General features: G+C 45.3%; 6 protein-coding genes and 1 long non-coding RNA gene across 9 annotated transcripts; 4 read left to right on the top strand and 3 right to left on the bottom strand.

The window, feature by feature from the left end:
* Positions 1 to 18,398: 18,398 nt before the first annotated feature.
* Positions 18,399 to 19,494, bottom strand: LOC135386316 (protein NCBP2AS2 homolog). Its single transcript, XM_064616157.1, has 5 exons — positions 19,354 to 19,494; positions 19,167 to 19,200; positions 18,983 to 19,055; positions 18,793 to 18,911; positions 18,399 to 18,497 (listed from the first exon to the last, which is right to left on the bottom strand). Exons 1-5 carry the CDS (start codon positions 19,374 to 19,376, stop codon positions 18,459 to 18,461), a joined length of 288 nt encoding a protein of 95 aa, XP_064472227.1. The 5' UTR covers positions 19,377 to 19,494; the 3' UTR covers positions 18,399 to 18,458.
* LOC135386315 (transmembrane and ubiquitin-like domain-containing protein 1) lies at positions 19,480 to 24,244 on the top strand. 2 transcript variants are annotated; one of them, XM_064616156.1, is made up of 4 exons: positions 19,480 to 19,570; positions 19,822 to 19,996; positions 21,048 to 21,550; positions 23,408 to 24,244. In XM_064616156.1, the coding sequence occupies exons 2-4, from the start codon at positions 19,835 to 19,837 to the stop codon at positions 23,781 to 23,783; spliced, it is 1,041 nt and encodes a 346-aa protein (XP_064472226.1). In that variant the 5' UTR covers positions 19,480 to 19,570; positions 19,822 to 19,834; the 3' UTR covers positions 23,784 to 24,244. The 2 variants fall into 2 exon arrangements, with proteins under 2 accessions (XP_064472226.1, XP_064472225.1); XM_064616155.1 differs by having other exon boundaries at positions 19,505 to 19,660.
* A 3,757-nt stretch (positions 24,245 to 28,001) lies between these two features.
* LOC135386314 (3-hydroxyisobutyryl-CoA hydrolase, mitochondrial-like) lies at positions 28,002 to 50,729 on the bottom strand. The gene is made up of 11 exons (XM_064616154.1): positions 50,454 to 50,729; positions 49,799 to 49,838; positions 46,791 to 46,934; positions 45,680 to 45,848; positions 44,426 to 44,478; positions 44,200 to 44,278; positions 43,696 to 43,841; positions 42,085 to 42,171; positions 33,727 to 33,882; positions 31,834 to 31,972; positions 28,002 to 29,339 (listed from the first exon to the last, which is right to left on the bottom strand). Exons 1-11 carry the CDS (start codon positions 50,501 to 50,503, stop codon positions 29,221 to 29,223), a joined length of 1,182 nt encoding a protein of 393 aa, XP_064472224.1. The 5' UTR covers positions 50,504 to 50,729; the 3' UTR covers positions 28,002 to 29,220.
* Positions 34,599 to 39,113, top strand: LOC135386317 (uncharacterized). Its single transcript, XR_010420662.1, has 2 exons — positions 34,599 to 35,431; positions 37,196 to 39,113. It is a non-coding gene; the product is annotated as an uncharacterized LOC135386317 (long non-coding RNA).
* Positions 50,730 to 50,985: 256 nt separating the features above from the next.
* On the top strand, positions 50,986 to 68,322 carry LOC135386319 (F-box/WD repeat-containing protein 8-like). Its single transcript, XM_064616158.1, has 11 exons — positions 50,986 to 51,599; positions 51,688 to 51,792; positions 53,121 to 53,288; positions 54,595 to 54,683; positions 56,361 to 56,518; positions 58,397 to 58,581; positions 60,642 to 60,863; positions 63,712 to 63,839; positions 65,417 to 65,590; positions 66,499 to 66,606; positions 68,156 to 68,322. Exons 1-11 carry the CDS (start codon positions 51,237 to 51,239, stop codon positions 68,298 to 68,300), a joined length of 1,845 nt encoding a protein of 614 aa, XP_064472228.1. The 5' UTR covers positions 50,986 to 51,236; the 3' UTR covers positions 68,301 to 68,322.
* Positions 68,323 to 74,993: 6,671 nt separating this feature from the next.
* LOC135384217 (uncharacterized) lies at positions 74,994 to 82,052 on the bottom strand. The gene is made up of 4 exons (XM_064613427.1): positions 81,876 to 82,052; positions 80,142 to 80,249; positions 77,819 to 78,015; positions 74,994 to 75,180 (listed from the first exon to the last, which is right to left on the bottom strand). Exons 1-4 carry the CDS (start codon positions 81,970 to 81,972, stop codon positions 75,082 to 75,084), a joined length of 501 nt encoding a protein of 166 aa, XP_064469497.1. The 5' UTR covers positions 81,973 to 82,052; the 3' UTR covers positions 74,994 to 75,081.
* Positions 82,053 to 101,044: 18,992 nt separating this feature from the next.
* On the top strand, positions 101,045 to 108,425 carry LOC135386320 (putative ferric-chelate reductase 1 homolog). 2 transcript variants are annotated; one of them, XM_064616159.1, is made up of 4 exons: positions 101,045 to 101,133; positions 103,605 to 103,798; positions 105,650 to 105,860; positions 108,279 to 108,425. In XM_064616159.1, the coding sequence occupies exons 2-4, from the start codon at positions 103,609 to 103,611 to the stop codon at positions 108,331 to 108,333; spliced, it is 456 nt and encodes a 151-aa protein (XP_064472229.1). In that variant the 5' UTR covers positions 101,045 to 101,133; positions 103,605 to 103,608; the 3' UTR covers positions 108,334 to 108,425. The 2 variants fall into 2 exon arrangements, with proteins under 2 accessions (XP_064472229.1, XP_064472230.1); XM_064616160.1 differs by having other exon boundaries at positions 101,051 to 101,128.
* The last annotated feature ends 1,775 nt before the right edge of the window (positions 108,426 to 110,200 follow it).

The following is a 110,200-nucleotide window of genomic DNA, read 5'->3' on the forward strand; positions in this document are numbered from 1 at the left end:
AACCAGTGATGGGCAAAGTACCCGATATTGTACCCAAGCAGCACAATGTACTGAAAGTCGAGTGCAATAGGGGTGGACGGTATGTGTTTCATCAATGTTCTTTAGTGTCACGAGTCTGTTCAAGGCCTTCCACTTACCCGTCTACCCCTATAGCACTCGGCTTTCAGTACATTGTGCTGCTTGAGAACTTAAAATAAAGTGCAAAGTACCTGATGTCAATGGTACTTGAAGTGGATCGAGTAAAAAGTACCACATTGTAAACGTACTTAAAGCAACGTACAGGACAACTGAGTTAAGGCATATGGTAATCTAGACAAGTTGGTACATCTTGGAGAAGAGAAAATTGCAATGTATATGCATGCAAAAATGAGACTAAGATGGGCGTATGCTGCGAATTGTGCTTGCAAATGTGTTGCTTACATTATAGCCAACGCTCGATTTTTTTTTTTTTTTTTTGCAAAAGCTATTTCTGAAGCCCAGCTAGTTAGTGCTTGTCCATGGGTATATGAACTGTAACAGATGGCATAATTTCCGTTTACACCTGCTCGGGCAACCATTTGTGCTAGTGGAAAATATTTTTATTTCCCGATTTATTACTCTTTGCATCTCTCGGTATATTACGAAAAAGAATCACTGCACTCGACTTTCTTGTACCATTACCGGAATACAATACCAGCCCATAATTTTCGTTCCCGTTCCTGTTTCCGGTATAGGAGGAGCGTGGTATGCGTTTCCGTTTTCGTTACCGTTAGCGGCTCCAATTTCGTTAGTATACGTATAGCGTTTCCGTTACCAGTACGCGTCGTCACCGTTCCATTGAGGTAACGCTTGCAACCAGTTGCGGAAGCTGGAGCACGCGATAAAGTTCCCAAGAGGGAGGCAATATGACAGATAAGCGAAGTATAAAGTCTGGCACGGATTTATCTTCGGAGCTTTATCGTCCGTCTAGCATAATACAGGTAGAGAGGTCTCGGCAGACACGTGTGCCAATGGCCGGTAGATGACCGCAGCGTTCGTGCTGGTTTTGCTATCAGCGTCGCCGACGGTACGATCATTATATCTACCTACGCGACGATACGCCAATCTGAAAATTAATGCGTTGTCAAGATTTATTATGTTGAATGTAAAGACACTAAATAGGCTTCGCTTCAGAGTAGCGACACTGATGTCTCCAAGGAAGAGCAGGAGCGCCATTTTGTTTCCGCACCACACCGGTATCATCCCCATTTGAGGATTAAAGACGACTAACAGAATGCTCCCTGTGGGATAGAGAACCGCGTATGATTGTTGTGCGATTGTTCATGTATTGCCCACCAGAGCACAGGGGTGGCATCCAATGTATTGCTCCGTAGACGAAAGCGTGCCGGGCGAACGCAATGCATCCTGGACAGGTCCTGGTCGTACGTCACAGCAAATGTCAAGGCACACGTAACCTTAAAGATGGCGGCGCCCGTGATCGGCGGCCAAACCGTTTGTCAACAATGCGGTTGTTGTTTCTGGACGACGTTTTGGATGTTTTTCGATCACGGTAATTATTTTTATCCGATAATCTTGCAGTAAAACGCGCAGTTTTACACATAAAGCCTCGTATTGTTGACAACTTCCAAAGATGTGATGACGACCGCGCGTTAAGACTTACCGAGCCGATGCGATGTACTTAAACTAAGCTGAAATGAGCTACCATGTTGCGGAAGAAGCACCGCATAGTTTACGCTGGCAAAATACGGCCATCTCTTGGTGTTAAGACGGCGAAAATATGTCGGTAAACGGCAAAACGACATGTAAACAAAGTCACATGACCTCAAAATGACGCTTTCTATGACGTGCGACCAAGACAAGATGGCAGTTTTGCCAAAAGCACCCGCTTGAGGGTAGTTACAACAATGGCGGGTTTGTGTCACCCCTGTGCACCAGAGCGTCACACGATACGTCACCAAAACCACCACAAACGTCACCACATTTCACCCGCGCACGATAGATGGCATCGTGCGCTGAAGTGCGGACTGCGCGCGTGGGTAGCGTGGCACGGAAACAAGATGGCGCATGCTCGCTCTTGGAACTCAGTGTCGATACTCTGAAGCGTGGCTTATTTAGTGACTCTAGTTGAGTGACAACTATATAGACCCAACGGTGTTTCTGAAACCCGGAGAGAAGGGCTCCTTTCTGCTGCTCTCCCATCCTCGTGGAGCGGACGGTATCAGATACTCGTACAATTTTTCTATAGGATGTAATTCGCATGACGTCACCCGCAGGGGGACGCCACAGTCGATAGAGGATTTGCCGCCATCATGTAGGTCCTGAAGTACGGAATCCTTCACTCTAATCGTACTCACCATTGATTTGGTGTTTCCATGTTCTTGTACTGCGTGAATATTGTATGTACCATATCCCAGAAATTTTCATGTCATTTAGCAGCGAACGAAAACCGAAACCAAACAACATTATGGCGGCGGTCTCGCATTTTCGGAGCGAATGCCCCCTAGCGGGGTGACGTCAGTGAATAGACGATACCTGCATGTCGACTTTCAATGTCGCTGCTGACAAATCTGGGGTCGGCAGTGATATGCTTCCATCAAATTGAAAGACGGAAGAGAAGCCGTGAGCCAGTAGTGGGATTCGAACCCGCTGATCTTGGTTCGCCGGTCATGTACGTTGTCAGTACGTTAGTACACGCATTTATTTTTTATTCCCGTGGTGATTAGCACCGCGAAGCAACTTTGGCTATAAGCGGTGTAATGCACCGGCTTGCAGGAACGTTGAGAAGAAACCTGTTTGGTGCCCTCGGTAGGTTTGGCAGTGCTTATATACGCACGAGCCGCGTTTAGGACTGTAGCGTGCGCGCGCGCGAAGGACTACCGAAGCTACTGAGGAATCTTCCCAACTACCTTGACATACGGAGAGAGGACAGCAGGAAAGACTGGAAGGCTGGAGGGTTACTATGTGTCTAAGCCAATCCAAGCCAATCCAGTGTGTCTAATCCAATCCGACATCAGTGGGAAAGTTTGCTGGAAAACCCAGTTTTCACGTCAGACAGCACGCCGCTGGCGGGTTTCAAACTCACGACCTGAGCTGACCGAAGTCGCAACCATCCCCTGACCAGCCACTGAAACCGAAACTAGAAACAGCCCAAGACAAGACAAGACAAGCCTACACTGGTGCGGCAAGACTGGCAGCGCCCCACCAACCTCATACGTTTTTGTACCTGTGTGTGGGCGCTGCGGGAGCCACTAGTTATCAGCACGTGCCGTCGATTCCCAGTCGTGCTAAGTGATAACGTGCTATTAAAAGCAGCGCTAAACGGCAATGCGCTATCACGACACACGGTGACGCTGATAACACTGTGGTACTGATAGTGTAGCTAGAAAATGCGCCGCTCTACACATTCAAAAAGAAATTAGCCGAGACAGGTTTGCCATAAAGGGAGAAATACAGTGAACCCTCGTTAATATGACCCCCGATAATCTGACATACGCGCATTACGACCATACTCTTGGGGAACAATGCAGTGAGACGTCTGCAAATCCCTCCCGTTAATATGACAATTCCGCATTATGACCAAACTTTTCGGGAACAACCGTGGTCATAATAACGAGGGTTCACTGTAAGCGCAATATCATCAAATTATTTCAAAAGATCGCCAACAAGGGGATCCCTCCCTCACGATTTTGCTATACAGGGTGTTTGCTCTAACGTGTCCAGAAATTTTATTTAAAGCGAGCGATAAAAGTGAAACAAAGCGCTACTTTTCAGCTACTTGACTAAGAAACAGGTGCTACTAGTGAAGCAGTACCTGTTTCTTACGCAAGTAGCAGAAAAGTACCACTTGCTTTTCTTTTATCGCTCGCTTTAAATATAATTTCTGGACACGTTAGAGCAAACACCCTGTATATATGATGCAGATATGGCACTCCAGCAAAATGGTTCGCCTGTATGCTCTGCATGCAACGGGCATCAATGTCAAGTGTATGTCATTCAAATCACGACTGATCGCTTGACGTTATAGCGTATTCAGCATTACATTACGCAGCAGGTAAGGGTACAAAGTACGAGCACATACACGAAAATCACGCTCGTAAGAAAACTAGTTTTCTTCGGGTAAGAACCGTAATCTGCATCGTTGGACAACGGTAAGGCATAGGAAGATCGATAGCACAATAAACGAAATCGCTCAAAAACGATTCTGGCAGTGCTGGCGTATATTAGTCTAATTTGATCGGACGTAGCGCAATGACGATTTCTCTCCGGCTGACTTTTTGATGGAGGCTTGTCGACCATTCGCGCAGGGAGGTTTCTTAACGGCACAATACTTTCGTTTCAGAAAACGACGTTTCGGACCTGACCCCAAGAGCAGCATATATCATTGCAGTGTTCTGTCCGCCAAGTAGTAACTTACTCTTGAATTTAATTCCGAAGTACGCTTCTGCGAACTGCTCCGAACATGCCTTATAATTAGAGAGTGACTTCAGAAATTCAGGGGCTAAAGATCGGGCGCTATTTTTAAATCTGTAATTCGGGGAGAAATCGGGCGATAATTGTGCCTTCGGGTGTTATCGGGCGTTTTTGTTTCTCCTCTTGTCTATTAAGTCATTTCCTAATCTCTCTTGTTCTTTTTTTTTCTTTTGCTGGATCGTGACCTTCAAGCGGTAATCCCCGAAGGCATAGACAGTGTTGACACACATGGGTGTATTGCTGGGAACGTATAAGTGAACCATTCTTACATGTGTTACACGTGGCGACCTTTGTTCGTCTTCGGTGGAAACGTCACTTGAGGATTTCATAGTGACTGGAATTCGGGGAGAAATCGGGTTTAACCCGAAACAGTCACTCCCTACTCATAATGCGCCCATGCAGTTTTCTGGCGCTTGCTTTCTGTTGCGCAACTTGATTATCAAAATATGATGAAATTAATGTGGCGAGTCCAGCGCAGGTCCGGGTCGAGTCGAGTACCACGCCAAGGAAGCGATGGAAGCGTACAGCATCATAAGAGTAGCAAGCCAACATCAGCCAGCAAGCAGCATCATAAGAGCAGCAAGCCTTCTTATTGGCTGGCCTCTCTTTCCTCCTACTACAACAACAGCGTCATCGCCTCTTGCAATGAAACTCCTCATTCATCATCTTGAAATAAAGTTGTTGTTGTTGTTGATGGTGATGATGAAACTTTTCGTTTCGTGGCTAGTTGTGGAAGCTGATTTCAGTTCAGTTAAAATTTCAGTTAAAATCAGCGCAATACCACATAATCACGTCCAATGACGCAGACAGGCATCCCGGTGTTTCCAAACTACCGGAGGACCACGCGCAGAGCCCTTGAGTGCGCACCCTGTAGGTCGTGATGCACACGCCGTTACCGGGTGTTCTAGTTGTTGGGACAACCAAAACAACCAGTATTGTCTCTCTCTGTCCCCTATCCGTTTCCAGCAGTAGCGGCTTTGCGAAAGAATAAGCTCCAAAGCCGCTTACTGGTGCAAATCGTCCGACGCCAGCGCCACGTCGCGTCAATTCCGCTGGACGTTCAAATAGAAAACGAGATGTCTTTTCTTCCCGGTAAATAATATATAATAGAGGCGTCGGCAAAGGGAGGACGTGAAATAAGCCTGCTGCGAAAACTGACAAGCGGTGTGCGGTGCTATCGGAACGGAACAAGGTGGATTCCTGTGAAATATGGATAAACGGAAGTGGTACTCTTCTTTTTTCTCAGACGCCTCTCAAACCAGGATTCGGTGCCACTTCGTATTGAGAATGTATGAGTCACCGATTTCTCAACCCTGCCTTTTCCTTTCGACTGTATTTCTATTTTTTTATTTTTTATTTTATTTCACTTCAGCACTGTTCGAGTGATTTCCGTTTTAAGAAAGGCACAAGGCTTGAAACGCGCGCGTTCATGTGTCGTTTATGAACAGATGTCGATGTTGAAAAACTGTTGAAAAAAAATAAAAAATTCTCGCGGGCACTGGGGATTTTGTGTCCTTTTATGTCTTCTATGCGCTCCAGTGCAGTACAGTATCTTCGTACATCAGAATAGTAATAATGATATAATCGTAATGCGTGTACTGCGATAAATCACGCCACCAAAAAAATAAAAATGATAATACCATTTCACCGATTATTATTATTATTATTATTATTATTATGTTTTATACAGGATTCGTCTAGCAAACGTTGCACATTTCGATCGCGCTGTAAAAAAATAGAAGACGGGGTTTTGACCCACCCCAAACTTGCAGACTGGTAGCCATTTGTATGAAGTTTTATTGGAATTTGCTGTAAGCGCTACGTAGAAAGAAAATTAAAAATCAAGCAAAATCTCGCCCCCATCCCAGACAAGCACCGCCTTTTTTTTTTTCTTGTGTCCGCTTGACATTCACATCACTGCGTACAAGAATGTGACATGCCCATTCTGACGTTATGCATCAATCCTCTTGTTCTGCATGTGGGCGCCACCTGTGTGTGGTGAAAAGAAAATGAAGCGCACACAGGAGAAAATGGCAGCCTTGCAGTTAGATGGGCCATAGAAAATGTATAGAGCGCGATTTTGCTTGAGTTTTAATTTTTCTTCTACAGGACCACAGCGCTCACAAAAAAAAAAAAAAAAAGAAATCCAACAAAAACTTCAGACAAATGGCTACCAGTGTGCAAAGTCTGGGATCAGCCTAAACCTTGTCTTCTACTTTTACGATGAGATCGGAATGTGTAACGTTTACCACAGGTTTTCCCGGCGATTTTAATCCACGTTCCAGCTAAACTAATCCATGCCCCATAACGTTTGCATGGCACGTGGATTAATTATCGATGGCGCTTGGATTAAAATCACCAGGTAAACCTGTAGACTAACCCCGTATTTAGTATCGTGTTATTTATTTTCGAACGTGTATACGTTCCACCTAACTAAGCACGCTCTTTTCCGGCTTCAGTAAGCAACGTATATACGCTTGTAATCCCAAGGTTGCGCTTTCGAACCACGCCGATTTCAAGAGCACACGTTGCTTAAACGTGCTCCGATTTCAGCAGACGTTAAGCCATCCTCAGGCTGGAAAAACTAATCAACGGATCAATCGTGCGTTGTTGTTATTGTCTTTTTTTCTTTCTCTCTCTCTCTTTAATTTACCGCGCGCCGCGAAGCAACAGTGGCTATGAGCCGCGCAGAGACGTGGACAGAAGGAAAGAGCACAGAGTTTGAGGACATAAGGTTAGGTTAGAGGAGGTTCGTATGCGTCCTGGGCCGACTTCGGGGAGAACCTTGTGCCACCATTCGTCTGGAAAGTCTCCGGAAAACCTAGGGAAAATCTCAGGCAGCACAGCCGGGGACAGGATTTGAAGCCGTGTCATCTCTCATGCAGTTTCGCCGTGGATTTTAGGTAATTAAGCATTAAGTCATTAATTAATTAAGCATATTAATTATGCAACATAGTTAACATAATTAAGCAACATAATTAAGCATAGTCATTAATTAAGCATAATTAGGTCATTAAGATTAGGACATTTAGCGAATTGGTTAACATGCGTCCTTCACCGATCTTAAGGAAAACTATGCTGTCGAGAAAATCGCGGGAAAACCCGCGACAAGACTGTCGGTAGTATAGGATTCGAACACACAACCTCCAACTCTTCAGCATGAGGAGGCTGATTCCGTATCCACCTGGCCATTCCACCCATAGTCCCGACCACGTGGCGTTGCTCGTGGCCGTAATAGACGAGTTCAGAAAATCCCAGAGTGCTTCGCGACGCTTTGAACTCTGGGAGTTTACTATAATACGAAAGAAACGGGTGGCCTCCCAACGGTTTCGATTTCTCGCATACAGGCGCGTCCATTTTCCACGACGTGTTAAGGTCAGTAAAAGCGAAATGTGAAGGATTATTCTTCGTTCCTCCCGCTCAGCAAGCGCCCAGGATGCAGTGCGTGCGCAAAGAGCACTGGGAATTTACTGAGCTCGTCTATAAACCTCTACCCGAGACACGTCATCATGACGTTGGTAGACAGACTGAAACCGAAACTAATCGGAAGTGGAGAGCTGGGTTCCACGAATCCATGGGCAATTGTTCGCTGCCTCCTACTGAAAGAAAAGTATGACCCAAGGTCGTGTCCCTTTCAGGCACCATCGTAATCCCCTCAAGACCGTGGCTTTCGGGCGCGACCTCGTTGGCCTCTATAGCTTCGAGCGTAGTTAGTTCAACTCTACCAAATTGGTGGCGCTGTCGAACGCAAATGACGTCATTCGTCTAGAAACAGGGAGAGGTCTATTGTCTCGCGGCGTTAAACTTCGAACAATTATGCTCAAACAACTTCTTTTTAAACCTTACTTAAGACATAAACCGCTTTTTGCTTCGGCAGTAAAAATTAGTACCACTTACTGCAATGCATTCGAGGAATACATTAGCAACCTTCACTCCGTAAGAAAAACCCGCATCTCATCATACTTCCTCTCTCTCCCCCCCCCCCCTCCCTTCACAATGAAATTCCCCTGAAATTAGTTGCCCGGTGGCATAACACACTTCTTGCTGATGGGAAACGGAAGGAGACTCTAATGCATGAAAAGAATGCATTGTCTACTTTCCCCCTCTCTCTGCAGACGCGTGCAACAGTGGTCGTCGGTTTTGTATGGCGGGCGGGGAGGGGAGGGGGGGAAAGAGCGGTGTCGTTCATGATGGCAAAATGGGCAATTTGACGCCTCTCCACTCTCTTCAGAATGCGATATAGAAGGAGGCGTGGCGGAAAGACGATCATGGTTACGTTTCCCCCCGAGTCTAATACCCCGGCCCTGTCGCACGGATGGGCAGTCTTCTATGATGATTGAAACCAACGGGCATTGAACTTGTGTGTGTGTACAGCGCCGTCAAGCGTGTAGCGTGTCAACTTCTCAAAGAGCATTGCATGCAATGGTCCCTCGCTGGTTGACACGTTACACGTAAGGTGGCGCTATACGTGCATGCTCAATGGGCATTGATTTCAATCGTCATTGAAGACTACCCGCGTGACAGGAAATTTCGAGTATAAGTGCAATCGAATGACTCTCAAGTAGTAGAAACGGTTCGAGGACAACCATAATTCGTGGCTGAAATATCAGCACACCGTCGTGGAAGCTAGCGTTAGCGTCCCCCGGCCGGATTCGAACTCGCAACCTTGAGATAAACGGGTGGACACGTCACCACGTAATCCAGCTAAATGATCTTCGCGAACCTCTCTATACAGCGTGCCCCAACTGACATGTTCCAAGATTTAAAAAAGGGAACTCGTGAACGAAACCAGCTGAATGTTTTTTTCTAGCGGAGTCGTTTATCGTACAGTCGCCAGTATTCTTCTCTGTTGTGCCTAATTATAATTCGTACGATAACACCGATTAATCAGATAAAAACACCGCGTGACAAAGCGCTGATGTTGCGGCGCGCGCCGTCACATTTTCGTTTTCTCGCGCAAGCGCTTTCGTTTTAGGCAAGGACAACGAGGTCAAAGCAAAATGTTACCGGTATGATATTGTTATTATACGCTTCGTAGTTATATTCACAAGTTCTTGTTCAATACTTCGTCTTTGCACCCAATCAGACGCCAACGCGGAGGTACACATAACGTCGTCTGCTCTAGGTCGGTGAGCAGCAGTTTAGAAGCACAAAAAGTGACGAACTTACGCGAGTTTGTATAGGATATGGTCTAAAATGTTGAAAAAAAAAAAAAAAAGCGAGACCGTGCAATATACTTCTGCTCGTCATTCGTTCGACACGCCTTGTCCTCTACGATGTGGTGTTTAGTGCTTGCTCGAAGTGTCAGTGCAATTCGCTTTCTTTCTGACTCCGACGATGACGTTGACTCTACGCACATTTAGTCTATAGGCATTCCGTCTACAAAGCACGCTTTCTGCGATGAAGCCTAAAATACGAAGATAAGAAAAAATGCGTGTGCACGTTGAAAAACAGTGGCGGAAGTACCGACCGCGGAACCGTTCAGTACGTGGCCGAGGTAACCGTGATCACACTGGTTGGATACGGACCTATAGGATTCATCTATATTCAAAAGGTGTCACAACCAACACATTATAAACTCGTCGTTTGGTGCCGACACAGTCGGCGGGCCAGTTGGTATAGAGTTCATAGGCCATTTCCCACTTTCTTTCGTCACTTTTATACCAACTATACCGCGCCTCGTTTGGATTCGCGAGAAAAAACGATCTACGATAAACGGCTGCACTAACCACATTCAGCCCGTTTCGTTCACGAGATCGCTTTTTTAAATCTTGGAACACGTTAGTTGGGACACGCTGTATAGAGAGGTTCGCAAATGGATTCGCATTTAGTTAGATCACGTGATTGGATCACGTGGTGACGGGTCCGCCCTTCCCACTCTGTGTCAATATTTTAACGTCAGTCCTTAAAACAATGTTTTAAGCGTTCGCTAATTAGTCTTATCACCGTCTTATCTAATGAACTAATTACAGGCACTAGGCATGATGTAAACATATGGGCGAGAACAATACACGACTCCAAAGGACACACTATCCGTGTATTCAAACGAGCGACATTCCGACATTCGTGTATTCACACGAGCGACACAGACATTCCGTAGCAGACGACAGGAAAACACGCTGACGGTGTCGTCTGCTACGTCTGCTAAATGCGCAGTACGACACGCCTGATACTCTCCACCGTGTGAATGCTCACATAACACGGGACGGAACTCCGTCTCTGTAAGCAGTGTTTTCGCTTTTTCTTCCACTTGAATATTCCTGTCGTTTGTGTGAATACACGGTATGGATTTTATTCCGGCAAAGCGTCCAGCTTCTTCTTCTTCTTTTTTTTAAATGTTGGTCTAAATCTTTTTTTCTAAATCACAGCCATGGTAGCACGTAGAAGAGCAATGCGCAAGTATCCGGCGACAGAGATTCACAACGGGAAGACGACGGCTGAGAGCATCTTAATTTTAATGAGACGAGACTTTCGTGCAGAAGGCTGTGCACGAAAGTCTCGTGTCATTAAAATTTAAATGCTCTGAGCCGTCTTCTTTTTGTTGCATAAACCGCAGCCCGCATATTATTATTGTTTTTACTTATTTATTTATTTTTTATCCGAACGAGGCGATGTGTATAGTTGGTATAAAAGTGGCGAAAGAAAGTGGGAAAGGGGGGTACACGTCACGATACGGAGCTATAAAACGCGACTTGTACGGAACAGCGACATCGAGGCACATGGTATATGACCAGTTGCTCGTTCGCATTTTCAGGTTCATCCGTCTGTGTGTTCCTGCGTCAGGGAAGTTACTTTTGTTTCATCATGTTCATCAGATGAGCCTCGTCTTGTATCGCATGTATGTGTGTGTGCGTGTGTGTGAGAGAGAGGGAGAGAACATGTGGAGAGGGTGAATATGTGTCCAATTCGCTTAAATGAGGTTTCCTTAGAGAGTCGTCGGAAAGCAGTCGTCAGCGTATAGCGTAATTGGTTAGCGTACGCGAACAGGTAACCGAGATGTGATGTGATGTGATCGAGATGTGATTCGATACCTTACTCCGTCTTTTTCGACGACTGCCATGGAGCAGACCGAAAGATAAAGGTCTGTCCCATGAGAAGCGTATGGACTGTTGGGCTAGTTGGTACATGATTACATGATTAGAAATGATGACTACATGATTTCTCTCCTCCGTCGCTCGTCCATTCGCGCCATTTTCTAGTCGGTCCCATCTTCCTGTCTTCCGTACGAGATAAAAATTATGTCCGCTAAAAGACGGCTCGCAAAAAAAAAAAAAAATCCGGTACGAATAATTGGCCGGAATAATTTTATTAAAATCTATCGCGCTCTATAAACAGATAAGGAATCGCGCGATGGCATGTTCTTTATATTGTCCTGGCGTCTGGCGCCCGTTACTTGAAGAGATTTTGGCAGAATGGGAAACATATTCGGTCGTAATGAGATCTTGTCCGTAACGAGACACTTGGATTTTCGGTCGTAATGACAATTCGGTCGTAATGAGATGTTACCGAATGGGAAGAGACGAGGCCGAACAAAAAGCGATTCAAATGCAAACATTTGGTGGAAGAGGCGGAAGACTGAGAGCAAAGAACAATGATAATTTTCTTTTTAAATTCCGTTTTAGAGCCGCGAAGCAAATGTGGCTATGAGGGAGCGCATACATGGACAGATTGCAGAGAGGACAACGGGAGGTTACTATGCGTCCAGGGCCGACTTCTGGGGAATTTTTGTCGCCTTTATGACTTTATGTTCGCGTTGCAACGGTGCACGCATAATGTTGTAAATAAAAAAATAAAACGTACGCTAAATAAAAATGTACAGTGTATGAGAGTAAAGAAAATATAATTATACTTAATATAAATGGGCAAAAAAAAATCCGCAATAACAAATATAAACACACGCGTCAAGAATGCATCATCTACGAAACGAATGTAAATAAATTAAGTAAGAAAAGCGGAACGTAAAATAAAAATTTTACACTGTATAATGGTAACAACAACAACAAAAAAAGTTATTCTTTATGTCTTAGTTGTATATGACTCGACCACGTCGTACGGAACCTCTTGTTGTCCCACTGAGAACGATCAATTCTTTTTGTCTTTTTTTTTTTTGTTCAGTGAATGCGCGTTTTAACTGAACACGAACGCATTCCAATCAAAGAAGCTTGGTAAGTTCCCCCCCTTCCCTACCCGCAAGCAGATCACTACTTCACCCCAACCCCTACAAAAACTCCTAAAGAATACAGAAAGTGAGATCAACAAGATATAGAACATCACCTCTCCATATGCGTGTCTTTCTGCGTTCCAAGCCAAATGCTGGCTTTTCGATTTGAATGGCTGCCAATTTACGGGAAAGGCTTGAAATATGCCTTCTGATATACATAGTTCCTCTCACCGTGTTTTCACATGAGCCGACATACTCACGGAAGATTCTAGCGGAAGAAAAAGCGAAAACACTGCTTACAGAGCAGAAGTTCCGCCCGTGTTTATGTTCAGCATTCACACGGTGCGGAATACCGGGAGTGGCGTACTGAGCACTTAGCAGACGACACTTAGCAGACGACGCCGTCAGCGTCTTTTTCTGTCGTCTGCTACGGAATGTCTTGTAGCTGTGGCGCAGGATATGCCCCATGGTTAGCAGCGTACGTGAAGACACGACGCCGAGCGCTCGTGCTCACGTGATAGCAGAAAGCTATGACGTTTTTCGCATCTTCCGCTTCTGGGAAAATGTCGCTTGTGTGAATACACGATTATAGCGCAGAAATCAATGTTGAATAAGCAAAAAGAACAAAAAAAAATCTGTACCTTACCCTAGTTTTCTAAGTACTTTCTCTCAAATAATGTTCCCCAATTAACCGCTGGTGCCTCGAAACGCACGTCATATACTTCCTCTCACTTTTATTCGCTCGCACTAAAACTTCTGAAACTTCCTTCTTTTTATCCCACCATTCCAAAGTGGAATATCATTGCCTTTTGAGTTCATGGCTAGGAGTGTGACGTCAAGTCGTTTTGCTGATTCCGTCAAATTAGCATTCCATAAAAAGCTTAGAATTGTGTGTATTTTGAGCGTTTCGTATAATCACAATTAAACAGTTAATAGTTACGTAGCGTGCTAGTACTTGACATGGTATAGTACAGCGCTTAGGAATTACTTAGCATATAGTGGCTCTTAACAACAGACCTCTACCCGAGAGACGTCATCATGACGTTGGTAGACAGACCGAAACCGAAACAAATCGGAAAGGCAGGGCTGGGTTCCACGAATGGACACTTGTTCCCTGCCTGCTACTGAAAGAAAAGTAGGACCGAAGGTCGCGTCCCTTTCAGGGACCATCGTAATCCCCTCAAGACCGTGGCTTTCGTGCGCGACCTTGTTCGCCCCTAGCTTCGAGCGTAGTTCCACTCTACCAAATTGGTGGCGCCATCTAACACTGTGACGTCATTTGTTTACAAACAGGGAGATGTCTTTTGCTCTGCATATGTATAGTCTTGATGTTAACATTGCCTTGAGTTTGAGGGAAAACACAGGACGAACAAGGGACGAGACGATGACACAGACTCACGAATGTTGTCTGTCATAATTTTCGGACTGCCTTGGGTATAATACTGCGTCAATACAATATACATACATATAAACATACAACAATGAGTTGAACTTGAACTGTTTTCGCTGAAAGCAACTCTAATAAAGTTACTGGCCATATTTTTGCCACGTGTTTCCATGCTCTGAAGGATTTTCTCATCCTGAAGAGGACTACACGGAAGGATGGACGGGACACAAGGATGCAGCACTCACCATTTACTAGTAAGTACGGTTAAGGCGATGTGTACGCTTGCACTGAACACAGAATCGCGATTGGACAGCACAAGAGCAAAAATAAAGCTCGTGACAGGTATTTCGTCTCCCAAAAAGTAACTGTAACCAGTTACTATTTTCACAAGCTAACAATAACTAAGTTACCGTTTTAATATAGCTTACCCATGGCTGATGCCAAGTAAGTGTAAAGTAACGCTATAAGGCTAGCTAGATCGAAGCAAGCCCCGATATTTCGAACAGAGGCTGTCGCCAAACCGTCGCCGTTCGAAATACCGGTGACGCTCCGTACTTTGACTGCAGCCTACAGTCTACAAGCAGAACTTGCCGCATAGCACTTTGTGCGCGAACCATTGCCACGAATGATAAGATTATCGCTTCCAGTGGCCGCAGCCAGACGAATATTTCCGCAGCGGTACTTACATGGGGAGGAGGATTTAATCCTAATTTCCCTCTAATCAATGTACTACCAAAGGTACCATTGATAAGTACCACGGAAAGGTACCGCCGCTGATCGCTCCATTTTGAGAGTTCATCTGAGTTTTAGTTCGGTTCATTCAGCTTTATTTCATATATGTATTCATCTAAGTGATGCCGTAAAGGACTGTAATAATTATTGCCGTAAATTATTTTCGTTTCCGTCTCACGTATTCTAAGTGCGCGATATCCATTTCCGTTACCGTTACACGTTATATTTTCCGTACCGTTTGCGTTACCTTTCCCTAGTCACATGCGCTACATTTGTTACAGTCATCGTTAAGACCCTCAATAACAGACAGCTACGACTTCTGCAATCTGGGCTACTATTATTAAACCCGTGAAATGAAACGATAATTGAGATCAAAATACCCCCCCCCCCCCAGCATCATGGCATCTCAATGAACAGCAGGTGGCAGGATTGCTTTGCATGCAAAAGCATGCGTACGAAATTCAAGGATGCTTCAGCGAGACCTTCCAGGATAAACGGATTTTAAGGCATCGTGCAAAAACGCGCATTATTAAATGAGTTTGAATTATTCTCAAACACAGAAAACGGTGATTCTAGAAACGGAAGAAGAGAGAAAAAAAGCAGAAATTCAGCTGCTTGACGCTTCAAACAGTACGGTGTGTTTCAGCAATGGCAGTAGTTTATCCGGAATCGCAAAAACATGGGGGGGGGGGGGGGGGGGGGCAAAAAATGGGGGTCATCATTACAGCTATGTCGTAAAGAAAAAAAAGTCAGGGGGTGTCGCCAAAAATTTGGGGGGTTCGGGGGGCCTGGATAAATCACTGAACAATGGCCTTCTAAATCACAGCATCAGCACCCTTTTTACGATTTCCGCAACATGCTTACGTATTTATTTATTGATACTGTCAACACTTCATTAGGTGCGTTACGGGGGGCTGGGGGGAACACACCTGGAAGCGTGATACAGTATGCATCACACTGTACATCTTTAAAAAAAAGATAAGAAAAAGCGTTTAAAAATGCCATTTCTTTTGCGAAACGGCACGATTTTGTTTGCTGTGTGTAGTACTTAGATTCCTGACGCTACGTGGTCTAATATAAGTATATGTGTCTATTTTGTAGTAACCATTATATGAAGGCAGAAAAAATAGGCGATGTCAAGTTGCCGGTGGTGAGTAAATCAAAGAGTGATATTAAACGGTAGGAACAACTTATTTATTTACACATGGTAAACAAGACTTTCGTGCACGAGACTGCACTTCTTCAGGTTACAAAAATATATATTTTTGTAACCTGAAGAAGTGCAGTCTCGTGCACGAAAGTCTTGTTTACCATGTGTAAATAAATAAGTTGTTCCTACCGTTTAATATAACCATTATATGGCAAATAATAAGTTTATAAAGGCGAATAATTTTTCCACAAATTTGCAATGTCTTTGCCCGATGAGTAGCACCTTCCGATGTTAATTATGTTAATACTTCGGCGCCAAAAAAACGGTACCACAAAATTGAGGCGCCAACCACGGTTTATTGTTGTCATGATGTTGAGCCGATTCTTCGAATGTCACGAATTCGAAACGAAGAGTGCGTGCCGACAATGCGCATCCGCGCATCCACGGATACGCAGTTCTAAAACGTCCGAGGGGTTAATTTGCGCAAGGTCTATAAAAATACCTGCGATGGAGGTAGTGTTTTATTTGTTCTAACAGCAGAGGAGTCGAAGCAACGTATTCCGTACAACGCTCGGTACTTGAGCAACGTTCCGACGGACCCACAACTGGGCCGAGCGAACGAACCACATATATGCTCCGGTAAGATCTTGCACGCACATTATACGGTGCGAATTCTATGATTCGGACGGCAGAATAACAACCGGTTCGCGAGGTACGGCGAGAAGGGTAGTAATTACGGGACTCGAGACGTAAGCCCGCGCGTCATCGACTCCCCGTCGCCATCACACATGTCATAACACTGGGCTCCCGGTCTAAAAATCGACGACGACAACAACAACCCGTCCGTGCTGATTAGTCCCGAAAATCATTCAAAAGCCGGTCAAAGCTAGGCCTAACCGCGTTTTTTTTTTTTGCAAAGCCGCTGTGGGCGTCTACCTGTCACCGGGAAAGACGACTGTGCGCTGAAATAAGCTGCCCATACGCGGCCTTTTACGGCGGCTACCGACGCACACGAGCACGGGTGCTATCTCGCGCTATCTTTACACACTACTACACACACGCTCAAAGACAACGCAGACGAACTTACCTTCAATGCAGACGACGTGCTCGCGTATCTGTTGTGCCAACAGGGGATCTGGGATGACTTCGAGAAGATCGTAGATGGCATAGATGCTCGGATGAACACTTTCAAAGCGCTGGATTTCCTGACGGATAGCCAGCGAGTTGTTGTAATATGGTTGCGTCCGGCTGTTCATACTGCAGGCATCATAACGCACAAAACACAAACAGGACCATTTCTGTGTGCACAGTAACACAAAACACCAACAAAGAATTCTCGGAAGATCTCTCGGCGGAGACCTCAAACTCCCGGTCGCCTCCTCGGAGCAGTGCAGTACACAACTGACGTTCGCGCATGCCCCGCTAGAGAGCGGGAGGAGCGATTTAAGATGGGGGGGTGCGGAATCCGAAACCGAAACCAAGTATGGGTGTTCTCTGAGACATGTCAATAAGGCGTCCTTCAAAGTTTTACGAAACACACTTGCACACAGTGCATGTTACGTATAACATTGTGCAAGATGACCACAAGTTCTTGGAGCGGTACTATTTATTAGTGTTTGTATACTATTTATCTGTACCTCAACGTACCGCAAGTACCTGGGATCATTGATACTTAGGTATAGCACACATAATAAATTAAAGTACACTGTACGTCTGTACCAGGCAAAGTACTTTAAAGTACTGAAGTACATTGCAAATTTAGTTTGTTTCACATCGCGGTTCACCATTAACCATTTAATTGCTTTAAAAAGTAAGAAAGTAATTATGTTTATATTTTTCGCAGCAAGCATTTTTGGCAAGTGCTATATCAAACACTGCACACTGCTAGCTAATTGCTTTACTCGTGAATATGAGCTGAACCAGATGCCAGAAATCTCATATATATATATATACATATATATAAAGTGAATAGTAAGCGTAATGCAGAACTTCGTTTTCTATGTAGCTTTGTTCCCTGCATCAAAATAACCCATGTTGTGTAAAAAGAGGTTCCTTTTTTACCGTATAATAATTAAAAATGGATCAGATATTGTGGAATACGATGACTGAATGATCGAAAGAAGCACTTATTTCATGCCTTGGGTGAACAGAAGAGACACAGGTCATTGTACTGCCTGTTTGGGACAACATAAAAATACTGATATAGTTCAAATTAACTTGTCAACAATTCGAGCCTATCAACAATGAATCCTCTTCTTCAAAAATGCCCATTCCAAAGAGAGAGAAAGAAAATCAATTGATAGTTTCCAATTTTTGTTGCAGTCCCATTTGTGTGCTTGATGGGAAAGAACTAGGAAAAAGTACAAAGCACACAAGTTGAAAGGTACTTCAAGTAAAGTACAAGTACTCAGAAAGTAGTACTTGAGTGCTTGCCATCACTGCTATTTATGCTTTAGATGTTCCACATTAATGATACTAGCTGACTTGCTAACTGCTAACATTGATACGTGCAAAACTCCACCGTTGTACAACCATTTATTTGAGAAATGAAACAAAGAAGAAAATGTAGACATGAAATGTCACAGTCCTCGTCTCTTCTTTATGTCCTTGATAGCCTCCTAGAAACAAACAATAATCTTTGCATGTGACATAATTTTTTGCCAGTATTACACCTATATACACAAAACACTCCATATTGTTCATGATAGATCCATATTTTTTTAAGATTTACTTATCCACTTATCATGATAGAAGGTAGAATACTAAGAAGTTATAAATCAAGAAGAAAGAAAATCTCGTTTGTTTCTGCTGAGTCCCTGCTTGCCGTGAAAGAGTGCAGAGATATCACTATTGCATCATATTTCGCGTCACACACAATGCACGAGCTCAGGAGCAACGAAAACAATAGCTTACTTCGAGTTTCTCAATTTTCTCAGACGAGAACTGCTTCACTTTCCCACTAGCCTGATTTACTTGGATAATAAATTTTTTAAACAGCTCGGATGTTGACATCATCTCCATGCTTTCCTGGCCTGAAAGAAAACGTGACATTGGTTTATGATTGAACGTGATTTTCCATCTGACCATAATGACCGTAACATACTAAGTGATTTCCCCCTGATCATAAAATGTGCTGTCAGCTGAGCTGCCCGCCTAAATGGATAGGAATCTGCGAGCTGTAATGCAAATTATGTTATGTTTAGCAAATAGCATGTGTAAATAGCACACACACACACAACCTTTCGACAGCGCTATAAAAGTTATATGGAAAATAGAAGGGCTCTTACCCGTTGTATAAGCTGTTCATTGTTTACAAGATATCTGAAACGGAATACCAATAGATAATTCAAAGCACCACATATCACATGAGGGGAGGGTCAAATGCGAACTGGATGTTAGTGACATTGATAACGTGTTTACAACCTTTTACCGCATAATCGAGGATCTCCATATATGATTAACTACACGCCTTACCTTAGTAAAATCCTGAAAACCATTCTGCACACCAGTGGATGTTAGATTTTTGTCACATATTTCCATGCATATTTCTCATCAGTGGAAGTAGCCATATTTTATTGCAGACGACCTCCCGCGCCTGGTTTTGAGAGTAGCCGGTCCGCTACTCTCTCGTCCCCAGATGCGCCGTTGCGCCCTGAAACGTCACCTCAAACTCGGATCATCTGTTAGCGCTGTTAGTTTTGGTGTTTCGATTTGTTTGTGTTATTATCTTGTAATGTAGTGTCACGGGTACAGGAACCCGTTATCCGAAAGGTGCCACAAGGTAGACTACCCTGTTGACGTTCATGCCGGCATGCTAACGTTTGTTGAATTTTACTGCGTGCTGATGCGGTGATGCCTGATAGCGGGCTCGTTATCGCTCAACGAGTGTTTAACAAAGTGTGCATTTCTTAAGTCTTCTCAGGTAGCGCATTTATACCGTAGATTTATCTGCACAATGCCTGAAACATGGATCGAAGAAGGTGGCTCTATCGTCGAAGGAATCGGTGACGAAGTCCTGCTGTTTGGGTCCGGTTTCGTGGCTCTGTTGGTTATACTGCTAACCTGGCTTTATTTATCACATTTCAACTCCGCAGTAAGGAGTACCCAACACAGTGAGGTGAGCGACAACTAACCGTTTGCTTTGTGGCAAGTTGAAAACGATGTTCTTCCAACGTAAGCTGCTCAGCGTTGTAGAAAGCAGGTTTTATGCGATGATGGGATGTGATAGCTGCAAAGATTGCCCACGCGATACTCTAACTAGAAGTAGCGGAAGAAGAGAAACATGGTGGGGCGGGGTTGCAAGCCGTCAATTTAATCCTCCAACAGGATCTGAGAGGGTGCTGGCATGAATCGTTTTCTGTGATTAGACAGTTTGTTTCAGAATGTGCCTGAGGCCTGCTGCTATTGATCACTGCAGGAGGAGTTGTCACGTAAATTCTTGGGGGGTGCAGTCTTTTTGTGACACAAAATTTCACCTCACACTGCTAGAGCACGTACCTCCATGAGAGGACCTAGAGTTGCCTTTAATCTTCAGCAGCACTTCAAACATGGTCTAAATGTTGCAAAGAATTCACTGTAGAAAGGGCGGCAAGGCAGACAGGGGTGACACCAGTCGAGCAAACCTATTGGTCGAGACAGAACAAGCAAAACGGTGTTTCTTGGGAACATAATAGAAAGTGACGAAGTTGAGACTGGAACAGAAACAGACACAAAGCCTTCAATGCTGAGGCACGCTGAAATAATGCCGTCATCAAAAATGCCAGTCAATGGCAGGAGTCCGAGCCGTATGCTTCTTGATTGCCAGTCATGTGCATTGAGCATTATGCTGCCCTGACTACATTCCCAGTGACTTGACAAGAGACCTATTTTCACCCTCTACAATTTTCACCCTCTACACACTCTCTCCTACATGTTTCTTGAACACACATACATGCACAGAGCTCTGTACATAGAATGAGGCAGGCGACATCTGGTGAACATGATCGAAGATAACTCAGCAGCACACAAATGAACAAATGTGCATTTTAGCTTCCAATGGTTAAAAACATTGGAAAGCTGAATTAAGGGTTCTCGGATGACTTCCTTATTTTTTGCGATTGTTTTTCCTGGTCTTCGCAACAGATCTGGCCTAATGTTATTCGCCTCAGAACACTGCTGCGTCGTTTCAGATATTGCACCCGTCCCAATCAAACGAGACAAACTCGGAACGATCGCCTTCAACCATCAGTCCCGCAAGCGAAGTTCAAAATGAAAACGTCGTCGACGGTCACATACCCAGTCGACAGGAAGACGACCTACGCCCAACAACAGAGCCTCCCCACGATGAAGAGTCCGATCGCGCTGAAGAAAACTTGACCAGCGTTGAGGAAGTTCAGCCGGAGGAACAACAAGAGGACGATTGCACTCCCGAAGCACTGAGAGAGCGCAGGCTGGAGTTTTACAGCCGGAACAACGTTAGGATTGCGGATGCAGAAAGTGATAGCGTTGCAGATACGAGACACCACCCTACTGCAGCGACATCTGCGGACACAGCTGAAAGACGTGCGGCTGAAGACGTACTAGGCAGCTCTAGGGAAACGCGAGGGCAGATAATGGTTCGACTCAAGTACCTGAACGACACGGAGCGGTGTGTTACTGGGAGACAGGACGAAAGTTTGGGAGAGTTTCGAAGGCAAGTTGTACGCTACACTTCGTGTGCACTTCACACTTCCTGGGTGTTCAAGGATATACCCGTGGATATACAGGGTGTGTGCAGAAAAACATGACCCGCATTTTTACACGCAACTCGTTGTCTACTTAGCCGAGGAACTTCCGGTGGCGCACGACGGCGCATTTATGCGTGCGAAAGCTACAAAAAAATCCCGGAAGCCATACTCAGTGTAAAAAAATAAACAGAGCGCGAAAACATGGGCTTCCATGCATTAGAATAGGGGGGGTCATGACAGTGCATGGTAGTGCATTTCGGTCTCAGGAGAGTTATGTGCAGGCACCGCTAGGGGTACTGCCGATGAGCATCCATGTGGGACATCGTTTCGATTTATGCACCGATAGCTCCCCTAGCGGTACTTGAACACAACTCTCCTACGTCCACCGTGTTGCCCTTTCACGTACACCCTGTTGTCCACCATGTTGCCCTATTCTGATGCACGGAAGCCGAAGTTTTCGTTGTTCCGTTTATTTTTTAAGCTGAGTATGGCTTCCACAATTTTTCTGCAGATTTCGCACGCATAAATGCGCCATCGTGCGCCACCGGAAGTTCGTTAGTTAGGTAGGCAACGAGCTATGTGCCTAAATGCGGGTCATGTTTTTCTGCACACACCCTGTACTTATGGTTGTTGCTGCGTTTCCTGCACAGCTTACTTAGCTTTCAATAGCTTGTAACTAAAGACAGTCTTCTTTGTGCTTTAGTTGGAATTGCAGAAAATGACTGGAAATCAGTGTGGAACTGTGGAAAATGATGGAAACGAAATCAATTGTGCATGTTGAAAGCCATTGGCCAAGGCAGGCAGAGAATTAATCGCCATCTGCTCACCTGAGCGGGGGCATAAGTTACACATATTTACGCGGTGGAAGTTTCTCCACCAAAATTCTCTCTCCACCAAAATTCTTTTATAAGACATATTTTTACATGATTTGCACGTTCATCAGCACAAATTCTGCAGACTTCCGTTAATACGACTACCAATAATTAGATCAAATTCGAAGGTCCTGTCAAATGCCCTTCTGTTTCTATTGATAAAAAAGTTCGTTATTTCGAATTTGAGAGCAGTCCACATCGTGTAATTTTACCGATGCGTCCCGACGCTTACGACCGGGACGTCAGTATTTGACAAAAATATTTACGACACATTTTTATTAATACTTCGAATATTTTAGATGTTTTATATATAATATTTCTATATAATATTTGTAAATATTTATTGCACAGTACCCAGAACACACGGGGACTGTGCAATAGTGATCCGTTCACAAACGTGACCGAGGACTCCTAAATGTTAAAGATCATAGGACAGAAAATAAGGATGATGAAGGGCACTTGATCGTCGCACTTCTGGCTTGCTCTTGGCGTGCTAGCTCAGGTGGTTTCTAAACTACAGTTCTAAACTTTGGATAAGCGGACTTTGCGTTGCAGCCCAGCGAGAATAAGACGTGGGACTTCGAGGACTGTGAAAAATTCCGGTGTTTTTTTTACCGACCTTGAAAACACTATTTTCAAAGTCCCATGGCATTTGGGGGTTTCAAGGACCAGTGGAAGCCGTGCAGACTCCACTGCTTGCAGTGCTTGGAAGATCTGGAACTATGAAGCTTTATAGGTTCTTTCAAAAATTTGTGGAAGTGCGTAAAGTTCAATGACAAAATTTATACTTTGTTTGCAAATTCCTTGAGCAAAGTTGATTTGTAGTACAAGAATTAAATAAATTTTGAGCCTCTCCGTAGCCACATCATAAGGGAATGCCAGAATTTAACCTCTCAAAACTAAAGCAAAATACACTTTGAATCTCGCACTTTTCTTCCTCCCGTTTTGCAGACGCCACTTTGCGGAAGAACTTGCGAGCCAACGTGTTGTCCGCCTTATATTCAACGGCGCGCAGCTGAGGAACGATACTGCGACCCTGTCTTCGTGCGGCATACAGCACGGTTGCGTCGTCCACGTGCACGTCTCGACGATGCCGGCGACTTCCAGTCCCGCTGCACAGTCTCCCGCGGAGGTCGACCTCAACTTGGGCGCCCTCATGTGGGCTCTGTTCGCTACCGTGTTGGGAATGTTGTGGTTTGCGTTTTTACAAATCAAGGAACTGTTCAACTGGACGTCCATCACAATTCTGGTCATACTTTCCGGATTCTTCTGCATCGGACTTTACGGACAGTACCATCCGTCGCGGCAGGTGCCGTCATCGAGATAGTTTGTTTCGCCTTTTTCTTTTTTCTCTGTGCGTCTGCCTTCTAGGAAGGAATTGTGAGAGGAAGCAACCTGCTCAAGAGGGCATTGTTCTTGTTGAGGAAGTTTGAGGGCCGATGATCATGGCTTTTCCATCCAAACCGCGGATGGTGATGCGCGCAGTGCTACTACTACTACGTGAACTTTTTTTGAGCGGATGTGTTTCTGCAATGTGGATGGCAAAGAGGCAAGAAAGGTCAATATAAAGTGAAGCACCCGCTTGATATTAATGCAAATAGTGTAACATAGCGCCGGGACGTAGTTTAGGCACAACATATACTGTAAAAACTGTATATTTACATCCACATTTAAGTACTTTTTTTTTTTTTTGCTGTATAATAAGGACTATCCCACTTCACAATTTTATCTGTAATATAACCGATTAGAAAGTGAATGTTGCACAGAATAAACAAGCTATGCACTGGCCTCTATAGCGGAAGCAACATATTTACAAATGCTGCAGCCTTTATCTCGGTTACTAAGATCACGGATTATTTAACGCGCGTAATTTTGTTGTTACCAAAATTGAGCGTCTAGTCAGAGTGAAACTCTCAATACAAAAGCACACGTCGCATGCTGCAACATGGCTCAAATCCTGAAAGTGTAATCGGAACGCGGTCCCTACAAAACGCTGGGAGCTCCAGCTTCCAGTGCAACCCAGGTTTTCTGGAATAGCCCCCCCAGCAGCTTTAACTAAAGTGGTGACAGTGATTCAGGTCTTCTAGAAGGCCACTGACCCATCAACCCATGAAAAACGCCCAACAATGGCACAATCCGATCTTGGTAGAACACTAGAACTGACCTGCTTTGATGTACACCATGCCGACCCTGGAGTTAGAGCCCTGCGCGGATGAAATTTTTGGCATCCGCATCCGACCCGCATCCGCGCACACGTTATCCGCATCCGATCCGCATCCGCACCATACACAACAGTTTACATCCGCATCCGATCCCCTGAGCAAAACGCACCATCCGCATCCGATCCGCAAAATCCGCACGTTTCGAAAGACGTGTAAAGACAGGCCGGAAGCATGTTGGTATAATTTCGGATGCCTCCATGCTGTCACGGAAGGACTCAGCCATGACGACAAGCAAAGGTAAACCTTTCAACAAACGTGATATGGAGAGACTTCTGGAACGCGTGGAACGCTACTACCCCGTCGGTGCTCGCGCGGTTCGAGACGCCAGAATGCCTTCTCTCCCGTCTTGCCGCCGTGCATGGTCAAAGGTGAACCCGAACATGCGCTCGCTGTCGGCGCGCAATACGAATAAATTGCGGGTGGAAAAATGACAGCACGCGGTATATCCGCATCCGATCCGCTACCGATCCGCTGCCTTCGTATCCGCATCCGATCCGCATCCGCCCTCGCGCCATCCGCATCCGACCCGCACACCGCCGAACGTGCTAAATTTTCATCCGAATCCGCAAGTATCTTGCGGATATCCGCTTCCATCCGCGGATGGTGCAAGGCTCTACCTGGAGTATATGGACCACAGTGTTTGTGGCCTTCTCTATGGCCTCCTTTGTGGCACAAATCGGTCTCGTCGTATTGCCCGCGGCTTATCTGCCCGAAAATAATTTTCAAAACGTTCCTAGAAACGGGGTCCCTGCGGCTTATACGTGTGAAATTACGGTAAACAGTATCACGGAGAGTGTCATTAATTTGTTGCTGCTCATTCCTATTGTAATGAGTGCCAACACCTGTGGTTTCTAAGCTATGGTTCAGACTCTGGACAGGCGGAATTTGCGCTGGCTGCCCCGTGAGAACGAGAAAAAGATGCAAAATCGAGGGTTTTGAAGGACTGAAAAATTGCAGGGTCTTCCTGACCTTGAAAATGGAATTTTCAAATTCCAAGGTATTCACGGGTACCAAGGACAAGTCAGAACCTTGGGTTTGTGTCTTCTGTGCTTGATGACTTCAGCTGCTGGTTCGAGCTTGTCCGGTGTTGCTTATCGTGTCCCCACTCTTCGTCCAAAACAAACCGACTAACTTTCTACACTGACGTCAGTGACCCCACTTGGAAAGCCAATGTCAGACGGTTTCTGTCGGCTGAGCCCTACCCCACCCTACCCTTGTCATTCCCTCCCTTCAAGGGTGCACTGGACCACCTTCGAGCTGCCCTTTAATCTCATATCGGATGACTGTGACAATATTGTTGTTGAGTTCGTGGGATACATCGTTAGGTTAAGAGAAGACCGACTGCACGACGGAGGCAGCTGTGTGACGGAAATAATAAGAGGGGGCCCTAGGAGCCAGGGGCAGATCCAGAATCTGTTTTGTTTTTTTTTTTGTTTTTTTTTGTTTTTTGGGGGGGGGGGGCGTTACTTTGTCGGAGCGCGTAGTGGGGGGGCAATCGTCCAACTGCCCCTCTTGCATCTGCCACTACTACAGGTTTTCCCGCCGATTTTAATCCAAGCACCATCGAAATTAATCCATGTGCCATGCAAACTTTATGGGTAGGGCCTGACTTTTTCGGGTTTTATTTTTGGCCAAATTTGGGGGGGTAAATATCGGGCGATATTTTTCATTTGAAAATTCTGGTTAAATCCCGTTACGGCATATTCTGTCGTCAGGAATTCGGGTGATTTTTTTTTGTTTAATAAAAATTTGTCTTAACATGGAACTAATGTTTAGCAATGTTATCAAACTTTATTTTAATGCACGCTTATGAGTGTGCCACGCTACCGGGATGTTTTCGGGTAGATTTGGGTTAAACCCAAATTTTACAGATTTCGTTCGGGGGGTAAATATCGGGCGGATACGGGTTTAACCCTAAAAAGCCAGGCCCTATTTATGGGGCATGGATTAATTTAGCTGGCACTTGGATTAAAATCGCCGGGAAGACCTGTAGAAGCACACTCTCTGCTTGTAGAAGCACTGTCTCTAAGGAGATGTAAGGGTGGAGCGAGAATATGGTGGTTGAACTCGTGAGCCTCCGAAAAAGGAAAAAGAGCACCATGAAGCTACTCTGACAGAGCAGCAGCCGCGCCTACGAGAGGACAGCAGGAATAGACGGAAGATGGTGTGGTTAGCATACACTGCAGCCAGACATCCAGGGAAAGTTAGCTGTATTGCCTTTGCAACCGTGGTAGTTCAACAATGTTGGTGTCTTGGATAGCCATCTTTTGAAAAACTTTTACAGTCTCAAACTAGTCATCATAGGACATAAGCGATTCAAGAAAATCTTTGAAAGACATCACCAACAGTTGTATTTTGATTGCCATAATGCATTCTCTCTACAGCACTTGGTAGCTTCAATGTTGCCTGCACACATGATGCATTGATTCACCTGCAATTATGGGCTTGAAGAGATCTGCACAACAGTTAAGCAAACTCAAGCTTGTTTCTTCTGTTTATAAGCTGACAATTCTGCACAGTAAAAAGAAGTCTTTGTAGTCAAAGGTTGTGCTACCAGACTCTATACTCTACAGTGAAACATCATCACTTGGTTCGAAGAACACTTTTAATTTCGTGTTTGTTAATTGATAACCCTGTTAATATGACCTTGTTTAATAGAAGATTTTCTTCCTTTGACCTTCACTAGCTGGAATATCTGGCCAATTTAACCTCATTCCTTTGGAAAACACTTAATTTGACAGTGGTTAATTGGAAATCGCTGTTAATTTCACATTGGTTATACAAAAAAAAAAAAAAAAAAGCCGCATAGGATTGCTGCAGTCCAATTACATCCAAATCCTGGTTAATACGGCTGAAATAATGAGGTTTCACTGCTTATGCCTAGGGCCTGACTTTTTAGGGTTAAACCCGTATCCGCCCGATATTTACCCCCCGAACAAAATCTGTAAAATTTGGGTCTCACCCGAATCTACCCAAAAACATCCGGGTCGCGTGGCACACTCATACGCGTGCATTAAAATAAAGTTTGATAACATTGCTAGACATTAGTTCCATGTTGGGGCAAATTTTTATTTAAAAAAAAAAAAAAAAAAATCACCCGAATACACCCGAATTCCTGACGACAGAATATGCCGTAACGGGATTTAAACCGAATACACCCGAATTTTCAAATGAAAAATATCACCCGATATTTACCCCCCGAATTTGGCCAAAAATAAAACCCGAAAAAGTCAGGCCCTACTTATTCCAAATGAGGGCTCTTGTCCTTTTTTTTAAGTGCCTACTAAAGATGTAGGGACTGCAATATATGAACGTTACATTGATAAAGTTTTCCTTTGCACAGTTTAATTGATACAGTGACGGCATTTTGTATTGCTAGGAGGCATTCACATAACAATAAAAATTCCCGAATGCATAATGCTCGACAATCTTCAGCAGTAAAAAAATCGTGTCGACTTCCTTGTTGGCCGTTTATGCTGGTGCTTGTCTAGTAACATATACAGATGTGCCGTGCAAGCAATATACAAAGCACAACTTAGAACGTCTTCCAGCAAATTTACACCGGATGGTGTTACCATGACAACCTTGACTCCACGGATTTTTGGGAGCGAACAACTGTTGACAGAAGCATCTTTCTTTTCTTATAATGTTACAGCTGCCCGTGGCAACCTGCAGCAAAGCTTGAAAATAACCTGTCCTTGACAAGTCGGGAGTCTAGCTGTGCGAACCCATGAAATTTTAGGTGTGGTACGTCTAAACTTTCCGGTACACCGGTATGTTTCCCTTGTGGAGGTGCAAAGTTCGGGGAAGCCCTGGTGACAAAAATCTGAGATTGAAAAAAATTATACTACCACTGTCATATGGGAAAGTGAATTCAGTGTGAATGGCATTTGCTGGAAATGGCATTAAATTTTCTTTGTGACAGGGGCACTATAATAAGTGGGAAAGTGTGTGGGACAGCAAAGCATGGCTAACTGGATATACAAAGAAAACATCTGACAAGAAAGAAACTTTTCTTTCCGTTGGCGAATCTCCGTGTTTAAACCCCAAGCTGCGGGTAATAGTGGGAAAATTTAATATTTTCCCATATTTATACAACCGCACATCACTCTCACTCCTTAAAAAATATGGTTTTATAACGACAGAAGAAGTTTTGCTGCTTGCAAATACCTCCCGTGCTTGCGTGCCCCAAACCAGTCGTCGGCACGCAACACGACGAGTTTCGTTATCTCTCCCACGTGATTCCTCCTCAGACATGACTGCACCAATCAGTCAATCTACTGCATAGTTACCGTCCGCGTAGGATCATGACAAAATGAAACGCCTTTAAAATTTCATTATTCGCACAGCCCGAGCTCAGGAGACGTTTCCGACCCGTCGACTTATCTGTCGGGCATTGATGGAAGGAGCTTCTAGAGAAAAAGTCTAAAACTGTATTGGGAGTCTCTGAACAACAAAATGAAGAAACTTAAAAAAAAAGAAGAAAAAAAGAAGTCGTCAACGGGAGTCAGCAGCTACGAAGAGCGACGAGGCCTGCGCCCTCTACAGCTTCAGTTCCTTTTCCACGGGCAGCGGAGCAAAGTAGGCGTCGACCATTTCGTCGGTGCACTGTTCCAAGGTAGGCGGGTCCCACTTTGGCGTTGCGCTGCGGTCGATAAGGACTGAAAGAAGCAATGCGCGCAGTTATGAGATCGCCGATCCCATGCTTGCTTCGGGACAGGGTGAAAGATGATGAAAGTCGCTGAAAAGGTTAGCCAGCTGTAGGTACTCGAACCCACATCTTCTGGATTGCCGGTCCAGGGCTCTATACCAATTGAGCTAAGCTAACACGCCTTCTCAGCGACTTTCAGCGTGCGTCATCTGAAGGGACAAACCAGCCACTCTCTCTCACTCATCCTCCTTTCACTCTTACATTTTTGCACACTCATACACACATTCGTACGACGGGGATCGACGCAAGCGGCAATTGTTGAACATGAGATAACTGATGTTCTGAGGCTGGAACAACATAGAAGGGACAATCACATACAGGGCCTCAAGTTGCCTAAGAAATTAACGACGAAAGATGAAAGTCACTGAAAAGGTTAGCCAGCTGTAGGATTCGAACCCACATCTTGAAGCCCTGTATGTGATTGTCCCTTCTATGTTGTTCCAGCCTCAGAACATCAGTTATCTCATGTTCAGGTCAACGGGTGTCTACCAAACTGCAGTCTTCAAATTCCCTGACTTTTCCAGGTTTCCCCCCGACTATTTCAAGCAAATTCCCTTACAAAAAGGAAAGGGAACTTGGTGCCTCGTGCTACATTTTGATACAGGACACTCATAAAATGGACCATTTATTGAGTATTAGTGAAGCTATCCCACTTTTCTTCCTCAGAACTTGTCGTACTGGTGAACTGCTACTCGTGGTAACGTTGCTGCGGCATCGCCACTCAATCACCGGTCGGCACTCGCGATTCGCCATGCACCATCGCGGCACTTGTCTGCGATTTTCCCTGACTTCAGCTGCTTTTTGGCCAAATTCCCTGACAATCCCCTGACTTTCCCAGTTACTTCAGAATTCCCTGACAATTCCCTGTTTTCCAGGTTGGTAGACACCCTGCAGGACTGGCACTCGATTGACGTTTGTGTTCCCGTTAATCGGCGAATGCTTGCCCCCCCCAAATTTGGGGAAGAATCGAGTTAAATTAACCCTAAAACTTCACGCTCTCTGTATAACGCACATTGATAATGCACATAATGTGCACCATGTGGGTGAAGGTGCCGACGCTAACAGTGCGTAGGGATTGTAAACTCTGTGTCATCATTAGTGCCCACCATAATCTTTTTATACATCTTACACATATACATGTATATATATATATATATATATATATATACATAGTTGAAATAAATGGGAGACAGAAGACGAAAGTAGTTGAAGTAACAAAAAAGGTGTTTATTAAAACTTAATAATTATAAAAGTTAGGGAGGATGTCTACGTTACGGCGGAAGCTCCGCCTTCTTCGGGACGAAAGAGCTAAAATGCTTTAGCTCTTTCGTCCCGAAGAAGGCGGAGCTTCCGCCGTAACGTAGACATCCTCCCTAACTTTTATAATTATTAAGTTTTAATAAACACCTTTTTTGTTACTTCCCCTACTTTCGTCTTCTGTCTCCCATTTATTTCAACTATAATTACGTAGCCGTCCGATCCAACTCCAACTTTTCAAGATATATATATACATATATATATTTATACATATATATACATAAGTGCTTTTTATACATCTACGTATCTGCATGGCACCTAAATGAAAGATTCGTGCCAATATCAAGCAGCTGAACAAGGCCCGAGACCAGAGGTTGCACAGGGGCATCTCCTTGGGAGCGACTCTTCCAGAAAAAAAGCTCAGATTTACAGGGTTAGTCTAGCAAACGTTACACATTTTGATTGCATCGTACAAATAGAAGACAGGTTTTTATCCAACACCAAACCTTGCAGACTGGTAGCCATTTGTCTGAAGTTTTGTTGGAATTTTTTGTGAGCATTATGGTCCTGTAGAGGAAAAATAAAAAATCGAGCAAAATTTCACTCTATGCATTTTCTATGGCCTATCTCACTCAAAGGTCGCCATTTTCTGCTGCGTGCGCTTCATTTTCGTTTCACCACACACACAGGTGGCACCAGCATACAGAACAAGACTAGAACAAGAGGATTGGTGCATAACGTCAGAATTGGCATGTCACATCGCTGTAGGCAGCGCTACCTGTGTGAAGTGATGTGAATGTGAAGCAGACACAAGAGAAAATGGCGGTGTTTGTGTGGGATAGGCCATCGAAAATGCATGGGGCGAGATTTTGCTTTATTTTTAATTTTCTTTCTGCATGACTATAGTGCTTACAAAAAAAATTCGAATGAAACTTAAGATAAATGGCTATCAGTCTGCAAAGTTTGGGATGGGCCAGACCTAGTCTTATATTTTTACAATGCGGTCGAAATGTGTAACGTTTGCTAGAGCAACCCTGTATAACACCTCCTCAGGTCACGTTTTACAGTAACGCACGAAAAACAGGTAAAATTCCTCTATTTTACAACCACGGTGCGTTGGAGCAGGACACTTCACGCCGTCGCACGACTGTCCCTTGAGTACATCAGTCAGAAGCCCTTGAACTTACCTGAACTGACACCCTCGTAGAAATTGTTGGCCTCCATAAACCTCTGTGAGATCCTAAACTCCATCTTGAGGGCATCTTGCAAAGTGAGTGCTGCTCCCTCTTTTAGTTCTTTGAAAGCAACTTTCATTGAAAGGGGACACTGAAACATCAGTACAGTTGTATTACTTTCGCTTCCGTTCCAAGCTTTCCTACTAGAGGCAAAACGCGCCCAATATGCAAGTACAGTATACTAGAGCCAGGTCCCCCAAACTCACCTCGGAAAAGCGTGCAACGAAGAAGGCCGCCACTAGATACCCCACTGTTGCCGTTCCGGATCACTTCGGCGCGCTAAGTTTAGCGGCAAAATGTTTTTGTTGTTTCTGCGAATGAATCTAGTCTTTATATGTCCAAATAAAACGCGTATAACAACTTTATGTGTCGTGTTTCACTTTTTGGTCCCGTTTTTAAACGTGTTGAGCGATCGGAAGGATCTAGTGCACGGCTGCGTGCATCACATAGCGCACCTGTCGTACCAGGCGCCGCAGGCGCAGTCGTCCCTTTCTCCTTCGGTGACTTGGCCTGGCTTGGATTGTGCTTCAACTGGATCTTTAGCGCGCTACAATCAAACGCAAGCCAACGTCTGGTAACAATGGGGTATCTAAGGGCGGCCTCCGGCATTGCACGCATCGGGATAGGAACAAATACATGGGAAAATGGCGACCTTGGGCGACCTGACTAGAGCCCTGCGCGGATGAGATTTTTTTGCGTCCGCGTCCGACCCGCATCTGCGCACACGTTATCCACGTCCGATCCGCATCCGCAGCGTACACAACGGTTTACATCCGCGTCCGATCCGCAAAATCCGCACGTTTTGTAGGGCGCGTAAAAGACCGCAGGAAGCATATGTTGGTATAATTTCGGATGCCTCCATGCTGCCACGGAAGGACTCACGACGACAAGCAAAGGTAAACCTTTCAACAAGCGCGATATGGAGAGACTTCAGGAACGCGTGGAACGCTACCTCGCCGGTGCTAGCGTGGTTCAAGATGCCAGAATGCCTCCTCTCCCGTCTGGGCCGTGCATGGTCAAAGGTGAACCCGAGCATGCGCTCGCTGTCGGCGCGCAACACAAATAAATTGCTGGTCGAAAAATTACAGCACGCGGTATATCCGCATCCGATCCGGTACCAATCTGCTGCTTCTTTGGGAAAGAGAAGTTTTCGTTTTTTTTCCTCATCTCGGGAAAAATAGCTCAAAATTTCCAGGCACTAACATTAAAAAAATGTAAATTTTCGTGCCTTTCATGTGTTCCAACCTGCCAACAGTGCCTTAGGTGCCTCTAATCCGCCAACAACCACCAACTTAGAGCTCAGCCTGGCTGCTCCAAGCGATCGCCAACGCGTTCACATAATGTCAGAGTTCTGGTCGGAGTGCACGGGTTGTTCTAATTACCTATACCTGAGTAGACAGCAGTCTCATGGGATACCCTGCTCTGCATTTATGCCTAGAGGATGAACACTACAAAAGCTTCTAGCTCATTGTATGCTGTGGTTTGGTCGGCAATGCTTCGACTCAGCAGTAACCGTATTTGTTTCCATTTTTTCAAATTTTTTAGAAAAAACCCTAAAAGAAACGTTTTTTTTTTTTCGAGCGATTCGAAATTTCCCGAAATTCTGCATCTCTAGATAAGCCCCATGCTGCCCGTGCCACACTGCAATAAAAGCAGCATTGCACATACCTCTCCATAGTAGCAACCTGTACAACCAAGTATTACAAAAAAAAGTTGGCAATTACTGCACAGTTTTTGGAGTGTAAATACTTGCTCAAAATTTTTGTGAGCCCCGAAAATTCTGACTCCTGGACATTACGGCTTTTACATTACGCCAACTGTTCTGTCTCCTGTCAACAGACTCACCGCTTTCTCCAGAATGGCAACCTGGTCCTTTGCCCACTCCGAGGTGTCCTTCCTGAGATTTTCAAGGATTTTTTCCACGCTGGGTGCGTCAAAGGCAGAGTTGATACGACCCATGTGTTTTTTTAGTGTGAATTCCTTTCTGAAGTCAGCCTCGCACTGCGTATAAACAAGATGTACAGAGGTGTCAGAATGTTTCTGAAAGAGAGAGCTTATCTTGCTACAGAGAACGATACACGTAGGAATTACAGATGACAGAAAGAAAATATTGTTAAGATGCACACAGACACTTCTAATATTAGTCATTCATCATGTTTCATCTTGATCAAAGAGGCAATTTTAAACAAAATGTAAATGGGCACTGATAAGATATAATCCTAAGAAATAATATTTGCGACTGCAATGTGGTAACGCAAGAAAATATCAAGACCGTTTTCAACACCGTGGTTCACATAAATGCAATATCAGTACCGTTCCACACTTAGGTGATCTATTTTAGGAATGACCTTCAAATACCAGTGAAAGGTTAAGCAGAAAGTTAATAATACAACTTTTCATCTTTTTAAATGGTTTCTGGAGTGATCAGATACTAAACATGTCGTTCCTAGGTTCAACGTGATAGGGTTATTTTTTATATAGGCTGAAATGAAGCAAAAAAAAACAAGTTTCCTATTTCTTGCAAGCACAAAAAATGATGTTTTGTTTTCTCCTATCTTTCAAAGAGCAGCAAGAAAACATAATTATCGAAAATCATCGATAATATTTAGACTTCTCTTTTTCTTGCCAACTCGCACACGAAACCCAAACCGAAATCCAATCTGGGCGCCTATCGGCCGAAAACTACACGCATGCGCTGTGCCGTAACGTGCCGTCGCCCGTTTTCAGCGGCACAGGATATCTGATGTCCGCTCCACGTTTTGGAGGCATTTCTGACCTAACATGGCGGCGCCCACTAGAAAAAGCGCACAAGTGCTCAGACGATGTGATATTTCTCACTGACGGACGTTTGGACGCCAAATATCTGTGCACTGAGGCTGCCGCTATTTATGCACGACGTTGTCAATTGTCAACATAACACGGTGTTGTCTTATCGGTGTTGGCAGCGTGACTACAGCATGTTTAGAGTTGTCCTTTGCCACAGTCGCTTTTGTCCGATATTTTATATCCTCATAGCATTTCGGGACACTATCTGACAGATTCCTTCTTTTGTAGGAAGCCGAGATGCAGAACGAAAACTGTGCAGAGGACGTGAACTTCTTGCGCCTGCCATCGGTTAGATGGCAGCCGTCCTTCAAAGCTATTGTTGATGTTGTACTACTACAGAACCTGTGTCAGCAAAAGCATTGTAATCGTTCGCAGATTTTGTCAGTGGATTATGTGTGCATACGTTTTGAATGCTAGCGTTAGGTCAACACTTTTGAAAACAATGCCAATGACACGGTTTGGGTTTGTTTAGATAATCGCGTAATTCTGAGCATTTTCATAGTTTTTTTTTTTTTTAATCTCCTCTTGCCTTTCGGAAGTGTTATCGTTGATACAACCTCGTGACGAATCTATGTATTACCCGTCTTTTATCACCCATTTATTCAACTACTGGAAGTGACCCACTTATATGTTTGGCCATTATAGCTTTGTTGCTTTTGTGTGCCAGTCCCATCATAAGTTTGTGCTGGTTCGTCAGGATGGCTGCTTTCAGCAATTTTTTCAGGTATTCTAGAGAACCGGGAAATAATTACAGGGAGTAGCGTGTGTTACAAGTGCTATATGCAATCAAACATGTAAGTTTCTAGTGTTAGCTACAAGTGGAGAACAAATACTCAGACAAAAGGCACTACAAAAAAAAAGAAAGAAAATAAAAGAAAATGAAGATTTCTATGCAAATTAAGTCAAATATTGCACACTGTATTACATTTTTGGCAAATTTTTTTGTTTCAACCTCTTCAGGCATGGTCATTATTTTTGGAAAATGTAGTCCATTGATCTCTGGCGATGCACTGCAAAGCTTTATAAAGATTGTGAACACTCATGTTCATTATGCATCAACGTGGGCTAATAATTCACGGCACAAGGTTATCCCCAGCCAGGGGAAAGCTAACAGAATCTCTCTCGTTTCCGTTACCAGCCCGTATTTGTTTCAGTTTCAGCTGCGTTTCTGTTTGCGTTACCGACCCCCTTGTTTTTCCTTTGTTACTAACCTTTGAGACTGTGACAAAACTTAATATCCTTACATATGTGTATATCCTGAAATCTACTTTGAGGACTTTAGTGATAGTGCACACAACGGACAACATTTTCTTAAAAATATATACATATGTCGTTTCTTTGAACAGCTAGCATGAACATGGTTTTCACATGCTCATGGGGTTCACAATACTACTCATGCTTGCAACTTGCAAGGCACCATAGCTAACAGCTTGAACTATGCAGCTGAACTATTTACTATATACTTATATGCTTCAGGTCCTGCAGTACCCGAATTATTACCGTAAATTATTTTCGTTTCTGTTTCTGTTATTCTGAGTTGAGTTTGTAATATCTGTTTGTTTCCTGCTGTATTTACAGTTTATATACAGTTTCTGTTACCTTTCCCTGTCCCCAGCACCTAGCTCACAGTTACACTACCTCCCAGGGAGTAGTGCGTACAGCCTCGTTTCTCTGCCACCTTTCAGCCGCCTACTCGGGCTTTTTGAGTGTGCAATATCTGTTTCTGTTTCCTGCTGTATTTACCATTTATACACAGTTTCTGTTACCTTTCCCCGTCCCCAGCGTAGTGCTCACAGCCTCGTTTCTCTGCCGCTTTTCAGCCGCCTACTCGGGCTTTTTGAGTGTGCAATATCTGTTTCTGTTTCCTGCTGTATTTACCGTTCATGTACAGTTTCTGTTACCTTTCCCCGTCCCCAGCATAGTGCTCACAGCCTCGTTTCTCTGCCACTTTTCAGCCGCCTACTCGGGCTTTTTGAGTGTGCAATATCTGTTTCTGTTTCCTGCTGTATTTACCGTTCATATACAGTTTCTGTTACCTTTCCCCATCCCCAGCATAGTGCTCACAGCCTCGTTTCTCTGCCACTTTTCAGCCGCCTACTCGAGCTTTTTGAGTGTGCAATATCTGTTTCTGTTTCCTGCTGTATTTACCGTTCATGTACAGTTTCTGTTACCTTTCCCCGTCCCCAGCGTAGTGCTTACAGCCTCGTTTCTCTGCCACTTTTCAGCCGCCTACTCGAGCTTTTTGAGTGTGCAATATCTGTTTCTGTTTCCTATTGTATTTACCATTTATACGCAGTTTCTGTTACCTTTCCCCGTCCCCAGCATAGTGCTCACAGCCTCGTTTCTCTACCACTTTTCAGCCGCCCACTCGGGCTTTTTGAGTGTGCAATATCTGTTTCTGTTGTATTTACCATTTATATACAGTTTCTGTTACCTTTCCCCGTCCCCAGCGTAATGCTCACAGCCTCGTTTCTCTGCCACTTTTCAGCCGCCTACTCGGGCTTCGACGGCGGTTTCAACGCGACGGACTTTCCCTTCGGCGGCTCTCTGCTCGAAAGTCCCGATGCGACCCCCTTCCCGCAGCGGCCTTCGACGCAGTATTCCGTGCCCACCCACCGCCGCCGCACCCCATGGGGCCTGCCGTGCAAATGTAACCTCTGTCCGGCGTCTTTCAAGATCAAGGCCGACCTCACCCGGCACCTGAGGACGCACTCGAGCGAGCGGCCGTTTGTGTGCAACGTGTGCGGAAAGTCCTTCAAGCGCAAAGACAACATGAAGGTGCACGTGCGTACGCACAGTGCAATGAGACCGTACGTGTGCGACGTCTGCGGCAGGACCTTTGCGCACAGTACCAGCCTCAACAATCACGTACGGATTCACGAAGTGAGCGCAGGTTCCGTGAGCGCCGGCATCCAGTGATGGCGTTGCCCGCGTCGACTTTTTTGGGTACGACTGCGATGAAACATTGCGTGCACTGCCTTTTCAACTCTTGACTACCGTAATCTCGCGCGTATTAGCCGCGGCTTGTGCGCGATTTTTTTTTTGTCTCACGGGCGCCCCGCATCTTATCCATAGGGTTCTTCGTTTTCGAGTTTTAAGATTTTTTTTTGGAAATTGGGGGAGGAAAAATCGGGTGCTATTTATGCACGAGAATTCGGGGAGAAATCAGGCGCTACGATCTCCGTTTGATATGTCATCGAGGAATTTTCGGGTGAAACGAGAAGGCATACGAAACGAGCCACTGCTGTGACATTGGGACGAGAAACAAGGATCTTTATATATTTCCGCTCGGAACTGGGGGCAGTTAATGACGACGGCTGTATTCAAACACTTGCCCGAGCTCCACAAAAGCTCTTCTTTGACCCCTGCAGGAGGGGATTATAAAAGAAAGGACAAATAGGTTGCCACAAATAGCACTCTTTGCTGATATTATGGTCCATTTTTCCGACGATTTACCTAGAACGACAAGTTGAAGGACCGCGAGGAATTCGGGTAGATATCGGGTTTTTACCCGAATTCTGGAAAACTTGTTCGAGGGGGGGGGGGGGGGAACTATAGTGAAAAATCGGATTTAACCGGAAAACGAAGAACCCTACTTATCCACCGGCTTAGCTGATGACTGTTTTTTTTATTGTATTTTCCCCATATGCCGGTATTAACGATGGGGCCGACAGTGTCTCTGGAACAGCACTGCCCTGCTGATGCACAAACACTGCGTAACAGGGACCAGTCCACATTCGAGTAGATTGATCTTCCCGGTGCATAATTCCCCCAAGCAGCTTTAACGAAAGCGGTGACAGTGATTCGCGTCTTCTGGAAGATCACTGATCCGTCAATCCACGAATAACGCCCGGCAAGGGCACGATCCGATCTCGGTAGAACTCTACAGAGCCGATCTCCTTTAAACGTGCGCTATGCTGACCCCGAAGTATGGACCACAGGGTTTATGGCCTTCTCTACGGTCTCCCTTGTCGTACAAACCAGTCAGCTCGTATTGCCCGCGGCTTATCTGCCAGAAAATTTTCAAAACGTTCCTAAAAACGCGTCCTGCGGCTTATCTGCCAGAACATTTTCAAAACGTTCCTAAAATCGCGTCCTGCAGCTTATCTGCCAGAAAATTTTCAAAAACGTTCCTAAAAACGCGTCCTGCGGCTCATCTGCGGTGCGGCTTGTACGCGTGAAATTACGGTATTCAGAACATTTTTGGAAAAATGCCCCTTGTTTACAGAGAGCAGGGTTTTCGAACTTCCTTTTTTTCTTTTTATCAAGTAAAGGGGATGTGGATAAAAGTACGCAGATACTACTTTTTACAGGAACTGTAGTGTGAAAAGACAACCACTTTGCAGAGCTTGGTTTTGTGACAACACACATGAGCCATTAAATCTCAGTTCTTCATACTTTGCATATTAATGAATTTCAAAGATTGATTGATTGATTGAATTTCGTGACATTTGAAACTCCGAGCCAGTGAACTGGACCCAACGAGATAAGCTGCAGCGTGTCAACGTTGTGAGAACACTGTAGTGAACTTGCAAAGACTTACATGGTACAGTTTAGCCTGTTTATTGTGTTATCGACCGAAACGCAAAATCTGATCGGAGTACCGTTACACGTGAACTTCCCTGAAAATAGTCTGAGTGCCAGGAATTGACATCTTTAATGGGATATGCAACGGCAAAGAACCATACAACAAACGAGAAATGTTTGACGTTTCGAAACTCGCTCGAGTTTAATCATCAGAATGAGGTACCACAAGATGCAGGTCCCTTTTTTATGTATCAAGATGATGATGATTATGATTATGATTGGAGTCTCAACGGCGCATCGACAACAGGGTCATCACCCACAGAGACTGTGATTAAAGTGTGACTAGTTAAAAATAAGTGCGACGTTTAAAAAGAAGAGAAACAATAAATAAAATGCAAGCCTAAAACTACAGAAGATTCAAAAGTCTCTTAAAAAACTGAAAACGCTGCTAAAAGGGATGATAGCCTCATCACCGAGCAGTAGCGCTGGGTGAAGAGGTAAGAAATGTGTATAAAACTCTTTAAAAATAATGTACATACACACATAAACGTTTTATTTTCGTCAGTAGATGGGAGGAGTCGAGGCTAAAAGCCGAAGGGTTTGTATAAAAAAAAAATGATATAAAACTCTTTAAAGGGTGTGTAGCATTCCAGTAGGGGGCTTGGATGCCTATTGATAGCTTCTGTAGTTTTCTTTATGTGCCAGGATTCTAATTGTTTCCTCGCCCCTCGAAGACCCCCGTGATCTAAAGTTTCCGGATTCTCGAGACCTAATCCGTGTCCAGTTTTTACCGCGGGTTCACAGAGTTCATTGTGCTTTTCTGCGGCCTTTTCAACATCTCTTTTGCGCTCCTTCATTCTTCACAAAACTTGTGCACCTTCATTCACAAAAAGCAGAATGAAAGAGCACAAAAGTGATGTTGACAGGGCCGCAGATAAGCAAGCTGAGCTCTTTCGAAACGTCAAACATTTTTTGTTTGTTGTTTGTATTGTTGTTTGCCAGTGCATGTGGCCATTAAAGACACGAACTTTCGTGGAATTACCAAAATGGATCGTGGACCCAAGTAGAATGCCACTGAACATGCCCGTTTGTTCCGAAGACACATAACGTTGTTTATTTGTTGTTTGTTTTGCAGAGTGTTTTACGTAGCTGCAAATTCCTTCACTGCTTTTCCAACACTGACATAACCAGTGATACCACTCGAGGCTCTGCGCTTATTGAGGTCGATGACCCCACCCATAGCTCGTAATCACAGTGTTGTAGCCACATAAGTCATCATCTGTTTCTATCAGAACTGTGTTGTCCATTAGAATGCACCTCATCCATACATTGTTTTAAGTGGTGACGCACAACTGCATGCCAACTCAGATTTTGGAATGCACCATACTTTGCAAGACTTGAAAGTGCCTATTTCTTTTGTTTTTAATAAAAATATGGAATCTCGCTTCTTGATTTTCATGCACTTTACTGGTAGCCGGAAAGGAAATTTGATCATAATGTTGGAGTTATTCTTTCATTTAAAATCACTATAAACAGGCTCAACTTTACATGCTACGGTACCTCCAGACCCGCTTATATTAGGTACGGGCGAGCACTAAATAGTTTGTGTTCCACGCTGCCTCTTGTCATATTATGTGTCCTCACTTTGTTTTTTTTTTACACCAAAAAAATTGCTCTTGCATTAAATGTCACCGGATTTCACTGTTTTACAACCTCTACCACGAGGCCAAATTTATTTTGAAAACATAAAGGCCTTATTATACAAATAAATACAAATATCGTACAAATAAATAAATAAATAAATTATACAGCTGCGTCAAAATGGACCTCGCGAAGTAGCAGTTAGTATTCTAGAGCAGTGGTTCTCAACTGGGGTTCCTCGAACCTTGTCCTGAGGTTCCGCAAACACAATGTTTTTGGGCTCTCGTGAATGAAATGTGTGCGCATGCCTTGCCTTCGACCCGCCTTGTCATCTCACCGTGGTCGACACCTCATCAAGGCCGCCGGATGTCATGGCTGACGATTATCGTAGAGAATGCGTGCAACATTGTGACAGAGCAGTGTTTCTAAAGCTGCAGGTCATGGGTCATGAGCCTTTTTCTGGGGGTACATGGAGGGTCCAAGTAGACGTGAGAGATGTCTCGAGTCACACAGAACAACGTGTCCGTTTGCTTGTATCAAGAAAGCAAATTATATCCTACTCATTAAAATACGCGATTAAATCGATCCTCGTTAAAAACGTTAAGAAGCATTCTTGGTAGCTCTCTCTGTGTTTTAAATCAATTACAACGTAAATGTATCTGAGTCATTGAAAAAAGTAAATTTTCTGAAGGCTTATAAAGGTGGTGGTGGGGGTTCATGGTAGGTTTGGTATACTACTCAAAGCGGTCATGTACTGGAAGAGTTTGAGAGACACTGATATAGAGAGAAACGGTGCTGTCTGCTTCAGCAAATTATCGCGGATGAGTGCAAACACAGAAAGCCTCTGGCTGCCCACGCGGATCATGGCCGATAGTCTGTGAAATAATATTTTTAATAATATTAATTTTTAATTAATTAAATAAATTTTTAATTATCTAATTAATTAATTTTTAATTAATTAATTATCAGGCGGAGATGAATGACTGCTCATCAAGAAAGCATCAACAACTTTTTTCGGTCTACTTGCGCTTAATAAAGTGACTTTTTTGAAGCAAAATTGTTTTTTTTTTTCTTTTTTTTCTGCTCGATTATTCGGATTCTTGCGCGATTCCCGCAGAGTCTGAAAAATCTGACGGTGACTGTACTTACCGCTTCCGTTACTAGCTTTCCCGAATTATTCGACGTTTGCATAATTATGTCGGCACTCACCTGATCCTGATGTTTCAGAAGCACCTTGTCGATGTCGGAAACATTTGGCGTGTTCAGTCGCATCAAGTCTTCTTCGACGTATTGCAACTGCAGAGGAAAAAAAAAAAAAAAAGGCCCCTTAGAGTAAACCTTTCAAGAGCTATGAACTGGTTATAATTGCAACATTTTTGGTTGAAACAAGAAAACAAAAAGCAGAGAAAAAAACACATCAAATAATTAACATTTTGATTTAAGGCGGAATCACTTCTTCAGAAATCTGTGGACGATTTTCGTTCGTACAAGACACGTGAAGGCTCTAAACTATCATCATAAGATTGGTACTGGCATGTTCTCCTAGCTTTTCTCCAGTCAATGACTTATTTTTTAGAGGACAAGGTTGACCTGTTGATTTTTAATAAATTAAAGTTTGGTGCGTCTCGAACATGTGCTGCCATCTCGATAGAGTGTCGCACACCAAAATATTTGCGAATTCGGGCTCAACACAAATCAACGGATAGTCCTGGAATTCTACAAAACGTGTCATTGACAAGGGCAAAGCAAGGAGAACACGCCAGTATACTTTTGTTTTGACAATATTTTACGCCGTTTCTGAGTGCCGTGCGAACCAACTTTCTCTACTGTCTTGCGAAGAAGTGATTCCCCCTTTCCTAAACAGAAGAACTGCAAGGTTAACCCTGGCAAGGCAACAGTTAATCGAAGTGTATTTGTGATATTTAAAAAAAATCCACGTTAGAACCGCGCAAATACGGTACGTACGTTACTACAGTAAAATCTCGATGATACGAACCTCACGGGGTCGCGGAAAAAATTTGTATCATCCGAAATTCGTATTAAACGAATTAAACCAAAATAAAAATTGAGGCAAGAAAATAGACAGTTACTGTTCATTTTCCCGTTACTGACAATGAAAGAGGTCGGTTGTAACGCTTTTGTGTCTCCGTTTTTGGCCAATGCTGCCCAAATACGCGAGATAAAGACGTAGCACGTGCTTTCCACCCGCGAGTCGCGCGATAGTGTCGTAAAGCGAGCTTCTCCTAAAGCACGCAGGCGTTAGGTGAAGCCGACTTGCGGAATGGTGACGCGTAATGTTGCCACAAGTTGTCCTGATATGTTCCCTCCACGTGTTCTGGGGTTCTGGTCGCTGCTTTCCGCCAGAGCGATGTCACGCAGCTTTGCGGTTTATTGTTGCGAGGGGGGTAAAAAGGTCAAAACAGAGATAAGGTTCCGGGCCGTTCAATCCCTTTGATCTTATCTCCACCACTATCACCAAAAGGAAAGTCATTGCTTGCATTGCGCTACATGATATAAGAGAGTTCGTGGTGAGGATCGCCCTCCCTTTTCGAAAGACGCAGCAGCTTGACTTGCGCGCTCTCGCGCCACGGGGGAACGACCTCTGTCGCGTCCTCGGCTCATTCGTATCATCCGTAAAGGCAAGATAACGCGTTCGTATCATCCGAACTCTAATACATGGGAAGAATAGGCATTCCGGCCGGGACCAGAAAGGAATTCGTACCATCCCGAAATTCGTATCATCCCGAAATTTGTATCATCCCTGATCGTATCATCGAGATTCTACTGTACATGCAGGAGAACCGAGACAGACTCACTGACCCTCTGCGACGATGCAAAGTGTGTGGCCACTCGTCCCTTGATCACGTCCCATCCCACCATGCGGTACCCGGTGAGTCCCAGGTAGAGACCCAGCTTCCCGGGAAGTCTGGGGAGGAAGTAACTGCCGCCGACATCTGGGAAGAAACCTGGCAGAAAGTTTTCGAAAACGTTAACGAGGGGCTTTCGAGTCCTACGCGCTGACCACTCAATAAAGCACCGAAGCGAGCCTAAGACACACCGCGGAAGAAGGTGAGTCAGCACACAACGAAACAAGCAAAAAGAGGACGATTTCGTACCCTACAAAAATTTTTATTCTCAAGATTTTGTTATTGCTGAGCATTCCGTGAGCAGGAAATCCGAACTGATCCTCAACGTCCTGAACCCACGTGCTCCCGTGGGTTCAAGTGCAATGTGCAACGTCAGCTTCCAGAACCCATGCACTCCAAAGGTGTATGCATAACTGCGGTAAGACAGTACTCCAAAATTGTGTAATGTGCAACCCACCAATAGCTGTCTCCGGCATTGCAAACACAGTCCGTTCTGTGGCGACTCTGAAAGTTCCGTGGATTGAAAGTCCAACACCCTGAAAACAATAATTCAAATTACTACTGTTAGGTTTATTTATAAGAATTGAAATCTATTTGACTTTTTGCGCTGCATTTCAGGTGTGAAGCGCAGATTACACCATGCCATGTGAAGACCAGTTACAAGATACTGATATTGAACTTACCCCTCCCATTGTGACACCATCCAAAAGAGCAACATAAGGAATAGTCAGGCTGGCTGTAAAAGTGAAGAAATAGTGCCCTTTAAATGTGCAGCACAACTGCGACGTCACGGAATGCAAGTAGCAATGCTGAAATTTTCTGCACAAAAATTCAAATAGTAAACAGAAAATCGTGGCTAGGCAACTGTTACATTATCCATGACTGAATAATAGAATGGTACGTGTTCTGGGTCATCACTTACTACGAAAACATTCCTTGAATTAATTAATGAATTAAATTAAATTAATTTGAATTGAAATGAAATTAAAATGAAATGCAATGAAAATGAATGTGTCCACATAACGCGGGAAGGAAGAGTCTATATGCAGATACTGAAGTTTTTGGGAAATATTTGTTTCTATATTCGGGGGGTGAAAATCGGGTAAATTAATATGTGCTCTAAGTCATGTAAATTCCGGTGGGGAAAAGTTTCAGTATGCTAAATTCGGGGAGAAATCGGGCTCATTGACTCAAAAACTAATTGTACTGTTTGGGTACAAATGGTGATGTAACTGTATCTGCTGCCAAACAAGTTATTGAGCATTCCTACAGACATCTCAGTGAGGGCAATTTTACGGGTAAAAATCGGGTTTCACCCTAAAGAGGCAACCCTCAATTCGGGGTGCAAATTAGGGGAAGAACCGGGTTTCACCCTAAAGAGGAAAACCTTCAATTTGGGGTGCAAATTAGGGGAAGAACTGGGTTTCACCCTAAAGAGGAAAACCTTCAATTTGGGGTGCAAATTAGGGGAAGAATCGGGTTTCACCCTAAAGAGGCAACCTTCAATTCGGGGTGCAAATCAGGGGAAGGATCGGGTTTCACCCTAAAGAGGCAACCTTCAATTCGGGGTGCAAATTAGGGGAAGAATCGGGTTTCACCCTAAAGAGGCAACCTGCAATTTGGGGTGCAAATTAGGGGAAGAATCGGGTTTCACCCTAAAGAGGCAACCTTCAATGCGGGGTGCAAATTAGGGGAAGAATAGGGTTAAACCCTAAAGAGGCAACCTTCAATTCGGGGTAGAAATTAGGGGAAGAATCGGGTTTCACCCTAACGAGGCAACCTTCAATTCGGGGTGCGAATTAGGGGAAGAATCGGTTTTCACCCTAAAGAGGCAACCTTCAATTCGGGGTGCAAATTAGGGGAAGAATAGGGTTAAACCCTAAAACTTCAGGCTCTATCTATATGGCACTGTCAGTGCTTGTTGAGCTGCTGCTCACCAATAAGATTGTTGAGACGGTATTCTTCACGGAAGAACTTATCTCGGAGCTCCGACGGCTGGCCACGGGTGAGCGCGATCGTCTTCACGTCGCCTCCCGAGCAGAAAGCTTTGGATCCTGACTTTGCCTTAATGATCACCATCTTCATGTCAGGGTCTGTGTCCCACTTCTAAATTACGAGAAGACACGGAACAATGTACAGTTATTAGAACACCCTCCATACGCAGCGTTCACACCAGCCTGTCGTGGATAGAGATGCAAAATTTCCGGAAATTTTGAATCGCTCAAAAAAAAAAAAGAAAACGGTTTCTTTCGAGTTTTTTGTCCGCAAAAAAAATGGAAACAAACGTGGTTGCTGCTGAGTTGAAGCATTGCCGGCCAAGCCACAGCATCCAATGAGCTAGAAACTTTAGTAGTGTTCACCCTCTAGGCGTAAATGCAGAGCAGAGCATCCCATGAGACTGCTGTCTACTCAGCGATAGGTAATTGGAACAACCCGTCCAATCCGACCAGAACTCCGACATTATGTGAACGCGACGGCGATCGCTTGGAGCGGCCGGACGGAGCTCTAAGTTGGTGGTTGTTGGCGGATTAGAGGCACTTAAGGCACTGTTGGCGGGTTGGAACGCATCGAAGGCACGAAAATTTGCATTTTTGAATTTTATCGCCCGGAAATTTTGGGCAATTTTTCCGGAGACGAGGAAAAAAAATGAAAGAATATGTTTTTTCCCAAAAAATTTCCGTTTTTTTTTTCGGGGCTTTGCATCTCTAGTCGTGGAGCACTGAATACACACAGATTTACTGCCGCGTTTACACGTAGCTTCTGCCTGGTTTACCAGTCACTGGCTGCTCCAACTTTTAATGTGGTTCGTCCAACTGGTCTGATTAAGTGGTAGCAAATGACTGGCAAAAAAAAAAAAGGAACTAAACAATAGGTGATTGACAGGCCCCCCCAAAAAATCTCGAACTTGACTCAAGCACAACCTGAGTCAGGAGTTAAAGCAAGGGTGATGCCCAGACTTGGTGCATGGGCTGGGCCGTCGTAAAATTCTCGGGCCAACACCGGTTCGTGCTGCCGGGTAAATGGAGGACCATCCATGCAGCCGCTTACCCTGAGCTGTGGGTAGATTTTGCGGATCATGGTGAGGTCGAGGGCGTTGAGCGCCTTGGGTCGATCCAAGGTGATGACACCCTTGTTGCCTACTTTCTCCAAGACAACATCGGTGGTGTCGACACTTTCGGTGCTCATTGCCCTCTGAAATCATCAACAACACAATGTCCGTAGAAGGCACTGGTAAATCATCTTTAGTGGGGCTTTGCGAATGTTCATTTTAAAATTGAAGCAACTACGAAGTAAGGAGTTACATAATGAAGTCAATAGCTTATATAACTATTGGCTTCATTATGTAAGTCTGCTATACACAGGAGCAAAAATGAAACAGAGAGTCACGTAACTGAAGCAAATAGCAAAGCGAAGAGTTATAGAACCGAACACATGCAGGGTGTTTCATCTAACTTTATAAAAATATCGTATTAAAAAATCGACGCGCGTCAACATTATGTGGTCAACGCTGTTTATCTCCGGGGGTTTTATTTCACGCAAATTAAATTTCGTAAAAGTGCTCGGTAGTAAAGGCAAAATTTCCCCCGAAGATCAATATACAGTTGACCCCATAATGTTTGTTCAGAGAAGCACATTTTTAATACCATTTTTTTATCGTGTTAGGCAAAAAAATGCCCTGTATACAGCGCATGTGCATGATGTGCACGTTCATGTATTACAGCACATTCCTCGACATGATGGCACAACGTGAGAGTGACCAGCACGCTGGAGAAACCGGTACTCTGTCGGCATGCTGCATGTCGGATGTGGGGTGTTAAGGAACTGCTGTACAAGCAACAGCTGGGGTCCTGCATGAGCTACCAGTTTTCGGTTCAGTGCTCATAATTAGGGAGCGACTTTTTCGGGTTAAATGACTTTCTCAGGTTCGGTGGGTAAAAATCGGGCGTAAATCGGGGAGAAATGGGCTGATAATTGTGCCTTCAGGTGTTATCGGGTGTTTTTGTTTCTCATCTTGTCTATTAAGTTCTTTCCTAATCTTTCTTTTTTGTTTTCTTGTTTTTTTTTTTATGGGATCGTGACCTTCCAGCAGTAATCCCCGAAGGTATAGGCAGTGTTGACACACATTATTGTATTGCCGGGAACGTAAGTGACCCATTCTTACACGTGTTACACGTGGCGACCTTTCTTCGTCTTCGGTGGAAACGTCACTCGAGGATTTCGTAGTGACCGAAAATTCGTGGAGAAATCGGGTTTAAACCGAATTGGTCGGAGGTCAGTTCGGGATGGGGAATAACCGGGCGGAATCGGGTTTAACCCGAAAAAGTCACTCCCTAAGTATATTTCGAGGACTCCTTAGTTTGAGAGCTCATTACTGGCTGCGTGAAGGCCATTATATCGCTTTAGTTGACATTTTAGTGAGTGCGATGTTTTATTCTACTTCAAAAACCACTTCGATATAACCAATTTTCGCCATATTGCGTTTCTTGTCCTTTTTTTTTTTCTTTTATTGATAAAACTTCTACGGCTGAGTCAAGCGTGCCTGCATGGCCTAAAGGCCTGCACGGCCTAGAATCGGGTTAAACCCGAAAGAGCCACTCCCTACTCGTAACGTACGGTGAATCTCGAAGCATACTTTAAAAGCGATAAAACCCCCGTGCCGGGGAACAAGTCAAAAGACGACACAACACACAGCCACAGTGCTGCACCGAACAGCCCAATTTTTAACCATTTTCGAATCTCGAAGGCCCAGCTCAATCGAGCATTAGGCAGCACTACTGCACGTTCATTGTTCTCGGGTCTCATCGCAGTCATCGCTCTCATCTCTGGCCCACAGACGTAATGCGGAACTAAACTTTCAAGAGCAGTATGAAAGTAGCAGACAACTGGTGGACCCAAGGACACGAGAGACAGCAAAACTGCTCTTGTGCTTTTTTGCGTTTTAAAAATCGCTTCAGATTTTCAAGATATCAAGGCCCGGCAGGGCAAGGACTTTTTTTTTTTTTTTTTCAAAATATCTGAGTTTTTTTTTCCGGGGCTTCGCACCTCTAGAACAGGGCAGGCGTCTAAGGGGGAGGGGGGTGGGGCAAATCTTCCACTCGTCCCCGCGGAGGCGAGCACCAATCGCCAGTACTGCATATGAGTGCAGACTCCATTATTTGCACGTATCGCTTTATCATGACTGAAGTACAAGTATGTACGTAAGAGTATGCAGCTTGTTGACAGCTTAAAGGAGTACAGCGGGCCATCCAAAAAAATTTCAGATTAAGACATCTGATGAAAGTGTGTGTGCCATTATATCGAATAGCGCGAAAGGTTTTGATGTGTGCAATTTGTTTCCCAGAAAAAAACTCGCATAAACGTGGCTCGGCGCGTTCATCCTTAACTCGCCACTCCGGCTATAACGAGGATGAGGAGGTATGATGCCACGTCACCGATGACGGTATAAGTAAAACTCGTTCTGGTTCGCCGGTCCGTGGGGGTCAGCGCCTTGTCCCTTTGCCGCCGTAAACCAGTTTTGCCAGTTCTTCCGGAGAATTGGGGATAGAAGGAGCGGCCGAGGCATTACCGAGCCAGGAGAAAGGCTTTTTCGGAACCCCGAACAGCCGAGTAGCAGACGACAGAGGAGTTCAAAATTTCTCTAGGCCAATCAGCGAGCGTTCTCCTTATAGCGTCCGCACGAGGTTCCAGGCAGATTGCAGGCTGGTACCGCTCTTCACCGCCGTTGCGCACGGTCGCTTTTTCGCGGCGTATTTTAAATTCAATTTCCGCGATAATTACGACTCTGTGGTGCGAATTACTTTGCACGGTGCATCTTACTGGCCTACATAACAGTTTTATAAGAAGAAAACAGGGTTAAAAATGACTTCTGTGCTACTTTAAAGTTTGCAACCCAGACACACTTCACACCGCTCGCTGAAGCAAAGTTTACCGTTAAACCACCGGCAGTAGGAACGCAGCACTTGTACCTTTTCTAACTAGGCTGGCATTACTGCGACTAACAGATGTTTGCAGCTGTTTTCTAGTTTGGAAGTAATAAGAAAAATAAAACTGCATACCAGCGTGTGGACATGTAGCCGTGATGGATTCCTGAGGAACCTAGAAGAGCAAAGAGAAAAAATAAAAATTCAACATTTTCGAGCTCATTACTTCACGAATTATCCACTGCTTTGGTACAAAAGGCTACTAAGTACAACGTCTCCGTTACAGAAAAAAGAAAATAAAGCTGCAACAACAGTCACGTACGTATGTATTCATCTTCAGCAAACTGCCCCGTCCATCATCTCACAATAAAGTTGTTGTTGTTGTTCAGCAAACTGAACCACCACAAAACATATTTTTGAGTCGTGTACATTTCCTTCGCGTAGTTAGCAATTTTTCGGAATGCTCGTGGTTTAAATAAGGCAAGGTCAGATCTTGGAGGACGATAAGCTTCAATATCAAAGATAACCGAGACTCTCGGCGAAGAAACGGATAATTGCGCAATGAATGGGCTGTATCGCACGTCGACATTATCGTCCTTACGAAATAAGGCGGTACGCGGAACTTTCTCAGAGTGGGAGAGATATATTTGCATATTTTAGAGGACGCGTGCAGCTGCGTGCTTATGCTTGAAACCAGGAGCAGCGAAGAAAGCGAACCGCGGAAATTTCATATCTGCTCGCATAAACGGCAAAGCAGCGTTGACAGCGACGACATTAGAGCTCCTGTTACCTTTTCGCTATCCCGTAGCTGGCCTTCCGTATGACTTCGGGCATCGTCATCTTTACGTCGTCGTGCAGCCCGCCGAAGTTCTTGAAGTGCACTTGTGTGGTGTGGGCTCCACTTGTGGTTTAGATACTAGAAAACAGTCCCCGCGCGAGCGTTTCCAGCCTACGTTTTTTTTACGCTGTACTTGGACAACCTATATTCATTCCCGTGTGAGTTTATTTACAAATAGCCGCATATAGCCCTTCCTAACACACACACCCTTTCATTCCCAAATGCTGGGAACGAGAATACACGCGCCACCGCCGCCTTGCGGTCATTAAGAGTAGTTTCGGTTTCGTATTAAACCCCCCATTAAACGGTATCGAACGATAAGACTACACAATATCGTACAATGCGGCTGTATATGCTGTAGTTAAACAATTAGTAACTGTCTAAATGTTACGTTTTTGTAACGTTTGAGCGCAGCCTGTTTCATAATTGGCTGAGTGAGTCTGAGCGCTGCATATGAAATGCTAAGGCGTCTGTGCATGAGATTATGAGAACCGCAGCAATGGCAGTAGATGTTGTTGTTTTGGTTTCTCATGGTTGGAACGGGACTTTTCATGGTTTTACAACATCTTCAAATGTGTTACGCCTGTCTCTGATATGCGAGGAAAAGTACAATGACAGTGTCCCGTCTTATTGTAACAACAAACTCAAAAAGAGCCCATTGTCATCGAGCTACATCATCAACTTTCTATGAGCGAGATATCAAGTTCATTTATCGGGAGTCTGCATTGAAGCGCCATGACCGACTTGGAGCAATTTCGAAGCGCGTGGCTAAGCGAACTGAGTCACAAAGCTGGACCTAATAAGCCAAAACGCGAACTCTGTGAAAACGAAAATGCAACATCGCCTCCTCCGAAGACAAGCCGTTACGTGTTCCACTTGGAATCAAACACCGCATTTCAAGGGAATCCACGAGCTTTCGAAATCGCCGATCGTCTATTGCAGGGCGAAGTGCTCACAGACGACGATCTATTCAAGAAATCTATCAAACGAACTGTGACAAGTTCGTCTTCTGCGAGTGACAAACTGCCGAGCAAGTTGACAAGAAGCGAAAGACGGAATAATCGCAAAAGTTTCCTAGATACGCTCATCGATGATCTGGTATTAAAGGCGAACTTTTTTTAGTGTTTGTTGGTAGAAGCTGCTTCAGTCAGTCCGTCATGAGCTCGAACTTTTCTCGCCATTTCAGAATGAAACGACGGATATTCCATTCTTTGACGTCTGCTTACCTCGCGAAGTTGCAGTCAAGATATTCAGGCACCTCGACGTTGTCGATCTGTGCCGATGTGCTCAGGTTTGTGTCTTGACAAATTCAATTGTTTAAGTCCCTCTTTTGTGTCTCTCAATTTTTTATTTCTTTTTCGGAGTGCATAACGCTGGCCCTTAGGAGCGTAAGAGGGAGAGGGGAGATCGAGTCACGTGACTACAGCGCAGCAGCGCCACCTATAGATACATAAGGCCTGCTTATTGCCTTCTCTCCCTCCTTATCTATGTGGATATATAAAGTCAGAATTCGTCTGCTACTGCTGCGATTCTCCGTGCTGCGAATTCAAGAACTCTCAAACGATTGCACCTAAACTTCGAACCTGCAGACTTATGCCTGCAGACAAAACGTGCAACACGCTTTTGAGAAAGATATGGGACTGTTTTGAGCTTTATTTTAAAGTTTTCCCCGTTTAGTACACGGGGACGTTAAATCACTACTCACAGACGACGGCGGTTCGTCTCCATGGCTACGACTGCTGAAAGCACGTTCGTGATTGGCTACGGCTGTTGAAAACATGATTCTCATTGGCTGACTCCTAGTTGTTACGTCATGTCGACGAGCGAGCAGGCTTTTCTCTATCTAGGTGGCGCTGGCAGCGCCCACTGCTAACCGTGGGGAATTTCCCGCTACACAGCCACAAGATATTCTGTACCAGACGACGGGAAAACACGCTGACTTCTGCTGAGCGTCGTCTGCTAAATGCGCAGTTCGCCACTCCCGATATTCCGCACCGTGTGAATGCTCAACGTAACGCGGGTCGGAACTTCGGCTCTGTGGGCAGTATTTTCGCTCTTTCTTCCACTAGAATATTCCGTGAGGATGTCGCAAGTCGTGTAGAGAGGACCAAGGCTCGAAGATCCCATGCACGACGTGTAAAGTAGAAGTCAGGGCAAAAAAAGAAAAGGAAAGTATAAATAAACGATCAACACTACAAATCACTAAGAATCACTAAAAAATCACTAAAGTCACTGAAAAATGTATATTTAGGGTAAAAGTATGCAGGGTATCGTTCCACCTTGACACACTTAGCAGTGCCCTGTGAAACCGAACGCTAGAGCTACTCTCTCCTTTCCGCACATTCGCCACCGCTCTAATTACTCTGGCACCTCGGCAAATCGTCGGTAAGCCGTGTGCCAGTGTAGCGTAGTGGTCAGCTCGCTTGACCGGCCGTCAAGAGCTGTGTGGATTGACATCCGCCTCTGTCTAGATTTTTTTTCGATGACCGCCGTATTTCGATCATTGCTTGCTCATCGTTTCTCATGTTAAAACATTATTACATAATGACGGGAATTACGACGTGTTTAGGATTTATAGGCCATTTCGTTTTGAGTAAAATTCGTCGTCAAATTCTGCAGGTCAGCCGCAGCTGGCGCTGCATAGCAGAAGACGACCTGCTGTGGCACAAGCATTGTTGCCAGATGGGTCTTGCAAAAGAGACAAGCAGCAGCATGGAGAAAGCTGACTGGAAAAACTTCTTTCGAGAGCAGCTTCAAAAGGAAAGCATTCTTAGGCGCAACTGGAAGGTACTGTATTCTAGCATCAGTACTGCATGTCGAATGCGTCACTTTTTGCCACTGCCTTATCGAAAGCATGTGCTCGAGTTTAATTACGGATAATGGGTTTAACTTTTAATAATTCGCAAATTCGGACGGAGGCACGTTTGTGGAATATTTCGGAGAACCTTCATTTCGTGTTATGTTGTACGTGCGCCACAATTTTTTTAGGCGTGTCGTTGATTTTGCGGGACTTTAAATTTACAAAAAAATACGCTTTCGTGAAAGTAGCGATAAATACCACGTGGACCCTCGTTAATTCAAGTCCCGATAATTCAAACTGCCCGTGAATTCAAACAAATTTGGAATTTTTGTTTGGCCTGCTATGGTTGCAGTGTGTTGAAAAGCTGCCTAATTCAAACAGTGCCTTCGCTTAATTCAAACTTTTTACTCCATTTTAGAACATTCTCGCCAGAGGAAAACATCCAATGCAGTATTTCTTTCACTAAGTGGCACTGCGTTGGCACTAAGCTCACCAAAAGGAGTCTTTAAAATGTTGAAAAGGCACTCATTTTGTGGCTAGAGTGGTACAAAGTTAAAACAGGCTTTACAGTTTAGGGTAAAAACTAAAACGTCTTCACACACAGTGATAGTCTGATAATCTGGTTTGAGGAACAGTATGGTTTACCACTAAAGGTGATCAGCAGTACCCATAAGCAATGTCACAATCCTGCAGCATACAAGACTGCGGTCCGTACCTCAAAATTAGGCCACCACGACACAATACTCTCTTGTGGCATACATTTAGATGCATGTCTGATAATTCAAACTTGCGATAATTCGAACAAAAATCACTGGTCCCCTGGAGTTTGAATTAATGAGAGCATGTCAATTTGTCAAGCTGCTTCGTGCAGTTTTTTGCACTGGGCCTCCCACATTGTACTTGCTGCAGTGTGAAATAAAGTTTCAGTTCAATTCAATTCATTATGAAGGCAGTTTACCAATAAGCAGGTGGCAACAACAACAACAACAAAAAAAGCAACCACTACCGTTTGCCCTTTGCCCTATTCTTACCAGACACTAGACCCGTAGACGCTACTCGTTAAAGAAAAAAAAATCCTTGTCTTGAGTTTTAATTATCCGCACTTTCTCCTGTAAACAACACGAGCTTTGTGACAGTGACGTGTAGGCATGTGAAGATATATAACCATATTGCTTTACATGTGTCTGTATCTAATAGTGTTTCTCATCATGTTATGCAGATTTAAAAGTGTTTCTCTCCCCCTAATGCAGATATTTTTGCAAGTTTGCAATGTTCTAAAATATTTTCTTGCAGAATCGAATTGGCAGACTTTACGAAATGGTGTATTCTCAAGGTGGTGTCCTGTGTGCTGTGAATTCCAACGAAAATTGTGTTGCAGCAGGGTAGGCACCTAGCCTCTTTTTTTATGGAGTTAGTGAAGGATGTTTATAGTCAGTCTCAGAGAAGTAGCAGAAAAATTAATTAGTACTATGATGTACTGCAATAAAATGCATCTTATTACTGTGTCTACGATGACAGTGATTTTGATTCGATGAGATGTAATTTGGGCTCGATTGGGTTAGTTAGGTAAAAGTATGTTAGGTGACTTTAAATGTACATCGTTACATTGTCTAAATAATTCATTTTAGGTTTTAGAGGTCAAGCTTGGTCTCAAGGGGTTATGACGATTTGATATTTGTAGTTCATTGCTTCATGCATACATTGTGCTACAAAGCAGTGTGCAGAGGAAAGAAGAACTATTTTCTACATGTCATAGTTAGCAAGACCCTCTGACAAAGTTCCACGTGAAGCTCTCACATCAGAGGAGTGTGACCTGCCCTTACATCGCAGTCGAATGGATTTTGGTGGTTGTGGTGCTGATTATTCACATCGCTGCGAATAACAGTCTCTTACATTTATCATATGATATCACATTGTACGATTGATCGGGCACAAAGCTCCTGGCTTTCTGCAGTGGAAAATTTACTCTTCCACGAAGTATATGGATTTACAAATCCATGGGATTCTGCGGGTAAGAGAGAACAAGCAAAACAGCTGTGCAGCATTCTCCCAAAATGGCGTACTGACTCATCCCGCACGCTTTTTTCCAGCTTTTCGCAACTTTTCGGTGCGCAATGAAAACTAGACTCGACTTTGTCAATCTCTCTCTGGGCGTTGCTGTCTTTAAATTTCCTCTTGTTGCTGTACATTCAGCCATGTAAGTGCCAGCATTGTGAGTGGCGTCAAGCATTGCATTTGTGACGGGTCGGGCTTAACCCTAGAAAACAGTTAGTTTTAGTGCATTGTACACTGTCGCCTTTGCATACGTAAGGGATGGCGTGGTAGTTGTGCGCACTGCGCGAAGCTCTCCTTATGGTTTGTGCGTGTGCAGAACCACCAATGCTATCCCATATGTATGCAAAGGCGGTATGTAGTGTATGGTTTGCGTGTGCACAGAGCCACATGCTATTCCTTACATATGCAAAGGCGGTATGTAGCGTATGGTTGGCACGTGCACAGAACCATGCGCTATCCATTATGTACGCAGAGGCGGTATTTAGCGTATGGTTGGCACGTACACATAACCATATGCTATCCCTTACGTACGCACAGGTGGTATGTAGCGTATGGTTTGCATGTGCTCAGAACCACATGCTATCCCTTACATACGCAAAGGTGGTACGTAGCGAATGGTTTGCACGTGCACAGAACCATACGCTATCCCTTACGTACGCACAGGTGGTAGCGTATGGCACGCTAAGACTCTCTAATGTCACACATTGATTAAAATCCTTACAGAATTCTGTAAGGCATCGAATATTCCGCAAAAAAATTGATGATTCTGAGGGAAACAGCAGGTTCCGTGAGACATGGCCAGTTTCGTGGAATCGCTGAACACTAGGCATAAGTTGGGGTCGGGTTTCACAGCCCCATAAGTACTGGCGTGCTGGTCCTGATAGAAAAATTTAGTGCATCACATATGTTACTACATAAAAGGTGATTATAAACAACCTCCACTTTACATTAACATATGTTTTCGTTACCTTATAGTACGCAGTGACCGTTTCTTCTGAATGCAGGTATTCAAATGGAGAAATCAGGCTCTGGAAAAAAACACCTGATGGAGTCGAGATTCACGACATGGAATGGGGCACTGATGTAATTTCTGAACGAAGCGCGAATCATGTGACTAGTATTGCACTGAGCAAGGACCACGTTATTGTTGGCTACGCTGATGGTGAGTTGTTTTGTGATTTACATTCGGCTACACTACATTGTGCTTGGCAGAATCACATTATTCCTAGACACGTTGAACTACTTTAATGTCTAACAGTGAAACCACACTTTGGTAGTATCCTTCAGTATTGGAGGGCTCACAAAGTAACTTTTGGTGAACTTTTTGGATCCCTCGAAGAGATTCTTGTGTTCCGAAAACATAGAGGGAATTGATTTTAGTGCACTTATTAATGAATGTTTTTACTGCGTTACTGAAGATTTAAGATTTGGAAGTGAAAGAGATTAGTAACGTGAAGGGTATTGACCAATAACAGTTTGCCAGTGCTACCATGATGTGCAGAGAAATTACTCAGTGAGAGAGAAGACAAGAGAAATTACACACTGGTAGATCTTTGTGTCGTATACCTGTAATACCCTGAAGTTGATTAAATCCTGGTGAACTCAGGTAGGTAGTGAGCATCGCAGCACAAAGGTGCAAAGTCGATTCAATTCAGCTGCACTTACTGCACCTGTTGAAAGCAGTGCAACGCTTACATATTCATTCTTCCGGTGCTGCATACACCCTGTTAACTTTCCCGTTAGTTTTATAAGACCGCACTCCTAGTTCTGGAGGAGTTCCGGACTGGTCTGCACTTGCAGGATAAGATCAGATAAGTTTGTACCAAACCAGTATAGTTAGTTTGAGTAACTGAGCCCAATTTCTCCCCGGAATTAACACACTGAAAGCTTTTCCACCGGAATTCGCATGAATTTATAGCACACGTTTATATACCCGATTTTTACACCCCCCCCCCCCCCCCCCCCCTCCGAATTTAGAAGAAAAAAAATGTCCCGAAAACTTCAGGCTCTAGTTAGGCAGTGCGGCCACACCGTGCCACATCGAGTTTTTGAAGGGGAAAAAAAGGAAACTTGAGGTAAAATTGGTATTCCTGAATCCCGCTTGCAAAAAGTATTCCCCGTAGTTTGGTGCCCGATGGTTAAGGCCCTCTGTTTTCTGATGCGGCAAATTCAAAATTCCGCGGCACTGACTCGTAAATTCCGTGATTTTCCGCGGCGAGCAGTCAACAGCTGCATGAAATGGGAGACACTTTATTTTCTTGGATAGTGTGGGAACCAAAAAATATGTTATAAAGCATTGTTCTGGCTCAGCATTACATACATGATATCTTGTGCTCTCATCTGATGCGGTCTGTCGCCTGAAATCATTTTATACCTGCTGAAAGATCTTTGAGCATCTACAGAGTTCATAGGAACTTTATAGGAATGAGTTTACAATACATGCCCTGGGGAAGTTAGACTTTTAGTACACCCCTTTTTGTTCTTGGGCTGTAGCCATTATTTAAAAAACTTAACTTCTTGAAGGAAACTTCCCAGATATCAAATCAAAATTCCCCACTGCTACCGCTAAACTGCATAAGGGAGGGACGCCGCCCCTTCCTCAGGTGAAGTATACACAATAAACCTAAACCTTATCCTAAGCTAAACTACAATCTGTCTGTTTTGTCCTGCAGCATAAACAATTTGTAAAGCAGGCTTCAATTTTGTAGGGGCGGCTTCACCTCATGCAGGGAAGCGTCAGGTGAAGCCCACTTTCAGGAGGTGTCGTTCGTATTCGGCGAATAGTCAAATCATCCGGGAACCCGAATATTGGGTATTTCGATTCGCGAATCGGATACTTCGAGTGATTGATATTCGATTCGAATTTGAGAACTCTAATATCCACACACCTTTAAAAATAAAGGACTCCGTGAAACTCTGTGCCAAACGAAGGATTCCGCGATTAATTCCGAATTCCGCGAAATTTCGCGGAATCACGGAATCGCGGAAAACGAAGGGCCTTACCGATGGTGTTATTCATTCTTCATGTGCACATTCTCAGGTTCAGTGTGGCGTGTTGAGGACCTATCTAGTGAGTGTAGCAGAGGGAACCTGATCCTCCAAACTCCCAGCCCTGCCCGCGTGATAGCCTCAGCGACCAACAATTCTTTCCTGGCCTCCGGAGGAACGGAGATGGCGTTCGTGGACGATGCAGGGACTGTCCAGCAGGTGCGACTCCCCACAAAAGTAAGATTCATTATTGCCAAAGACCAGAGCTGTTCTCTCTTTCAGACAACGAGTGCACATGTAGGCTGCATTATGTTATAGAGCCTGAAGTTTTCGGGAAATATTTTTTCCCAAATTCGGGGGGTCAAAAATTGGGGAAATAAACACGTGCTCTTACTTCATGCAAATTCGGGTGGAAAAATTTCCAGTATGCAAAATTTGGGGAGAAATCGGGCTCTATTACTCTATTACTATTGTATTGGTTTGGTACAAATGATGATGTAATTGCGTTCATTGCCAAACAAAGTAGCGTTCGTTCTTATGGATGTTTCAGTGATGGCAATTGGCCGGGTAAAAATCGGGTTTCACCCTAAAGAGGAAACCTTCAATTCGGGGTAGAAATTAGGGGAAGAATCGGGTTTCACCCTAAAGAGGAAACCTTCAATTCAGGGTAGGAATTAGGGGAAGAATCGGGTTTTACCCTAAAAAGGCAACCTTCAATTTGGGGTGCAAATTAGGGGAAGAATCGGATTTCACCCTAAAGAGGCAACCTTCAATTTGGGGTGCAAATTAGGGGAAGAATCGGATTTCACCCTAAAGAGGCAAGCTTAAATTCGGGGTGCAAATTAGGGGAAGAATCGGGTTTCACCCTAAAGAGGCAACCTTCAATTTGGGGTGCAAATTAGGGGAAGAATCGGATTACACCCTAAAGAGGAAACCTTCAATTTGGGGCGCAAATTCGGGGAAGAATGGGGTTAAACCCTAAAACTTCAGGCTCTAATTATGTACTGTGATTGAAATATACGTGTGCACAACACATGCTCACACAGACAAGCAGGAGTAGATAAGAAAAAGTTTAACGAATTCTCTATCGGTTCCTACTTCAGTCCTTTCCGTAGTTCTCTGTTCCACCGATGCTGTGCAACGTAGTCATTTATTATGTCATATAATATTCAATTCTTGAAACGTGTATGTTGGATCTTGTGGTTCTTGTGTCAGAGCCCCTTCAAAAGGTCTGAGATGAAGTCCACTGCTACTGGAATGTAGAAAATTGTAGAATAGAAAGATAATTGTTATGTTGTACGGAGCTGTTGTGTTGCTATAGTGTTTCTGTGCTCTTATTGTGCGCCAGAGTTCCCGACTTGGAAATTAATTCGGGAAGAAACACAAGCCCTTTGTGTTACAGTTTTTACCCCACTCCCCTCCGCATTCGACGAAGTCTGTGTTAGTCCTGCAGCATGGACAATTTTGTAAAGCAGGCTTCACCGCATGCAGGGAAGCGTCAGGTGAAGCCCACTTTCGGGAGGTGCCGTTCCATATTATGCGAAGAGTCGGATATTCGGAAATCCGAATATTTATGGTATTCGATTCCAGAATGAAATACTTCGAGTGATCGATTTTTTATTCGAATTCGAACTCGAACATGAATTTGCCGCAGCAGAAAACCAGGGGGCCTTCAGAGGACCGGGCAGGAGACATCTGGTGAACGCAGTGTCGGATTTAAGGGTCTGTGACGGGGGTGGGGGGCGGTCTTAAGGACATTTCGTGCTTTGCGGCACAGCATCATCCAGGAGATAGGGTTTTTACATTGGGAACACAGCTGTATGGGGGGGGGGGGCGGTCGCCCCCGCCCTTAAATCCGCCCTTGGGTGAACTTTTGTGGAAATTAACTAAGGTGAGGCTGAGATACACATACACACAAATAAACAAACTAAGAACATTAAAACATTGGATTGTATGTGTGTGCATGCGATTGATAAAAACGTGTAGAATATGGAGCGTGAGTGCATGACTGTTTATTCAGAGGGAGCCCCTTTAAGGGCCCTATTTTGTTTAAGGGGCCCCTTTGTAAGTTGCCAGGAGGTCGTACAAGTACAGCATAATCGACCAGCAATCGCTTTCTCATTCTAAAACTGCCTCATTTCAATCTTTGAACGTTCCGAGGCACTAAAGGATCCGCATTATATCTGCGCCCCTTTGGCCTTTTTGGTTAACTTGCATCCCGAAATTTTCATTTGGAAAACTATCCACGTAAGAGCAACGATCTGTACACCAAGTGAATTATTGTTCTCCAATTTCAGATTACTCACACAGCATTTATATCGACAACAAACGCACACCGAAAGGAAGGCGTACTCGTCTCGGTTGCAGAAGACGCCGTACGAATGCACAGTGTCAGCACATTCCATGACGATGGGATTTCATTACATCATCTCATCGGTGCCACAGTCACGTGTCTCGATGCCACTGAACGTATTGTTGCATTTGGAGCGATCGATAGATCAGCTGTCAATGTGTTTCAGGTGTGTTGGTTTTGTTGTCTGCCTCGATTTCTGCCCCGTGCATTGAAAAGGCCTTGACGCTTTGATGCATGCGTACCTGCCAACTTGGGAACGTCCAAATGAGCGAGATTTCAAAAGCGCGGGAGGGGGGGGGGGGGTAGGCGAAAGCCGACGTTGGGTGGCTTTTATTTGCATATGTAACACGAGCACACTTCGCCCCAGTAGGCTCGTCGGGCACAAGTTTTGCAGCAACAGACTTTGCCCTCTCCAAGAAACTATCTGGGTGTCAAGCTGTGACAAGGCTGTGACTGTTTGTGAGGTGGAGGTTCTCTTTGCGAGGTACGCAAGGTCGAAACAGCTAGTGCAAAGGCACCTTTGTCGCCCGAAAACATTGAGGAAATGCACGGAAACTAAAAGTGCTAGAACTAGAACCATGACCAGAACACCTGAACTCGGTAACACAGAGGCTCCGGGAAGCGGCAGCGATGCCGACGGCAATTGGGCTGGTATTGGATTGACGTTTTCGTCTGTGTGCCCAGAGAAAAAGGAGGCGTTTGAGATATGGAGAAACTGCATTTTCCGGGAGATTTGCTGCTCGGCGGTACAATCGTACAAACCGGTCCGAATCCGGGAGTCTCCCGGATGAATCGGGAGAGTTGGCACGTATGTAACATGTGGTCTATTATGCCGTGAAACCCGTGTATAACGATACTGGCGGTAATCGCGAATTCCATCGTTATACGGGGTACATCGTTAAACGAAGGTTGACCTAGTCTCCGAAAGGTCGCGCGCCACCCTGCGTGTAGCAAAACAAAAAGTAACAGATGCTAAAAAAAAAAACGCGAAGCTGTGTGACGTCGCACTGGCTTGGGAAAACAGTGACCAGAACTCGTGGAAGGAACCAGGGAAGATATTAGGACAACTTCGGGAAACATTGCACGTCACCGATCCGCAAGGCGGCTTCACCGGCCAGCCTGCGTGTTTTAGGTGAAGCTCGCTTTAGGACACTGTCGCGCGACTCGCGGGTGCAAAGCACGTGCTGGGCCTTTAGAATCGAATTCTTTTGATACGAATTTCGGATGATACGAATTTTTTGCGATACCCCGTGAGATTCGTATAATCGAGATTCTTCTGTATCTTATTGCGGCTTTTTTCGCCGCGAGGTTACGCGCACGGGACAGCGTCCCACATCGTTATACGAGTACTCGGAACTGTGGTCTCCATCGCTGTACGTGGGTTGTTTCCCCATAGAAACAATGTACATTTTGACGGTAAAATCATAAACCATCGTTTTGCGAGGGATATCGTTATACGAGATATCGTTATCTGGGGGTTTTCCTGTACATCACTCCAGATTATTGAGGAAGAAAGGATAATTTTTCTGTATGTAGGCGAGATAGAAATCCTTTAACAAACTTAGAGATCACTCTTTTGACGCTCTGGTGGAGTAAGAGCTTCTGCCATTCGACTCAGTTTTTATTTTCATGGTGCCCATGAACAACCGTAGTCTGAATAACGGTGTGCCACCACTAGAGGTAAACCAGTTATACCGTTCCTATTGGTTCTCGTAGGCATATGATATCTCCCGTGGTTGTTTGCTTATGAGAGCTGATGTTACAGCCAGTGGAGTTTCAGTACTCAGTGTACTACTTTTTCTTCTTGTCTATTAGCAACTGTGCTGTAAAACTTGGAATACAGGTTCGCATCAATGTAAATATAAATTGGAGTGAGGCTTTATAAACCATTTGAAGCAGATGCTACATCAAATGAGCGCGGACCTGTTTGTTGTTAAAAAATCCCGTTGATCAAAGCTTTATGTAGCGTCTTGTTTGTACTCCTGGCTTTTGTTAGTGTCTAGGATAGTACTTCCATTAGATCAAGTGGGTAGCCAAGATCACATCCCTAGACTTTTTCTATTTACTATCCTTGTGTTTCCCCCCCATGACCTTTTTCGTGGCTCCAGCTGGAGACGCTACATTGGAGACTCTGTGTAATTCACGAAAAAAGCCAATGCGTGCCGCTTCTAGGACACTGGCTTTATTTCATTGCTTAAATTTAATAACTTGTTTGTGCTGTTCCTTCTTCGTATGTAGCTCAGTGCTTTTGTGCTCAGTTAGTTTTTGCTCAGTTATGTTGTTAGCTGGACTTTCACCCTCTCACTATGGACTCTCACCCTCTCGCCCTCATAGCCACTGGTCCATGGCTAGGTCCCGCCCACAAGCGCTCTGCCCTAAGAGCACTTGTGAATTTTCTGAACACTGTAAGACCTTGGTCCTCTCTGTGAGGCAACTGATTATATTCAGCCACATTATCACCACCAATGGGGTAGAGTATCGCATCTGGTGATGAGGAAACCTCGTAAACCTCATCTCTAAAATAAAGTTGTTGTTGTTCAAACAACTCAGGGGAAAAAAACTCGGGTATTTCTCGTTGTGTACATTGTTGTTGTTAGTTTTGTTCCTGCCTTTACAATAACAACTTGTAGTTGTTCTCCAGCTTGGCCGCATGGCAAGGTAATACAGATTGGGACAGAAGTTTACGGAACATAGCAGTGGCGTATTTCTTTGTCGTAGCAGCTCCGTGCTAGCTATCGGGAAGGCAGTGAATAAGAGTCGGGTGACCGGCTGTTCTATCTTTCTCACATTATGTGTGTCCGCCCCTGTTCGCCCCTGCCCCTGTCCGCCCCTGTTTGTTAGGGTGTCACTCCAATGGAGAAATGCAACACCCCAGTGTTCTGTAAACTTTTGTCCCAAGCTGTACCACCAGTACCAAACTGTACGAGTTCCCCAAACTCGTCACCACTCTTAACTAGTTCACGAAAACTACTCCAGACGTTTTGACATAATTTTTTTCATCTCGTTCTTGTTAGGCTCCAGTTTATGCCGTCACCGGAGCCAGGCTCCTCGGAACCCTGAGGAGCCACACCAGCTCCATCTTGTGTGTCAGGATACCAGACTGCCCCGAGAATCTTATTCTAACGGGAAGTTGCGATAAGAAGTACGTTCTTTTTGCCATAATTGCCATTAATAAAGAGAAACTGCAATATCGTCACGTTCTTTCAGGCAAGAGACAGTCAACGAGTTGAAATAAGCGATTTAATACCCCTGTCACACGGGCATTTCGATCCTTCTCGAATCCGATCTGCATCAAACTTCCCGAGCACGCTCGAGTTTTGACGCTGCTACATGGCCACTTTCAGTTATGACAGTTCACCGGGGTCGAGGATGCAAATGGCGGCCGTCGAGCCGTCTTGAAATTCTCAATCCTGTTATGGGAACTGTCTTGAGTCAAGCAGGATCAAAGTTTGATCCTGCTTGGAAGCGGCCGTGTAGCACCATCCGATCTGCATTGGGTTCAAGCAGGTTCGGTCGAGCATGATCGAAAATGCCCGTGTGACAGGGGTATTAGTGTTGTTTCTTTGTGTGCACCAATATGACAGGACAGTGCCAGTCCATACATAAACTAAAACTGAAAACAAAATACATTGTCGCACGGTCAGTCATGATGTATGGGACTACGACGCAAAATATTTCTATAAAGTTTGCAGTCAGATTATCAAACTCAATCTAATCGAAGCTCAAAAATTCCACTTTCCGTTCTTCGCTCTACAAATCCGAGAGGCCTAATTAACTTTATCTTTGTTACACATTCCTATGACATGCACAAAGGATATCATCATGAAACCGAAACTCAATGTGCACATGTGCTCGTGGTTTTTCTTTTTTCGGTATCTTAAAAATCATAAGACTCTGTTAGGTAAAACTTTGCACGAAGCAGCCTCAAGTAACTCACAATTGAAGATGTCTCCCATCTGAAATCAGATTACAGGTTCAAATCTGCATTCCAACATGCCTGCCTCAGCGTGCCAAGAGCTTGGTGGCATATGGTACATGTTGCTTAGCAGTGATGGCCACTAACTACTAACTACACTACTAGTTTAACTATAACTACTAACAACTGGCAATGGAGTAGTTTAACTAGTAGTTGAACTACTTTTCAGGGGGTTAGTTAAAACTACTTCTTTAACTACTGCAATGTATTTTAACTACATCTATAACTACTTAATGTTGTCCATCAACACGACAAACTAAGTTGCTGAATTATTTCACATCGAATGAGGCTTCACTAGACAAGTAAAGCTTGCGGCAAAATCGGAAGTAGTTGGTGCCTGCAGTAACCTAACTACTGTAGTTAACTACTCAAAACAGTAGGTTAACTAGTAGTTGCCACTACATTTCTGCAAGTAGTTGGTAACTACTTTTTAACTACAATCAGGTAGTTTAACTCGTAGTTTAACTACATGTAGTTAACTGTTGGCCATCACTGTTGCTTAGAAGCAGTGTTTTCCACGAGGAACTTTAAGAATGGGGTGTCATGGCCAAAAAATTCAGCTCAGTCCACTAGCTGATCACCACAGTGTTTCTCGTAATGACTGCAGCCCCGAATGGTTAACCATAAATTTAACTGAAAAGCAGTGGCTAGCTCTGAGATGCCCCTGTAATGTTACTTCTGCTTCTGAACATTTGGTTGCATTGATATGTTGATTGATATGTATTTGTGCTTAAATACTGCAGTGCACGCATCTTTGATCTTCGTACCATGCACTGTGAGGTGCGGATAAATGCCCACGGCCTTGGGGTGTCGCAAGTGGAGATGGATGAGCACAACCTTGTGACAGGAGGTGAAGATGGCCTCGTCTGCGTCTGGGACTTACGCACAAAAGCCAAGCTGTGGGAAATGTTTTGCCGGTAGGGTTACCCTTAAATTGTCTTGCCCTCGTACATTTATGGTCTTGCCCTTAGTTTTGGGTCATTTTGTCAGCATGTTGAGGAGCTGGAGGTGGTATGGCTACCGCGGAGGTGTTGCTATGCCACTGTGTGTACAGGTAGTAGGCTGATACTTTGTTCAGTCGATTGCGCAGCAGCAAGTGGTGGTGCTAGTAGAATTGTCAACAGTTCTAACAATCATCTATAAAACGTGTCAAATTTCACTCGTTTCCATCTACGATTTTTCACCCTGAACGTTGTTCACCTTGCTGAACCCTGAACTTTGTTGAGTCGAGTGTGCAGGGTAGCATGTAGTAGTATAGTACATGAACAGCTCTAGCAGTCATTTCACAAATCTTATAACTATGAAATGTGTCACACTGAAATTCAGAAGTAGCCCATACTTTTTTTTTTCATACTCTGAATGTTCGCCCTTAAAGGTTCAACCAACATCTACCAGTCTGCAAAAGTCATTGGAATCATTGCAGCAATCATCATCTACGATGGCTGCCATCTTGCTCTGAGCAGTGAATTCTTTCTGGTTTGAAAGTGACAATGCCTTGCCTTACTTCAACATGATGTGTAGCAGTGAACGTTATAATCATAAGGCAAGACTCAAGTCCAAAAATGTAAGAGTAGCTAAAACTAAAGACATAGATAGGCAGAGAAGCTGACAAACGAGCAGATTTATGGCCAAGTACTTTTCAGTTCTGTTCCAACATATGTCGTCTGCTCTGAGTAGTAGAAAAGCAAAAGCATTAAATGTTGATGGGCATTGCTGACTATTATGTGCGAGAGTATAATACAGTAGTAGTAGTGTAGTGTGTCTCCATGCAGGTAAATTTTTTTTTTGTTCATTTGGTACACATTTATATTTTTATATGTTGCAGGCATCCAGTCAGGTATCTCAGGACAGATCTCACAACCCTGGTGACTGCACATTTACCTCAGGACCTTCGACTTGAACCTGAGGATGGCAGCATCGTTGTTCACGCAAGGTACGACTTGCATATCCATAATGTAATGCATGAAATGTGTGCATGTTACCCAGCAAACCGTATACTATATCTAGAAAACGTCTACAGGATATCCCATTTTGAACATTGGGATATCCCACGAATTTTGCCACAGAGCCCATTTACATCCACAAGACGTCATGTGGACTAGTACTTCTGAGTCATTTGTAGATCCTCTGAATATCCCGGGGACGTCTTTTTAGGATATATATGGACGTATGTGGGACATCATGCAAGAGGGTCCAAACTTGCGTCTTCAACGTAGATTCTCAGGTCTAGGGTTTCCTATTGTTCAGGTGTGTCCCGGTTGCAACTGTTACTAAGAAGGTCATTCCAATAGTGTCCACCTTCAAAGGCGTTACCTGCAGTAAGCGAAACTCAAACGAATGGACATGCAGATCCTGTAAAAGTCTTCCTTATAAGATCGGATAGCATTGAATACAGAAAGAGGATGCAGGCAAGCTGGTGGATATTTGAAGATGGAGACATGACCTTGGGTCAGAGGATGGCAAATAGCGATGACATAAACATGAAAGACTCAAACCAGCATGTGACAAATTTATTACATAAAAACAGCAGACAACACTTCGGGAATGAGGCCAAAACGTAGAGTGTGTCGTCTGCTACTCAAATGCGGTAAGCTTTTCATTTGCTGGCTTGAGTCCTCCATGTCTGGGTCATCCCTGTCCGCCGCCCTCCGTCTCCAGGTCGTAGGATTCCAGACACACTTCCCGATCGAGATGCATATAAAAACGGGCCCCCACAGCCTGATATGGGGTGGATGGGTGGGTGAACGGCAGTGACCTGAGAGTACGGCATAGATGTAGGCCACCTGGTGGACAAACTCCGTAGTGTGAAAAGCACGAGTCTGGGCACAGCTAGACGGACTGGACAAACACACGACATTGAGCCGTGTGTCTGCCCATCCGTCTAGCTGTGCCCAGACTCAGGCTTTTCACACTACGGAGTTTGTCCACCAGGTGGCCGACATCTATGCCGTACTCGTCTACATCTATGCCGTACATCTACGCCAGTCGGCTGCTACCTGTGGTGGTCAGTTTTTCTTATACTGGTTGTGGGAACCATGACCTACTACATTATAGTGACGATGTCATACGGACCCCTTCCCAGCGCCGCATTTGGAGGCTAGCGGCGGCGCTACTCACCGGCCCAGTTATTGCTTCCTCAATTTCTACAGTACTCTGTACTTCAGCTTACCTTAGTATTTTTGTACAAGTGGTGGATGTGCCACAAGGGATGCTTCCTTCTAAAGTTGACTATCATCATCATTCTACGGGTTTCCATAGGAGCTGTTGCTGTCGTCTGCTATGGTAGTCTTACATCCCCTTCTGCGCGTTCAAAATTCAAATTTCCATCGTCCAATCACGATTTGGATCTCGCGGGCCGATGAGTAGTGCCCCCTAGCGGACTGTGTGTACGGGCTCCACATTGGGTTTGCCGATCATGACACGGTTGCTATGATCTAGTAGGTCATGATGGAAACTTTATAATATGGGATGTCTTGTTCCAGGCAGCGCGGATCGGTGAGGATGTACGACTTTGCTGCGGACCAGGAGACGAAAGGCATTCCGTCCATCTGTTTGTCGTCGTACGATGAACCGGCGGGTTACAACTACAATGTACGCTTAGCGGTGCCATATGATGACTTGGAATAACATAAATGCTGAAAAACAAATACGAGTGGCTCGTGTTTCACCGCACACTAGTATTTCATTTGTGAATGACTGTAAGTAAAGTGTACCTTTGAGAAGAGAAACAGAGAAAAAGGCTCAACACACTTCAAATGACAGACTACAGTTTCTTTGATCGACACCTCAAGTTTATTTGCTGTGGCGTCTATAACACACAGTACTCCGAAGAAAGATTTATTACGTAATTATTTGATATCAATAAATTATTACAGTGACCTTGTGAGCTTATGCACATAATTAGGGCCTGACTTTTTAGGGTTAAACCCATATCCGCCCGATATTTACCCCCCGAACGAAATCTGTAAAATTCGGGTTTAACCCGAATCTACCCGAAAACATCCCGGTTGCGTGGCACACTCGTAAGCGTGCATTAAAATAAAGTTTGATGACATTGCTAAACATTAGTTCCATGTTAAGACAAATTTTTATTAAACAAAAAAAAAATCACACGAATTCCTGACGACAGAATGTGCCGTAACGGGATTTAACACGAATACACCCGAATTTTCGAATGAAAAATATCACCCGATACTTACCCCCCGAATTTGGCCAAAAATAAAACCCGAAAAAGTCAGGCCCTACACATAATGTACACATGGACTTGGTAGTTGCTTGACATGAAAGACACAATCAGGAAGCACAAATTTTACTCGAGAGTGGTACTTTAACCATAAGGAAACCATAAGGAACCAAGGACCACTGAGGTAGTGGTGCACTTTGGCATTTCATATGTAAGTGTGCATGGAACATGTTCCAGTTTTCTGAAAAGCAAATGACATATAGGAAGATGAGACAATTGATGTTCTGAGGCTGGAACACATAGAAAGGACAAACACATACAAAGCCTCAAGTGCCTAAGGAATTGATGGTGAAAGATGGAAGTCATTGAAAAGGTTAGCCAGCTGTAGACGTGGCTTAGATGTGGGTTCGAGTCCTACAGCTGGCTAACCTTTTCAGTGACTTCCAACTTCCAACATATAGGAAAGTTGTAATGTCACGTATCTCCAGCTTTTATGGTGTGAACTCTATACCTTTCCAAGTCGCACGCTCCCGTACCTGGTGGTGGTGGTGGTGATGGCGATAGGGCTTGCCGTTGTCGGCCTCACGTATGTGGGAAACGTCACGACTGACGCCCTGGGGGAATGTGCGTCCTGGGCCGACTCTAAGGTCTCCCGTACCTGTCGTATTACGGCGCTGTCGACAGCACGTCCAATAGGAATGCAGCCCGTGCAGCCTGCTTTGCGATGGTGCTCTCCGGCAAACCTCTAGTGACAACTTGCTTGCTGCCATGCAGCCACTACTGTCTGCTTGTTCTGCGTCTCTCAAGACATAATAATAATAATGCTAATTTTTACCAAGGGTTTGGCAGGAGGTACAGACAAAATAACGCTAAAACGCAATGATGTGAACAGAGACTACGTGCGCGGTGACCCGTTCCGCGATGAAAAGCACGCAAGCGCAAGCTTGACGCAAACGTAAAACGCAGCAGTGTGCGTGTTTCCTCAGAAAAACCGGCTGACGCTTCCGCACGCGCCGCCCCGTTCACATTTATTTTTGTGAAATTTTTGTCAGAGCCGTGTACTGGGCTGTACACGGCTCTGATTTTTGTGTTCTGGCCGTTGCGCTCCTCTGCTGTACTCTATCTCCGGTGGCTTGCGCTTGCGTTGCCTACGCCGATAAAGTTGAAGTTGGCTGAACTGCTTGCGGTGCGTAGGTGGAGTGGCCTGGCGCAGAGAGTCTCTCCGCGTCCATGACATCGATCCGCCGTAAGCGCATGCAATACGCAAGTGTAAACGTAGCAATGTGAACCAGCCTTTAGAGCTACCGGTCGTGTACCGGCCGCACCGCTGCGGTATACTGTCGCCCTCAATCCCACTTAGCCCGCTTGCTCGAACGTTGAGAAAATTCCTCAGCGGCGTTCCCGGCCTCGTCAGTGCTTCGGGCACGCGCTACAGTCAACAACTCTGCTCGTCCTGCCAAAAGATATAGAAAGCACTGCCAAGGGTGTATAAGGGACACAACCAGTGTTGTACCCGCTACCCGAAAAAGGTAGCGCAATACCGATACGCGCTACCTGAGCAAAAAGTAACGAAATCCCGATATCGTTACACGTACCTAAAAGTAGCGGAATACCGCTACCGTTACCCGTAAAAAGTAACGCGATACTTCATGCGCTATTTTTAGGAAAGAAACAAACAGTATCGTTGATGACGTACTTCAAACGTCTTAAAATAATAAAATAAAACAATATCTCAAAATAATAAATCGACGTCCAATGGAGGTTACACGTAGGTTGCCTGAAAGCTAAAATTTTGAAAACCGTTTTTTTACAGATTTACTAAAGCCTACTCGGTATCCTGCATATCTTTTTCTATTCCTCTAAAGCAAATAAAGCACAAAGCAAGTCTACCGATAAAAGGCTCAGCAGCTTTGTCACAAAAAAAACTCTGATTGCCCTGAACGAGAAGTTAGTAAACATACCATGGTGTGCTTTTTCAAATTCGACGTTGACTTCCTTGACGCACAGATAAAGCTTTCCCACCGAGGCGCATAGTAGACATCTGAACACCACGCTACTGTTTTGTACTGTAGCAGGCCATGGTCCCTCAATTGCAGCGGACTAGAAATGGCAACTGTCAAGCACCTCAGCATACGTGGTGCAATGTCATGTGGAATGTCATGACTCATAGCTAGCGAGGACGGCTCCAGAATTGAGTGACGTCAGTTTGCAGACAACTCCGACAATGCACCATATCTTCAAGAAGGTTCATCCCAAATAGGGAACACGTGGAGGACACATCCTCTTTGTAAGATAACGGCCTCTGTGCCCTCCTTTCGTCTATTTGCCCGGTCTTCCCAGAATGAGTTGTGATATCGGGCAGCTTGATCGAAGGCAGGCAGAGTGGAGGTTTGGTGATAGGTCGAAGTCCAGTTGTCGCGAACCCCAGCTCGGAAAGTAGCGGTAGCGCTCAAAGATTGCGCTACCGCAAATTTGTAGCGGAAGTACTTCTTTCGTTACCAGTTTAAAAACGTAGCGCGATCTCTACTCCGCTACCGAAAAAAGTAACGGATACGGTAGCGCCGCTACTAGTAACGGCGCTACGTACAACACTGGACACAACTGGGCGATCTCCTCAACGTTCGTGCAAGCGGGCTCACTCGTCTGGCTTACAACGTACTTTCTGACATCATCTCGCTGCCGCTGGAACCATCGCCACTACCCTGTGTCCAGCTGTGCCTTATTCCAGCTGCCTCATTTTCCCCTTGGCACCGACGCGGACCTCCACAGGAAGCACCGCTTCGCGTCTGGGGCGGGAATGATGTGGCGGCCTGTGGACGACGGCGACGTGCCACTACCGCGCGCGCCATGGAACAAGTCTCAGTTTTATCTGCAACGTCCTGCAGTGAAGCCGCGGGTTCAGAAGATCCCCAGGACATCCGGCCCTCCGGATATCGTCGCCGTTCAGGGCTCATGTCTATGGGGATACCCCCCCCCCCCCCCCCAAAAGAAAAAAGAACGCGAGGGAGACCCCTAATAATTTTCCCGAAGCAGAATGGTCCGGGAACTACTACCGTCCGAAGCTACGAAGGAATCGCGGCGTGGTCTGTCTGTAGCCACGACGCGGCGCGCATGCGCGGTGATTAGACATGGAAGGAGAGCGGGACGCGTCGGCGGCGGCACTGTTGCAAAACTTGGGGGGAAGTCGCAAAATTTAGCGAATTTCGTGGTCTGTCTAGCGACAAAATTTTGTATCTGGGAACAGCGGATTTTTGGTGGCTTTCTGGTATGTTCAGCGACTTTTTAGCGACACAAATCATGGAGACAGGAAGAATCGTGATCTTCCTGTCACATTTTGGTAGACGGCAAGCTCTGGCGAATAACAATATGAAAACGCGCCATCTTTCGCTGGCCTAACTGCTCCAGGCCCATCCCATGTCACGGTGAGCTCCAGCGTCGTGCAGTTTGGTTGCTGCTATTCGCAGCGCTAGTTCCTTCGAGCTGTTTCCAGTTTGCCCCTTTTCTGACGAACCGCGTTGACTAGACGCAAGTTCCGAAATGCATCCTAAGTAAGACAAGAAGTATACCGCAAGAGCTTGGTGATGCTGCCTGTATTCAAGGGATAGCTGTGTCCAAATAAAGACTGTGACTACGGTGACTGTGACACAAGGGCCCAGTACATCTATTGCAAGTGTGAGATTTACGCGAGGTTGTCAGACATGAAGAAGCGTAGTAAGTTGCAAAAGGACGACAAGGCATCAGAACCTTTTGCAAGCAATAAACAAACCATTCTGACTCATTTTGTCATGTCCTCTCTTGGTCATCTAGCACGCTCATTCGCTGAAACGTCCTGGTAGGCCTGTTAGCACATTGTTTCATAATGTGCAGCGAATAAAAAGGGCACAGTAGCGGCAGCGACTTTTTTTTAGCGACCTTCGGTTTCAATTTTAGCGACTCTTAGCGACTTTTCGGGACATCACTAGCGACTTCCTGCGTATGAGTTTTGGCAACACTGGTGCAGCTGTGGTGGTCGACAGGTCCAGACGTGTCTGCGTGGGCGCGCCATGGGTTATGAAAGCTGTGCGGAGGAGCGGCGGCGAAAGAAGGCTGAGGCTGCGAGACGACACCGCCAAGCTGAATCGGAGGAAGCCCAAAAGGCTCGTTTGGCTGCGGATGCTGTCTGGCGTAGCGTATACGTAGGATCGTGTAGCCTTTGTGATGGGTCGTTGAAGGGTTGTGTAGCCTTGGGAAGGGAAGTTCCCAAAGTTTTTTTTTTCGTTGCTGTTTCAATTTTGTAAACAACCTAATAGACCTGTACCCGAGAAACGTCATCATGACGTTGGTAGACAGACTGAAGCCGAAACGAATCGGAAGGGGAGGGCTGGGTTCCACGAATGGGACACTTGTTCGCTGCCTCCTATTGAAAGAAAAGTAGGACGCGAGGTCGCGTCCCTTTCAGGGACCATCGTAATCCCCTCAAGACCGTGGTTTTCGGGCACGACCTTGTACGCCCCTATAGCTTCGAGCACAGTTCAACCCTACCAAATTGGTGGCGCTGTCGAACACTATGACGTCACTTGTTTACAAACAGGGCGATGTCTATTATCGTAGAGAAGAGACGACCTTTCTTTCAATGCATTTTTATCACCTATTCGGTACTTCTGTAAGTTTTCGGCACTTCCTAAGGAGACATAGTAAATAATAGCAGCAGCCAAGACGCAACACACGGGACAAAGTACTGTTGTCCTACTGACTTGCTTCCGTCGTAGCTTCCTTAGAAGTGTTACGGATATAGTGGACCTTCCCGCCAGGGGAGTTGCATATATAAAGAAAGCAGTCAGATTCCATGATTCTGCGCAATCTACATCGTGCGCTTCATTACGAACGTTTTGAGGTTCCACTTGTGTATTGATACGGAATGTATTAAAAAGTAAAAACGAGAACTCTTCCGACATATCACGTGATGTGGTCCCCTATCATACCCACGCATTCCCACATTACTTCCGGATACCACCTCTTGGATCAACGATGGACCCCGGAACAAAAGTTCAAGGGAACGGGAGCTCATCCACGGACATCATTCAACCTCAATGCCCATATCAACTGCGGTGGACCATTGGACAACTTCGAATTGATTATCTTGTGTCTGCCTTACAAACTCTGCACCAAGAGTGGTCAATTTAGTAAAAGACTGCAGAAATTCATCTCTGTGAAGTATTATCTCCCGCGGCGGTGCAGGCCGGCGAAGACGTATCTCGCATAATCATCATAATAAATGCTGGCTTCAAACGACCTATTGTGAAGAGATACTTCATAGAACGTTCTCAAGCTCAACACGTGTGTTCAGTGCAGCCAGGACGGCATGCCAAACATTTGAAGCTTGGACGACTACTTAAATGAAGACCGTAGTATATCAAAATAAATTGTGTAATTGAAAGAATGAGTATGGTTTCTTTTGTCAGCTTTGTGAGTAATTTAATCGTAAGGATCAGCGTATAGCAAAGTGAATATTTTCTTGGGTCGCCCTTGTGCATTTAATAACGCCGCTTAGTGTGAATTGTAAAAAAGGCGTTTAGCATTTCTCTCTGGCGTACATGGTGGGGTATAAGAGCATGCTTTCTGAAAGTAACTGGAATGTTCACAAGGGCAATTACTCATTCGCCGTAGGATGCTTACAATCCGTTCTCAGCGAATCCTGAAGAAGGACGCAGAGTCTCTCCATAGATGTCGTGTTACCGCCGAGACGGTAAGAGCCGTTTATAGGGAATAGCCCAATACACGGCTCTGGAGACCATTATGGAGACCTCTGGAGACCTGACGGCGTAGTGGCATGGGATCTGGTCCGACTTCAAAGGAACCTCTGCCGACATTTGCCCTTGCAGCGTCTGAAGAAATACAGCCCGGGTTGGAACTCGCGCCATAGCTATTTACAGCAGCTTCTGCTGCTACTACGTAACCCGAGAATACGTTATGTTCTTGTTCTTTAGTGAGTTGCCAATACGGGACACCGTTAAGTTACAGTTAACCTAACTGTGGTTCTTCAGAACACGCCTATACCTCAAAGACCCAGAGGGCGTTACATGCGAGGAATAACGACGCTATGGATCAGCACCATTTTTTCTTCGTCTCTGTTCATGCCCCCAGGAAAGATTTGAACGTTTCTAAAGAAAGGCTAGTATATTTTTTTAGATTGCAGTACGATACCCCTGACTGGGTGTACACAGGATGTACGGGTACTATTCCGCCTCAACCCACAGCTTCCTTGCTGGTCAGCCTGATAAGAACTTTGAAACAGAAGAGTTGTCCACCCGCATCCCTTCCCCTGAGAACAGCTTCTGCATCCAACTGAAAGGGAAAAAAGAATACAAGTCCATTGTTTTATCACCATATATATAGTGGCTCGCAGTGAAGACAAGCTCAGTTATAGTCAATGTTTAGTCAGAGCCATAAGTTATAACTCATACCCGTCCATTTTTCTGCTATACGCTCTCCATTTATTCACACGAGCGATATCCTCACGGAATATTCTAGTGGAAGAAAAAGCGAAAAACACTGCCTCATAGAGCCGAAGTTCCGACCCGTGTTATGTTGAGCATTCACACGCTGCGGAATATCGGGAGTGGCGTACTGCGCATTTAGCAGACGACACTTAGCAGACGACACCGTCAGCGTGTTTTCCTGTCGTCTGCTACGGAATATCTTGTAGTTGCGCCGCAGGATATTCCCCATGGTTAGCAGTGAATACGTGAAGACACGACGTTGAGCGCTCGCGCTCACGTGACAACAGAAAGCTATGACGTTTTTCGCATCTTCCGCTTCTGGGGAAATGTCGGTCGTGTGAATACACGCTCTGTGCAACGTACTACACCGACTCGCACGAACTGCGTTCAGGCTTGGTGGTTAGGCCTTCATAGGTGTTGCAATTACGAAGCCTTCGCATTCATCCCCTCAGGTAGATTGACAGTGACGAGGCATCACAGATGATATGACTAGTTACTTCCTATCACTGTAGTCATATTCTTATGTTCACTTGCACCACGCTTTTATCTTGTCTTTTCCCGTTTCCAAAATCTCTCGGCGTCCTCCTTCTGTTGTTTCTTTGATGTGCCCTGCACACAACCATAGGTGGGCATTTTCCTGCGGCCTCACTCATCCTCACCTCACGAAGCACAGACTTTATTGGCCTCGCTCATCCTCACCAAATTTTCTTCACTAGTAACTAAAACCTCAGTCGCCCTCACCCTCACATTCCATTTTAAATTTTGCCCTCACAAACCTCACTTCAGGGCATCGGGATCCCGAGAGACCTCACCATCCTCATCCTCACATGCCTTCACCTCATGAGGCTATTCACAACCCTTTTGGCCTCACGTATCTTCACCTCATGAGGGTCCTCATCGTCATGTGTCGTCACCTCATGAGGGCCCTCATGTCCTCACGGCGCCTCACTACTTTCGCCTAATGACTCACATGGCCTCACGAGTCCTCATCCTCACGTGCCCTCACCTCATGAGGGCCCTCATGGCCCCACGACCCCTCATCCTCACGAGCCCTCGCCTCGTGAATACTCATGGCCTGACGTGTCTTCAAGTCACTAGGAGGCACATGAGCCTCAAAATAACTTTCCGTCATGTTCACATGAGACTTCGGCGTTTAACTACTGCGCCGGTAGTTAGTAGTAATGATACTGCGCGGCATTAAACTATTTATAGGGTTTCGTGCTGTGCTTGGATAAATTTGGTAACAGTTGTTACTGTCACAGTGAGGTTTAACGTTAGCGTTTGGCATCAGCAAAGAGGAACCCGAACCCATCACCTCATCCGTGAGGCTCCTCACGGAATACGATGTACCCTCACGTATTGATGGCCTCACGACGACAGGCCTCACGGTGGGCCTCATGAGGGACAATGCCTCACGACTGTCCTCGTGAAGAATATTCAGCGTGGCCTCGGCCTCATTCACCCTCACCTCACCGTCGTGAGGTGAGGGTGAGGCGTCTTCATGAGGGTCCTCATGAGTGAGGACGCCCAGCTATGCACTCAACTTTCTCTGCAACGTTCCAGCAGCAACAGCAATTAAATAATGAATTAAAATTAATGATGATGAATGGGGAAATTCGCCACATGAAGTGCGGCCCATACCCCAAGGCACAATGGACAGGATGAGATGTGGTGAGATGATGAACGACGCCGGATAGGGGTCGATAGTCAGTGGGGTCAGTGAGACAACATCAAAAAAACGCTAGGCCCACAGTCCCCATCTCCAAACTGCAGTGAGTGCGATGTTGTCGAGGACACAGAGCACATCCTCCTCAGGTGCTCCATGTATGCCGACAGTCGCAGGACCCTAGAAATAAGTCTGGCTCGCTTGGACGCCCGGCCATTTGACCTTGTCCTCAGCCATTCAATCACCAAGCGGCTGCAATGAAAGCGCTCCAACGTTTCCTCGAAGAAACTCGTCTGAATGACATTTTGTTAGACTTTCTGGTCCCTTGTTTGAGTCAAGTGTTCCCACTAGTTTCCCTCGGCCCTCCAACTACTGGGTTTTCTTCTCATTTTTATTTATTTCGACTAACTGCGGCTATTATGGTCTGGGGTAGCCGGTCTGACTTTGTCGCGACTTAAATCCCCATTTTTTTCTTTTTCTATCACATCACATCACATCACATCACACACCACACAAAAACACAGCACACAGGTACGCAGGCGCATCACAGGGTAGAGAGGAGACCTGTGTCCCGGAGAACAACCTGGAAGAACTCAAGAGCTTGGCGATGGTCGATCTGGTTAGACCAAGGGCCGCGCGGATGGTTGTCAATCTGAATGGTACGGCCGCGATCGATTGCAGGCTACACCGCAGAGCTGCAGCAGATACCCACAGAAGCAAGGAATGTGTTCTCTCTAGTAATAACGGCCCCAGCTGGTGCATGACGGCCTAGTGTGTGCTAGCATCGCAACGCAAATAGGGTAAAGCGAGCAATTACCGGCAAAGCTTTCTCGTCAATATTCCACCACGGAACTTGCAATGCAGACTTTGCTGTGTACTCTTTTCCGGCGACCAGAGGGCAGGGGACGGCCATATGATTGCAAGCGTCTGTTTCGAAGGATTCCAGAGCCGTCAGTGGATCACCGTAACGGAACCGGCCTTTTACATCGACGTGCATGACATCGGAAGCCCTCTCTGAAAATATGAAATCAATTATCATGCAACTGCAGCAAGTTGGAGCATTTGGTGATCAAACGCGTTAAAGCAGCAAAGTGGCGACATTTACCGTGGCTAGAAACTCTGTCCCATTCGTCAGGCTGTCCATCAAGAGTTACTATGCGGGATATTTTCGCTTCCGGTGGTGTACTATAACCAGGCCCCCACATCTCCTCATAGAGCCCATAGTTTGAGGTAATTCTAGCAACGCTGGGCATGCAACCAGTGGTGGTGGTGGTGGTGGTGATGGCGATAGGGCTTGCCGTTGTCGGCCTCACGTATGTGGGCAACGTCACGACTGACGCCCTGGGGGAATGTGCGTCCTGGGCCGACTTCTAAGGGAACTGTGCCGACATATGTCTGAAAGCGTCTGAGGAAAACCCAGGAAAAACACCAGACAGCACCGGCACCGGGATTCGAACCCGGGTACCTCCCAGTCTCGACGTGACATGGCCAGCACGCTAACCACTGAGCCACGGGAGCTGGTCATGCAACCAGTGAGAATTAACTATGATGCCTACCATTCGGCCAATCAGGAGTCTCTCAGCTTGCAATGCCTCGACATTCGGCCCGTCCTGGCTAACCGGCCGTAGAAGCCCGTACGGACCCTTTCTTCCCTCCGGGCTGGTGACCCACAATTCGCATTAACCTTTAAACACGTCACACCAAACCCTTTAAATACCATGCCAATGATGAGGACGGTGCCCAGAAGAAGAACAGTCTCTGTTCGAAATATCGGCGGCTCCTGTCCTGAGGCAACTTCCTTCGTACCGAGTTTTACTGGTTTTCATGCTTGACGCTCGTTATTCCAAAACAAGTAAGGCAAATTTTTGGTCAAAATACACATTTATTTGGTGCATCGTATTGACTCAAAAGTCTGACACAAATATTCACCGTGCATACAGAGCCCAAAGCGTCGAGTTCCTTGACAGACTGCAATAAAAAAAAAAAGCTCGAACTCGCAAAACACCCACACAGTCTAAGCGAGCGACGCTCACATGAGTGCATGCGATTTCACGGTGAGCATCTTCTTTCGTTGCTTACAGTGCATCAAAGGTTGCGACAAAACAGGAAATGCTTGTGTCGCGCTGACATCGAATGCTCTCTCCGTTGTCACTGCATTTGAAAATGCGACGGCGCTCAAGAGTGTTCCTCAGGCGTCGGCTCAACTCTGCATTCCAGTTCTGAACTGGAGAGACTGTTCGTATAGGATACATGTGTCGAGGAACGTCATAACACGCGGGTAGTCACTTTGACACACGAACAAATCCGCGAACACACATCTCTTTGAACAATTCCGTCATATATGGTGTCGCTCAAGGTGTTCTCGTAACTGCCCGCCAGTTTTGTGTTCTTCCTTTCCTTATCTCCTTTGTTTTTTTCCTTCTACTTTCTTCCTTTCCTTTTCTTTCTTTTCCTTTCCTTCCCTTTCTTTACTCCCCCACTTTCTCCTTTTCTTCCCATTTTCTTTTCTTCTTCCCTTTTCTTGTTTGGAATAGCAAGCCGACCTTCGTCTTGCTGACCCTTCCTTTCTTTTTCTTAAAAAACATATCCCTCCCCCCCCGCCAGACTAGGAGCCCGCGAAAGAATGGTATTTCGAAACGCTGCGGAGTAATCTGCGGAGCGGGCTATGTCTTTCGGCCAGCGGGAATCAACTATGATGCCTGACGCAGTAATACCACGTGGTTATGAAGTGGAAACATCTTTTTTTTAGAGTCGCGAAGACCTGTTGCCCACCTCTGTGAGGACGATAACGGCAAGCGCTTTCACAACCACCACCACCGCGCAGCATCCACCTTTGCGGCTCATTATCTAAAAGTAGCAGTTAAGAATGCTTACATGATTTTGTATGCTGCTACGAATGAGCAGAAATAGAAAGCAACAAAGAATCGCAGTGAACTAACGACTGCAACGAAGTGGATGGCATGGTATGGTATATGTGACTATACACACGGCGATTTTCGAGGAAATGAGCGATAGCGTGTTTCTAATGTGAAGTGGTAATGAGTTACAGCTTCTTCTTGAAAAAAAAAAGAAAAGAAAGGAAAAAAAGAGAGAGAAAGGAAACAACTGAAATACTACACCGCAGTTGGGCATACACTTACCTGCAACAAAATCGATCTCGAACTGTACGCGTTTCCAAAACGGCACAACGCATGGATCGGCCTTGCATTCGGAAGTGCGGAACTCTTTCACGTTGACGACATCAGCAGCTGTGAAGAGAATAGCAATTAGTCGATAATTTAGTCATTACATGCGCTATGTTTCGAAGTATACAGGTACGCGTAACCAGTAGCGTAGCCAGACCTCCAAGGTCGGAGGGGGGGGGGGGGTCATGATACGAAAGCTCGCCCCCCCCCCCCAACCAACCACGTATTTGTGCACACTGCAAACTCCGAACAAAAAAAAAGAAAAACGAAAAAAAAAAAAAAACACACACACACAAAAAAACACACGAAAGTACTTGATTTGGATGTCCACAATACGGTTACATGTACAGGCTGCCATGACCAATGAGGTGGTGTCACGAGATTGGAAGTATTTTGAAAAGCTCATAATTTGAAAACCATTCAAGAGTGCTGCTTCCATAGACGCCACGAACTGCAAGAACTTTTGCGATCGTCACACTGCCCCCCCCCCTCCTCACCCATATATTATGTTCTCCTCGGATGTGCACGATTCGCGTGGGTCTGTCCGTGGCAGGTAGGGGGGGCTCGAGCCCCCCACCCCCACCCCCACCCCCCCTGTGGCTACGGCACTGCGCGCAGCACGGGGAACAGATATGTGCCCTATTTAAACACAATTTTCGTAACGACTCTCAAGCGGTCGATTGTGGCAAAATGGCCGGCATGTCTTTGCCACAAGTCCACAGTAATAGTCCTCGCAATTGAAAGGACGTAAAAGAAAGGCAGGAACGAAGCTCTGCGAATCAGTATACAAGTACGCTCTCTGTGTTGTGTCTTAATTCACTCCGAGCTGTTGTTCGTTGCGAACACCGTTCGAATAGAGTAAGCCTATTCGATTCGCATTCGAAATTTCAAATATTCGCCCAGCTCTACCAGTTACATTTCGAGTTACATTTGGGCTTCGATTTTTTTCCACACTGCGATTTTTTTTTTCATTGAAAAAGTGGGATATCTAGAAACGGAGCTTTTGGTATTGAGTGCGCGCATTTCTTGTGTGTCTTTTTCCACATCTTTCGACAGCTTGTTCGACGCCCACATTGAGGATTTGCAATATGTCCTCTCCAGATGTGAAAGAAACTCAACGGAGATCTAAGGTTATTTCATCAATTATACTGCTCAATATCGTGAACCTGCGACTTAAAGAGAGACTTCGCAAGGATTCGAGAAAAAAAAAAAAAAAATTCGGCGAGCATCATATTAGGTGAGCATCGCTCACGGTCATAGTTTTCTCGCGGCATAATAAGCCATAACTTATCAGGACAACCACTGGAAAAAAATCGTTTTCTTGCTTCCCGATGAAAGGCATGTACGGAGGGAGCAGCGAATCTAATGATGGTCTACACAATAAAGAATGAAACGAATAACAATGACAATACTGATACATATAATAAAAACAACCATCACAGTTTCGTATACCTCACGATCACGGTTGTCTTGCGACGTAATGCCGCTACTTGTTAAAGCATTAACATCCAACTTTGGTTCGCAATTCTCATCCTATTGACCTGCCTGATCCGAACAGCTTGTGGCCTGAGCATGGCAACCAGACAGCGATAATAGCGCAAATAACCGATGACGGGAAGAAGAAACGGTACTATTAGACTGCTACAGTTTTGAAAGAAAAACATGTTACTGTTTCGGCGACGTACTTACAAGTGGTGCATGGTTGTAGTACATGGATTTTCTTCAATGGCGATTCCTCCGCAGCGGCAAACCCAACAACAACTAACAGCAAAGTGTAGGCAAACATGACGTCGATACTCGTTTAGGACGACACAGCGAAGTGCACGTATGCATTTATTCTTCCCGACGCGCGATAACGTTTGGAAGCAGCGTTAAAGCGCATGGGACAAAAAAAAAAAAAAAAAAAAGAAAAAAAAAACAGTCACGCCAGTCAGAGCAAGGGCATGTATTGTTTCTAATCGCTTCCAGCACTTTCGTATCTCTTCTGATTACTGAAAGTATTCCGGGTGCAGATTAAACACTTTTAGATTACATTGCGTGGCGTGCCGATAAAAAAAATAATAATGTGACGGCTCGGAAAGTGTAACACGATTCTCACCGTCAGCTGTGTGTGAATCAATGTTTGATGCGTTTTATAACGGTATGGTTGAAGTGGGCATTGCACTAGACTATTGGAAAGTCATGATGATGGCTTCGTGATCCGAGAAATGGTCGCCATACGGGAGATGGATGTGGGCACTCATTACTCATTCGGGTGTATCACGGTTCCCCCGCTCATTTTCCCCTGTGTGTCCAATAAACCCGAGTACCCTGTACCCGAGAAACGTCACCATGACGTTGGTAGACAGATTGAAACCGAAACCAATCGGAAGGGGAGGGCTGGATTCCACGAAAGGACACTTGTTCGCTGCCTCCTATCCGCCAATTGCGAAAAAGAAGAAGAAGAAAAAAAAAAAAAAGAAAACAACAGGGCGCATGCGCACATCCCCCTCTCCCTCGTGCTTCCCGTCGGGTTTCGAACTGGCTGGAAAACAGACGCGATTTCGCCGCTGCTGCAAGCTAGAGTCACTAAATAAGCTACGCTTCAGAGTATCGACACTCAGTTCCAAGAGCGAGCATACGCCATCTTGTTCCCGCGCCACGCTACCCATGCGCCCTGCGCCCGTTATCGAACGATGCCATCTATCGTGCGCGGGTGAAATGTTCCTTTCGTTTACAAGCAGCAGTTGACGGCCTTGAGCTCGTTTTGACGTCTTCGGGACGCTCTGGTTGACCGTCCTTGATCCTCAAATGGGGATGGTACCGGTGTGGTGGGGAAACAAGATGGCGCTCCTGCTCTCCCTAGGACCTCAGTGTCGATACTCTGAAGCGAAGCTTATTTACTGCAAGCCATGCCTGTGAATTGCGTATCCTATGACTCTACGAATTATTATGTGCAGGGCAAGAAGTTACGTTCTTCTTTTTTTTTTTATGTTTCCGTGTGATACGTTATATCCTCAAAAACAGGTTCGGTGGGTTTGGGCTGTGAAAAGACAGGAAGAATTGCGGGACATGACAGCATTTCCAACCGTGCAAGAAACACAAACGAATTTGCCCAAAGCTTTCTGCAAGCTTCCCAACACGAGATTAAGTAACGGAAGAAGTGCAAGGGCGCAGGCGAGCTGGTACATGATAATACGAAGGGAATCCAGGTGGAACCCAAGGGAACGGAACTGAGATCGTGTGTGTTTTCGTGTTTTCTTTCCCCTGTCTCTGGGTTCCCTTCGTATTACGAGATTAAGTGGCCGATGCGACTGAAGTCAGAATCCGGAGGCCACCCTCACTAAATGCACAGAGACAAGCTTTCTCCATTAAAGTATATCACATGATCCATTTTCATTGTAGCTGACGATGCACCACATTGCTGATTCATCGTGCGTAAATTTCGTTGTATAGGTTACATTATTATCTAGCATTATCATGGCTTTGTATTTTCTTTTTCTATTTTTTCTGTACTAAAAGTCGTGTACATATACTCGCGATGCTGCAACCCATTCTTGTTGTAACCCACCCCCTCATGTAATGTCCCTCAGGGGACCTTTGGAGGTATATTGAAATAAATAAATACAATAAATAAAGTCAAATAGTACAAATATAACACAATGCAGATCGCGTGGAGCATCTGTTATAGAATGATCGCCTTCCACGCCGTATCTGGGAGACGACGCGATTTCGAAGAAGCGTTCTTCGGGTGAGCTCAGAGCCGTTTATAGGGACAGTTTGGCCATTAGGAGGAGCCTAATTTGAAGCGCGTCATGTGACGTCACGGCTAAGCCACCTCCCTCGCGGTGCTCTATTGTTGTCCCGTTGTCAGCCAGTCGCCGACGCCATATTGATGCTGATCGTTGTTTACCCCCATCGCCATATTGATGCAAGGAGGGAAAACACGTGCGTACATTGTCCTTCGAAAGCCCTTCGTCCTTGAACTCTTTCAGTTTGGCAACAAAACCCCCCCTTATGAGAGGCGGCTGTGGGTCATAAGCCGGTTATTCCTGTTGATTGCATTCATTGCGACAGCAAAGCTGACGGACAGCATCAATATGGCGCGCATCAGATGTCTGGTAAGCGGATTCTGCTTGGATTCAGGCTTTTTGGGCGGCGCAACGACGACTCTGACGTCAAAATAGGCTCCACCCACGAGGCGGCAAAAGATCCGAGAATGGCCAAACTCTCCCTATAAATGGCTCTGGGTGAGCTCCGACCTGGAGGACGCTTCTCGGCAGATAACGAATGTAGTAGCTCTTCTGTCCGCTTGGGAGCTCTGAAATCGAGGCGCGCGCGCGCGGGTGCGTGCTCGCGTCGTGTCACGTGCTACAGTTTTGGATTTAGCGCCCGGGAAAAAAAACTTCACGCAAGGCGTACGCGGTTAGGAAACAACCGCGGCGGGTGGTTCTCGACACGCTCTACAACTTTCCAATTCACATCACGGCCCTATAAGGCGAATCATTCGAAAGTTAGCTTATTAATTGCGCCTAACTAATTAATCAGCCATCACGAAAAAAAAATATAGGCGATTAAAACACGACACGCGACTTCTCACAATATTCTGCAGTTTTCATTCGCTTATAACGAACCGCGTTTTTTTTCTTTTCTTTTTTTTTTTTGACCCTGGTGGTCGTTAACTTGGACACCCTGTATTTATAAAGGTACCACATTTAAACGCGCAAAGATGCACCCAGTTTTTAGTGTGTGCATTTATTTAACAAAACGCTCCGTGCACGGACCAAATTTTGAGCATTTTTGAAATGCGAGCATACCAAACACCTTCGTCGTGGACACTGCTTATGCTCAGTGAGTCCCCAAATTCATTCACGCCCAACGCATTTTACCAGAGTACGAACGTACTGCCTGTCTCGTCTGTTTCTTTATGCGGTGGTGGTGGTGGTGGTGGTGGTGGTGATGGCGATAGGGCTTGCCGTTGTCGGCCTCACGTATGTGGGCAACGTCACGACTGACGCCCTGGGGGAATGTGCGTCCTGGGCCGACTTCTAAGGGAACTGTGCCGACATATGTCTGAAAGCGTCTGAGGAAAACCCCAGGAAAAACCCCAGACAGCACAGCCGGCACCGGGATTCGAACCCGGGTACCTCCCTCTTTATGCGGACGGATTAACACTCTGCAAGGGGGACAACCAGCCACCAACTGACAGAGTAGTTCACTAAAGGTGGGAAATTTAAAAAGGTGGGCACGTGATAAAACACGTGCACGGCGCTTTTCGCGCGATACGTGAGGGCCGTGGTACACGTCACGCGCAATGTGTCACGTGCCACCTTTTTGAATTTCCCGCCACTCGTTAGATTGTAACGACCGTAACGACGATGAAGCGATTAAGCACCCATGTTCTGTATCAAAGCGACCGCAGTAGAATACGCTTTGCTGAGAACGAAGACAAGTTTGAAGTAGAGATGCAAAATTTTGGATCGCTAGAAAAAAAAAAAAAAAAAAAAGAGAAACAGTATTTTTTCGGGTGTTTTCCGAAAAATTTGAAAAATGGAAACAAGCGCGGTTACTGCCAAGTCGAAGCATTGCCGGCCAAGCCACAGCGTACAATGAGCTAGAAACTTCAGTAGTGTTCACCCTCTAGACATAAATGCAGAGCAGAGCATCCCATGAGACTGCTGTCTATACTCAGCGATAGGTAATTGGAACAACCCGTTCACTCCGACCAGAACTCCGACATTATGTGAACGCGATAGCGATCGCTTGAAGCGGCCAGACGGAGCACTAAGTTGGTGGTCGATGGCAGATTAGAGGCACCTAATAAGGCGCTGTTGGCGGGTTGGAATGCATCGAAGGCACGAAAATTTACATTTTAGAATTTTGTCGCCTGGAAATTTTGGTCAGTTTTTTCGGAGACGAGGAAAAAAAAAACGAAAAAAACTTTTCTCGGAAAATTTTCGTTTTTTTTTTTTTTCCCGGGGCTTTGCATCTCTAGTTTGAAGTACCTTTCGCCTTGAGGACTCTCTGGTGATAGCACGACACTTTATCTGAGCTGGATAAACAAACTTTCATCTTGGCGGCGACGTTTATCTTATACAGGAGCAGAACGCATACTACACTATATACTGATCCAGAATTCCAACGCGACGGTTGTGTAGATAGATTTATATGTATCGGAAGATGTCGCTGGAAAAATACATGACCGGATACTGTGTTACTCTGGATTGGAGACCAGTGGACTTTGTGGACCTACCGTCAACACAATCTTGCATTCTTTGCAGTGTGGTTTCGTGCAAGACATTTGTTCTACAGTGCTCTCACGCATTATGCGACCTCTGCTACGACGGTCTACTCAAGAGTGGTCGGCGGTGTCCTCTGGACAGAGAATGCTTCGACGAAAGTTGTGTACAAGAGCTGTCTGTCACGCAACGCTACGTCGAAACACAGATAGTATTCTGCATGAATTCCAAGAAAGGATGCACTTTCGTTGGAACGGTGGAAGAAATGAAACATCATTTTCTGACAGAGTGCAATTTCCACGCTGTCACGTGCAGATTGTGCAACGCCCAAGTGCTTCGTCGAGAGATCGTCAACCATTTCATCCAAGGGCGGTGTCCACGTGGAAGCTCCGGGGATTACTCCCACGGTGATCTTGTGGAGGGTCAGACAAAGACGCAAGCCTCGGTAAGAAAAAAAACGGAGCCGAGTTGACGGCGATGGAACAGCAGCTGAACGTGCTGCAGGAACTGCTGAAGAAAATTTTCGAGAAACAGGAGCGTACAGTGAGCGACGTTGCAAGCGAGCTTCGTCGGGAAGAGCAAACGAGACCCCGTGACGAGTCTGTGAACGGGGCATTGGAAACATCGCTGGGAAACGTGAACGTAACGATGTCGGCCCTATCGCCATCACCACCACCACCACCACCACCACGATGTCGGCGATAAAAGAACAGGTATGCAGGCTTTCATCTGACCTCAGGGGCACGAAAGAATGCGTGTCCATTCACGCGGAGCGAGTCTCCCAACGTCTTCGATGCGTTTCCAACGACCTATGTATAACTTATCTGTGAACATGCAACAGCTGAGTGCTGTGCCCGAAGAATTGAGAACAACACTGTAAACTGAAAAACACCTTTATGGGTGTAAATGGCTTGTCCTATAACTCACACCTCTTTTTACACCGTATGGTCTGGAACACCCTTGTGAGACGGTGTATTCTGTGTAAAACACCCTTTGAAAGGGTGCTCTTCCTTGAAAATGCCTTCTTTGCACGCTTTAAACACCATTTTAGGAGCTTGTAAGATTGTTAAACACCCTCCTGAAAGGGTGTATAAAAGGTGCAAAGGACAGCATTTTCAAGGAAAAGCACCCTTTCAAAGGATGTTTTACACAGAATATAACCTCTAAAAAGGGTGTCCCAGACCTTATGGTGCAAAAAGAGGTGCGAGTTATAGGACAAGCCATTTGCACCCATGAGGGTGTTTTTCAGTTTACAGTGTACGATTAAAATGCAGCTGAGCGAACATGATGAACTGTTACATGGACTCTTCGAGCAGCAGGAGCGCGTGGCTACCAGCGTAGGGAGCGCTGCAAGCAAATTGCACGAACGAGTGCAAGCATATATGAACGAGTTTACGACGACACCGTCAGCACTGGGAAAGCACTTGAAATAACGGCGCAGGATGTCAGTCAGAGTTTGCTCGCCATAAAGGAAGATATGCATCGTTATTCCGTAGGTATCACGGACGTCAAGAATTGTGTGTCAACGAACGCACAAAGAGTGGATCAGCATCTGCAATGCGTTACCGAGAGCGCAGCCGACGTGACCCGCAGGATCGCACAGCTGACGACCTTTCAGGAGACCATGGAGGGTATGAAAGATATGGGACTGTATCTGAAAAACATGAAAGAAGACCTCAATCAGTTACTGCGGTGCTCCGATTCCGGGGAAGCTTTCTGGAACATCGACGGTTTCTCGGAGTTTCGAAACGAAGCCACGCAAAAGCTGGTTGAGCGACGCTCCGACAGTTTCGTTTTCTGCGGTTATTCCGTGAACCTGGCAGTGGAAATCAACGAGTTCAATGGTGACCAGTACCTCGGTTTATATTTGCGCGTCTGTCAGAGTTCCAGGGACTCTTTCTTGAGGTGGCCTTTCTGCGTTCCTTACACTCTGATGTTGGTGCATCCGACTGACAAGGCGGAGGACGCTGAGTGCGCTATAACGAACTTTGCTACAGCCCTGAAGCATAAAAGGGGTAATATTTTCTTCAGGCCAACTACGACCGTGAACAAAGGCTGGGGCCCTAAATACCTCTTCAAACTACAAGACGTAGAAGGTCGCGGTTTCATACACGGAGATTGCCTTTGCGTTGGCGTCAAAGTTTCTAAACAGTAATAAACGATTTTACATAAAAATCGAAGCAAAAACAGACGCGCGAAAGCTGCGAAGTGGAGATATTTTCTTTGCTCTGTACCCTTTATTACAACTTTTAGCGACGTGTAGCATCTACATAGACGCAAATTTCAAAATATCATATGCAGGGTGTCCCAGAAAACGTGTCACTGAATTATAATAAAAAAACGACACCACCTAGAATCATACGGTCAACGGCATTTGTTCTTACTAGGTTTTTGCCACCTCCTGATGGAAATGTCGTGTAATGTAAGTTTCATTATGTAAATTTTTGTGAACTGAAGTCGGAAATTTGCCAAGTAAAGGTCGCTTTACTAGCCCGCCAATGTGAAGAGCGTGTCTAATTTACTCAAATTAATGATAATTAACAGGGATATTCAGGAACTATTCCATCGAAAAAATATTTTTGTTAAAAACGGGAGGCGTACGCCTTTTTTGTGACACTTATGCGGTTCATAATTGTCACAAAAAGGCGTACGCCTCCCGTTTTTAACGAACCAGGGCAGATAAGGATATCATTTGCGATTATGGTTGGCTAGGAGCGTGCTATGCGGTGAAGTTCATTTTTAAGAGTGTACTGAGCTCTCAGAGGATAATGCGCGACGAATTTTTCAGCGCAACCCTTGTCAGTCCGACGAAAGGAGATTGAAAACCCAGCCCACTTGGGGGCATCGCAGAAAGAGATAACACCGGCATAGCTTATCGCGTCCGGCATTGGCTGAGATCATGCTTTCCTTCTCCCAATCTCAGGAACTGTCACTTTTTCTGCTCTGTGGGCTGGGTTTGGAACCTCCGTTCGTGGGACTGACAGCGATTGCGCTCAAAAGGCCGTAGCGCCTTATGGTCCCGTGCTCTGAAAAGCATGATGGTCGGCTATTTTTTCCCCGATATGATAGCTCGTGAACATCACTGTCAATTATAATGAATTTGAGTGAATTCGGCACGTTCTACCTATTGGTGGGGTAAAAAAGTGACCTTTACTTGGCAATTTTCCGAGTTCAGTTCGCAAATATTTACATAATTAAACTTACGTTACACGACGTATCACGTCACATTCATATCAGAAGGCCGCAAAACGCAAGTAAGAACAACAACAACTAAATCATGACTATGGCCTGGGGTGATTCACCGCCTGAGAGCAGTACCCTACCCCATTACACGAGAAGCATGAGATGTGAAATATGAAAATGAAGTTATGTGCAAGTCCAACTCGAACTCCCGTCGTCTGGTTGCGCAACGCTATACGTCGCACAAAAGGAAGAAGCACATGAAAGAAGCACCAATGGTCCTTGAGATGCAGGGGTGGACCCTACAGCGTCTGGAGCAAGCCGGTAGCCAAGAGGAACTCCAAGAACATCAGAAGCAAGTAAGAACAAATGCCGTTGACCGCATGATTTTTCGTTCAAGTTTCGTCCAGCGACTGCAGCGCCAACTGCCCCCTCTAGTGTGGAGCGTCCTTACCAGACGGTCGTGTCCGGCGTGTTCCCTTCCTTACCCCCGTACCGGGAACGTCATCTCTTTTGTGGCAATCCTTGCGGCACGATTTTTCATAACCGCAGTGTAGGTGATCCGTGCCTATGTACGGAAAAACCCAGAGTTCGAGGTAACTCGTTACAAGTAACTCGTTACTGTAACTAAGTTCCTTTTTCTGGTAACTTTCAAAGGAACTCGTTTCTTTTTCGGGTAACTTTCCCAAAGTAACTTAAGTTAGGTTCCAAGTTACTTTTAATTCGCTTTTAGCCCACGTCCACATATTTTCTTGCTTCCTCTCCGGTTCCTTCATGGCATATTTTTGTGCAATAAAACGTGATATTCGATCAATGACAGAATTTTATTCGGGAAGTAATAACCGCTGCCATTGAAATGAAGCTGAACCATTGTGCACCCACATCGAGAAAGATGCCAAGCGTTCGAATAGATCTCTACCAGAGAAACGTCATCATGACGTTGGCAGACAGACTGAAACCGAAACAAATCGAAAGGAGAGGGCTTGGTTCTACGAACGGGCACTTGTTCGCTGCCTCCCATTGAAAGAAAAGTAGGAACCAGTAGGAACCTTTCAGGAACCATTAACTTGGAAGTAACTCGTTCTTTTTTTACATAACTCAGTAACTGCGAGTTACATTGCAGACTGAAGAACTTCGTTATCAACTTAGTTACATATTTCACACGGTAACTTAACTCGTAACGAGTTCTTTTTGACGGGTAACTTCTCAATCTATGGAAAAACCTCCTGCTACACGACCACAAATGGCGCTGCAGAACACGGTTCGCAGTGCCCCAAACGTCGTGCCCTCTCACTACACAGAGGCAAAGCGTTCGCTTCGTAATATATTCGTTTGAATAAAATCTGCGCAGTCTTGGAACAATATATTTCGTACACATGTTCCTGACATCTCAAATGTTACGGATGTACCACAGCCTTTGTGGCGATTTTGTTGCGGAGTCAGACTTTAATGACAGTTACACTTTACAGTTACCTACAGCAGCACAGACATCTAGTTACATTTTCAAGTTGCCTTCTCAGAAAAGCAATTGGTCGTTGCTACCGAAAATGTATCGAGTTACAATTACAAGTTCCTCGTAACTCAGTCGTTACTACCCAAGACCGATTTCTGATTTAGATTAAAGGTAACGCAAGGACGCAGATAGACAGTTTATGTTGGCGACGTGGTTTGACGGCTTCTTGCTTGTTTGTTTATAATAAAAAGGAGGACAAATTACTACTCCTAAAGCTTGCTTGTAAATCAAGCACAAGTTATACATGTGACAGGCAACGCTAAATACTTTTAATTTGCTATAGTAAAATTGCGTTAAAACGACCCGAAGCGACGTCTGGTGGTAAATAATATCCCGTTTGTCAAGCAACAGTGTTCTATGTTTCCGACTGGCTTGCTGCTCATGATGACTACGTAGCCGACTTCTTTTGTTTTAGACCCAGTGTTATGCGCATGCAATGTAGTTTTGCCGCCGTGCTTAACAAGCAATGCGCAGTTGGTGGCGACTTCCACACAATTTTGCCCGTAATTTTCAGTTTTCATTTTCTAAAAGCTATGAGCGCAATTCTGACGAAAATTGCCACTCGCACTCTCGAATAAACAAACTTTCTGAGGTTGCATATTCCTCTGAGCGTGCCCATCCTCTTCGAGCGCACCGCAACAGACACAGAAGGAGCATCCTTGAAATTGAGGTCAGACAGCGTTTATATTATGACATACTTCCTCGTTGAATATCCAAGGTGAGCGACCAGGAGCCTTGATTTTCCGCCAGACAGACTCTTCCGAAGTGGTCACGCGACGACTTCCAAAGCGGCACGCTTTTCAAGGGGTACTATTAAGCCGCCCGAATACACGGAAACAGCTTTCTATACGTTGATTGAGTATCTGTTCGTTGATAACGGGCGGTCTTTTGTCTAGTGATTTTATCCAGACCCCCCCCCCCCCCCCCCCAAACACCGCACCGGAAAGTTTCGTGACACAGGTGGCGCCTCCTCACTCCAAGATGGAGGACGAGACCAAGGGTCACGGCAGTATCCCTAGTGGTCCCAAACTTAACTTTGAAGGAGATTCTGCCGTATATCTGCTAACTGTATATTCACACGAGGACATCCTCACGGAAGATTCTAGTGGAATACAAAGCAACAAGACTGCTTAACACACACGAAGTTTCGTCCCATGTTATGTGAGCATTCACACGGAGTGGCCGTACTGCGCACTTAGCAGACGACACTTCGCAGACGACACCGTCAACGTCTTTCTTGTCGTCTGCTACAGGATATCTTGCGACTGCGTTGCAGGATATATTCCCCACGGTTAGCAGTGTACGTGAACACTGGACGTTTTTCACATGACGTTTTTCGCGTCTTCCGCTTCTGCGATGAATGTCGCTCGTGTGAATACGGGAACCGCTGCGCGAAATCGAGGTATTTTGTGGAGGCAGAATGGCTCCTAACTGCCCAGCTTATATCATTCTGAGGGGCGCGCTGTGGAAAGCTATAAAAGTGCTTGGAGTTGCGTTAGTTGGAAACTGTAGCAAAGTGCACTTGAGCTGCAGCCTACAGTCAGCCGCCTCCACCCGAACCTGGACAGGCTATTTGCGCTTTCCGCCACCAGGTGGCTACGTCGAGAATAACTTTTTTTCTTTTTTATTACTGTGCGCCCCTTACAGGGGGGCAGTGTTATTTCAGCTACAGAACCGTGTCAGCTAATGATGCATAAATCTGCTACCACGTAACTGTAACAGTGACCCCCGCTTTCGCGTTTCTGTACAAACCAGGTGGCGGGTTAGAACCCCGCCAGTGGTTGTTACCGTCACAAATTTTCTTTCTGAGTCTGGCAGACATTTCGGTCAATGTAGGTACAGTTTCCCGTGAAGGCGGCCAAAGACTTACACTAACACTTATTGTTTCCCAACCTCATTCCGACTATCCTCTCTTCATCTGTGCACCGCTCATGTCCTTAGATGCTTCGCGGTGCAGGCGCGAGATCAAACAAAATAATACAACTTTATAGTATACGTTGTTGAGCTAGTTGGTTCATACCTAAAAAAAAAAAAAAACTGGTCTCGACGCTGGGTTAAGACGAAGCACACGGAACCAGACAGGGCAGGCGCTCGTTTTCAACTACGGAATGCTCCAATAAATAAGCAAGAAAGAAAAACAGGTAAGGTGTCAGTGACACGTCCCCATTATACATAAACGAAAGCGAGATGGAATTTCTATATAAAGTACGCGACTGAATTAGCAAGTGACACCACGAGGAAACCTGTTCTTCTTTCTCGCTCATTTCAACATATTCGGCTGTAGTGCAGTTGAAAGTGAGCGTCTGTCCTGTCTGGTTCTATGCGTTCCGTGTTAACTTCAGCGCCGTCGCCAGTCTTTCATAAAATAATACAATACGAAACAAAAACGTGAAAAATAAAAGAGGAGCTAAATTTTACTTTTTTTTTTTTGTGCGTGTAAAATTTTGGGTTAGATCGGGGTTGGTGTGCGATTCCGTTAGTGTGTAGTGCAGGAACTGTTTTTGATTTTCATATTCCATCCCTAGATGGAGATTTCTTATTGGCTAATTGCCATTCCTTCTGAAAAGCAGCTAGTTTTGGAGCACACCTTGAGTGCCGTTTAGAACAACCGGCGAGTGTTTCCTCAACTGTTTTCACTTCTTTTCCATATATTATTTTTATTTCGATATATTTATTATTTTATTTCGTTTCGCCGCCGTTTTTTTTTCGTTACTAAACAGAAATAGTTTTATAGTAATACTCGTTACTGTAAAACGACCAGAAAACTTGAGACAAGGAACACAAGCACGCAAAAACGAACACACCATGAAAAAATGCTGTTTTTATTGGGGAGGATATGTCTATTGAAAAAAAAAAAAAAAAGCGAGGAAAGGATAGTCAGGCATAGACCGACTTACTATTCCTTTCATGAAAAGAAAAAGAAAAGGGAAAGAAAGCTAAAAGAAAGAAAGGAAACGAAAAAAAAAGGATAGACCACACAACTGAAAAGCACGTACAGTTAGTTCTGTTTGTGTATAGAGCACTCCGTTTTTCCTTTAGCCCCTGGCCCTTTTTCGGTGGGACACCCTGTGTATCAACGTGGTGTTGGCTACAGACGCACGTCTTATGCGAAGATAACATCCCATTCCTATCCCAGCATCAGATGCTCGTCGACTATAGTTCGCAGCATTACACATGACGTTTCCCGTCGACTAATAGTCCAAGCCAAGCCAATTTCCAAGCCAAGCAATAGTCCAAGCCAAGTTCGCCGACAACGGGCTTCACCTTACTCTACTGCAGCAGCTGCATGGGTGCCGACACAGGGGTGACACAAAACCCGCCATTGTTGTAACTACCCTCAAGCGGGTGCTTTTGGCAAAACTGCCATCTTGTCCTGGTCGCACGTCATAGAAAACGTCATTTTGAGGTCATGTGACTTTGTTTACGTGTCGCTTTGCCGCTTACCAACATATTTTCGCCGTCATAACACCAAGAGATGACCGTATTTTGCCAGCGTAAACTATGCGGTGCTTCTTCCGCAACATGGTAGCCCATTTCACCTTAGTTTAAGTACATCGCATCGGCTCGGTAAGTCTTAACGCGCGGTCGTCATCACATCTTTGGAAGTTGTCAACAATACGAGGCTTTATGCGTAAAACTGCGCGTTTTATTGCGAGATTATCGGATAAAAATAATTACCGTGATAGAAAAACATCCAAAACGTCGTCCAGAAACAACAACCGCATTGTTTACAAACGGTTTGGCCGCCGATCGCGGGCGCCGCCATCTTTAAGGTCACGTGTGCCTTGACGTTTGCTGTGACGTGCGACCAGGACCTGTCCAGGATGCATTGCGTTCGCCCAGCACGCTTTCGTCTATGGAGCAATACATTGGATGCCACCCCTGTGGGTCCCGACTTGCGATTTTTCGTCCCCAACCGCATCTCCCGTTCGGACGAGACTTTCATTCATCGCCTTCGCACTGGAGTCCCATTTTGTCGACGTCTGCTTTTCAGAATGGGCCTGGTGGACTGTCCGAAGCGCCTCGCGTGCGGTGTATAGTGCACGATGTCAATCAAATGTTGCTATAGAGGTCAGACGGTTTACGCAGTAATATCGATCCAGAAATCGACCTCTGAGGAGGTTCAAAGCTTCAAAGGGGGAGTGTCTTTGCATATGTCTGTGGATACGTGTCTATGGGCATATGCAATGGTAGCCAAGCTGTATTAATAAGGCAATCTCAGGAATTTCAGGGGGGTGTTGGAAAAATCCAGGGGGTGCAGGAAAATCCCTGGGCGTACGTCAGAAGAAGAATGGCTCCTGGGGCATGACGGCCTTATCCCACTTCTCTCCCTGAGCTCTTAGGTCCCCGGGGATATAACCCCCAGCAAGAAAAGATAAACAATCTCTCTTCCAGTTGCCTTCCTGGATCACTCTGGACTAACCAGCAAATCCCGCTAATCGTGCTAATCCCGGAGTGTGTTGCGATTATGCATCCCCAGCAATGGAACAGGCAGCGTTATAATGACTGCAGAATGTTCCAAGTTTTACTTTTTCTCTTCCCTCTCTCTTTCTCTCTCTCTCGAAGCATATGGTATACCTCCCCCCCCCCCATAAAGGCACGGAAAAAACCCTCCATTATCATTATAGACGTCCCACAAAAACATTATATGTCGCGACAAAAGCAATAAAATGGTCATAGCGAAGCTTAACACGCTGCCAAGCGCGTCTGCAAACGCCAGAACGCCTACACCGCAGCTCGAGCAATAAAATACCCGTTACGCCTATTTCCATTTCCTTGTACTCGACTTAATGGATAGAAGATGTCTTTGAGCGTAGGTTTCTCAGAATCTGTCATACACAGCGAAGAATTCCACCCCATAGCTGTCGAACAACAACAACAGCTTTATTTTAATGATGTTTATCACGGAGTTGCATCGCCATGGGTGATACTCAAGTCCATTGCTGGCGTATCGAGCACTAATGTGATTTCGTGGGTCGTGTTTCTGCACATCTGTCAAGACGTAGGAATTACGCGTATTTTTTGATTACATTACGTACAAACGGAAAACACAGAAGTGTTATATAGTAGAGTGACTCTATTAGTGACTCTATTATATAGTACTGTACACTTTGTAATGGATTATTGAAAGTGGTATCATTTCCTTGAGTCTGAGGAAAACGGCACTTTCGTTTGACCAACGCTCGCTTTCCGCATGTCACGAAACACCTCTCGTCAAGATGCTGCATTAATTCATCGAATGCGACTCGATGTGGCTTTTACAGCTCAGTGGCTTTACCGCTTGAGACAAGTTGGCTCTCCCAAACTCTGAGGAAAAAAGGAGTACTTGTACTCCTCTTGGCGACAAAATGCATTGCCACAAAAAATAGTCCCTTTCGGGAGTAAATGCACGCGAGTAAATGAATGTCACAGAATGGAGACTGCATTTCACGCGCTGTTATAAGAGTGCCAGGTACATAATTCGTGCGCATGCATGAAAATATGTTGAAGCAAACCGTCAACCGTGATATCTCGAGTGATATACAATCTTGCGCCATACATAGGGCACAATTTGCGAAGAAAGCTGCGCTAACTGTTTCTTACTTTGTGTGGCTGCAAAAATTGCTACGTTAGCTGAGTTATACAGCCTTATGTCACCAAATTGACCAAGGGCACACATTTACGTAGACTGTTGCATTCAGGAGACCATTCGCGAAGTTCAGTGACAATTTGCAGCCCTGAGGAGTAAATGTCGGGACTAAATGTCGGGTTAGGGGACTAAAATGGGGAGTAATTGCAGTCCAGGGGAGTATAGAAGCTGCAATTACTCCCCGTTTTTCTCCTTTTTTTTTTTCTTAGAGTGGAGATGCTGTCGCTGTGCTGCTCTTGAGGATCTGGAGCACATTCTTCTTCATTGTCCACACTAACAACCTTCACCAACCGCACTGTCGGGGTCTCTTAGTCAGCTGGACTCTCGCCCCTTCTCCCTATACAGTCAAACCCCTTTATAGCGAACACCTTTTTAACGAAAATACCACTACAGCAAATTTTTTTTGCGGTCCCGCTGGAGCCCATAGGTCCAATAATGGACATCCTTTTTAACGAAAATTCCTTTACTGCGAATTTTTTTTTGCTGTCCCCTGAGCTTCGTTGTAAAGGAGTTTGACTGTATCAAACTTGCTTGGTCCCTGGCCGAATTCAGCCCATCGACGCTCTGCGCTCAAAGCTCTTTTGACCTTTCTGGACACAATCGGACTGCGATCCTTATTGTGAAGGGGCTCGTTATTTCATTCCCCACATCCCCACCAGCAATGGGGTAGAGTATCGCCCCCTGGCGATGAAACTCCCCATTCATCTTTCTTAAAATAAAGTCTTCGCTGTCACGGACGGGAAGCGAACGACTTGACGACGCGAGGACACAACGACACAACAACGACGCGAGGACGTAACGCGAAAACAGAGCCTATAATAGATGCTACGTGCCCGCTATCTATATGAGGCCATAAACATTTCCATAGAAATCCAGTCTTTGGCATCGCATCAACCAGTTTCTAAAAAGCGTCAAGGGCAATTACATATGAGCGACCATGCACACACAGTGCAAGAAGGTCAGCTTCGCATTATACGAATGCCGTCTTCCACGTGTGCATATTTAATTCCCTTCTGGTGGAAATAGCGAAGTCATCTATGAACAACGAAGGGCAAAAATATCTTTGTCGTAACCGACAGTCGTTGAGCGAGATACAACACCCCCAAGCTCCAATGTCACGCCAAAGACTTGGAGGTGGTCAGTTCTGATCCTATATCATTGGCTGTGCTGTGCCTCAGGATTTTTCCTACGCTCTATAAAAAGAGAACTTCACCGCATAGCACACTGTGTGCCAGCCATTGCTACGAATGATAGGGTTATCGCTTTTGATTGGAAGACAAAGGGGGGGGGGCGTACGCCTTTTTGTGGCAATTTTCATATATCCAAATTGCCACAAAAAAGGCGTACGCCCCCCCCCCCCTCTTTCTTCGAATCAGAAGCGATAACCCTATGAATCGTGGCAACGGTTGGTGTGCAGTGCGCTGTGCGGTGAAGCTCTGTTTTTAGAGTGTATACCCAAGCAGCACAATGTACTGAAACTCGAGTGCATGGACGGTATGTGTCTTGTCAAAGTTCTGTAGTTTCACGAGTCTGTTCAAGGCCTTCCACCTACCCGTCTACCCCTATTGCACTCGGCTTTCAGTACATTGTGCTGCTTGGGTAGGTTCTAGGTTCCAGCTGTCATTACGCCCCGCTCGCAGCGCGAAGCCTTTTTTTTTTAATCCAAACTTTCGCACTCCGATAAAAAACAAAAAGGAAGGCATACTCTTACAGACGACTTTCGACTTTCGGCACACCACTTTCGTTGGCTACGTTTCTTGTGCTTGCACGCGCCAATATATGACAGTGGTAATGGTAACCCGGGGGTCTACTTATAGTGGTACAGCTTGGGACAAAAATTTACGGAACACGGCACCTGTGTATTTCTTCATCGGAGCGCTTCCCTGCTAGCTATCACGAGGCGATCGAATAGGAAACGGGTGGCGGGCTATTCTATCCATCTCTCAGTACGTATGTCCACTCCTTTTTGCTGCTAGGTTGTCGCTCCACTGGAGAAATGCGACACCCCGGTGTTCCGTAAACTTTTGTCCCAAGCTGTACGTCGGTCTACGTATAGTGGTAATCGTAACCCGGGGGTCTATACGTCAAGTATGATGATGAGGAACACCGTATCTTGCCCGTTTGTGGACATCAGTGTACTAATCTGTAATTCAGAGGTCTCTCGCCTCTGGGCCACGTGCTGGTCGTTCATTGTGTCAAACTTTTTCGTTCTCGACTTCCATTTTGTGCCCAAGTAATGTGATGACACTCTCATCCCTTTGTTTGCTCGCGTCTGCGCCTATACGTGTCTCACAACGTGTATGGATTTGTGGCCTTTCTTGTCTCTCCCTCACCCTCCCTTTCCTTCATTGGCTTTATGTATATTCAGCCCTAATTAACGCTCCCTGTATAGCAGCGGGTTCTTTTGGCTGCTGGAGTGTTTTGCGAGTTAGTGTTTGGGATGCTTTGAGACGTTGAAGAAGTGTAAGGTCTTCTGCACGAAAATATCTCGTTTCATTAAAATTTAGACGCTCTCGATCGTCTTCCTTCTGTTGCGAGTCTGCATCGCAGCCCAAGCAGCACAACATCTTGGCCCAATATTGGACCGATATCGGCAATACTGGCCCAATATTGGACCAATATCGGCAATACTGGCCCAATATTGGACCAATACCAGCAATACTGGCCCAATATTGGTCCAATCTTGGTCCTATATTGGGCCGACATTGCCAATATTGGTCCAATATTGGCCCAAGATGTTGTGCTGCTTGGGAGGATACTTGCACATTGCTGTTCTATACATATATACAACGTCGCATATATCTACGTTTCTGGCTCTTGGTTCAGGTTCAGGTTCGGGTTCAGGCTCGCTTCATCTATCTATCAAGATCTTCAAGATCTATACGTGCTACGATGTTTCGGGGACCAGCTCCAGTGACATAGTGGTTATATAGGATGATCACTTTTCACGCCGAGAGACTGGGAGGTGACACGGGTTCGAATCCTGTCACCGGCTGTGTGCTGTCTGACGTTTTCCCCGGGTTTTTCCGAAGACTTTTTCCAGACGAACGTCGGCACAGTTCCCCCTGAGGTCGGCCCAAGACGCATATACTAACCCCACCCTGTCCCTCCCACTCCTTCCTGCTGTCCTCTCTCCATCTGTCCACGTCTGTACGCCGCTCATAGCCACAGTTGCTTCGCGGCGCTAACACGGAATTAAAAAAAAAACATGTTTTGGGAGTGTTTTTTGGGGGGGCACTGACACCTCCACTTTTTTTTTTCCCGATCAATCGATCCGAGGTCTTACAAAAAAGAACTAGTAGTTCTGTGAATTACGCGAGTAACAATATAGCAATATATTGATACTCATCTCGATTGTTATTAAGAGAGAGAGAGAGAGAAAGAGAGAGAGAGAGAGAGGGAAAGAAAGAGAAACATACACTTTTTTTTTCTGTGCTACTTGAAAAGTATACTACATATTCCCAGTCACGTTTCGGGTGGGCTAAAATTTCGGCGTACGGCCAAAGATGCTGACGTCGAAAAGAACATTGGGAGGTACCCGGGTTCGAATCCCGGTATCGGCTGTGTTGCCTGGAGTTTTTTCCTGGCGTTTATTTCCTCAGAAGCCTATACATGTGCACTCTTAAAAATGAACTTCACCGCATAGCACGCTCCTATAGCCAACCATCATCTCGAGTGATATCGATATCTGTATGATATCGATATCGATATGATATCGATATCGATGAGTGATACGAATGATATCGATATTTGTTGAAAATGGGAGGCGTACGCCTGTTTTTTGTGACACTCGTGCTGTTCATAATTGTCACAAAAAAAGGCGTATACGCCTCAAGTTTTCAACAAATCAGCGCAGATAACGAATATCATTAGAGATTATGGTTGGCTAGGAGCGTGCTATGCGGTGAAGTTCATTTTTTTAAGAGTGTGGGCACAGTTCCCTTTGAAGTCGGCCCAAGACCTATGTGAGGCCGACGACGTACCGTGGAGCTCTTTCACCATCCACCACCACTATACCACCATGAATCCACGAACTGACGACTGCGACGTCGACCATATACATACACGTCTCGTGGTGAAGAACAGTGCGTTATCACGACCCTCCATCACCAGCCAGTTGACGACCTCCGTTGAGCAATCGTAATTACTCGGCAACCGAGCGTATACACAACCTCCTTCGACGTCGTTTCGTCTTTGTGCTTTTTTTAAATTCGCGTGCCATCGTTCACTTTCAGCGGAAGAGTGCTTTTTCTTACTCTTTGTCATTCGAAGCAGAGAGCGAGAGGGATATATATGTATATGTATGGGAATAACAAACGAAGGTTAGCAGCTTCTGAACCGGTTGATTTCTGTGTCGGTTGTGAAGCGGTGAGCACGCACTTCCATCCCGCTAACGGAATCGGTAAGGTAAGACTGGCGCTTTCGTTGGCTACGTTTCTCGCTCTTGGTTCAGGTTCAGGTTCGGGTTCAGGCTCGCTTCATCCCTTTTTGCAACAGGGCAGGTATCTTAAAATATAGGGCACCGCGAGCGAGAGACTAGACAAAAAAAAATGTCTAGAAAAGGAGGGTTGAACGACAGGGTCTACGGGGGTCTACCCGGGGGTCTACGTACGGAGTACACTCTTAAAAATGAACTTCACCGCATAGCACGCAACTAGCCAACCATCACCTCGAATGATATCGTTATCTGCCCTGATTTGTTGAAAACGGGAGGCGTACGCTTTTTTTTGTGACACTCATGCTGTTCATAATTGTCACAGAAAAGGCGTACGCCTCCCGTTTTCAGCAAATCAGGGCAGATAACGATATCATTCGAGGTGATGGTTGGCTAGTTGCGTGCTATGCGGTGAAGTTCATTTTTAAGAGTGTATGATAATGGGGATCGCCGTATCGTGTCTGTTCGTTGAAGTTATGTGGATGTGGGTTATGTGGATATTATGTGCACGTTAATGGTTGTCTCCTATGCGCAACATTAATGAACATTCAGGGAAGTGATAACATAATTTTAGGCGTCGAGTTTGATTACGAAAGAGTATCTCAATATTGAGTCTGAATTCACCTCTGACATTGGAGGAGAAAGAACAGCAGCGCAAAGGAAAAAAAAATTACTGATTCCGTCGGTAATGCATGAATATTACTTAACCATAAGTTAACTTAACGTAACTTAAGATAACTTAAAGGGAGACTTCGGAAGGATACGAAAAAAATTAGGTGAGCATCATACCGCGAAAAAAATTAGGTAGCACCATAGAACACGGACCGCTCCCTCGATACCGAGTACAAGATTCGCATTCATTTTGTGCGAGTAATTAATTCGTAAATGATGGCAATACCAAACCGAAACCAAAATGCAAACCGCACAGCGGTTCGCCAGGAGGAAGATATTGTGACGTCACCCGGCATTGTCGTCTGCTGCGAAGCTTGCATTCTTCTACGCAGGATGACTTCGGCAGTGTCGGTTTCGGCGCCATCTAGCTTCACAGAGGCGAAGCGCTCACTTCGTAATAATTCGTTCGAATAAAACCTGCGCACTTTGGGAACGCGATATTTCGTACGTATGTTCCTGACTAATGTTCCTGAGGTTTGCCGGCAGACTTTCACGACCGAATGCCGACCCATTTCCCATGAGGTCTGCCCAGGAAGCATACTAAGCCCCTGTCTTCCTCCTTCCTGCTGTCCTCTCTCCATCTGTCCACGTCTGTACTCCACTCATAGCCACAGTTGCTTCGAGGCGTTAACACGGTTCCAAAGAGAGAAAAAATAAAACATGCAACTCTTGCATTTTTGTCGTCTGCATAGAAAGGTTCCAGGTCTCGGCGCACCGCTCCCCTCGGCTCCATCCTCGAACTGCAGAGGTGCGACTAGAGATGCAAAATTTCCGGAAATTTTCAATCGCTCGAAAAAAACCGTTCTTTTTGTTTTTTTTTCCGAAAAATTGGAGAAAATGGAAACAAACGTGGTTGCTGCTGAGTCGAAGCATTGCCGGCCCAACCACAGCATACAATGAGCTAGAAGCTTTAGTAGTGTTCATCCTTTAGGCATAAATGCAGAGCGGAGCATCCCATGAGACTGCTGCCTACTCAGCGATATGTAATTTGCAACAACCCGTCCACTATGGATACGTCCACTCCGACCAGAACTCCGACATTACGTGAACGCGATGGCGATCGCTTGGAGCGGCCAGACGGAGCTCTAAGTTGGTGGTTGTTGGCGGGTTAGAGGCACCTAAGGCGCTGTTGGCGGGTTGGAAAGCATCGAAGGCACGAAAATTTACATTTTTGAATTTTTGTCGCCTGGAGATTTTGGGCTATTTTTCCGGAGACGAGGAAAAAAACCGAAAAAACAATTTTTTCCCAAAAATTTCCGTTTTTTTCCCCGGGGCTTCGCATCTCTGGGTGCGACTTGTTTTTCCGCCGACAGACGGTGTCCCCGCAGTATTCACGTGTGATGCTGATTTTCTGTTAAGTGAGAAGAGTGCCGTACTTAAAGCAAAAAACATCACTAAACGTATCCGGACGTTCCATATCAAACGTTAACTATCATCCCGATCTCTCTTAATAGAGAACAGCCTTCCCCGCAGTAACAAGCCTGATAAGGAAGCTACCATTTACGACATATACACACACATTACTTCCAATCAAAAGAAATAACAAAACGGAGTCATCGACCCGAGTCGATGGTCCCGTCGCTCAGACGCCAGAACCATCGCGGCCTTCGTCGACCTTCGTCTGACCTCTCCCGCGCGTGAAACGGTCGTGCAATAACATCCTTATCAAATCGATCCTCCTTTCATTTTCGCTAGAGGCACGTAATTGACGGTAGCTCGATAAAAAGCGTCGTCTGTGCATTAGTCATGCATTGCTATATCCTTCGTGCAGAATCATGTGGGCTGCTTTCACCGTCATCGTCTTGGTGGCCGCCGTGCAGGGATACCCGAGCGGTGCTCCAGAGTCCAGGTGCGACGACCCAAGGCCCAAGCACCCTGGTAGCGAAGAAATAGCGGCGGATAAGATTACGCACTTGCAACTAAAGCAGAGTGCTAGGGACTTCAAGAATGGCGATGTCATTGAAGGTAGGTGTATTTGTGGTCACTTCGGTCGAATATATTGAACGAATAAGCGGTGGTGCAGTGGAATGTATTCAGTAAGTGTTCGGTAAATTCAGTATGGTTTAATTGGATTGAGCGAAGGGAACTAGCGTATTTTCTAGGTACTGCTTGCGACATACTCGTCTGAGATCTCCAGCCCGTGGCCCGACTGCCCCCTATCGGCGATGTCGCGCGCAAAGGAGCTGTACCATTATCGCCTCCTAGAGGAGGCCGAGAAGAACTGTGAGCCACACACCGTCACAAATTCGGAAAGATAATACGGCCGTGCGAGGTGTGCTACATGCACCGTGTATTCACACGAGCGACATCCTCACGGAATATTCTAGTAGAAGAAAAAGCGAAAACGCTGCTCACAGAGCTGAAGTTCCGACCCGTGTTATGTTCAGCATTCACACGGTGCGGAATATCGGGAGTGACGAACTGCGCATTTAGCAGACGACACTTAGCAGACGACACCGTCAGCGTGTTTTCCTGTCGTCTGCTACGAAATATCTTGTGGCTGTGTAGCAGGATGTCCTGCACGGTTAGCAGTGTAACGTGAACACACCACGTTGAGTGCTCGTGCTCACGTGACAGCAGAAAGCTATGACGCTTTTCGCGGCTTCCGCTTCTGGGGGAATGTCGCTCGTGTGAATGCACGGACAAGCGCATATCAGGTGTTGCAGTTGTTTCTTCTTCAGGCCTACGCCTCAACGTTTACTGCTGTGACGCTGTGTGCGGCGCACAATTTTGCACGGCCTCCCCTCGGATACGATAATGATACAGCTCCTTCCCGCGGGACACCGCCGATAGGGGACTGTTGGGCCACGAACTGGAAATTTCAGACAAGTATGCCGCAGGCAGTACAACGCACGTTATCCGGTTGCGCCCGATTCCACCGGAGGTTTTTCCCTGAAGAGCGGTTCCTGAGATGATGCCGTGCAAACCGTAGCATCGGTCGCAGGTCCAGCCGCTTCACTTACACTCTTAGAAATGAACTTCACCGCATAGCACGCTCCTAGCCAACCATCATCTCGAATGATATCGTTATCTGCCCTGATTTGTTGAAAACGGGGGCGTACGCCTTTTTTGTGACAATTATGAACAGCATAAGTGTCACAGAAAAGGCGTACACCTCCCGTTTTCAACAAATCAGGGCAGATAACGATATCATTCGAGATGATGGTTGGCTAGCAGCGTGCTATGCGGTGAAGTTCATTTTTAAGAGTGTAGGCGTAAACCTTTCGTTTAAAGGACCAATGAGGTGGCATTAAACATGGCTCGAAACCCCGCCTCGTCTATCAAGCTGTCCACCAGGAGTCCCCATGCAAAATAGTTTCGCCCTCTGCGGTGCATTATAGCTGTGCAATCGAATTTTTGAAAAAAAAAAAAAAACGGTTGGAGAAAGCAGCCGTGAACAGCCGACACGATGTTCCTGTGACGTGGTGAAGGCTCCATTGCCTGTCTGTTTTTTTTTCTTAGCAGTTCACGCGCGGCTTATGCATGTCTGAGCTGTGGCGCTGTACGTCACTGGTCACGTGAGGGGAGTATAGCATACGTCACGACGTCCTTCCGTTCTGCGATGGGCTCTTTTCACGAGGAAAATGATTTTTCAAAGGTGTGCGGAATAATGAATAGCTTGCGCAGCTCCAGCAACAAAAAGAAAAGTAAATTTCTACGAAATATTACTTAACGTAACATTCACCCGCCACCACGAGGTTTCTTTGTCGAAGCGCATAACTAAGGAGAGGGAACAAAATTAATGCTTAACCACCTTCTCTGGATCTTGCACTGCCTGCCACGATCGTAGCAACAAAGTCTGGCCTTTCAATGCAGTGACCCTGGTGTCGACCGGAGCGCCCTTCAAGGGGTTCCTTGTCAAGGCTTTTGTCGACAACGGAAACGAGGTCGGAGGACAGTTCTTGCCAGGCGAAGGAGTTAAGGTCATCACCAAGTGTTCTGCCATCACCCACAACAACAACAACCCGAAGCAGGAGGTCGTTCTCAAGTGGAAGGCCGACATTGCCCAAGGCACGGTCCACTTCAAGTAAGATGTCGTTTCCGATGCACTTTGGTCTCTCTCTCGACTTTTTATTTTTTGGACAATTTTTTGACTTTTTTTTTGACAATTTCATGACTACAGTGATCGCGTTCCAGGTAATGCTACATTCTGCAGAAGGTCCAGAGATAACCTTTGCAGTTGTTTCTTCGCCGCCTGTAGTGCCTGCACTTTTAGAAATGAACTTCACCGCATAGCAAGCTCCTAGCCAACCATCATCTCGAATAATATCATTATCTGCCCTTATTTGTTGAAAACGGGAGGCGTACGCCGTTTTTGTGACAATTATGAACAGCATAAGTGTCACAAAAAAGGCGTACACCCCCCTCCCCCCGTTTTCAACAAATCAGGGCAGATAACGATATCGTTCGAGATGATGGTTGGCTAGGAGAGTGCTATGCGGTGAAGTTCACTTCTAAGAGTGTGCACACTTTTCGGCGGCCAAGCTTTGCACAATATTTTTTTGCTTTTTAAAGTGGTTACATACACTCTTAAAAATGAACTTCACCACATAGCACGCTCCTAGCCAACCATCATCCCGGGTGATATCGTTCCCTTCCTTGATTTATTGAAAACGGGAGGCGTACGCCTTTTTGTGACACTTATGCAGAAATGTTAATTGTCACAAAAAGGCGTACGCCCCCCCGTTTTCCACAAATCATGTGAGAGAACGATGTCACTCGAGATGATGGTTGGCTTGGAGCCAACTTGGAGCGTGCTATGTGATGAAGTTCATTTTTAAGAGTGTACTCTAAAAACAGAGGAAGGGGGGAATGGCAGTGTCGACTCGCCGTTGTTGGCCACACAGAAGTGGGCATCGTCACGACCATAGCAAAAAAGAAAAAAAAAGAAAAAGAAAGACGGGTGGACGATAGAGGATGAAGGGTGGAGATGCGTAGAGGGTGCATGAGTTCGTTCAACAGGACTTCACCGCATAGCACGCTTTGCGCCAACTATTGCCGCGAATGATAAAGTTATTGCTTTTGATTCGAAGAGAGAGGGAGGCGTACGCCTTTTTGTGGCAATTACCACATATCCAATTTGCCACAAAAGGGCGTACGCCCCTCTCTCTCTCTCTCCTCGAATCAGAAGTCATAGCATCATTCGTGGCAATGGTTGGTGCACAGCATGCTATGGGGTGAAGTTTTGTATTTAGAGTGCACTCAGCCCAAAGGTATACCCGACAAATGTAGATGACGTTATTGCGTCGATGCGAACTTGCATTCAAGTTCTTACAACGAAGGGAGGTGACAGATGCGCAGAAAATTGGCACCACGAAAACCGAAACTCTCGTGGCTATTCGCGAGGAGAACCTACCATACCGCCACCAGGCGGCGGTTAGCGGAAACCGTCAACGGTGTGGATTGACGCGGGCAATTCGCATTGCGTGCTTTACGTTTGGTGTGTTCTCTCTGCTTTGCGGCCTTTGGTGCTAACATGGGAACAGAAAATGAACACTCTACGAGACATAAGACACTATCAGCGGACATACGAAATGCAATTTTGTCCAGCAGGAATACCACGTCCGTTTCGACGGCACGAAATTGTAACATAGCAACTTTTGTTTGCTAGGTATTTTTGCGTGCGTGGATGACGGTGACCGTGGTCATTCCTCCTTTCAATGCATTCCACAGGAATTCCATTAAGGTTTACCGATAAGCATACCTGGGTAAATTAATTCTAAAGTGTAATTTAATTACATTACTCATTACTCCAGCCAGAATTAAATTAAATTAAATTATTCATTACTGCAACTGAAGTATAATGAAATTACATTACAATTACTACGAAAAAGTAATGACATTACAATGTCATTACTCTGCCATTATTGGCATACATGTCATGCTTTGTAAGATTGTCTGGAGGACGGGGACCGGAAACAATGATTCTCCAAGGCTACAAACCGTTGACTGAAGAACGTTTGTTTGTGGGTGCCCTAAGTAAGGAAATTGGCTGGTCGAAGGGAACTGACGTTCTCCGTGCCGATTGAGTGCGTCGATCCCCGTTCATAGTGGGCGTTGGAATTCTTTTAACTCGCCGGTCCCCAGCTGTCTGGCAAGTGCAAACACAGAACACACACTCGATTCTTTCGTAAAAAGTAATGAGTAATGTGATTAAAATTACTGCCCAAATGTAATTAAATTACATTACAAATTACATAATGTCAAAAGTAATGCACTACATTACAAATTACCAGGAAAAGTAATTCAGTACAGTACTTTCATTACAGTAATGACACTACTACCCAGGTATGCCGATAAGGATACCATAATAGCAAAAAGGGTAGAACAGTGTGAACTGAAAGGCTGAACAATACGAAAGTGCTTGTCGCAATGCGTTTCCACGTTTACGTAAACATACAGCGTTTAGATTTGATTCTTACCATTGCTTATCTTTTTTTCACAGGGCGACAGTTGTGGAAAACGTCAAGAAATACTACATTGGCTTGGAAAGCCACTGACGTTAACGAATGCCACCTCGTTACACTTTGTTACTTTGTTATACTCGTTTTGCTTCATGGAACACAAAATAAATACCCTTTCATTTCACCTGCCTAAGGATTAACGCAGCGATTTCGTAGTAACCTCCTCTGAATAGCCTGTTCGGACAGCATATATGCAGCAATGTATGTAGGTCAATCGACAAAGCAAGTGCTGAAGAACGAGCAAAAAAACAAGTAAGTGGTAACAGAAAACGCTATATTACCGAACGTGTTGCTGCCAACGGAAGCGCACGCCATGATTCTCCAATCGAGAATAATATGCTGGTATCGAATTGGGCTAAATATCGGTTATGGAACGACACGCGTAATATTTTTCTTTTTCCGTGCTCGGCTCCGTATTTCTTGTACAACAATCCCTGATCACCGCAATATTGGATGGGAAACGCAATATGGGTTCTTCAGGATGCACATATATCTTGCTTGACTTAGCTTAACTCTCATCATTGTGACGGAAACACTCGCTAAAAAAGAAGTACACTACACGACAAAGTAACATGATCCGAACCCCCGTTTCTTCGATCACTGCGTAAATGTTGTTCACGTGCGCGGAGTCCGTCCTGTGGTCTCCGCCCCAACAGAAGTCCTGGTCATGTCCATGTAGAGTGTGTCCTGTCGCGTGAAATGTGGTATCCTTAGAGTACCAGGAGGGTACTATCCCAAGCAGCACAATGTACTGAAAGTAGAGTGCAATAGGGGTGGACGGCATGTGTCTTATCAATGTTCCTTAGTTTCGAGAGTCTGTTCTAGGTCTTCCACATACTCGTCCACCCCTATTGCACTTGACTTTCAGTACATTGTGCTGCTTGGGATACAGTAAAAGAGAGAGAGAGAGAAAAAGAAGGTTAAAATTTGGGCAGATTGATGGCTCGTACTTCAGACCGATAAAATGTTAAATATGTGTGCGCATGCGTTAAATATCCTTCCATTTTCCTATAGAGTTGATTGCTTTAAGTTTAGCTTTCTTTTCCAAGATGTGTTGATGATTGGAATGCTCTTGAAGGTTCTGCTCGCGAGCTACCTTCTAACCAGTTCTTTCAGGCACTCCTGGAATAGTCTTCATTGAGACTGCAGTATATGTAAATAAATAAATAAATAAATAAAGCTCTCAATGCGGCGACTAAAGTCGCAGGACTAACAAGAAAAAGGAAGCAACACGCTGTACTGGACTGCCAGCCAAGAGTATAGACGTTATATATATAGTTCCCACTTAGGGTTTTTCGTTTTCGGGTTTTATGATTTTTCAAATTCGGGAGGAAAAAATCGGGGGCTATTTATGCCGCATGTAAAATGCTAAAGCAAAGAATCAAAGCGTATAAGGAAGGAAGCGAAAACGTCCCGCGAACTTACATGTTTTAAAGAATTCGCCGATTCGTTAGTGCAAGTGCTGGTTTTTCGTTCCCTGCATAGCAATTATTCGCTTAGCTGTGACAAAGTGCATTCAGTAAAGCGAAATGGATCTTTAGTGGTAGGAAAGGTCATGCTGAAGACTGAGAGGTGAGTGGTTCGAATCCTACCAGCGTCTGTGGCTGTCTCGTGTTTTCCCTGAGTAACTCTCCGTCATTAACGTCCGTGTTTGTTACTGCTTTTGGTTTAAGACATTCAGTAGCTCCATCGAAAAGAAGAAAAAGGAAAACTGCGCGCGGTGGGTTTCCGCCGATGCGACGTACGTACATATGACAGGACCTTCGGAAAATAGACCTCTACCTGTTTGTAAACAAATGACGTCATAATGTTCGACAGCGCCACGAGTTTGGTAGAGTTGAACTACGTTCAATGCTAGTGGCGAACAATGTTGAGCCCGAAAGCCACGGTCTTGAGGGGATTA

This window comes from Ornithodoros turicata, chromosome 2, assembly GCF_037126465.1.
Source record: "Ornithodoros turicata isolate Travis chromosome 2, ASM3712646v1, whole genome shotgun sequence".
Lineage (NCBI taxonomy): Eukaryota > Metazoa > Arthropoda > Arachnida > Ixodida > Argasidae > Ornithodoros > Ornithodoros turicata.

What these genes read in the sequence shown, in the direction of transcription:
- LOC135384217 (XM_064613427.1), bottom strand. Translation starts at nt 81,972, where the DNA reads ATGTTTGCCTACACTTTGCTGTTAGTTGTTGTTGGGTTTGCCGCTGCG. An exon ending in ACTACAACCATGCACCACTT is followed by an intron (nt 80,250 to 81,875) that starts GTAAGTACGTCG and finishes TTCTCTTCACAG; the next exon opens with CTGCTGATGTCGTCAACGTG. An exon ending in TTGACGAGAAAGCTTTGCCG is followed by an intron (nt 75,181 to 77,818) that starts GTAATTGCTCGC and finishes TTTCCCTTTCAG; the next exon opens with TTGGATGCAGAAGCTGTTCT.
- LOC135386314 (XM_064616154.1), bottom strand. Translation starts at nt 50,503, where the DNA reads ATGACGATGCCCGAAGTCATACGGAAGGCCAGCTACGGGATAGCGAAA. An exon ending in CCGTCTCAACAATCTTATTG is followed by an intron (nt 44,479 to 45,679) that starts GTGAGCAGCAGC and finishes TCACTTTTACAG; the next exon opens with CCAGCCTGACTATTCCTTAT. An exon ending in TTGCCATTCTGGAGAAAGCG is followed by an intron (nt 31,973 to 33,726) that starts GTGAGTCTGTTG and finishes CTGATGTTTCAG; the next exon opens with TGTCCCCTTTCAATGAAAGT.
- LOC135386320 (XM_064616159.1), top strand. Translation starts at nt 103,609, where the DNA reads ATGTGGGCTGCTTTCACCGTCATCGTCTTGGTGGCCGCCGTGCAGGGA. An exon ending in GAATGGCGATGTCATTGAAG is followed by an intron (nt 103,799 to 105,649) that starts GTAGGTGTATTT and finishes CTTTCAATGCAG; the next exon opens with TGACCCTGGTGTCGACCGGA. An exon ending in CAAGGCACGGTCCACTTCAA is followed by an intron (nt 105,861 to 108,278) that starts GTAAGATGTCGT and finishes TTTTTTTCACAG; the next exon opens with GGCGACAGTTGTGGAAAACG.
- LOC135386319 (XM_064616158.1), top strand. Translation starts at nt 51,237, where the DNA reads ATGACCGACTTGGAGCAATTTCGAAGCGCGTGGCTAAGCGAACTGAGT. An exon ending in ACGGGAAGTTGCGATAAGAA is followed by an intron (nt 63,840 to 65,416) that starts GTACGTTCTTTT and finishes TAAATACTGCAG; the next exon opens with TGCACGCATCTTTGATCTTC. An exon ending in AGCATCGTTGTTCACGCAAG is followed by an intron (nt 66,607 to 68,155) that starts GTACGACTTGCA and finishes GTCTTGTTCCAG; the next exon opens with GCAGCGCGGATCGGTGAGGA.
- LOC135386316 (XM_064616157.1), bottom strand. Translation starts at nt 19,376, where the DNA reads ATGGTTTTCAGGATTTTACTAAG. An exon ending in GATCAGGGGGAAATCACTTA is followed by an intron (nt 18,912 to 18,982) that starts GTATGTTACGGT and finishes GTTTTCTTTCAG; the next exon opens with GCCAGGAAAGCATGGAGATG. An exon ending in AGAAAATTGAGAAACTCGAA is followed by an intron (nt 18,498 to 18,792) that starts GTAAGCTATTGT and finishes GTTTGTTTCTAG; the next exon opens with GAGGCTATCAAGGACATAAA.
- LOC135386315 (XM_064616156.1), top strand. Translation starts at nt 19,835, where the DNA reads ATGCCTGAAACATGGATCGAAGAAGGTGGCTCTATCGTCGAAGGAATC. An exon ending in GGAGTACCCAACACAGTGAG is followed by an intron (nt 19,997 to 21,047) that starts GTGAGCGACAAC and finishes GCGTCGTTTCAG; the next exon opens with ATATTGCACCCGTCCCAATC. An exon ending in AGTTTGGGAGAGTTTCGAAG is followed by an intron (nt 21,551 to 23,407) that starts GCAAGTTGTACG and finishes CCCGTTTTGCAG; the next exon opens with ACGCCACTTTGCGGAAGAAC.